At 42.1% G+C, this 144,179-nt stretch overlaps 2 protein-coding genes, 1 long non-coding RNA gene and 3 other non-coding genes across 10 annotated transcripts in view; 2 read left to right on the forward strand and 4 right to left on the reverse strand.

Annotated features, from left to right (window-relative positions):
* Positions 1–5,607, reverse strand: part of DRAM1 (DNA damage regulated autophagy modulator 1) — a 47,903-nt gene extending 42,296 nt beyond the window's left edge. Inside the window, exon 1 of the mRNA XM_060305846.2 lies at positions 5,297–5,607. Within this exon, the coding sequence (XP_060161829.1) occupies positions 5,297–5,427 (131 nt within the window). The 5' untranslated portion in view covers positions 5,428–5,607. The remainder of the gene's footprint in view (positions 1–5,296) is intronic.
* A 19,753-nt stretch (positions 5,608–25,360) lies between these two features.
* Positions 25,361–25,433, forward strand: TRNAE-UUC (transfer RNA glutamic acid (anticodon UUC)). The gene has a single exon. It is a non-coding gene; the product is annotated as a tRNA-Glu (tRNA).
* Positions 25,434–32,157: 6,724 nt separating this feature from the next.
* GNPTAB (N-acetylglucosamine-1-phosphate transferase subunits alpha and beta) lies at positions 32,158–114,191 on the forward strand. Of its 5 annotated transcripts, none has more exons than XM_030856249.3 (21): positions 32,158–32,486; positions 57,432–57,517; positions 66,152–66,271; positions 67,335–67,376; positions 70,069–70,274; positions 84,789–84,853; positions 85,115–85,249; positions 89,709–89,870; positions 90,266–90,445; positions 90,665–90,835; positions 92,393–92,522; positions 93,618–93,821; positions 94,503–95,608; positions 97,671–97,870; positions 98,090–98,309; positions 98,993–99,106; positions 103,202–103,287; positions 103,536–103,634; positions 107,158–107,325; positions 110,762–110,852; positions 112,756–114,191. In XM_030856249.3, the coding sequence occupies exons 1-21, from the start codon at positions 32,370–32,372 to the stop codon at positions 112,831–112,833; spliced, it is 3,780 nt and encodes a 1,259-aa protein (XP_030712109.2). In that variant the 5' UTR covers positions 32,158–32,369; the 3' UTR covers positions 112,834–114,191. The 5 variants fall into 5 exon arrangements, with proteins under 5 accessions (XP_030712109.2, XP_030712110.2, XP_030712112.2 ...); XM_030856250.3 differs by having other exon boundaries at positions 32,159–32,486; positions 92,393–92,516; XM_060305826.2 differs by having other exon boundaries at positions 32,160–32,419.
* LOC115853125 (U6 spliceosomal RNA) lies at positions 72,372–72,478 on the reverse strand. Its single transcript, XR_004039437.2, has one exon. It is a non-coding gene; the product is annotated as a U6 spliceosomal RNA (small nuclear RNA).
* On the reverse strand, positions 73,723–73,829 carry LOC115853091 (U6 spliceosomal RNA). The gene has a single exon (XR_004039411.2). It is a non-coding gene; the product is annotated as a U6 spliceosomal RNA (small nuclear RNA).
* Positions 103,469–112,483, reverse strand: LOC115852945 (uncharacterized). The gene is made up of 5 exons (XR_004039326.2): positions 112,406–112,483; positions 111,797–111,941; positions 110,149–110,485; positions 104,651–104,723; positions 103,469–104,015 (listed from the first exon to the last, which is right to left on the reverse strand). It is a non-coding gene; the product is annotated as an uncharacterized lncRNA (long non-coding RNA).
* Positions 114,192–144,179: the final 29,988 nt, after the last annotated feature.

A 144,179-nucleotide genomic window follows, 5' to 3' on the forward strand; every position in this document is an offset into this window, starting at 1 on the left:
CTTCAACTAAAAAAAGTAATAAAAAAATTATACGGATATGTACACACCACAAATATACAAATGTACAAACATTCATTTGCCTACGTGTTGATGTGGGCCAAGGCTGTTACATAAGTACGAGTCCACCGTATGTCCTCCTGGCATAAAAACCACATCTACTCTGAATCATCTCATTTCCAGTTTTGGTGTCTTTAAAGTGGATAGAGGGCTTCCCTGGTGGCGCAGTGGTTAAGAATCTGCCTGCCAGTGCAGGGGACACAGGTTCGAGCCCTGGTCTGGGAAGATCCCACATGCAGCGGAACAACTAAGCCCGTGGGCCACAACTGCTGAGCCTGTGCTCTAGAGCCTGTGAGCCACAACTACTGAGCCTGTGCTCTAGAGCCCACAAGCCACAACTACTGAGTCCACATGCTGCAACTACTGAAGCCCACACGCCTAGAGCCCATGCTCCACAACAAGAGAAGCCACTGCAATGAGAAGCCTGTACACCGCAACAAAGAGTAGTCTCTGCTCGCCACAACTAGAGAAAGCCTGTGCACAGCAACGAAGACCCAATGCAGCCAAAAATAAATAACTAAAAAAAAAAAAAAAAAAGAATATGAGTGTGGCCCTGTAAAAATCTAAACTAATGCTTTGAGGTTGATTTTTATTTGTCCTTGGTTTTCACATCCTTGCATTAATGGTTTCATAATACAGAAACATCACACTATGTTATTCCAACTTGCTAAATTTGGTGGCTGTTTGAATCCCCATGCTTCTAATTTAATTTTATGATAGGAAACATCCATTTGCGTAAAAAATAAATTCATATAAAAAGTTAATGCCAAGTTTAGAGATGTTACCTTTGGGAGAAACTGGGTAAAAAAATACATGGGATCTTTCTGTATTATTTTTTTATAACTGCATGTAAATCTATAATTATCTTAAAATTAAAAGATTAATTTTTTTAAAGTGTGGCAGGAGAAGTCTTATTTCCACCCTTTTTTTCCATCAGCTAGGGTCTTGCTGACCATGGCCACCTCCCTCCATCATACACAGATAAACCATTTTTATTAGTTTCTTCATGCAAGCAAATACAGATACACATTATTCCCCTCCCCAATGGTAGTATATTTTGTTTGCATCTTGCTTTTTTCCATGTAACAATGTAATGAAATTCTAAAGAGAGTATTCTATGTAAAAAGAGCTTTCGTTTGAGATATTCTTGGGTAAATCATTTATTAAGCCAGTCCTCTACTGATGGACATTTGTATTGTTTCCAACCTTTTGTTATTAAAAGCCGTGCTATGAATATACTTTAGATATTGTATTTGTGTCATTTTGATAAATAATGCCCAAGTCCCTCCGTAGAGATTGAATCACTTTACATTCCCACCAGCAGTGTACAGGAGCCTGTTGCCCCAAAGTCTCACCAATAGAATGTGCTATCAAACATTTGGGTTTCCGCCAAGCCAGTAGATGAAAAGTGAGTTGTTTTGTTTTGTTTTGTTTTGTTTTCAGCCGGGCTGCGCAGCTTATGGGATTTCGGTTCCCCAACCAGGGATCGAACCCAGGCCCTCGGCAGTGAGCGCCTGGAGTCCTAACCACTGGACCACCAGGGAATTCCCAAAAGTGAGTTTTAATTTGAATTTTTATTCCATTCATGAGATTGAGCATATTTTCATGTGTCTAAGAGCTATAGGCCCACTTGTCCCAAATACTGAGGAATAACAATGTTATCAGAAAATATCTGATAAGAAAGCTGAATTTGATTGTCCTACTGCAAAGGGGTTCTTCCACAGTTCTGGATCTTATTTAAAATGCAATGGCTAGTGGTGATCATTTTAGTGTACAAAGATACTGAATCACTATGTTGTATACCAGGAACTAACAAAGTGTTGTAGGTCAATTAAACTTCCAGAACAAACAGAAAAAGATCAGATTTGTGGTTACCAGAGGTGGGGGTGGGGAGAGGGGACGTTACATGAAGGTATCCAAAAGGTACCAACTTCCAGCTGCAAGACAAGGAAGTGCTAGGGATGTCACGTACAACATGAGTAACGTAATGAACACTGCCGTATGTTAAGAGAGTGATTCTTAAGAGTTCTCATCATAAGGAAAAACTAGTTTCTTTTGCATTTATTTAGTTATTTCATTTTATTTTATTTTATTTTATTTATTTATTTTTTTTTTTTGCGGTACGCGGGCCTCTCGCTGTTGTGGCCTCTCCCGTTGCGGAGCACAGGCTCCGGACGCGCAGGCTCAGCGGCCATGCTCACAGGCCCAGCCGCTCCGCGGCATGTGGGATCTTCCCGGACCGGGGCACGAACCCGCGTCCCCTGCATCGGCAGGCGGACCCTCAACCACTGCGCCACCAGGGAAGCCCTACATTTATTTTGTATCTATATGAGATGATGGGTAGTCACTAAACTTATTGTGATGATCATTTCATGACGTGTGTAAGTCAATTCGTGATGCTGTACACCTTTAACGTATACAGTGCTGTATGTCAATTATAGCTCAATAAAACTGGAAGATAAATAAATAAACAAAATTGTAAAATGCAATGGCTCTTACTTAAAGTGTTCAGCGTTGTTAAAAAACATCAGAACATCAGATTGGCTGAAAAATGCCTTCGCGTTAAAGGGTGCTCACCCTAAATACGTCCGGATCACTGACCAACCACCAGTGACTTTACCGAGCCTTCCCTAAAGGGCTCTGCCCTACCCTGGAGGGAAGAACAGCGATACTCACAGTTGAGCACCCAAGACATATTAATTCAACAAATATCGAGAGCCTTCATGGATGTTACATTCCAGCAAACGAAGACAGATGATCAGCATAATAAATAAGTAAATCGTACAGTTTGTTAGAAGGTAATAGGTGCTATGGAGAACAAGACTGGATGGGGGTGTCAGGAGCACTAAGGTGCAGTGTTAAATAGGGCCATCAGAGCAGGCCTCACAGAGATAATTGAACAAAGAAGGAGGTCAGGAAGAACATTCTGGCATAGTAATAGCCAGTGCAGAGGCCAGGAGGAAGAGGTGTGCCTGACATGCTCAAGACCCAGGAAGGAGGCCAAGGAGTCTGGAGGGAAGTGGAGGGGCGGGCGGGTAAGTAAGAAGAGGAGGCATCAGAGCAGAGATGAGTTAGAGAAGTACGGTCTGGGCCAAAGGGATAAATCTGGAGTTAATCCCATCACGTCCAGAAACTTGCCCTTCTAATCTTGCCCTTGCCCTGGCCTCAATGACTTAGTTTTCTAGGAGGCAGCAGAGGCAATCCAGTGCTCCAGCCACCCATGTAGGCAGACAGAGCAGACAACCTAAAGGCCCCAGGCACACTTAGGCAAGCAATCATGTGTTTGTAGGCTGAAGGCTCCCGGCAGCAAGGGAACAATCTCGTGCCTTCTTCTCCTGTTATTCCACTTTTTCCTGAAAGTTTCCTTTCCTTGCTAAATTTAAAACCTCTTCCTTGGAATGTCTGTGATTTGAGCATCTTACAAGTAGTTGGTCCTGTCAGCTCATTTCCCCATTTCTGAATGTCTGGTAGCTCACCTGGAGGTGGTATTAATCACAACTACATCAGACACCTCTACAAAGACTCAAACCCTGCCTCTGATCGCCTAGCCAATGTGTACCAAATACTACCTGCCCCTGACCTTCAAACTGGCAACAAACACAGCTGCTATTTACTCAATAAAAAGCATTACCGGGAGTGAACTCTTGCTTTTAACATCAGTCTAAGAGGATCTATCCCACTTCAGATACAAGAGAAGCAAGACAATGGCACTTGGGACAGAGACGAGCCATGAGAAACCAAGCCGAGGTTTCTGCAGGGGCACCACGCCTGATGGGAAAGTTTCCTCGATGCATGGGACGCCTCATCTTGCGTGGGCAAAACCACCACCATTACTACAGATTTGGTTCTGTGTACTATTCTGCATATCACTTGCTTCCTTGCATCTTTAAACTGTAGTCCCCTCTTGCTTCACTTCGTTTCCCCTTTCTCGCCTACAAAAGAGATTATAGAGCATAGCTCACCAGGCAGAATGGCTGCAAAAAGAAGAGGCCCTACAACCTCTATAATCTCTACAATCCCTACAATAATTAAGCAGTAACCGTGGGTGTCACCAACTTTATAATGCCCTCACCAATCAATACAGACCCAGAGCGGTCACACCACTTGGATAAGGATGGATTCTTCAAATGTTTAAGGAACGCCATTACCACAGTCAAGGCGCAGAGCTGGGAGCCACACGAAGAGGATCCAGACGCATGTCCTGGGCACTGATAAAGTGACTCTCAAGAAAGGTAGAGGCCAGACGTCCCTGGTGGCGCAGTGGTTAAGAATCCCCCTGCCAATTCAGGAGACACGGGTTCGAGCCCTGGTTCGGGAAGATCCCACATGCCATGGAGCAACTAAGCCTGTGCGCCACAACTACCGAGCCTGCGCTCTAGAGCTTGTGAGCCACAACTACTGAGCCCGCACACCACAACAAAGAAGAGCCTCCGCTCGCCACGACTAGAGAAAGCCCATGCGCAGCCACGAAGACCCAATGCAGCCATAAATAAATAAATTTATTTTAAAAAAATTAAAGAAAGGTAGAGGCCAAAACTCATGAAAGACGAAATGGTATAATGACAACACAAGAGATGTCACCAACTGTTGACAATTTGAAGGCCCAATACCCAGAGGGATCTTGGGAAGCTCCATCCAAGAGAGCTTAAAGCGTCTTCCAAACACCACTACCAAAGGTAGCATGGTGTTGCTTCTGGCATGGGAATGAATCTGGGTGTGAGTTCTGCTTCCACCATTTCTTAGCTGTGACATCAGTGTCACACTGATGAATTTCAACATCAGCTTAAACTTAGTTTCCTTGCAAGAAAAATGAGCCAGACAGCCACTTCACGAGGACGTTGGGAAGCAGGAGTGAAATACGTGAGCTGTTCTAGCGTACACCTGGATCTGCCTCTTACACATTCAATGAGTGGCATCCAACAGGATCCATCCTTGTTTCAATACCGCCAAAGCGTCTTCCAGAGATTCTGTCCCATACCCAGTCTCAAAGTTCTCCTGTGCATCCTCGATGGCTCCTGACGCCACTCTGCTCAGTGTTCGGGATAAAATCAGAACTGCTCGGCTCCTACCCCCTGCCTCCCTGTACCTCCCAGGAGCGCCCCCTCCTGGTCGTCAGTGCTCCATCTTTCTGCAAGACGCCCCAGCTGGGTCTGGACCCCTTCCCTCCGCATCAGCAGTGCTCTCCCGCGGTGCCTCTGCCCCGTCCCGCGTCCTGCCTCCCACCCGGCTGGCTCCTCACCTGATGTAGGGGAGGAAGGGGTTGACGTGCCCGGAGAGCACGGCGACCACGTAGGAGATGATGAAGGCGGCGGACGACCAGGTCACCAGGAGGAAGGGAATGAGGGCCATTCCCCTCAAGAAGCACAGCATCGCGCCGCCACCAGGAGGGCGCTGCGCTCTGCGGGCCCGGAACGGGGGGCTGCTCTGCGCTGCTGGGAGGCGGGGGCCGCGCACGTGCCGACCCACGGCGCGGCGGCCACGGCGCGAACAGCCACGGGCGGCCGGGAGGGAGGCTCCGCGACGGCTGGGCAGGCCCGGCCCCGGAGGTAGGGGAAGCGCGGAGAGCGGAGAGAGGCGGCGGGCTGCGAGGAGGCGGCGCGGGGGTGGGTGGGGCGCGGGCGGCCCGGGCTTGTTGCGAAACGAGTGAAGTCACAAAGCGGCGGCTCCGCCGACTTGCAGGCGCGCGGCGACCTCCCCGCGAACGCGACGCCGGGGCTGCGGGACCGCGGGGCGGGGGGCGGAGGGGGGGGGACCGGCTCCTTTCGCTTTTGGTTCGGCCTCCGGGCGGGGGCAGCGGCGGGAATGCCCGCCCAGACGGTCCCAGCCCGCCCGCCGCCCTTGCCCTTGCGCAACTCCGGGGAAACGCATCAACGCCTCCCGGCCCCTCTTTCCCTCGGGGTTTCCGGGGTGCCGGGCCTCGAACCCCGACGGCTTCCTCTCCGTGGTCCCGCCGCCCGCCCGTGGTGACATCCACCCCATCCCGCTGCACTGCGACGGCTGCTGCTGGCCCTGCTGCAGGGGTCCGGGCGGAAGTGTTCGGTGACGTTCGCCAGGACACGGGGCACGGATGCGGCACCCACGTGGATGGTGTCCACCTGAAAACCGAGGGGAGTGTATAGGCGGGTGTTTGCGAGGGCCGGGGGCCGAGCCTGGACGGCCCCGGTGCTGCCCACAGTGCTGCTTCCCCCCTACCCCGCCCCAATCCCCCTTCCACCCCGCACAGCGGACTCTTCTTTCCTAGAAGTTAGGTTTCTCTTTCTCTCATGGATCAGGGTTAGCCCAGGCTTGGAGCCTGGTGAGTAATGGGGACTTGATACATTTCAAACCCTGTGAAAGGGATTCGTGTTCTGAAGGCGCTGGCGGGCACAGTGATTTTGAGATACAGTTTAGGGATTCTGAGCCCAAGGTATGTGAGGTCACTGGTCATTGGTAACCAAACGTGGGTTTGTTTTAGCCACCTTAACATTTCTTGAGTGTCCTGTCCTCCAGCAGGAGGACAGGATACAAAGATTAAATAGTTTCATGGGGTCTAGGAGACTGACATGTCAAAATAAAATACATTGTATGGAATATTAAATAAATATGAGATTTAAAAAAAAATAGAGCTGAGAGGCTGGGGCCAGTGCTCGCATGAAGAGCCAGGTACGTGTTCCTGACAGGTAGTAGAGGTTTTTAAAGTAAATCATTGCTCTTCAGGCAAAGAAAGGTGAGACTACCATTCCAGTCCAAGGAAACAGCAGGAGAAAATGCACAGATGATGAATTGCCTGTTTTTCTGGACCTAGAGAAGTACCCTAGCGGACTTCCATGGCGGTCCAGTGGTTAGGACTCCAGGCTTCCACTGCACGGGGCACGGGTTCCATCCCTGGCCCGGGAGGATCCCACATGGCCGGTGGCCGAACTGAATAAATAAACCATTAAAAAAAAAAAAAAAAAAAGAAGCGCGCTAGTGTAAGGCAGGGAATGGAGAGGTGGGCAAAGAGGCCACGTCACCTGAGCCCTGCTAAGAATCTTATTTGTTTGAACGTATGGACACCAAGGGGGGAAAGTGGCGGGTGTGTGGTGGTGGTAGTGGATGAACTGGGAGACTGGGATTAACATATATACACTAATATGTATAAAATGGATAACTAATAAGAACCTGCTGTATAAAAAGATAAATAAAATAAAAAATTTTTAAAAAGACTAAAAATGTACAAAAAAAAAGAACCTTATTTGTTTGGTTTTGGTAGTGAGGAAACAGGAACATGGACAGACTTGTATTTCAGGAAATCACTGAGCCTGTGGGGAAGTGACCACCATATCCAATAACACAGAAGCTTTTAATTAAGCTTTTGAAAAAAATCACAAAAGTTGCCATCCTTAGTTATCCACTGTAGGTCTCTACTTAGGTTTCTGCATTCTGAAAACCCACCAACTTCCCTTGCTTGCTTTTCCCTGTCCCCTCCTGCTTCCCCTTTCCTACTCTACAACTGATCTGATTTAAAAAACCCTCCCTGAGGCAGAGGAATTACGACATCAAATGGAATTCACCTGATCATTTTATCTTTCTGTTGCTTATGTAAGTCCCTTAATCCAACTGGCTAATCACTTTTAACACAAACATACAGGAGTTGTCTGACTATAAAGGCAGAAAGAATAAAATAAGTATGGATACATATATATATATATTTAATATAGGTATATAAGTGTAACTAACTGAATACACATAAATATGGTGTCAAGCAGCCCTAAGGAGCACAGCGCTGCTTTCCTTTCAAAAAGCTTCTGATACCGTAGATCTTTTTTTTTTTTTCAAGCAAGGGATACTTTATTTTATTTATTTTATTTTTGTCTGCGTTGGGTCTTTGTTGCTGCGCAGGCTTCTTATTGCGGTGGCTTCTCTTGTTGTGGAGCATAGGCTCTAGGCACGCGGGCTTCAGTACTTGTGGCACACGGGCTCAGTACTTATGGCTCGTGGGCTCTAGAGAGCAGGTTCAGTAGTTGCGCACGGGCTTAGTTGCTCCACAGCATGTGGGATCTTCCCGGACCAGGGCTCGAACCCGTGTCCCCTGCATTGGCAGGGGGATTCTTAACCACTGTGCCACAAGGGAAGCCCCCTTTCTTTTTCTTTTAAATATTTATTTGGCTGCGCCGGGTCTTAGTCTTTAGTGATGGCATGCAAACTCTTAGTTGTGGCATGTGGGATCTAGTTCCCTGACCAGGGATTGAGCCCAGGCTCATTGGGAGCCCGGAGCCTTAGCCACTGAACCACCAGGGAAGTCCCAATACTGTAGATCTTATGACACCCACTGCTTGGAACAGTAAAGTTTATATGGTAAGAAATGCAAAAATCCCAAAAAACAACCTTACTGGTGAAGGAAACCAGATTATGTCACCCCCAAATATGCCTCTTTGACATACTGTTTTGAGCCGAAGGCAATTAGGAGCAGCGAAAACAGGAAAAGCTCTCTCTACCCTCCTCCTTTCTGCCTAAAGACAAAATATAAATTGCCTTTGCTGGAGGTTCTAGACTGTTAGCCCAGAGATGACACCAAACAAATCTCACTGTTAATTTCCCCCAAATTACATTCCCACAGTTTCCCGCCCTTGGAAGCCTTAAAACGCTTTCCTTTGTCCCGTCATTTCTATACAAATTTATTTTTTCTTTGTTAAAATGCTATATACACCCAAGTTCTAGCCATCCCTTTGAGTTACTCATCCCTGAGTTACTTCTCCCGTGCATTTGAGATATACATATTAATAAACTTCTGTTCATTTTTCTGTTTTTTGTTGACAGAGACCCAAGCTGAGGACCCAGAAGAGTAGAAGAAAAGAAATTTTTTTTCTTTCTCTACACTGGGTAACTTTAAGATGTATAATATAATAAATATTGTGCATCTCCCTTTGAAATGATTCTGACTTTCTGTCAAAGGAAGTCACACTGTCTCAAAAGTAAGGGTCTCAGTGGACTGTCCTTTTGAGGATGAAGTCATTCTTCCTTGATGATCATCATTTATTGAAAGATAGTGATGGGCTTCCCTGGTGGTACAGTGGTTGAGAGTCCGCCTGCCGATGCAGGGGACGCAGGTTCGTGCCCCGGTCCGGGAGGGTCCCACATGCCGCAGAGCGGCTGGGCCCATGAGCCATGGCCGCTGAGCCTGTGCATCCGGAGCCTGTGCTCCGCAGCGGGAGGGACCACAACAGTGAGAGGCCCGCGTACCGCAAAAAACAAAAAAAAGAAAGAAAGAAAGGTAGTGTTGTTCTGATCTAAATAATCCTCACACCAAAGCTCAGGTATCATCCCCTTCTCATGGATGAGGAGACTGAAGCTCAAGGTCATGCAGCTAATGAACAGAGGTGCAGAATTTGAATCCAGGTCTATCTGACTCAAAAGCCTGTAACCTTAATAACCATTGTAAGGACTGTCTCACTCTTCTAATTCCTCAAACTCCAGAATTACAGAAGGAAACTCCTTAAAATATATAGTTATCTAGGACTTCCCTGGTGGCATAGTGGTTAAGAATCCGCCTGCCAATGCCGGGGACATGGGTTCAAGCCCTGGTCCAGGAAGATCCCACATGCCGTGGAGCAACTAAGCCAGTGCGCCACAACTACTGAGCCTGCGCTCTAGAGCCTGTGAGCCACAACTACTGAGCCCACATGCCACAACTACTGAAGCCCGTGCACCTAGAGCCTGCACTCTGCAACAAGAGAAGCCACCGCAATGAGAAGCCCACGCACCGCAACGAAGAGTATCCCCCGCCCACCGCAACTAGACTGTACACAGCAATGAAGACCCAACACAGCCAAAAATAAAATAAATAAATAAAAACAAATAAATAATATATATATAGTTATTATTAAATTTTTGTATATGTATATTTATGCATGGATATATTATGCATTTTGAAAAACTTACCCAATATATAATAACAACTGAGAAGCATCCATAATTCCCTGACAATAAGTCAACTTTCTCAATTTTCTAATTTCTGTTTGGCTTTTTCTCATAGGAATATTCAAAATCAAATCGTAGTTGCAAATTTGTAGCTTGTTTTTTTTTTTTTTTTTTTCTTTTTTTTTTGCGGTACGCGGGCCTCTCACTGTTGTGGCCTCTCCCATTGCGGAGCACAGGCTCCGGAGGCGCAGGCTCAGCGGCCGTGGCTCACGGGCCCAGCCGCTCCACAGCATGTGGGATCCTCCCAGACCAGGGCACGAACCCGTGTCCCCTGCATCGGCAGGCGGACTCCCAACCACTGCGCCACCAGGGGAGCCCATAGCTTGGTTATTTTTATGTATCAAATATCTATTCCATGTTGTTACAATCTTCGAGTTACCACTTTTACTCTGTATTCATCCATTGAATTAATGAACTATAATTTGTTTCACTGCCCCCAATGTTAAACACTTATGCTCATCCAGATAGTTCTCTATTTTAAATAACATTCTACAAACACTTCAATTTTTTCTGCTTTTCTTTTTCCTGTCCTTTTCACACATAGGATTGCTCTGTCAAAGGACAATACAAATATTTTAAAATCCCTGTTAACATTCTAAATTATACAAAAGTACTGTACCAATTTCATTGCTTCGATAACCTCACTGTTGCAGTTTCATCATATATCACCTCCATTTCTGTATTCTTAGTGTTATCTACTACAGTAGCTATAAAACACTACTTGTGGTATTAACTTATACTTGCTTTCAGAGCTATAGCTCCTTTATTTCATTGTTGTGATAGATCACAAGTTACCCAGTGCAGCACCCATTTTCCCTTCCTCCTTAGTAATAAATTCCCAATTTAGAGTGGACACATTCTGCCCCATACAAAAGGATCAGATTTCTCGCCTTCCCTTGCAGCTAGGGGCAGCCATGTGATGGTTCAGACCTACAGCATGTAATAAGAATCCTTGGGCTTCCCTGTTGGCGCAGTGGTTGAGAGTCCGCCTGCCGATGCAGGGGACACGGGTTCATGCCCTGATCCGGGAAGATCCCACGTGTCACGGAGCGGCTGGGCCCGTGAGCCATGGCCGCTGAGCCTGCGCGTCCGGAGCCTGTGCTCCACAATGGGAGAGGCCACAACAGTGAGAGGCCCACGTACTGCAAAAAAAAAAAAAAAGAATCCTTATGTGATATAAGAAGACTGCTTAAGGGAAAATGACTTGCAACATAATGGGATGGCAGGACTCCAGCAGCCATATTGGAGTATGAAGTCACCAAATTTGAGGAGAAAGGCTCTAAGTGAGGATGGTGGAACAAAAAGGTGGTGGCCTAGTCCCTACTGATCATGGAGCTGCTGGGGCAGCCCTGGATCACCTAGCTCTGGGCTTCCTTCATGTGAAAGAGTAATAAACTTCCATCTTACTTAAACACTATTATTTGGGTAGTTTTCAATACAGTTGACCCTTACGCCATCCCCCACCCCCAGTGGAAAATCTTATAACTTTATTAGTTGGTCCTCTGTATTCGTGGTTCTTCATCAGCAGATTCAACCAATCTTGGATCATGTAGTACTGCATCACATATATATTGAAAAAAAAAATCCGTGTATATGTGGACTGGTACAGTTCAAACTCATGTTTGTTCAAGGGTCAACCGTACTTCCTAAATTAGTTTTTTTATTGCATCCCTTTCATGATGTCTCTAAATCCCAGGTACCCAGTTGTTCAATGGGCCATATTCCTAGAAAATTGAGTATAAAGTCATTTTCCTAAATACCATCTTTAAAATACTATAATGAATGCTCTTGTAAATTATGCCATCATGTATCCCATCTGTAAATCTGGACGTGCATATGCTGAACTTGCTTAAGAGCCTTGCTTATTTCTTCTACCAGCTCATGATAATTTTACAAACTCAACCTACCATCGTTTTGTTCCCCTCTTAAAGTGTGTTTTTACATCCCTGGAGTTCCCACTTTAATACACCACATTGTTATCCTGTATTGATTATTAGACATTGTACTTGAAGAATTACTTTTAGAAATAATTTGAGGTGTTGATGATATTTCTCCAGAGAGTATTTTGTTTACTTCATGTTGGCACTGGGGACGTTTGCTATTCACCATCATGCAGACCTTATTTTATGGCTCGAGGTTTTCTATGCCACGTCCCCCCTGCCCTGCACGCGCCCCACTCCAGATACCTTGAAGCCAGACCTGCAGTGTGTATGAGGGCTGGTTATTTCTTGCTCACCCTTACTTTGGACCCACAGCCCTGGTCTCCAAGGCTTAAATCCCTTACTTAGAAGATGGTTGAAAGCCCTTTTCAGTGGCCTTTCCTCACGGGCCGATGCCCTGCCCCTGACCAAATACAGTCCTAGAGCTGGGCTCACTCCTCTGGATTCTATTCTTTTCGGAGATCTTGGCCCAATAACTCCTCATCCTTTGGTTATATCTGATGCTTTTAAGATGTTTTTATATTTCCCCAGATTTTTCAGTTGCCTGAATTTCCTAGTCCAACGTTGTTAGAAGCAGAAGCTGGGGCACTGCATTAGGTCCATTTCTTTTATGAAGATAAGTTGTCATGTTTTTGCAAAAGCAACTTTTTAAAATTCACAGTTCAGGAGCTTGGTCACTTGTCATTACTCAGCTCTTTAATTACCAGATAAGAGTACAAAAATTAGCACTGCTAATTCCATTTCCTTTACCATTCTTTACTTATTCTATGTATTTTGATTCACAGGCAATAAAAACCTCAATTATTTCTCTCTTCTAAAAGCTGCAGTATCCCCTCTCCGTGAATGTGGACTGAACTTAGTGACTTCTGAGGACTAGAGTATGGAAAGAGAAAAAAGGTATCTTTACAGAGGAGAAATCTGGCAGACAACACCTTAACCAGATCATCAAAGTTAGCATCGCCCGTAATAAACCGCTACTTTATATATTGATATAATAGGATATCATAATATGATGTGATGAGAAAGTACTTCACCTCTGTAGTATTTTCTCCAAAGCCATACCCCCCAGTCTAATTGTGAGAAAACAAGACAAACCCAAATTGAAGGTCATTCTATAAAATACCTGATTGGTACTTTCAAAAGTTTCAAGGTCATGAAAGACTGAGAAACTCTCACAGACTAGAGGGACAAAGGTAACATGATATCTAAACGCAGTGGGGTGTCCCAGATTGGATCCTGGAACAGAAAAGGGACCTTAATGGAAAAACTAGTGAAACCTAAATTAAGCCTATAGCTTAGTTAATGGTAATATGCCAATGTTAATTTCTTAGTTTTGACAAATGTACCATGGTTACATGGTACATGTTAATATTAGCGGAAACTGGGTCAAGGGTATATGGGAATTCTCTGCTCTACCTTTGCAACTTTTCTATAAATCTAAAATTAGTCCAAAATATTTATTAAAGTTGCAGTAAAATATTTACCAAAACTCAATAAGATCTCATATTTAAAATCGCATACTTCATTAGTCTCCTTTTGACAACCATATTACTTTTCTCAGTTATATTGTAGAAGCAGAGAATATACAGTATGCCTAGATGTTCCCCTAGAATGAAAGATTCCTGCTTCTTTTCCATTGTCTAGTTCTCGCTGGGAAGTGGTTCCTCAGGCAAGGACTTCCCTTCCTCCTGGCTGCATCAGGACTAGCTCTTGCCAATGGAGGTGGTGAGCCATTTCCCAGTATGGGCAGTGGGTATGCCTTCTTCACTTTCTTCTCCCATCAGCTGGCAGTATGCCAGCACCCACGATGACCTTGGAAGCCACTTGTTATGGATAGAGACTGGATAGAGACCCTGAACAACTTTGTGAAGCAAAGAACTGCACCCAAACCCCAATCCCCAGCCATTGAGAAACACTGGTTTGGGTCTTTACAGAAATGAGATACTAAAGCCTTTGAGATTTCTGGGTTTATCTGCTACAGCAGCTCACGTTTCTCAACATATACATACACTTAACCGGCCTCTCCCACCTTGTTTAACTCATCTGAACGGGGTTGACTTCACGTGGTAACTCTAGATTCCCAGAGAAGGTCAGGCAGAGGTTAATAAACATTGCTATGAACAGCAAACACAGGAGAGCTAAAGTGAATAAAGATGATTGTAATTCAGTACATTTATTTATTTATTTATTTTAATGTGTGGGGTTTTTTCTTTTTTATAAATTTATTTATTTTATTTTATTTTTGGCTGCGTTGGGTCTTCGTTGCTGCACACGGGCTTTCTCTAGTTGCAGCGAGCCGGTGCTACTCTTCGTTGCGGTGCGTGGGCTTCTCATTGCAGTGGCTTCTCTTGTTGTGGAGCACGGGCTCTAGGCACGCGGGCTTCAGTAGTTGTGGCACGTGGGCTCAGTAGTTGTGGCTCGCAGGCTCTACAGCACAGGCTCAGTAGCTGTGGCTCATGGGCTTAGTTGCTCTGTGGCATGTGGGATCTTCCCGGACCAGGGCTCGAACCTGTGTCCCCTGTGTTGGCAGGCGGATTCTTAACCACTGCGCCACCAGGGAAGTCCCGTAATTCAGTACATTTAAAATCAAATCAAAATAGTATATTTTTCAATGAATGGCAGGGCCTCAGGACTCATCCCACCAAAGAGGATGTCACCATGCTTCTCCTTCCAAGAGTCTCTGGAACAGTCAAGGAAATTTATGTGAACGAATGTGTGTAACCATTGCTCTGAAAAGAAAAGGGCTCACGTACTAAAGTGTACCATCTCTTTAAAAAGCACCATCTGGGACTTCACTGGTGGTCCAGTGGGTAAGACTCTTCGCTCCCAGTGCAGGGGGCCGGGGTTTGATCCCTGGTCAGGGAACTAGATCCCACATGCATGCCATAACTCAGAGTTCGCATGCCGCAGCTAAGAAATCCGTATGCTGCAACGAAGATCCTGCGTGCTGCAACTACGACCCAGTGCAGCCAAAATAAATAAATAAAATTTAAAAAGCACCATGTATAATTTCTACTCTCCCTTTTACGATTCAGAAGAAACTTAAAATATGCTCGTAGGGGTAGGGGTTAAGTAGAATCTCTTTTCTATATTCCTGCTCTGGCAAAGGGGCGTTGTCATAATAGGGATGTCACAACTCCTGGTGTCAGTCACCTTTTGAGTGACCCAACCCGTGTGTGTGTGTGTGTGTGTGTGTGTGTGTGTGTTTATTACAGGGCAGGGATCCCTGAGCTGTGAATGGATTCTGGGCCCTGTTCCCAGGTATGGAGAGAAGTCACCTCTGTACACAAAGGCAGGAAACGTTACACAGTGAGCCAGATTTTTCTGGTGCCTAAGCTATACTCACTTGTACATAATCAACCTTTAAAGATATACTGTTTGTTTTCTTTAAATTGTTCATCTGGCACCCTTTCTTCAGGGTACTCTCCTAGAATACCTAGAAAGGGGATTCTTTCTGCTTCACTCACTGATCTATTCCCAGAGCTTGGAGCAGTGCTTTGACATAGGTGCTTAATAAATATTTGGTGAATGTATTCACCTCAGCAGTGACCTTCTTCAGGAAGTCTTCTCTGTGCCACTCCCCTGTATCAGGAGGCATCCTGGGCTACTTCCGTTACATACTTCACAATGTAACTTTTCAGTCTACCCACTAAACTCAAAACTTTGTGAGCAGGAACTAAACCTCCTACATTTGTATCTCCAGTGCCAAGCACTATGTTTTGTGCTGGTCTCAGCCTATCAATAACCAATGAGGTTGGACCGGCCCTTGTGGTTATTATGATTGCAAGATGCCCTTCAGCAATAACCATCAGGAAACTTTGAAAAGATAAAGTGTTATTACTCATAAGACCTGGAAATCATATAGCACACCTGTGAGGTCTAAGGGAAAAGAGAGAGAGAGAAAGAGCATGCATGGGACTGGGTTCTCCTTTTACTGGGGTGGAATAGATTACTGCAATTTAATAAATATTTTGGAGTAATTTTAGATTTATACAAAAGTTGCAAAGATAGCACAGAGCAGGAATATAAATTGAAGGAAGAGAAAAAGATGAATAGTCCAAACGGTCAGTTATTAAAATCAATCAAGATCTCAAAAACAAAGGAGCTTGGCTCTTTATTTAGTCTGTGGCTGGTAGTATGTTTATTTGAGATGGCCATCTTCGGATGCCTTGGTGATCAAAGCTTAAGTCAGGGGACTTCCCTGGAGGTCCAGTGGTTAAGACTCCGCACTTCCACTGCAGGGGGCGAGGGTTCAATCCCTGGCTGGGGAACTAAGATCCCGCATGCTTCATGGCATGGCCAAAAAAAAAAAGCCTGAGTCAGGCTGTTGCATTACAAAAAAGAAAAAAAAAACGGTCAGGGCTTATACTACACACTAGCACAAAATAAATGTTTATTGAAAAAATATGTACCAATGAATGCTTAATACTGATTTAATACTATTGCCTAGAGAATCTGGTCTTTATACAATCGTACATACCATCAGCACATTAGCATCTCCTAAGAGGCACTGTTAACCCCATATCACTGAGTACAGAAATCAGAAAGGCTCAGCAAAGGTTTAGAAATTCTGGCTACTCAAAGGGAGAGAAACCAGAGCACTTTGTGGGAGTGATACCTGTTCATTACAAGTTACTACAGGTTTGGGCAATGGTACCAGAAACTTCCTCAGTATCATCATGTTTTCTGGCAGATGTTTTTAGGCTCCCAGGGTTAAGGAAGAAAGAACATATTTGAGAAATTTGGGGATTTCCATGATGACAATGAGAGTGAGAATTTCTTAAAAATTTTAAGAGTTCAGTTTTTCTTTCCTTCCCCTTATGAATAGTTTCGAAATTAACTTGCAAATATAGCAACTCATATGATCTGACTTTCTCAGTTTAGCTAATCTTAAATCTCTACATATATAGGGTTTTCTTAGGAGGTGCAGTTCATGCTTTAGTTGTCGTTATCTATGGAAAACTGAGGTATATGCTCATGTTGACCATGATCTCGTGAATTTATTTCTGTAGATAAAGATATTACAGGGAAGGGGGAAGAGGTTTCGTCAGCTGTTCTGATGTAAATTGAACAAGATTTGAAATTGGCTAGGAAAATGACAAAAATACCAGGTCAGCAGAAAATTGTTTGCCTCCCACCCATCTGAAAAAAAAAGTAATTTTTTTTTTAGCCATACCACATGTCTTGCAGGATCTTAGCTCCCTGACCTGGGATTGAACCCTGGACCCACCGCAGTGAAAAGCACCGAGTCCTAACAACTGGACGGCCAGGGAATTCCCAAGAAGTAATTTTTTTGAAGGAGGCATTCCTTTCATAATTCTTTTACTTACTTACTAAATTAATTAATAATTAATGTTTTATTGAAGAACCAATCACCCAGGATTTGTAGTTAATTCATTCAACAAACACTGAAGATGTACAAGTTGTCAGATGTTGTGCTTTGTGTTTAAGGATACATAAAGCAAACAGTGCCTGAAATTAATGACTCCGTGTTCAAATGAACTTGGTTTGCTTGGGGGATGAAAAGTGGTCCTGGGTGACTGGAACACATGAAGATAAGGCTGGGAGATCCTGGGATGACATTGTGAAGGGATTTACATCCATATGATAGAGAGATTGGGTATAACCTGGAAGAAACCTTCAAGAAAAAGGCAAAAGTTCTGTGAGTAGGGTGGTGTCATTATCAGATTTATTCTCTTCAGGTGAAGGCTGCTGCAGGCGTTGGGTGGATGGACTAGAGATAGCAGTGGGGATTAAGGATAGGTGGGTCCTTTTAAGAAATGCTAATGACCTAATCTAAGGCATTGGACTGTGGATGGAGAAAAAATGTGGTGGCCAATTGAATGAGTGGAATAACAGAAGAGTTGAAATGCAGTTGGTTTCCTGCTTGAGAGGCTCACTGCCTATATTAATCATGAACTGAGCCCGGGAACAGAAGTATGATTATGAGTTTGGTTTTAGATATAACAACGGTTTAATGACTAGTTTAAGATGCTTCTAGGAAACCTAGGTGAAGCCAACTGACAGGTAGATGGAAACTGACTTAGGTGGCATCAGTGGACCAGGGCAGGGGGGTACATTATTAAAATAGGTGAGACCACCAAGGGAGTAAGTGCTGCCGTGACATCAAGCACAAGAAGGAAAAAGATTGGTTTGGGCAGATAAGCAGTCAGTGAACATCGCTACATGAAAAATGTCAGTAGCATGGTACAAACAGAAGTTAGGTTGCACTGGACTGAGGACTGAAGGCACTAGGTTTAGACTTCCAATTCTAAGAGGACAGGTAGAGAAGTACATGATTACAAAATGGGAAGATGCTCACACTGATGGGTTTGTTGCGGGAAGGAGGACCCCTTCCAGGGCCCGAGAGCAGGCTCTTGCCTAATGCTCGGAAATGAATTGTCCGAGGAGACACATGTGCTGACAAAGCAAGAGACTTTACTGGAAAGGGACGCCCAGGCGGAGAACCGCAGGGTGAGGGAACCCAAGAGGAGACTGCTCTGCCACGTGGCTCGAAGTCTTGGGTTTTATGGTGATGGGGTTAGTTTCTGGGTTGTCTCTGGCCAATCATTCTGACTCAGGGTCCTTACTGGTGGTGCTCGTATCACTCAGCCAAGATGGATTCCAGCGAGAAGGATTCTGAGAGGTTGGTGGGACATATGGACTGTTTCTCCTTTTGACCTTTACCGAATTCTTCCAGCTGGTAATGGCTTGTTAGTACTGTGTTCCTTACCAGGACCTCCTGTGGTAAAACAACTCATGCAAATGGTCACCTGGCCAGGGTGGGCGGTTTCGGCCAGTGGTTGCCCTAACAGGTTAGGACAGAGTCCAATCTGAGGACTGATTAGCAGAGGAAGTAAGTGATGAAACAAGGTCATGGAGGAGCAGGAGGAGGGAATGAACAGGAGCAAAAGTGTGTTTCATTTCCAGGAACTTTTTGAGTTTCTCAATCTCAGTCATGTAATTTCAGTGCCTGTGCTTAGATTGGGCATAATGACCCCGCACACCTCATCTCAGATGGGATTGGATCTCATCCAAAACTCAGACTGGGACTTGAACCCAAGGGCTGGGACTCCAGCCCGCTGTCTTTTTTTTTTAATTTTTTAAAAATATTTATTTATTTGGTTGCACCAGGTCTTAGTTGCGGCAGGCGGGCTCCTTAGTTGTGGCATGAGAACTCTTAGTTGCGAACTCTAGTTCCCTGGTCAGGGATCAAACCCAGGCCCCCTGCATTGGGAGCAAGGAATCCTAACCACTGGGCCACCAGGGAAGTCCCTTGAACCCATTGTCTTAATTGAAATCCTCACACATGGTCTCGGGACTTAATGAAGCTCAGGTTCTTTATGTCTCCTCACAGAAGGAACTCAGGGCGAGGCAAAGTAATAGGGAAGAAGTAGATTTACTGAGAGAGATACTCCATAGACAGAGTAGGGGCCATCTCAGAAGGTGAGAGGCCCTGAAATATGGGGGTGGTTAGTTTTTATGGGCTGGGTAATTTTATGGGCTAACGGGTGTGAGGTTTATTCCAACTATTTTGGGGAAGGGGTGGGGATTTCCAGGAATTGGGCCACCGCCCACTTCTTTTTTTTTTTTTTTTTTGCGGTACTTGGGCCTCTCACTGCTGTGGCCTCTCCCGCTGTGGAGCACAGGCTCCGGACGCGCAGGCTCAGTGGCCATGGCTCCGCGGCATGTGGGATCCTCCCGGACCAGGACACGAACCCGCGTCCCCTGCATCGGCAGGCGGACTCCCTACCACTGCGCCACCAGGGAAGCCCTACCGCCCACTTTTTGGCCTTTATGGTCGGGATTGTCGTGGTGCCCATGGGTGTGTCATTTAGCATATGCTAATGCGTTACAGTCATGAGGCTCAAGGTCTACTGGAAGTTGAAGCTTCCACCTCTTGGGCCTTATTGGTTCTAAGCAGTTTTTGTTGTGTCCTCAACAGCTATGTCATTCTTTTAAATGTTGTGCCTTCGTGCCTCCCCTGTCTCAATATCATTCAGGGGTTCTTTCTGTTGCCCAGCGCAAGTTCACATGCCCGATGCACAGTGAGGCCAAACAAACTGAAACTTCGGAGTTTGGAGCAGAGAAAGGCTTATTGCAGGGCCCTGCATGGAGACACGTGGCTCATGTTCAAGAACCTCAAACTCCTGGATGGTTTTCATGGAGAAGTTTTTATAGGTAAAATTTGAGGTTAGGGCTGCAAAGTGACTTACTTTTGATTGGTTGATGGTGAGGTAACAGAGCGGTGCTCCAGGGATCATGTGCTCACCTGAAGTTACCATCCTCCACCTGGGTGGGGGTTTTAGTTCTGCAGAAGAGCTCAAAGATATTGTGACGTGTATCCCTTCAGGTGGAAACAAGAACCTGCCCCAAAGCTGCACTATTGTTTCATGACTGCTCCTCCTTTTTTTCTGCAATCCCTTACTTCCCTGATTAGCAACTGCTGTTTGAATCTGCCCTTTGGTACTCAGGGAAGGTCTAGGAGGCTGAGACTTTTTTTCCTAAGAACAAGAAACAGGGGACAAGGACTTCCCTGGTGGCGCAGTGGTTAAGAATCTGCCTGCCAGGGCTTCCCTGGTGGCGCAGTGGTTGAGAGTCCGCCTGCCGATGCAGGGGACACGGGAAGATCCCACATGCCGCAGAGCGGCTGGGCCCGTGAGCCATGGCCGCTGAGCCTGCGCGTCCGGAGCCTGTGCTCCGCAACGGGAGAGGCCAAGACAGTGAGAGGCCCGCATACCGCAAAAAAAAAAAAAAAGAATCTGCCTGCCAATGCAGGGGACACGGGTTTGAGCCCTGGTCCGGAAGATCCCATATGCCGTGGAGCAACTAAGCCCATGAGCCACAACTACTGAGCCGGTGCACCCTAGAGCCCATGCTCCACAACAAGAGAAGCCACCAGAAGGAGAAGCCCGCGCACCGTAGCAAAGAGTAGCCCCCACTCTCAGCAGCTAGAGAAAGCCCGCGAGACCAGGCGCAGCCAAAAATAAATAATAAATAAATAAATAAAAGAAACAGGGGACATGAAAAGGATTTGTACACTGCTCAGTTTCATCACCATTTCCAAATCGAACATTACAGTTGTTCTTACTCTATAGGGTTAAATTAGTTAATATATTTAAAATACTTAGAACAGTGTCAGGGATATAGTTAGACACACAAGAAATACTAGACTTTATTATATTATATTATTATAATAATTATTATTTTGTTATAATATTGTCATACTACTACTAATTATTATTACTATCTTTGTTATTATCATTACTGTAAGCAGATAGGTTAGGGGGTCCCTAGAGAAAGAGAACCGGGAATGGCTTTCTTGATGTTAGAGAAGCCATTTTGGCCTAAGCCTTTTTTTTTGGCCGTGCCACGTGGCGTGCGGGATCTCAGTTCCTCAATCAGGGATGGAATCTGTGCCTCCTGCAGTGGAAGCACAGAGCCTTAATCACTGGACCACCAGGGAAGTCCTGGCCTAAGCCATTTTGTGATTTAACCCTGGCCACAGTGCTTGCATGATCAGGTCTCAGTAATCAATTATCTTAGGGAACAAAGGAACGGAGGAACCGGTAAAAGGCAGTCAAACAATAGTGCGGCGATAAAGCAGAGTCCTAGTTCCTCCTCAAGGGATATACGCAATAATATATCTTTGAGTTCTGCAGGAACTAAGGCCCCCACTCAGGTGGAGGAGGGAATGGTGATGTTCACCCTTCTGAATTCAATCAACTAAAGCTTGGACTCTGTCAACCTTTGCCCCAGTTCTATGCTGAACTCTCCTCTGCTCAAGCCGCCTCATGAATATGCAGGTACCCTAGCTTAAAGCTTCCCCAATATTGCTGTTCGGGGAGACTCTGCTTCGGGAAAGATCCCTGCTGTTCTCCTTACTTTGCTGCAAGTAATAAATCTTTCCTTCTCTTGATCTTTGGCTTGGTTGTGTCTATTGTCTTGATACCTACCAAGAGGTGAACCCAGTTTTGGGGTAACATTATTACTGTGGAAAGAGTTTCAAAGTCTCCTTTAGAGTAAGCTCCATGATTCAGGAATGGCGTTTCTTTCCCTTGTAAATATAACCCTAAGGCCTAGCAAAGTACCTGGCACATAGTAAACCCTTGATAAAAAATATTGACTTGTTGAATCTATATGTGAGGGGAACCACTGACCGAAACCACCCACCCTAGCCAGGCCCAATAGTAACAACTTTCATGAGTTATCTTACAAAAGGAGGTCCTGGTAAGGAACGCAGAAAGAACAAGCTACCACCAACCCGAAGAATTTGGGAAAGGTCAAAAGGAGAGAGGAGATACCAGTCCATATGTCCTACCAACCTCCCAGAATCCTTCTCACCAGAATCCATCTTGGCTGAGTGATGTGTGCGCCACCAGGATGGACCCTGAGTCAGAATGATTGGCCAGAGGCAACCCGGAAACTAACCCCATTACCATAAAACCCGAGACTGCGAGCCACGGGGCAGAGCATTTCTCCTGGATTTCCTTACCACCTGGGCGCCTCTTCCCAATAAAGTCTCTTGCTTTGTCAGCACGTGTGTCTCCCCAGACAATTCATTTCTGAGTACTAGACAAGAGCCCACTCTTGGGCCCTGGAAGGGGTCCCCCTTCTTGCAACATATATATAGAGCAAGTTGTGGATCAATATATATGAGATGATATTTTAAATGCAATTTAATGGTGAAGTGTTTAGGGATGATGTGTGCTGATCTCCGCAACTTATTTTGAAATCCGAAAAAATGGACTGATGAATGGGAATTGGCATAGCTGTTTGAATAGATATGTGAAAAAGCAAATAAGGCAATGTGCTAATAGTAGAATCTAGTAGTAGATGAGAAGGTGCAGGGTGGGTATTGTACTTTCAATAAAAAATGCTTCAACTTTTTAAAAAAATAATTAAATCTGCAAAAACAATTGTCTGGAAGAATATGCATCCTGTTGTTAACAATGGTTACCCCTTGGGATTGGCAACAGGGCCTTGGAGGGAAGGAGTCATTAACTTTTTACCTTATATGCTTTTATTGTTTTTATTTTTATGAGTGTGAATTGTTTTGGAACAATAAAATTTAAAGGTCAATTTGTGGGAATTCCCTGGTGGTCCAGTGGTTAGGACTCTGTGCTCTCACTGCCAAGGACCCAGGTTTGATCCCTGGTCAGGGAACTAAGATCCCACAAGCTGTGTGGCATGGCCAAAAAATAAAAATAAAATAAAGGTCAATATGCAAAAGAAAAGGCAAGAGGAAACATTCACAGAGAAAAGAAACAGGATGAGAGCTATAGGAGATTTTGTCTTCTTTGACCTACTAAGTGTAATACTTTCATAATAAGAAAACTAAACTAAGATTTAGTTAAAAACAAAAAGATATTAAAATTCATAGAAATAATGCACAAAAGTAAATATTTGCTAAGCAGACATTTTTGATTCTTACCCACATTTATTAGAAATTATTTGCACGGAAAGTAATTCATTGGTAAATTTCACCAAAAAGAGAATAGTTTGACTAACGGGTTCTGTTCTTATTACACTCTTGTTACCATGATCTTTGAAGCCTCAAGGATGTGCTTGCTGGAATTGGACCTTCTTTGGAAATTATCATTGTGGGTCCTGCCACTTAGAGGTGAAATTGAAACCAAGCAAGACCCTGAAGGCCCTTCCCAGGTACAAGTCTCTCCGTGTCTCTAGCTTCTTGTCTGTAGAAAAAGCTTTAGACTTCTAGGGCTTCCCTGAGTTCCAAAGGGCAGACTCAGTTAATGATTGAGAAAATGAAGAAAAAAAGGAAAAGCAGTCAAGCAAGAAAAGTACTAATAACTTGAACAATAGAGTCACAGGACCCCTAGTTCCTCCTGGAAGGATATAGATAACAATCAGATGCATATCCTTGAGTTGTTTCATAGAAACCAGGACCCCTGCTGGATAGAAACTGCTAATCAGACTTGTTGGAACCAGAAGGTTGAGGATTGAGATTTCTGAAATAATCACCTTGTTACCTCACCACCAACCAATCAGATGAATGTCCACAAGCTGATCACACACCCTGCAACCCTCACCCCTAATGTTGCCTTTAAAAACCCGTGCCATCAGGGAGTTCAGGTCTTTTTAGCATTAGCTGCCTGTTCTTCTTGCTTGGTGCCCTGCAAATAAATGCTGTAATTTCCTTCACTACAACCCAGTGTCAGTAGATTGGCTTTGCTGCATGTTGAGTGAGTGAAACTGAGTTCTATTAGGTAACAAAATGTGTTGAGTATTTGTTGTCAAAATCTGTAATTTGGACAAAGGATTTAAGCAAGTTTTAGGCCCATGATTAAATCATTCATTTATTCATTTTACAAACATTTTCTGAGTCCCTTCCCTAACAGAAACCTGATGGGCATGAAGAAGGTTTGAAGACGTATGAGGAGTAGACCCTGCCCTAAAAAAGGCTTACAGTCTTGTTCAAAATACAAGTGCGCACTTGAGAATTTCAATAAAAGCATGATGCAGTGTTGCATACCATAAAACCATGGCATCTCACATTTATGGAGGATCTTTTTTTATTTTTTAAATAAAAAAACTTTTTTATACAGTAGGTTCTTATATAGAGGATCTTAACCATTATTTGGTTCAACCTCATGAGATGGTTAATGTCAAATAAGGGATAGAGAATTTACAAGCAGAAGAGATCACTGACTGAGGGTCAGAGTGATTCCTGAGGTTCCAGCCTAAGAGTCTGTGAGAGTAATGGTACCATTGACAGAGGCACAGGAGGTAAAACAGGGAGGTGATTTAGGCACAAAGATGATGAGATCTGTTTTAGACACTGAATTTGAAGGAATAGGACGTTATATTGACTAGTCTCCATTTGCTCCCAGATTCATTCCCATACCCTTTGCTGACCCCATAAATGGCTTTTCCCAGCCTCTTGTAGCTTCTGCGTGGCTGGCTTCATCCCTTCTGATAATGCCTGCATTTCTAATCCACGACTGCATCTCCTGTTGGGCAGCTCCTTTTCCACAGCTCCAGCTCTCACCAGATTCTGATAACACCATTTCCTTGAAGATATTGTTAAATATACCATTTCCTTTTAGACATTTCCTTAGAGATATTATAATTTTGCCATGGAATGAAATGGAAAAGGAGAAGAGCAGAGGGCAGAGGTCTCGTCCATGTAGTCCGGACCACCTAGAGAGGACAGGAGGACACAACCCAAAAAAGGAATTTATCAAAGATACTTAAGGGGAATTCCCTGGTGGTCCAGTTAGGACTCTATGCTTCCACTGCAGGGGGCCCGGGTTTGATCCCTGGTCAGGGAACTAGGATCCCACAAGCCTCAGGGGCTGCCAAAATAAAAATTAAAAAAGATACTTGAGAAGAATCAGGGAAGTATTCTGTTCTGAATACCAAAGTAAGACAACATTTCAAGAAGGGGGTTGTTTGGGACTTCCCTGGTGGTCCAGTGGTTAGGACTCAGTGCTTTCACTGCTGAGGGCCCGGGTTCAATCCCTGGTCAGGGAACTGAGATACCCCATGCTGCATGGCACGGCCAAAGAAGGGGGTTATTGAAAATATTACCAAACAGTGTAGGATTCATTATTTCAGTGGTGTTTATTATTTCAGAGGGCAGGGTTTTTTTTTTTTTTTAGCACTTGGTTTAGAGTTGAGGGTAGTTGTCTCATCAGAGAGGGCAGTTTTAATAGCAGCAAGGGTAGAAATCAGGTTGTCAGAGGTTAAGGAGGGAACTCAATTTAAGATTTGCCAAGGGATTTGAATTGACATTTCATCCAAGAAGACATACAAATGACTAATAAGCATCTGAAAAGATGCTAACATCATTAGTCATTAGGGAAAGGCAAGGAAGTACAAATCAAAACTCTACTGAGTGACTATAAATAAAATGAGAGGTCAGGGGTGGTGGTGGTGGTGGTGGGATGAATTGGGAGATTGGGATTGACATGTATGCACTAATATGTATAAAATGGATAACTACTAAGAACTTGCTGTATAAAAAAATAAATAAAATTCAAAAATTCAAAAAAAAAGAGAGACGGTGCCGAGTGTTGGAGAGAATGAGAGAAAACTGGAATCCTCTTGCTTTGCTCCTGAAAAGGTAAAATTGTGTAGCCACTTTGGAAAATGGTTTGGCAGTTTTTTCAAGTGTTAATGTAAACTTACCACAGAACTCAGCAATTCCATTCCTTCATATTTACCCAAGAGAAATGAAAACGAAAACATAAGTCCACCTGAAGATATGTGATTGTTCACAGCAGCATGACACATAATGGACCCAATCTGGAAATGATTCAAATGTCCAGTGACTGGATAAACAAAACATGGTAGGAATACAATGGAATGCTGCTCAGAATAGCAAACAAGTCCAAGAGAACTTTTTTTTTTTTTTTGGCCGCTCTTTGTGGCTTGCGGGATCTTAGTTCCCTGACCATGCCCTCGGCAGTGAAAGCACAGAGTCCTAACCAGTGGACTGCCAGGGAATTCCAAAGAGAGCTTTTAGGGTTATGAAAATATTCTAAATTCTAAGTCTGGATCACGGTGATGGTTGAACAACTATAAATTTACTAAGAACATTGTTGACCTAAAATGTCTCAATTTTATGGTATGTAAATTATCTCTCGATAACGTTGGTTTTTAAAAAAATGTTAACAAGATAATATTCTAGGAAATTGAGGTAAAAGAATTAGGGTGGTAAATGGATACAGAAGCCAAAATATTGTTTCATGATTGCTCAACAGACACTGAGGTTTTGACCCATAACTTTTTATTTAATATTATTAGAGAGGAACTTATCTCAATATAAAAGAATGTTTCAGTTTTTTAAAAAAAGGAATATTTCTAGCTTATCTAGAGGAACTTCTCAGAATTAATTAGCAGTAAATCTGCACATTGTGAAGTGAAAATAAAGCCAAGAAGAATGACTTTACCCATTGACTCTAGACAAGTATGAAGTGGGTTGGGAAACATGAGCAAAACTAGTTCTGTCTCATCTCAATTGCAGTTTTAATGCAATTAAACCTGCTTTAAATTGAGGACTCAAAAAAAAAAACAATTGAGGACTCAAAGAGGATATCAGCCCTAGGAAGGAATAGAACTGTCCACATTGCAAGGGAGAGAACTTAGAATGTAGCTTTTAGAGTTTTGTTTGTTTCACATGCACCTCACAATGGGGCAATAGAGAGAAACCGGCAGCTAGTCTGTACTTGATGATAGAAGAAAAGACAAAAGAAAATACACTTTTCTTTTTCATGAGCTTCCCTCTCTATTCACACTTAATGCTAATCATTATTAACCCTTTCCCTTGGTACCCCCTAGAGATTCTTACCATAATCATTTCCTAACCCTTTTGGTCTGAAATGTCAGAGGCATCAGTTATATTGCCTTCTACTGTGATATCTGCACTTCAGATAAACTAACTCTGGAATTTGGTGCCCTTAACTATATAGCTGGCATCACTTGGATTTATACTGTTTCCTTAAGATTGGTAACAGTCACTATAATAAATTTAGAGCATTGCCAAAGCATTGTAGCAAAACATCGGAGTAACCCCTGCCAATCTTCTAGAAGGCAGACCGTGTAAGATACAAAAGTCTTCCTATTTAATTATGCACTTAACATTGCAATGAGTTAGATAATCAGTGTTTACAGATAATCAAATACCTATGTTGAGGGACTTCCCTGGTGGCACAGTTGTTAAGAATCGCCTGCCAATGCAGGGGACACAGGTTGGATCCCTGGTCCAGGAAGATCCCACATGCCGCAGAGCAACTAAGCCCGTGCGCCACAACTACTGAGCACGCATGCCACAACTACTGAAGCCCACATCCTAGAGCCCATGCTCCGCAACAAGAGAAGCCACTGCAAAGAGAAGCCCGATCACCACAACGAAGAGTAGCCCCCGCTCACTGCAACTAGAGAAAGCCCGCGCGCAGCAACGAAGACCCAACGCAGCCAAAAATAAATAAATAAATAAATAAATATGTATGTTGAGTGCTCATTACTTTGGCTCTAAGGAGCAGAAAACTAAAAACCAATAAAAAAAATCATGGAGATCAGAAAGCTCCAGAGGTGTGAGGATCAGGAAATTGATACAACTTTCAAACAGAAGGGTAGGAGTTAGCTTTTGCAGGTAGGTAGATTTTGCAAAGTATATCATGGTGGGCTTGATATTGATCCTGGGAAATAGTTGGAACCTGTAGTTAAATAGATAGCTCATGAGAACTTAAATGGGGAAGTATAGGAGCTGGAGCAGGGTGGGCAGAGGGAGAGAGAGAATATATATTCTTTTTGAGCAAACCTGAAACTTTCACAAAAATTGACCATGTACTAGACAACAAAGGAAGCCTCTATGAATTCCAAAGTGTCAATATCATATGAAATACATTCTTTTACCTTGTTTTGGTCAGATCGTTATTTGTAGACTAGAACATCTACTCATTGATTTAAACATAAAAAGATTCAGTTGGTTCATCCATGAACCATTAGGAGGGATGAACAAAGATTTTAGGTTGAATATGTAGGAAGTGCTCCCCAAACCTCAGCTGAACTGAGCTCCAAGGGAGCTGTGGACTCTGCCACGGTCGGAGAAGAGCAGACCAGGACATCTGCTACAGAGGCAGGAAGCCACTTCCAGCAGTGCTGGCTTCAGAACAAAATCACACCTGCACTTACTCACTGGCAAAAAACAGGTGCCCTTTGCCCAGCTTCTCACCCCATGTCACTCCCGGATTAAAATCTTCTGTGAATTCATCTTATTAGGAGAATCTAAATTACACCTGGAACCCTAGTTTCAGGGATGTGCCAGTTATCAGTTGTTGCCTCTCAGCTCCGACTTCAACCGTTCAGAACTGGCTCAGTAATACTGGACTTGGACTTGGAGTATTTCTCCTTTGCCAGTAGAGGGCGCTAGAGGCATACTGCAGGAGGAAGGGGACGCTTCCTGATTCCAGAGGGTTGTTTTCGGTTTTTCTTTCACGTGCTGCCTGGTGGGTTATTGTACCAGTGTGTGGGGACATAGTGGTGCTCTGCCCCATCCATGAACATCCAGAGAGCCCAAGTTACCACCTTAGCCTAGGTCTGGAATCATCTTGCCTCGGTCCCCCTGATGTGGACACTGTGCGCCCCAGGCAGGGCACATGCAGTGGAGCCCCACCTCCCAGAGTGCACCTGCATTCCATATTGACATTCATGCGATGCAATAAAGTTAGTACTTAGAGGGAAGCTTATAGTTTTGGAACATTTATGAAAAACAATAAACACTGAAACAACTAGCTCAAGAGCAACAGAGAAGGGAATTCCCTGGCGGTCCAGTGGTTAGGACTCCTTCCTTTCACTGCTGAAGTTCCTGGTCCGGGCGCAAAAATGCCCGCCTTGGGTGCGGACAAAAAAAAAAAAAAAAAGGAAAAAATTGAGACAGACGAAAAAGTAATATACAAAATGAAACAGAGTAAATAAACATAACAGAAATTTAAAAACCTAGATGACTTGAGTACATTTCTGGAAATCCCCCAGCCAAAATGATCTAGGTCCAGATAGTTTTCAAAGTGAGTCCTACCTCAAAATTTTGGTGCGTTCTTCATAATATTATTATTATTATTATTTTTTTTTTTTTGCGGTACGCGGGGCTCTCACTGTTGTGGCCTTTCGCGTTGCGGAGCACAGGCTCCGGACGTGCAGGCTCAGCGGCCATGGCTCACGGGCCCAGCCGCTCCGCGGCACGTGGGATCTTCCCGGACTGGGACACGAACCCATGTCCCGTGCATCGGCAGGCAGACTCTCAACCACTGCACCACCAGGGAAGCCCCATAATATTCTTGTTTCCATTAACAACATATTGAAATTCAACTCACCAAAACTTCAATAATTCCAACTGTGTACTTGATACTTTTATCAGTTCAAAATATATACATTCATCCAATAATTTTTATCAATTGGCTACCATAGGCAAGGCACAATACTAAGGGTAGGGATGTATTATGAATAAGATGGGCAAGTCTCTTGCCTTTATGATGCCTGTATGGCATCGATGAAACCTACCAAAAAAACCCACAAGTAAAAATCAAGTAAATAGAATAATGTATGGTCACACTAATGAGAAAAACATGTATATTTGTTTATGTGTACATGATATATTTGCATTCACAAAAATAAACAGTGGGCCATGTTATGTTTTGGCTCTTGGAATTCTATCAGAAGCAATAAAATTTCTTAATAATTTTGTTTTATTTGATATTTTGCAAAAAAAATTAAAAGCCTCCCTGGCTTTCTTTTTTAGGATAAAAAAAGAAAGGCATGCGGTCACTTACAACTGACCTGTGTTTTATGAACACACACTGTATACCCTGAAAGGAGGCAGGGGATAAAATTAAAGTAGGTTGTCTGACAACAAGCAAGTATTTCAAACCTAAAGCTGAAAAGTAAAGGCATTTCATAATGTGAACACTTTATTTTACTTTATTTATTTTAACAACTTTTTACCTTGAGTAAAGCAAGGACTCAGCTAAATATAGATGTATCAGGAGTTATTTCAACTTTGCTTAATCAGCTAGTTCAAGCTCTTTGTTTAGGTTCAGTTTTCTTATCAAGCTTAAGGTAAGGCCTTCCAAATACACCATCTTTATATTCAACATTTACGTTTTGCAGGCCCAGGGCAAGAGGCTCTTCTTTGTGTAGGATTGTTTATTTTGGTTGCTCATTCTTCATCAAGACTGAGCAAAAGGTGACTCAGAGATGGATGGTGTTTTGGAGCCCAACACTTAAAGCATTCTCGTCTCCTAAGTTTCAAAACCACTGAGAATGTGGTATAGGTACAGAGAGATGGAGATCAAAGCGTCAGCTTTAGTACTGATAGAGTTAATTGGAGAATGTTGTTCACCTCCTCAGACAAGTGGGCAGCCAATACTTTCTCCCTGAATGAGACAGACTTTCTAGGCCCAGGCCCAGGCTGGGACACAGGTGCTCCTGTACTTGGCAGAGAGTGGGTCAGAACTCCTGTCTCTGGCCGACAAGCTCAATTCCTTGCAACCTCACCAGTCAGGTACCTCCCTCTTCTCCTGGGATGAGGGGTGGAAAGAGACACCAGGAGTGTTAATAAAATGTTGAAAGAAAAAAGTGTATCTTGAAATGAAATATTGTCATTGCAAACCCCTTGAGACTTAAGTCCTCTGGTTTTATTCCATTATGTGGTACTGTCTAAACCCCCTCTTCTACCTGAAGGCCCTGCTAGAAATCATCTGGTGCCAAAGTAGAAATAACTGACCCGCTTTGCATGGGTTCCTGCCCGCATGACTTCCAGTACATCACATGACTTCTATCATAACAACTTTTTCTGTATTTAGTGGTTTATGTGTTTATCTCCCCAACTAGACTCTCTGGGAACAGCGGCCAGATCTAGTTCTTTTTTTTTTTTTTTAGTTTACTTTATTTATTTATTTTTGGCTGTGTTGGGTCTTTGTTGCTGTGCACAGGCTTTCCCTAGTTGCGGCGAGCGGGGGCTACCCTTCGTTGCGGTGCGCGGGCTTCTCATTGCGGTGGCTTCTGTTGCTGCAGAGCATGGGCTCTAGGGGTGCGGTCTTCAGTAGTTGTGGCGCACAGGCTTAGTTGCTCCGCGGCATGTGGGATCCTCCCGGACCAGGGCTGGAACCCGTGTCCCCTGCATCGGCAGGCGGTTTTCTAAACACTGCGTAACCAGGGAAGCCCTAGCTCATTTTTGAATATCCAACACCAAGCACTATGCCAGGCACCGGACACTAAATACATATTTAATTAATAAATGAATGAATGAATTTAGGTTTTGGCACATTTAGCCCCCAAATTTCCTCTTTCAAACAATATGGTTAGACAGCCAGAGAGGAAAGGAGGCCCATAACAGCATCTCCTCCTAGGGCTGTGAAAAACCATGATTTCCCAATTATTGTAAATGCAGGAAGGGTTTTGTGCACCAAAACATTCGTGTCAATATAGCACCGTCTGGGGCGCGGCCTCCTTGCAGAGGCCAGCCCCGGCCCGGTCGCCCGCCCAACCCGGTTTCGAGGATCCCAGCCAGGCCGGGAGAGCCCGCGGCGCACGCGCAGTCGGGGAGGGCACTCGGCTGCCCTCCACCCCTCCGCCCTGCAGGTGGCGCTGCTGTTCCCACCGCCGCCGCCGCCGACCCCGTCTCTAGCTGGGCTAGACCGGGGCGGCGCCGGCCGCCTAGCGGGCCGCGCGACCGCCTCCGCCGCACCGAGGGCGTGGGCTCCCGGCTCCCGGAAGCGGCGGCCGCGGCGTGGAGCCGAGCGGGCGTCGATCCCCGGAGCGGCAATGCGCGGCGGCCGGAGCCTGTGACCTGAACGCGGCAGCCCGGTGGGGGCCGCGGAATGGCGGCTCGTTGAGGAGGCGGCGGCGGCGGCGGCGGCGACGTCTCCGGCCCTTCGGGCGCGGCGCGGCGTGTCGGCGGCCGGGGTGATGCTGCTCAAGCTCTTGCAGAGACAGACCTATACCTGCCTGTCCCACAGGTATGGGCTCTACGTCTGTTTCGTGGGCGTCGTTGTCACCATCGTCTCGGCCTTCCAGTTCGGAGAGGTGAGTAGAGGCGCGGGAGCCCTGGCCGGGGCGCGCTGAACCCGCACGACCCCACGGCGCCCCAGCCCCGGCGCGCTCCACTCTTGCCTCGCCATCCTCCCTGCAGCTCCGGGGACGAGCTCCAGAACCTGCCCTTTCCCCGGGGTCGCCGCGAACTTTGAGCTCCTCTCCGGGCTGCGGTTTCAGCACCTGGGCTCCAGACCTCGCTCTCCCGACGGTTTGGGGGATACGCGCTCCTTCTGCCGATTCCCTTTCCCTCCAGGTGTCTTCTTCAGGGTCCCCAAGTCATTTGACTTTCTCCCTCAGGCCTTGTTCTCCACGCACCCCTCTCCCGGGACCCAGAGTTCCTAAATTGCACTGATTTCTCAGTCCTTGCCCCACCTGCGGTTTCCTCCTCAGGTGTCACCCTTCTAATCTTTTCCCTTTGACAGAGGCACTTTATATTCTTCATCCCGTTTCTTCCCGGATCTCAAAACTTTGTCCAAGAGGGGTGTTTTCTTGGCACGTGAATTTGCAGTGGGGAGAGTGTACGGGCCCCAAATTTAAAGGACTTCCACGTGAAAAGGTGCTTTTTTTCATTTTTTTTGGTCTCTTATTTGAGACAGCTGAATATCATCAGTGAGCCCTTAGAGGCTGTACTGGTAGATGTGAAAACACTGATGTGTGTCATCTCCAAACACTTTTCTCTATCCCGAGATCAGCTGAGCCTAGGGCCCCTTCCTGTGAACAGGATGCCCATAACCGTCTTGGATTCCAGCACCCAGTCTCTTGGGAATCAGCACAAGCTCTCGGGTCATGGGATATGCTAATCATTTAGATTCCAGATCACACAAACCCAGCCTGTCTTGATCTGCTGTTAGTTAAAGCGTAAAGCATACGTATAAGCATAAAGTAATTCGTTAAGATTGTAAACCCCAGAGGGTCCAAGCAACAGGTTTGGCAGGTGGAAACACCCAGGTTTAATAGATTTTGTGCCCCTCTGGGTATGGACTTTAAATATTTTCTTGAATGAAACAGCCTTTTGATTTAGGTTGCATGGCTATTTCATGACTGACAGTCTAATACAGTATTCTTTGTCATAAACAGATGTACAGGAGACTATGAATAGGTGAGAACTGGAGTACACGTATGTGATTTTAGAGAACATCCCCTTTTAAAATGTGTCTAGGAATTGGAAGAAAGTTGTATTTTCAAGTTGTTAGAAATTCGTCTCTTTGTTTTATTATTTTTTTCTTTTTTGAGGGTAGGAGGTTGCAAAAGGTTTAAAAATTGACAGAATATTTTTCAGAAATGCCACAGTATACATTTGCTTGAAGTCTGTACCCATGCTGGATTGTGGGCTCCATAAGAGAGGGTGCTATCTTTAACCACTGTGACCAGGTGCTGTGCCAGGTACTGCCAGAGTATACAGTCTAAATATTTGTCTAATGAATATATGGCATGATTTTCAGGTTTACACTTTTAGTAGTTCTTGGTCTAGGGGCTGATGAAAATAAGTCTTATAAGTAAGGGTTGAGAAAGTGCCCCAGACTTGTAAATGTGGAATATGTACCTAATATTATACTACCTGCTGTTCTGTCTTTGTTTCATGTATTGCACCTTAATGCAGTGATTGTATCTATACATAGTTAAGTGTCTTATTGCTGATAAAAGATTTTTTTGGCCCTGAGTAATTTTAAGTTAGCTGTTTATTAACTCCCCTGCAGCGTGAAGGTGACTCAAAGGCATCAGTTGTTAGCCTGCCCTGTCCCCTAGGGCTCTGCCATCACTCCGGACGCCTCGTCTTGGTGAGGCAGGGACTGGATTAAAGGTCATTCACCTGAAAAAAAAATTTTTTTTCTTTTTATGTATTCCACGTCTGGTTATTTAGTTACTGAAAGTCTTGAAATGGCCACAGATCTTAAAGTTTGGAACAGACAAAAGAAATGAGAGGCAAAGAATGCCAGCAGGTGGCATGGGAAATGGAAACAGCTGGCTCGATACCCCTACTATATTGCCTGTAGTTAATTTCTACAGTGCAGCTGAAAAGAGGAGCTGCAGGATTAGGCAGATCTGGGTTTGAATGCTGGTGCCGGTATTAATGATCATGATCATGGCTAATACATAGGGCTTATCAGATGTTAGGCACTCTCTTGACTGCTTTACATATATTAACTCATTGAATCCTCACAACATCATACCTGTGAGATGGGTACTAGTGTTAACCATCCCCCACCCCTGCCTCCAATACCAAAGTCTGAAGGTGATCAAGACCCTTACACTCAGCCCACCGTATCCTCCAGTTCCGCATCAGGGATACTGGAGGGCTGACTGTATACCCGTTTTACAGGTGATGAAACTGAGGCACCTGCACAAATTAATCCAGCTAGTTCATGGCGGAGCTGGGCTTCAAACCAAGGCAGTGTATGGCTCCAGAGCTGTACTCTTAAGCATGTCTCTATGGCTTCTCAGATAGTCTGGGCTGTCCCTTATATGATCTTCAGAAGGATACTTAACCTCTCTAAACTTCAGCCTCCTCATCTTCAAAAAGGAGGCAAGAATACCTTCTTTGCAGGGTTGAGCCTATTAGCTCCTGGCACATAATAGGCTCTCGTTAAGTGGTAGAACTACAGCTGCTATCATTATTGTCATCAACTATCTTATGCCCTTCATACTTATTTTGAAACAAACCTTTGAAATAGAATATGCTCATCACACAGTTAATATTACCAACTTGTTAATAACTTCACTGATTGTAATGGGTAGAAGGGCTGAAATCATTGTTAATTGTGGGTTCATCACTATCTTTTTTCCCTCTCTCAGGATAAGTGGTATTATTGGCTGCTACCTTTTAGTAAGCTATTTGTATACTCATCCAAATACTGAGAAAGAAAAGTGGAATTGAGAGAGGGAAGTACTAAAAAAAAATTTTTTTTTATTTTCCCCTTAAGTTGAGCCAGGTCCTTTTGAAGAACCCTTGGGAACTCTGATGAAACAAAAGCAGAACCTGATCCAAACCCACAGGGAGGGCCCTCTGGATGGGGACTAATGGCCACTGAAGTGCATCGCCTTGGGTGAGGGTAGCAGGTAAACTAGTTGATTTTGGCGAGTCATGTGGCCTCCGGGAGCCTCAGTTTCCTCATCTATAAATGAATGATTATCCCTTTTAGCTCAGAAACTTCTGATTTTAAATGTTTGTCCTCTGTTAATATTGTATAGACCTTAAAGCGTGCTTTTGAAGTAAAAATCTGTTATTTCAGGGTCCTCATTATTTAGTACATTTTATATGGAAATCCACAATCCCTTATCTGAAAATTCTACTGAACTTTGGAATTAAACATCGGTATCTTGTAGTGAAACATGTATTTACACTCAGTGGGGAGAATAAAGACAATAAATAACTTCAAGTCAGTTTAGGTCAAGTTTTGCCACCAGATGAGTTCAGGTCAGGTCAGGTTTTCTTGCCAAAAAAGATCTTCAGTGTTGAGAGCTTTTTGGATTTTAGGATTGTGAATAAAGGATTGTAGATCATTACTGGGTATGTGTGTATCTGTGTGCATGTGTGTGTATAAAATACAATATATCACTTCCTTACATGTACTAAGTATGGAAACAAAGAGGTGTCCAAAAATTAACTTCAGTGAGGGAGTCAGACAAGTTCAGATAGAATCTACCCATACTGGGTAGTAACCCTGGCCTCCCTCCTCTCTTTTGCTCACCTGTCTTCTATCGCCATTTTGGATTAGTTAGATATTCAGTGAAAAAGAAGATTGAAAACTGGGTCCAGCTCCAGTTTCTCATACTGGCCCAATTTCAAGAAAGAAATTAGTTATGCTTATATTTGATTACTTTGCTCATTAAACAGATACATTTTGAGTGTGTTCTTTGCCAAAGGCAACAAATAGTCGACGTTATAGGAACCTGGCCTGAGAGCTGGGAGGCAGCCTCTGGCCTGGCTCTAGCCCCACCATAAACTGTATCCTCAGTGGTTTCCAGACTGTGTTACTCCCAGCTGCCTCCTAGGTTGGGGCAGCCACTCTTGCCTGTTTGTGTAGATTTCTTTTGGGTGTGGAGAAAACTTTCATTATTAAAAATGTTTTAAAACTTCCAGACTGGATTTCTCACACCCCCATTTTAGCTTTAATGTTCTGTGAATATACATTTATTGGATGTTTCACATGGGAAAGCATGAACTATAATGTAATGGAGTTTGTGCTACAGAGAAAATGCCGGTGGCTGCGCTGAGCCTCTTTTATTTGGCCGTGCTGCGTGGCTAGCGGGATCTCAATTCCCCAACTAGGGATTGAACCTGCGCCCTTGGCAGTGAAAGCGCAGAGTCCTAACCACTGGACTGCCAGGGAATTCCCTCACTGAGCCTCTTTAAATGGTATCTTTCTTTTGGGGGGTTTGGGAGAGATACACAGCCCAGCTAAGTGTCAAATCAGAGACATTGTCATTTTCCCTGCTATTATTAGCACCTCTAAAGTGCTTTGTACCCAGTAGGTGCCAAATAAATACTTGATGTGTGAATGAATGAATGAACTGGGGGTGATCTTAAAGAACCTCCCGTTAAGCTCATTTCCAGTAAAGATAAGTTTTCTACTCTGATGCAGCCCATCTTTACTTACCTTTTATTTCTCAGACATGATTAGTCAGGTTATACCCTGTACGGTGGAGGGTACTATCAGATACAAAGAATTATGTACAGCTCATCCTTGGCCATCTTTGACTAGTTGAGATGAGGCCATGATATACATATGAGTAACAATACAAGCGAGTAAATAATTGAATGCCTGAGTAGGTACACAGTAATGACTTAGAAGATCAGAGGAAGGGAAGAAAATTATGGGTTGAAACATCCTAAGGGAACTTGAGACTTTTACAAGGAGACGGGAGCTTTTTCTTTTTGAATTATTAGTGGTTTAAAATTGTTGCTGGTATTAGCCAATGGCAGTTGGTTGCAAGTGATAGAATTCCACTTCGGACCTGGGTTAAGAAAAAAAGGCAGTTTTTTGACTCATGTAGTTGAAAAATATAGGGTGAAATTTCTGGCTGGATCAGATCGAGGTGCTCACATGATGTCATCAGGACTCCTTGTCCCTGTTCTCCAGCTCCATGGGTTTAGTTCTCAGACAAGCTCTCGCCGTATGGGAGCCAAGATTGGTGGCAGCAACTCCAGCAGCTGGTCTCCCAGTTTAGTAACCTTCTCTTCCTCATTAGTGCCAGCTAGACCCAGGGCAGCCTGCCTAGCTGGGGAGTGAGTGCCCTTGTGCCTTCATTAACCACCTTGATCATTTCCGAAGCTAAGGTTACGGGTGGGACTGTCAGCCTCCACTGAACCACATGAACTGAGAGGGGTTCCCCAGAGGGAAATCAGGAGGCTGTTATCAAAGAGCCAGAGCAACAGATGTCCTAGACACTGGCTTGAGTCAAAACCCATCTTTTCCTTGGCCTTAACATTGACACATTGACACTGTGACTGTGATAGCTGTTAGCCCTTTACCTTGTTCTAGAAGATGTGAAAGTGTGTTGTTTCCATTTTCCATTTTTGATACTGTGTTTTTAAGTACTCTAATCTGTGAAACTTGTATTCTGTTTTAAAAATTTTATTTATTAACTTTTTTTTTTCTGCATTGGGTCTTCGTTGCTGTGCGTGGGCTTTCTCTAGTTGTGGCGAGTGGGGGCTACTGTTTGTTGTGGTGCGCGGGCTTCTCATTGTGGTGGCTTCTCTTGTTGTAGAGCACGGGCTCTAGGCGCGTAGACTTCAGTAGTTGTGGCATGCGAACTCTAGAGCACAGGCTCAGTAGTTGTGGTGCATGGGCTTACCTGCTCCACGGCATGTGGGATCTTCCCGGACCAGGGCTCGAACCTGTGTCCCCTGCACTGGCAGATGGATTCTCAACCACTGTGCCACCAGGGAAGCCCCCAAAACTTGTATTCTTTTTTTTTTTTTTTTTTTTGGTACACGGGCCTCTCACTGTCGTGGCCTCTCCCGTTGTGGAGCACAGGCTCCGGACGCTTAGGCTCAGCGGCCATGGCTCACGGGCCCGGACCAGGGCACGAACCTGTGTCCCCTGTATCGGCAGGCGGACTCTCAACCACTTCGCCACCAGGGAAGCCCACCGAAACTTGTATTCTTGAGTGGGCGTATTAATATGGAGTTTTGTTAAACACAGTGCTAGTGTGCACTCATAAATCTTTCAGTAACGATTCAATATATATCTTTAATGGGTGATTTGATATTTGCATTTGATTTGACTTACTCTTGAGGTCTAAATAATGTTGATCTTGTTAATGAAATTAAGCAGAAAATTAAGAGAGAAAGCTTCACCTGACCTTTTTGCAGCATCTGTCACCCCATGTATGTGGGAATGCTCACTCCCTCTTTCTTCAGGAAGACCCCCTCTTTGTTCTCCTTGTCCTCACCATTACTTCTCTGTCTTAAACGCTGGGATTCTCCAGGCTTTGCTCCCTGGCTGTCTCCTCTTAGAGGGGATGTCAGGTTTCAGACCCCAGCCGGATGCTTGTGACTCCCCGGTTCCAGTGCCTTGCCAACAGGTCCTGGATGCACACCTCCTGCTGGCTGCCTGCAGCACGTCCCTGCCGCTGCGCCGCCCTGTGATGCAGGGGCCTCTCTCGTCACGGTGCTCTCTCCTCACCACGCGCAGACGTGACTGCAGAATAATTCTGTAACAGTTCAGCGTTCTTCCAGCTCCTGAACTCTCCCAGAAGATACAGGAAGAGTTTGCCCCAAGACCTCACCAAACCTTTCCTGGAACTGGCCCCAGCTGGATCATAGAGCCACCCCTAATAGACACCTTAAAAGGAGGAAGAGGTTTGCTTTTTGACCAGTCTGATGCCCCCGTGAAGTTGGGACCCCTCTCCTGAACATTTGTGTTATATGGAGGTGGTGTTCCACTAGGAAAGAATAGGTCGGTGTCGCTGGCGGCTACTAGCTGTACGGTTGTAGTAGCTGTACGGTCGTGTTGGTGAGCACAGCCGGGAGGACACGTAGCAGGTGTCTTTTTCTCCCACTGGCCCTTGACGTCAGCTTGTAGAGTTAGCTCTGCCTCTGCCCCTGGATGAGACACTCTTGTGGGCCTAACTCAGCCTGCTCTTGTCACTCCTGGGTAAGAAAATGTCCCGTGGTTGCTTCAGATTACAAAACACACTGTCAGTTCAGCCATGAAAGCCTTCAGTCTCATGTCACAACAGAACTTTGAGCCTGTTGAAGTTGAAGCTTCTTGCCTCTCCGGCCCAGGCCTGCTCCAAGCAGAAAGCCTGCAATTGAGGAAGGGAGCTTGGGTACGGTGGGCTGCTTCTCTCTTTCTGCCACGGAGCCTGTTTCTGACCCCTCCTGGGTTGTAGGACTGGGAAGAAGGAAAGGAAATGAGGGCAGGAAAGTCCTTCCTAAATAGGCGCTGGAGCTCTGCGATTTGCTGGTGTCAATGCTCGTTCTCTTCTGAGTGCTTTCAAAGGGCATCCTTCAGAGACCCCACCCTGAGCGCTGTCACTTGCTTTTACTCTGCTGAGAGCAAATGCCTCTTCCTCTGGGCTGGTTGCTTGCTCCTTCCTTAGCCCCTCAGTGTCTGCTCTTCTGGGGGACCATGGACCTGGTCTGAGGTGACCCTCTGCAGTGCTCTCTTGTGAATGGCCCACATCTCATCTCTTGCACAGGTGACCTGCATCCTTTGCTCTGTAAGAGAGGAAAGATACCTTTTCCTCTACTCTCCTTAGTTCTCAGCTAGGGCGCCTGTAACAGAAGACAGATTAGCAAGAGAAAAGCATACATTTATTTAATGTAAGTTTTAGGGACTTCCCTGGTGGCACAGTGGTTAAGAATGCACGTGCCAATGCAGGGGACGCGGGTTCGATCCCTGGTCCGGGAAGATCCCACATGCCGTGGAGAAGCTAAGCCTGTGCGCCACAAATACTGAGTCTGCATGCTCCAACCACTGAGCCCGCACACCACAACTACTGAAGACCGCGCACGTAGAGCCCATGCTCTGCATCAAGAGAAGCCACCGCAATGAGAAGCCTGCGCGCCACAACGAAGAGTAGCCCCTGCCCGCCGCCCCTAGTGAAAGCTCATGTGCAGCAACGAAGACCCAGTGCAGCCAAAAAATATAAATACTCTAAGTTTTACATGACCTTGGGGCCTTCATAAGGAAATGAAGACCAAAGAAGCAGTTAAACCCGAGGGTTGTAACGCTGGGCTTGATGGAGCATGGAGAACAGCGGAAAAAATGCGATGGGACAAAAAAGGGTGTGCGCTCTGGGGAGTAAGCTGGGGGAGACGCGAGGCCTGTTCATTCAGATTTCTTGCGGCATTCCTCTGTCTTTAGAGATGAGGATTTCTCCTTTCTTCCAAGCATAGAGTGGGCCTGTCTCACAGAAAGTCTTATGACCTGTTTCAGGGGAAGGTCAGAAAATCCTTTTTATGTGGTGTTTCTCAAATTCATTCAGCTTGAAATATTCAGTTTGCCAAGGTGCCGTATTTTGAGGTAGCCTGTCCTGAACCCCATCAGCTCAAAGTGGGGGTGTGTGGGCTGACTCCAGCCTGGCAGTAATGTCTCCCTGTCCCCGGAGCCGATAGCCAGCCAGCCCTTTCTGTTTCTCAGGTACGAGGTGGATGTTGCATGCACCCAACTGTGTGAACCCGAGGTTGGCTCTCTCCGTGATCCTAATTGAGTCCTTTTCCCGGACTTGAAGTTTCCTGGCGTGGGAGAGAGATTTCTACCCCTGTCCTTTCGATGCGGCAGAACGGGATTAACAGAGCGCCAGCAGCTTCCCAGAGCTCTCCTCTGACCCCTTCTGCCATGATGTGGATGAGTTTTCAACCACCTGAGGAAACGTTGCATCTTGGTCCTACATATTGCTTTGGAATGTGGTATCTGGTATATTGGTGCTTTAGAAGAAACATGTCTAGATGTACAGCTTCTCAAAGCAGGTACAAATTAATTGAGCTTGCCCAGGAGATGAAACTTATTTGCCATTTCTGTACTCAGCTCTCTGAACACAAAGACGTTGTCTTTCTTCCCTTGGAATCCCTGTGCCCCAGCAGAGCACTTAAATCATTCGTTAAACTAGTAAATTTTTTGTTGTAGCACCGCCCCTGGGCTTAGAGCAGTGAACAAAGCCCACTGGTTCCTGCAGACTGAGCGTTTATATCCTGGTTGTGCAGTCAGACATTAAATGCTACTTAATTACAATTGTGAAAAATGCTAAAGGGGAGAGTGTTGTGGGAGAGACCAGCAGTGAGACCCACCCTGTAGTGGCTGCGTTGGGAGAGGCTTTCTTTTTTTCTTTCTTTTTTTTTCTAACATCTTTATTGGAGTATAATTGCTTTACAATGGTGTGTTAGTTTCTGCTCTATAACAAAGTGAATCAGTTATACATATACATATGTTCCCATATCTCTTCCCTCTTGCATCTCCCTCCCACCCTCCCTATCCCACCCCTCCAGGCGGTCACAAAGCACCGAGCTGATCGCCCTGTGCTATGCGGGTGCTTCCCACTAGCTATCTACCTTACGTTTGGTAGTGTATATATGTCCATGCCACTCTCCCGCTTTGTCCCAGCTTACCCTTCCCCCTCCCCATATCCTCAAGTCCATTCTCTAGTAGGTCTGTGTCTTTATTCCCATCTTGCCCCTAGGTTCTTCATGACATTGTTTTTTCTTAAATTCCATATTCACTCTGTATGACAGACTCTAGGTCTATCCACCTCATTACAAATAGCTCAATTTCTTTTCTTTTTATGGCTGAGTAATATTCCAGAGGCTTTCTTGATGCAGTTTGAGCTCAGCTTTGAAGGGTCAGAACTACTGAGGCAGAGGGCGGAGGGAGAGCAAGTCTGCTCTAGGCGGTTGGTTCTCACCTGGGAGTGATGTTGCCGCTCAGCCTTGAGGCGTTTGGCAGTGTCTGGAGACATTTTGGATTGGCATGACTGGGGCATGGGGTTGGTGCTGCTGGCATTAGGGATTCTGCTAAATATCCTACAGTGCCCAGAACAGTTCCCACAACGAAGAGTTGTCAGGCCCTGAATGCCAGTAGTGCCAAAAATGGGAAACCCTGAATTAGAGGAAACAAGAATGGCTGCAGGGCACTCAGTCAGGGGCCTTGCACTAGGCTGGTGGAGGGCAGATAAAGAGAAGTGGGCAGATTTGAGAGATTTAGGAGGCAAAATCATCTGGCCTTCATGTTCCATTATGTGCCAGACACTCCACTGACATCTTGGTATATAAAAGTGAACAAGATAGGTTCGTTTGTCCTCCCAGACCCTAGCGATAGGTGCTCAGTGAATATTTGTTGAATGAATACTTACAAATATTTAGTTTTGCTCACTGATTGTGATTGAGCCTGTGAGGAAAGGTGGTTTAAATAAGATGCCTAAAGTATATAAGGTACCTTGCATAGTGCCTGGTGCAAGGTGCTGAGTAGATGCCAATTCAATGCCAAGTGCCCCATGCCAGCCCTGATCTTCCCTTGACCACAACACTCACGAAGACAACAGGGCACCTACCTTCTGGCCTGATGTCCAAGGTCACACTGAAGAGTATATTAATCTTTTCTTAGAGACAGAGTAGAAAAGTTCACAATGATTTCTTTATCTGAGTGTGCTTTATTTTGGTTGATGTGAAAGCAGAGGAGGCAAGTGCCTTATTAATTTAGCACAGCCTGCACTTTACAATAACGTATGTTATCCTGGTTCCTTCTAAACTGTAACGAACAATTGTAGCTGTGATAGGTTATGTATATTCACAATGTATCTTTTTAAGTTCTTACTGTCCTTAGATTGTTTCAATCTTGTGATCCACATGCAGTATCTTTAGCAGGTGATTAGTCAGCCTGTGTGTGATTCATACATACACTAAATTAAGCAGGGAAAAAAGTGATCTTTCAGAAATGTTACAGACTAAGTCACACTTGTGCAAGGAGAGTCAAATGCATTCTATGTATGATCAGACTAAAAACTGTATTGTCCTTTATTTTTTAATTTTTTATTTATTTTTGGCTGTGTTGGGTCTTCTTTGCTGTGCGCAGACTTTCTCTAGTTGCGGCGAGCGGTGCCTCTCTTCGTTGCGGTGCGCAGCCTTCTCATTGTGGTGGCTTCTCTTGTTGCGGAGCACGGGCTCTAGGTGCGTGGGCTTCAGTAGTTGCGGCACGCCGGCTCAGTACTTGTGGCGCACGGGCTCTAGAGTGCAGGCTCAGTAGTTGTGGCACACGGGCTTAGTTGGTCCGCGGCATGTGGGATCTTCCCAGACCAGGGCTCGAACCCATGTCCGCTGCATTGGCAGGCAGATTCTTAAGCACTGCGCCACCAGGGAAGCCCTGTATTGCCCTTTAAAATTGCTTCCTAAAATTGTTTCTTCTTTTAGGTTCTAGTTTCTCCCTCCTTCATTACCTCTCTCCATTAACTTCATTTCTGTTTCTGCCTAATTCTAAATTGGATAAAGTTTCTTTACCAAATTTCGTAAGTTGTTCACTCAGCAGAGATCAGTGGAGGTGTTTACTCTGGGCCAGGTACTCTACTGCTTAGAGACACAAAGATGGTTCTGTATCTTTCTGCTATTGAGGAGCTCACTCTCCAGACAGACCAGCAAATAGGCAAACTTAAGATGCATTGTGATAACCGGAGTGTCCGGGGAAGTTTCTCAGGGTGACATGTGAGCTTGATCTTGAAGGAGATGGCTGAGGGAAGAAACGGGAGCCCCTCCCCCCTTGTAAGTGAAGGATGCTCTAGGTGTAAAGGTATGGGTATGAGAGGTAGCCCTCACCTTCTGGAACAGAAGTGGTTCTGAAGGGCCGCAGCAGCGTACCCAGGAGTGAAGCTGGAGAGGCAGGCGGTGGCCAGTTTAGAACTCGCCTATGGAGTGACTCCAAGGAATTTGGATTCCTCCTGAAGAAAATGGGGACCATTCAAATGGTTTTGAGCAAGAGAGTGATGAGTCAAATCTGTGTTTAGAACAGTTGCTCTGTGGTGTTGTGAACAGTGAACTGCAGACGGATAACTGGGAACAGGAGACTGTGGGGCGTAGTAGGGGTTCAGGTGAACCTGCCACACTGGGTGCAGTGCTGCACAGTCAGCAGGCTTTGCATGTTGATTTTTATAATTGTACAAAGGCCTGAAAGAACAATGTCTTTGCTTTTGGAAACTGGCATAATCTATATCTAATTAATTGCTTGACTTTTGGGGCGAGTCTCTTTATTTTAAAGTTGTCCGTACTGAATAGTATGTAAAGTAGAGTAACTTACCTCAAAGTACAGTCAGCCCTCCATAGTCACAGGTTCCATATCTGCAGATTCAACCAACCAGGGATTGAAAACATTTGGGGAGGACTTCCCTGGTGGAGCAGTGGTTAAGAGTCTGCCTGCCAATGCAGGGGACACGGGTTCGAGCCCTGGTCTGGGAAGATCCCACATGCCGCGGAGCAACTAAGCCCATGCGCCACAACTACTGAGCCTGCGCTCTAGAGCCCACGAGCTGCAACTACCGAGCCCACGTGCCACAACTACTGAAGCCCGTGTGCCTAGAGCCTGTGCTCCGCAACAAGAGAAGCCACCGCAATGAGAAGCCTGCGCATCGCAACAAAGAGTAGCCCCCGCTCACCGCAACTAGAGAAAGCCCGCACACAGCAATGAAGACCCAACGCAGCCAAAAAAAAAAGGGGGGAGGGAATTCTAAAAAGTTCCAAAAGGCAAAACTTGCAAGTGCGCCAGCAACTATTTACATAGCATTTACATTGTATTAGGTATTATAAGTAATCTAGAGATGATTTAAAGTATATGGGAGGATGTGCTTAGTTTATATGCACATACTATGCCATTTTATATAAGGCACTTGAGCATCTGTGGATTTTGGTATCTGTGGGTTGGAAGCGGGGTAGGTGTCCTTAAGGATACCGAAGGACAGCTGTACTTCAGAATCACTGAGATTCTAGCATTTAAAAGTAAGCTATTACCCCAAGCCAGCAGTTTTCCACAGGTAGTCTGGGGACCCTATCCAGTGATCCACAAGTTCAAACTATTTACACGATAATACTAAGACATTATTTACCTTTTTTCGCTCATTCTCTTATTAGAGTACAGTGGAGTTTCCCAGAGGCTTAACAGACATGTGACATTGCAGCAGACTGAATGCAGAACACAAAGATATTCCAGTTGTCTTCTATGAAACCACGCATTAAAGAAATTTGTGAAAATTAAAAACAATGCAACTCTTCTCACTAAACTTTTTTGTTTAGGAAAACAGTTATTTTTCATGAAAATCTTTATGTTGCCCTGTAATGGGTTTATTTCTTAAATGAACAAATATTTTAAAATTTCCTCAGTTTTAATTTTAATATGGTGAATATCAGTAGACATAACCCACATAAAATTTAAAAATTTAAAAACTCTTTGGAATCTTAAATAATTTTTTTTTTTTTTGCGGCACGCGGGCCTCTCACTGTTGTGGCCTCTCCCGCTGCGGAGCACAGGCTCTGGACGCGCAGGCTCAGCGGCCATGGCTCACGGGCCCAGCTGCTCCACGGCATGTGAGATCTTCCCGGACCGGGGCACGAACCCGTGTCCCCTGCATCGGTAGGTGGACTCGCAACCACTGCACCACCATGGAAGCCCTTAAATAATTTTTAAGAGTATAAAGGGGTCCTAAGACTAAAAGCTGAGAACCTCTGCTCCAAGAATTTAAGAATAAATATGTGGTGGGACTTCCCTGGCGGTCCAGTGATTAAGACTCCACACTTCCACTGGCGGGGGCGCAGGTTCAATCCCTGGTTGGGGAAGTAAGATCCCACATGCCATGTGGGCCCCCCCCCCAAAAACAAGATGTGGTACCTGTGTTATGGATATTTAAACCACCATCATCTCTCACCAGTATTGCTTCATTACAATCCATTCTCCACATTGCAACCAGGCTACCTTTTAAAAAATGTGAATCAGGCTACATCATGCCCATTGTACACAGTAGAAAATTCAGACTCCTTCTAATGGTCTGTATGTAAGATCCTAAATGCGCCACTTCTTTGAGCAGGTTGTGTCACGTATCCACTGTGTGTGCTATAACTATTTCTACAAAAATGTACCCTAACAGACTACCTTCAAGTTTGCTGGCTTAAAACAGGAGCAGCAAACTACGCCTGTTTTTGTATGGCCTGCAGTCTAAGAATGGAGTTTACATTTTTAAGTGGCTTTAAAAAACTAAAAGAAGAAGAAGAATTCATAACACATGAAAATTATATGAATTATAAATATCAGTGTCCATAAATAAATGTTTTATTGGAACATAGCCACGTCCATTCATTTACTGTTGTCTATGGCTGTTTTCTCAGTACAACAGCAGCATTGAATAGCTGTGGCAGAAACCATATGGCCTGAAAAGCCTAAGATGGTTACTGTTTGGCCCTTTACAGAAGAGGTTTGTCAGTCCCTGGCTTAAAATGACAGTTATTTCTTCTCTGGGATGTGCAGGTCAGGTGGGAGTTGGCTCATCTGGGTTGGACTTGGACCGCATGTCTTTCGTCCTGGGACCAGCAGACCAGCCTGGACATGTTCTTCTCAAGCAGTGGTAAAGGCACAGAAAGCAAGCGGATACTTGCAAACCTGCCTGAGGTTGAGGCTCAGAATTGGTGTCTTCTTTTTGTTCCTTGACACGTTAGGTTTGTGTCCGCCTTAGGACCTTTGCACTGTTGTCCCATCAGGCTGGAGAGCACTGCCCGCAGACCACCATGTGACGTGCTCCTGGTCATACAGGTCTCAGCTCAGTAATGCCTTCTCAGGTGGGCCTTCCCCACCACCCAACCTAAAGCAGCCTCTTTCACCAGGTCACTCCTTTTTCTATTCCCCTTCTTTTTAAAAGTAGTATGTAGTTTCAGTCTGAAAATATGTATGTGTGTATTTAATGTCTCATTTCTCTCTCCCTCAAAATGTAAGCTCCGTGGGAGGAGCATTTCTGTCTTATTCACTACTGTATCCTCAGCCCCTAGAATAGAGCCTGGCACCAAGAGGTGGAGTGCAGAGATACTTTTTCCCTAGTATCTAAATATGGAAAGGTCACCTGAGTGATCAGTTTCTAAATTGAACCTTAATATAAAAGTATACAGGTTTAGTTGATATCAGTTGACATATAAATATATTAGGGTTCTTCAGAGAAACAAAGCCAATAGGATATATGTATGTGTGTGCATACGTGCATGTGCACACGTGTGTGTGTGTGTGTGTATGGAAATAGACTGATTATATGGAATTGACTTACAGGATTGTGGAGGCTTACAAGTCTCCAAGATCTGCATTTAGCGGTCCAGGAGAGCCAATGAAGTAGCTCTAGTCTAAGTCCAAAGGCCTGAGAACCAGGAAGGCCGATGCTGTAGTTCCTGTCTGAAGGTTGGCAGCCTAGAGACCCAGGAAGAGCTGACGTTTCAGTTCAAGTTAGAAGGCAGGAAAGACTGATGTTACGGCTCAAGGCAGTCAGATCAGAGGACATTCTCCCTTACTCAGCCTTTTTGTTCTATTTAGGCCATCAACTGATTAGATGAGGCCCACCTACATTAGGGAGGGCAAGCTGCTTTACTAGTCCCAATGCAAATGTTAATTTCACTTGGAAATAGCCTAGTTGAGGAAGTTCCCTTCTGTTCCTAATTTGCTGAGAGGCTTTTATTTTTTATTTTTAAATAAAAAAATGAGTGTTAAGGGAATTCCCTGGTGGTCCAGTGGTTAGGACTCCACGCTTTCACTGCCGAGGGCAAGGGTTCTATCCCTGGTTGGGGAACTGTGATCCCACAAGCCACATGGTGCAGCCAAAAAAAGAAAAAATAGGTGTTGAAGTTTGTCAGATACTTTATCTGTTGATATGATCATATGATTTTTCTTCTTTTGCCTTGAGATATGGTAGATTACATTAATTAATTTTTGAATGTTGAACCAGTTTTCAAAAATACATACCTAGAATAAATCCCACTTGGTTATGTTATATAATTCCTTTTATACATTGTTAGATTTTATTTGATAACACTTTATTGAGGATTTTCACATCCATGTTCATGAGAGTTATTGGTTTATAATTTTCCTCATAAAATGAGTTAGAAAGTGTTCCCTTTGCTTCCATTTTCTGGAAGAAATTGTAGAGAATTGGTATCATTTCTTCCTTAAATATTTGGTAGAATTCACCAGTGAACCCATCTGGGCCAGTTGCTTTCTGTTTTGGAAGGTTATTACTTATTGATCCAAATTATTTAATAGGTATAGGCTATTCAGATTATGAATTTCTCCTTGTTTGAGCTTTGGTAGTTTGTATCTTTCAAGGATTTGGTCCATTTCATCTAAGTTATCCAATCTGTGATCAGAATTGTTGATAATGTTCCTTTATTACTCTTGGGAGGAGTATTATAGTGATTTACTTCTCTTCCAAAATTTTATGGCAAAATGCAAATAACAAAATTTGCCTTTTTTTTTTTTTGGCGGTATGCGGGCCTCTCACTGTTGTAGCCTCTCCCGTTGCGGAGCACAGGGTCTGGACGCGCAGGCTCAGCGGCCACGGTTCACGGGCCTAGCCACTTCGCGGTATGTGGGATCTCCCCGGACCGGGGCACGAACCCGTGTCCCTTGCATCGGCAGGCGGACTCTCAACCACTGCGCCACCAGGGAAGCCCTGCCATTTTAATGATTTTTAAGTGTATAACTCAGTGGCATTAATTACATTTACGTTGTTGTGCAACCATTACCACTGTTTCCAAAACTTTTTCATCACCCCAAACAGAAACTTGGTATTAAGCAGTAACTCTCCATTCTCCCCTTGGGCCCTGGTAACCTCTGATAACTTCCTGTCTTTATGGATTTGCTGATTCTGGACATTTCATATAATGTATATTTCATACAATATTTGTCTTTTATTTTTCTGGCAGTTTCTGCTTGTTTTTCAGTGTTTCTGAGGAGATGAGAGATTGGAGTTGCTTACTCTGCCATTTTGCTGAGGTTACATTCCAGACTGATAGTTCTGATTGTTACTTTTTTCATGTAATATTTTACCAAACACTTTACCCTTTGACTAGTCTGTATGCTCCAGAAGGAAGACATTTTGTTTTGTCCATTACTATGTCCTCAGAGTCTGGAATGGTGCCACATATTTGTTGGCTAACTGAAGTTACTGATTTTTAATAGTTGCTTAAAAACTGCATAATTTTTAATAGCTTCATAATATTTGTGTGACTGTACCTTAATTTATTTACCCGATTACCTGCTGTTTAATTTTTAAACTATCTCCAGGTTTTATTTGTATAAGTAATAATGGTTATTACATTTATATAGAAGTGTTTGGGTGCACCTATGATGATTTTCTTGGCATGTATTTCTAGAGGTGGAATTAGAACAAAGACATGACCATTTCTTTGGTCCTTTGATACATACTGCTAATTGCCCCTCAGGAAAGGGGTTTTTTAATGGCTTTAAAGCTATTTAAAAATATATAGCATTCTTTTTGCCTAATTTATGACTTCTCTGCATTTGACACTCATAAAAAGAGAACTCTCCTTGGTGAATTTTAAAAAATGTTTTTGTCTAAGTAACAGTATGAGATAAAATTCATTTGTTGATGGAGGTAAGTATAGTAAGCACCACAAGCAGATATTTTGTAAAATTTTATCTCATTTCACTAAACATTTTTATGGCAATTAAATTTTACCAAAATAAAGAGAAAAAACAAAAAAACTTAGTTTGATTAGTTTTGGCTTCTGGTTTAATAATAACAAATGTTTACCAACTACACTTTTATTTATACTTTGGGTATATTTTTCACATGTTATAATTGTTTGTTTCATATTTGTCTGCCCAGTAGGCTGTGAGCCTCTTGAAGGACTAAATAAGTTCAGTGTTCTTTCATAGTCTTAAAACCTTACATTTCCTGCAGTACTTTGTAGTTATTAGAATAGATGGATATATATCAGCTCACTTGATTTCTTTTATAACAGCCCCTTATGGGATAAGGAATTGTTTTGGAACTTAGAGAGCTTTAAGTGACTTGTCTAAAATCACAAAGCTATTACATTTGTCCATCCTCATCCTGCCCATGCTTTCTACCTAGGGTTAGCTCACTATAGCATTTGGCCAAGAAAACCAGGTTCCCCTAAATGAATCTCAAAGATAAATATCCTCACTGCAGTACTTTGGCTTCTTCCATTAAAAAAATAACAAAAACAAAACTATAGAGACCTTATCCAGAGGAAATAGGAAGAAAAGCCAGGGAATCAGAGCTGCTCTCTTGCCAGAAATGCATGTTCTGATGGGAGAAGATGGTGAAAGATATCTGTGCCAGATCCCACGCGGGAGAGAAGCTGTCTGAGATCCGAGGAAACATCCGTCTGCTAAGAGGAGCCAGCAGCCTGTTGACAAAAATTTGGGAGGGGAGGGGGAGTCAGAACTCTTCTTTTTTTTTTTAAAAATAAATTTATTTATTTTATTTTTATTTATTTTTGGCTGCGTTGGGTCTTCGTTGCTGCACACAGGCTTTCTCTAGTTGCAGAGAGCTGGGGCTACTCTTTGTTGCGGTGCTCAGGCTTCTCATTGCGGTGGCTTCTCTTTTTGTGGAGCACGGGCTCTAGCGTGCAGGCTTCAGTAGTTGTGGCATGTGGGCTCAGTAGTTGTGGCTTGTGGGCTCTAGAGTGCAGGCTCAGTAGATGTGGCACACGGGCTTAGTTGCTCCACGGCATGTGTGATCTTTCTGGACCAGGGATTGAACCCGTGTCTCCTGCATTGGCAGGCGGATTCTGAACCAGTGCGCCACCAGGGAGGCCCAGAACTCTTCTTTTTGTGTGACTTTAGATAAGTCACTTAAACTCTTTGAGTCTCAGATTCTCATCTGTACAATAAAGAGTTTATATTAAAAAAATAAATAAAATCACAAAACTGGGGCTGAGGTCAGGGCCTGCTTTTGTGACATGTACTTAATCTTTAGGCATTGAAGAGCTGCAGCCCTGTCCAGGAGAACTCTGTGCAGTGTTAGAAATGGCCTGTAATTATGAGCTGTCCAGTACAGTAGCCACTAGCTACATGTGGCTGTTGGGCACTTCACAGGTGGCTAGTGTGACTAAGGTACTAAGTTTTAAATTTAACTTATTTAGTCTTAATTTAAATTAGCACACATGCCTAGTGGGGAATACCATGTTTTTGGACAGTGCAGATCTAAATTCATAGGTAGAGTAACTGTTTGCAAGGACGTTCTAGCAGGGCTCACACATTGGCACTGTGTAATTCTGTGATTCTGTAAACTCTGAACTGTAAAGCAACTAAACCTACATATATGTACCCAGAAAGGCAGTTTGAATATATTTGGAAACCATCTTTGGTAGTTTCCCCCACACACACACCTTTTCCTTTGATTCAAGTGTGGTTGAGGAGACTTTTTTTTTTTTTTTGGCTGCGTTGTGCGGCATGCGGGATCTTAGTTCCCCAACTGGGGATCGAACCCGGGCCCTCAGCAGTAAAAGAGCGGAGTTCTAACCACTGGACTGCCAGGGAATTCCCTCTCTTTGCTCCTCTACTTCTTTAAAAATCTCAGCTTTCTCTCCTAGAAAAAGGAGAGAGATTTTGTTAAGTTATTATGATTAACCCTATCCTGGATTATTCCTTTTCTCCAACAGTAATCTGTTTTAATCTGTACTCATGTAAAAGCTGAACAGTAAGCATTCCTAAATCATTTCATGCAAGTACATGATTAGTCCTTAACAGGATGTCAGCTCCCTGAGGACAAAGCCCTGGTTCCCGTTTTGTGCCCTTTAAAATGGTCATCAAATGTATGTCGTGTGTCTAATTCTGTGAAGAATTCAAAGAAGGTAGACGTGGTCTAGAAAAGTATCTTTGAGTTTAATTAATGTTCAAGTAAATAGTGGTCTTGTGCATCTTGGGTTTGGGTCATTTCCTGTGTATGAAAAGGAGAGATCAGCCCACTTTTGGTAACCATTCAATGCCTAATAAGAAATGGGTTAATCTTTTATTTTAGCCACTTCGTGTTGGGAAATGCAGTGAGCTGTTTGTGTCCTCCCAAAATTTATATGCTGAAACTATTCCAGTGTGATGCTATTAGGAGGTGAGCTCTTTGGTAGATGATTAGGTCATGAGGGTGGAACCCCCATTAGTGGGATTAGTGCCTTTATAAAACAGACCCCAGAGAGCTCCCTTGCCCCTTCCACCATGTGAGGTGACACAGCCTGAACACAGCCATCTGTGGACCAGGAGGCAGGCCCTCACCAAATAGCAAATCTGTCAGCACCTTGATCTTAGTCTTCCCGGTGTCCAGAACTGTGAGAAATAAATTTCTGTTGTTTTGAGCCACACAGTCTGTAGTATTCTGTCAGAGCAACCCTAATGGACTAAAGCAGGAAAACAAACATGTTTAATCAAATGTGATTAGAAAATGCTGCTGGTGATGAGATTTGACTTCCTGATTGGTATCAGGGGAGGAGGGGGATTAGCAGAAAAAGATAAAGCTTAGATTATCTTTGTCTGCCATTTAGTGGCTCTTAATGCAAAATATATTTTGTTTTCAGAAACTATGGAGAACCTGTTGTAATTTGGGAATATTATAAACTTCTGATGTGATTATCAATGTATGAAAAGCTCTGTCAGAGTGACTTAGAGTTCTTGCTGCTTGAGTTTGGAGAGCCCTGGCATCTTAAGTTTTACAAGGTAGCTCGTCACATTTATACACTTGAAACTTTGAGAAAGGGACATGTGTTTTTACAGAGAGAGTTTTGCATCCTTGTGTGCTGAGGCCTGCTGTCGTCTCTCTATACCTGTAGACTTTAGCCTTTACATTGACTATCTGGGAGTGGATCTGAAAGCAGGAAGCTCTGGAGGGAAACCACAGAGCAGTAGGCTGTTCCAAGGTGTTTGTCTTGTAAAACTAGTAGCCGTATTCACTCATTCTAGAAAGTTTATTGATTTTGTGCCAGGCAGTGTGCAAGGTTCTAGGACTGAAAATGAGAGATTAAGTTCCTGGCTTTGAGTGGCTCGCAGAGGTGTAGATGATATTTAAACAGGTGAATTAATTATATTGTAGCATGTAAACGCTGTCTCTAAGAGACCTGTGAGCAGTTTGCAGTGAGTATTGTGCAGCCCTATAGGATTTGCATATCTTATCAAAACAGTCTTGTGAAATAGGTGGTATTTATATCCTCATTCTGCAGAAGAAGGAATTGAAAATGGAGACGTGCCCTAGATTTTGTTATTGATAAGTTCCAGACTTAAACTTCTGATTGTAATCTTATGATCCTTGCACTGTTCACCAGTTCGCTTCTTAATAATTACCTTCCTCCTTTCCTTAGCTGGGGAATCCCCAGAGGATTATGGGGCTTGCACCTCATTCACTGTTACTGTACCACAGGCATGCATTTGGTCGTGTTTCGGGACCATCAAGATCATCAACAAAAGTGTGTGCCGGTTTCATAATTGAAAAAGTTTATCAACTGAAAATTTTAGCGTTTGTGCGCACAGACCAGCTGAAGGACTATCAGACGTTCTAAAAATGCTGGGCCATTGAATTAAGGGTGATAAACATACCTGTTTCAACTGGTTGAATGACCACATTCATGAATGTGTATTTGACAAAGCTGGCTCTGTGTAAATAAGCATCAGAAGAGCAGGCCAGGTGAAGCTGAGAGAGCCCGGGCCAAGCTAAACAGGAACGTGGGCTACGGAGTTTGGTTGATTCAAACCTCAGCCCCATCACACACACTGCAACTTGGCCTGGAGCTTCTTTTTGTGCCATTGTGTACGTGCCTCAAAGTGGTGCCTTATTGTGGGGATTCAATGGAGGGGTGTGCCTGGCACAGTGGTGCTTGGTGAGTGTGTGTTTGAACCCCTTCTCCTGTGATCAGCACATTAAGACTGACTTTGGCTGCAATTTTGTAAAACTAACCAACAATTGATCTTGAATACCTTGGACGCCATGATTACTAAGATGGAGTCTTAAAAGTGATACACATTAAAAAAAAATTTTTTTTTAATTTTATTTATTTATTTTTGGTTGCACTGGGTGTTCGTTGCCGCGCGTGGGCTTTCTGTAGTTGCGGCGAGCGGGGGCTGCTCTTCGTTGCAATGCGCGGGCTTCTCATTGCGGTGGCTTCTCTTGTTGTGGAGGACGGGCTCTAGGTGCGTGGGCTTCAGTAGCTGCAGCATGTGGGCTCAGTAATTGTGGCGCACGGGCTTAGTTGCTCTGCAGGATGTGGGATCTTCTCGGATCAGGGCTCGAACCCGTGTCCCCTGCATTGGCAGGCGGATTCTCAACCACTGCGCCACCAGGGAAGTCCAAAAGTGATAAACATCTTTAACTAGTAGAATAAACTACCTTTAGATGATTTTTATAATTCTTTATTAATAATACATTGTTTATGTGGTATTTGAGAGCTCATGTAGTATTTTAGTAAATAGTATTTTGTTCATTGTGTCTTAAATTTTTACCAACAAACTACCCTTAGTAACAGACAAAAGTAAGTCCTCTGAGGAGAATAATGTAGAGAGGATGTGTGTGTGTGTGTGTGTGTGTGTGTGTGTGTGTGTGTGTGTGTGTGTGTGTGTGTGTGTGTGTGTGTGTGTGTGTGTGTGTGTGTGTGTGTGTGTGTGTGTGTGTGTGGAAAATAGCTCAAAATGGCAAACAGGACATTTTTTGAAGGTCAACATTATATCTGGTATTTTTATCACATCAATATTCCATTTTTCTCCATAAAAAATTTGCATTACTACCAATAGAATGTTTTAAATGTCTTGCCATTATAAAAATGATGGCATTTCAGAAGTTAAGCTTGTTTACCCTCGGCTTCCAGTATGCCTGGCACACTCCCCATACCCTTTACTTGCCCACGTCATGGGAGAATCACCGTCCTACTACAGCAGCACAGCAGACCAATGAAATAGATTTAGTACTTATTTCATAGTTGAGGAAGTTGAGGCCCACACATTGTAGTTTACCCAGGGTTACACAACTACGAAGCAGGAGAGCTGGGAGGTTCTCTTAGAAGGCAGCCCAAGTTCCCAAATCCAGCCTGCTCTTACGTCACTCCTACAGTAGTGAGGTAATATTTACTAAGAAGAAGATGGTATGTAATGTGCTGGGTATGAGTTGATAATAAGCAGAATTGTAAGTCGTTCTCTACCCTTTGAGCAGTTTGCTTGGTCTGTCAAGATGCTAACATGGGGTAAAAAGTAAATAACAATAAAACTAAGTGATGCAAGGCATCAAGTAAGTGATAGAGATAGAAGTTATCCAGAGTTCTGAGAAGGAAGCATTCAGACTGGGCTGAAGAATATGGAAAGGCTTTGTGCAAGAACAGAGACTCGATTTTACAGTAGTCAGTGTTTCTCTCACCTGTTCCTCTGGTCTTTTGTTTACTGCTGATAATGGCTGAAAACTATCTAATTGCAAGTTTAAGTCTTTTTTGGCTTCTTTGTTGTTTGGAAGGTGTTCATATTTTTACAGTTTACCCCAGAGTAAACAATTTTTTAATTGCACAAGTTTTTTCTACTCTTTTCCGTCCTTGATAGTATTAAGGAAATGATCTGACACTAACCCTTAGATGAATTTTATTTGATTTACAAGTTTCCTTTTTCATTCCTCATAGAGCATATTACTCATTCATCTAGAAAAGTTTAGAAAGATTTTCATAATAGGGTTTAGTTGACAGGAATAGCAGAAAAGGGAAATGTTTCTGATGGAAGAGAATCAAGTTCAAATGTTGATGGGCTTAGGAGCAGGGACAAAAGACCCAGAGGAGGTGAAGACAGGAAGAGACACGGTGTCCTTATGGAGTTGACGTGGGGGCATGGAGGATACAGGTGAGAAACACAGTGTCAACCCTGCAGCTGGGAGCCCCTCTTAAGTCATAGACTTTTAGGACTGGCAGGGATTTCAAAGACCCCCTGCATTTTACAGATGAAGAAACAGCCTGAAGAGGCTAAGTAACTTGCTCAGTGTCACTCATAAAAGTGACAGAGCTGGGATGAAAACCCACATCCCGAGTAATAAGTCAGCATTCCTACCACTTCCCCCAAGATCTAAGAGTGCAGAACTCTGAACTAGAGGAACGTTCCTAAATGTGGGACCCTTTGCTATTGCCGTTGTTTCTAATACACCGGAGCGGTTTGGAGATGCCAAGATTAATTTATCTGATGAAGGAAGGCATGTTGTATTAACATACAGCACGTCAGCATTTCTCAGCCGTTTGTGAAGCGCACTCTCTCTGATGTTTTCTCCCCACCTTCCAGGTAGCCGTACTAGCCAAGGACAGTTATATTGAGCTTTATTTTATTTATTTATTTATTTTTATAAATTTATTTATTTTTGGCTGTGTTGGGTCTTTGTTGCTGCGCAGGGACTTGCTCTAGTTGCAGCCAGCAAGGGCTACTCTCCGTTGTGGTGCACGGGCTTCTCATTGCGGTGGCTTCTCCTGTTGTGGAGCACGGGCTGTAGGTGCATGGGCTTCAGTAGTTGTGGCACGCAGGCTCAGGAGTTGTGGCTCGCGGGCTCTAGAGTGCAGGCTCAGTAGTCATGGCACACGGGCTTAGTTGCTCTGCGGCATGTGGGATCTTCCCGGACCAGGGCTCGAACCCATGTCCCCTGCACTGGCAGGCAGATTCTTAACTACTGGGCCACCAGGGAAGTCCTTGATTGGGTTTGTTGTTGTTGTTTTGAGTTGCATGAGCTGTTTATATATTTTGAAAATTAAGCCCTTGTCGGTTGCATCATTTGCAAATATTGGCTCCTAGTCCGTAGGTTGTTTTTTCATTTTGTTTTTGGTTTCCTTTGCTGTGCAAAAGCTTGTAATAAGTTTGATTAGGTGCCATTTGTTTATTTTTGCTTTTATTTCTATTGCCTTGGGAGTCCTTTAGCAATTCTTAATGAAATTAAAATGAAATGAAAGTTACATACTCTCAGTATTTGATGCAAAGAAAACATTTGTTTTTCTTTTCTTTTTTTCCCTAGGTGGTTCTGGAATGGAGCCGGGATCAATACCATGTTTTGTTTGATTCCTACAGAGACAATATTGCTGGGAAGTCCTTTCAGAATCGGTGAGAAGAGATCAGTTTTGGAGAGTAGCTTATTTGGGCTTAAATAAGCCATGAAATCACCCATGCTTTAAGTAGAATAGTTGAAGGGGTCTTTCCAAGTTGTAGGTATGGTTTAGCTTGTTCAAGACTACTCCCATGTGAAGGTACCTTGTAATCCATCCTCACGTTTTATGGATGAAAAATTTGATTGCCAAAGAGCAATCCTGCTTTGCAGTATATTGAGTACTTTAAGTTACACGATCTCGCTTTGTCCTTGCCCCAGTTCTGTGAGCTCAAGGTAATTCCATCCCCCTGTAGGATGAGGAAGCCAGGCGGCTACTCTGCAGCCAGTTCCAAGCCCCGGCCAGTGTTCTTCTGTTGACATCACTGTGTTAACCAGAGCATCTGCTGTGGTATCCACCAGGACTGGACGCCCACATGCCCCTGTGGTCACCACATCTGGCTGCCTCACTGTGGGGAGGAGCAAACAACCTCACAGGTTGGGTCTTTTTCTCCTTAAAGCCAAGCTTCTTGGTGCAGCCACTCCTGAATGCTGCCTTCACCCTTTTCCTTGGAGACTTTTTCGTCCCTCACAAGACAGACCTCAAAGTTAAAGCAATCTTTTCCAACATCCTCCTTCCCTTCTCACAGCTAAAATAAGTCACACACGGTCTTTTCATTTTTTTGTCTGTAAAACTGTTACTTGTATGGTTTTATATCATAAAAGCAATATATGTCTATGGTCAAAAACAGTTCAAACATTATAGAAAAAGAAAAACAAAAAGAAAAAGTAAAGCCTCTCTCTGTTCCATTCTGAATTTCCCCTGACCCAGAGGAACCATGGTTAATGAATTTTTGTTTTGGATTCTTCTGGTGACCGTCCTTTCAACTTAAAAAAAAAGCAAAAACAAAAAACGGAGTTCTCTCCTTTTTGGTTTACTCACTTTATGCAGTATCTATTAACTGCTTTCCATTGTAACGGCACACAGCTAATCACTATAGGGCAAGGAGCACGGGGTGACCGAAAACAAATGTGAGGTAGCTAACAAAGGTAGTTAACCTCACAGATAGACCTTGGTCTAACTGTCAGAGACCATAATCAGAAACTTCCCTAGATCCTGACTGTCCATTTTCCCTGGAGAATAGACACCATAAGTCCTCCTCTCTACCTTCACTGAACCAGAAAACCTAGTGAAAGTGTAACTAGTAATCGGTGTCAATTGATGCACTTGGACCATTTTCTGGGAGCCTCTAGACTGCATCGGCAGTTCTGCTGGAGCTCTTGTCCCCGCTTAGAAGCACTTCGTTGCGCCTCTATCCACTTGTTATGAGTGCCTATATGGTCCCTATCAAATAAGTAGTTTTTTAAAAAAGCTGTGCTAATTAGGCATAGATGTATGCACTGTTATAGTCCTGAACCTCTCAGCGAAGAAAGGCTGTAGGATTCCTTGAGTTAGCCTAAGCTTTACTTTAAGCAAGTGAAGGGCGAAGTAGGGAAACTCTAGATCTTTCTCTTAGGATCTCTTAAAACAGCAGTTTCCAAAGAACCTGGGGGATCTGCGAAATCAGAGCTATATTTATAAGAGCGCTGAGGTGTTATTTGCCTTTTTTTACTGCGTTGACATTTGCACGAATTGTGTAAAAGCCATGGTGGGTAAAATTGCCACACCTTAGCACAAGCCACTGTAATTCACCACCGCCACATATCTGCACGGGGCAGAAAAAAGCCGGTTCGCTTAAGAATGTTCCTGAGGAAGCAGTAAAAATCGTTGATTTGATTCTACCCTGACCCCGTGAGTACACATTTTCTTAATGTTCTGTGTGATGCAACGGGAAGCACACCTCAGGTACCTGGCTGCATGGCGATTGTCTTGAGGAAAAGCCCTCTCGTGGTTGTTTGAGTTGCAGCCTGAACTCACTGTTCTGTTTCATGGATCACCATTGTTATAACTTGGAAGGACAGATGACAGTGTCATTACTCAGACTTGTTATATTTGGCAGGTATTTTCTTGACAGTAAACAAAGCGATCCTGTGTTTGAAAGGAAAGAAATGATAGTATTTGCTGCCAAAGATAAAATTTGAGCTTTGAAGTGAAAATTAGAATTTTGGAAATCTTGTTTCCACCACTGTAAGCCTAATAGCTTCACAATACTGTAAAAACTTCTCTGATTAGATTTGCAGCATTATCCAAGAAAATTGCGTTTGTTAATATTATGTAAGAAAATTAAGGAAATATGTCACATTTGGCAGAGCTGCATAACTCAGTAAGCTGTTGTTTTCCAGATGACCAATGCATTGATGTTACAGAATTTCACATGGGTGAAAGCCATTCAAAGTGCAAGAAAGACCGATGGACTTTAATGTAAAAGCACAAAAAGTTCATTAATGTAGTTTCAGATCACACATTGCAACCAATTTTTAAGAAACTTCCCCTTATTTTGGTGTAGTATCAAAGAAGAATATGCACTATTATTTGAAAAGGCTATTAAAATACGCCTCCCCTTTCCAAGTACGTATCTGTGGGCCTGGGTTTTCTTCAACCAAAAGAGCATATGGGAACAGATTGAATTCAGATGATTTGACATGCTTGCTTGCTTGCTTCTACTAAGTCATTAAAGAGATTTGGAGAAATGTAAAGTAATGCCTCTCTTCTCACTAAATTGTTTTGTTGTTTCAGAAAATACTGCTATTTTCATTTAGTTTTTATTTTATTTTATTTCTTTTAAATTTACTTATTTTTGCTGCATTGTGTCTTTGTTGCTGCACGCGGGCTTTCTCTAGTTGCGGTGAGCAGGGGCTACTCATCATTACGGTGCGCGGGCTTCTCATTTACGGTGCCTTCTCTTGTTGTGGCACGCAGGCTCAGTAGTTGTGGCTCTTGGGCTCTAGAGCGCAGGCTCAGTAGTTGTGGCGCATGAGCTTAGTTGCTCCGCGGCATGTGGAATCTTCCCTGACCAGGGCTTTAACCGTGTCCCCTTCATTCGCAGGCAGATTCTTAACCACTGTGTCACCAGGGAAGTCCTATTTTATTTTTTAAAAATATTTATTTGGTTGCACTGGGTCTTAGTTGTGGCTTGCTGGCTCCTTAGTTGTGGCAGGCGGGCTCCTTAGTTGTGGCATGTGAATTCTTAGTTGTGGCATGCATGTGGGATCCTGCTTCCTGACCAGGGATCAAACCCGGGCCCCCTGCGTTGGGAGCATGGAGTCTTAACCACTGCGCCACCAGAGAAGTCCCTGCTCTTTTCATTTAAAAAGTTATTTATGTTAACCCATGAAGGGGTTTATTATTGTTTTAAAATGAATTTTTGAATGTCTGATTTATTTTTGAAAATGGCAAGTGTGAATCATTAGAGAAATGCAGATCAAAACTACAATGAGGTATCATCTCACACCGGTCAGAATGGCCATCATCAAAAGATCTACAAACAGTAAATGTTAGAGAGGGTGTGGAGAAAGGGGAACCCTCTTGCCCTGTTGGTGGGAATGTAAATTGATTCAGCCACTATGGAGAACAGTATGGAGGTTCCTTAAAAAACTAAAAATAGAACTACCATACAACCCAGCAATCCTACTACTGGGCATATACCCTGAGAAAACCATAATTCAAAAAGAGTCATGTATCACAATGTTCATTGCAGCACTATTTACGATAGCCAGGACATGGAAGCAACCTAAGTGTCCATTGACAGATGAATGGATAAGGAAGATGTGGCACATATACACAAGGGAATATTACTCAGCCATAAAAAGAAACAAAATTGAGTTATTTGTAGTGAGGTGGATGGACCTAGAGTCTGTCATACAGAGTGAAGTAAGTCAGAAATAGAAAAACAAATACCGTATACTAACACATATATATGGAATCTAAAAAAAAAAAATGGCTCTGATGAACCTAGGGGCAGGACAGGAATAAAGACACAGATTTAGAGAATGGACTTGAGGACACGGGGAGGGGGAAAGGTAAGCTGGGACGAAGTGAGAGAGTGGCATGGACCAAATGTAAAATAGATAGCTAGTGGGAAGCAGCCACATAGCACAGGGAGATCAGCTCAGTGCATTGTGACCACCTAGAGGGGTGGGATAGGGAGGGTGGGAGGGAGACGCAAAAGGGAAGGGATATGGGGATAAATGTATATGTATAGCTGATTCACTTTGTTATAAAGCAGAAACTAACACAACATTGTAAAGCAATTATACTCCAGTAAAGATGTTAAAAAAAAAAAGTAAATTATATCCAACCACACACACACAAAAAGAAAATGGCAAGTGTAGATAGTTATAACCTAAAAACAAAAGCTTTTAGGGTTCCTTAAGAATATTTAAGAGTGTGAAGTGTCTGGACCCTAAAAAGTTTGAGAATAATTCGTTAATGTAGCAGTTCTCAAGCTTCAGTGTGCAGCAGAATTCCACAGAGGGCTTGAGAAAATACAGTTTCTCCCCATCTCCAGAGTTTCTGCATCTGTAGGTCTCAGAGGGGTGCAGAGAATTTTCATCTCTAACAAGTTCACTGGTGATACTGAAACCACTGGTCTGGTGACCACACTTTGACAACTATTGTATTAACGGATTCTTAATGAAACATAATTTTCCTCCTTCTCCAACTTTTATTTTAACAATGCTGATTTTCCTAAGAAAAGCTCAAAATGGCCTTCTTTCACTCCCAACATTTATTGAGTACTCACTCGGCCTACTGTGTCTGATGCTGTGCTGCGTGCTGGTGGTGCACAGACGCATAAATCTCTGCCTGGACGGAGCCTCAAAACTTTTAGAAGGAAAACTAGCTCAGAAAATCTAGATACTGAGGTCAGCAGTTTTAATCAAACACTCTTGTTCTCTTTCTGAAGGGTGTGGGTGTGTGTTTTAAATATTTCTTCTCTTAATTTTAGATTGCATTAAAATATAGTTTGATTTTTATGTAGGGATATTTCAAGATTATCTAATTTCGATGATGACAAGAAAATGGATCATATGTAATATCTAATATATTTAAAAAAACCATAATGTTTATAGGAAGTTTTCATTGTTTTGCTAGTGTTTCTACATGTCTTTTTAATGTTGTTTGCCCTGAATGAAAAAAAAAATCCCATTCTATATGCCAGTGACCAATGAATATGTGAACTGTCTGCTGCTGCTAATTGTGAGGGCTTGAGTCAGCCTGGGCTCAGTTTTGTCATCTCTAAAATGTAGATATTAGATGAAGTGTACAATCTCTTCCAACTTTGTTTCTAAGATACTATTCATGTTCTAAGTTTTCCTCTCTGCTTTATGTGATGTAGAACCAAGGGACTATTGAGTGCCTTCATATTCACTTAAACTAAACTAATAAAAATAAAAGGTATCACCACGGCTTTGGTTCTGAATCATAGGTAACTTTCTTAGTCTTCAGCTCTAAGTTAAAGACTTCCTTCTCATCTGGAAACTAAGCTAGTGGTCTGTGGTTAGAACAAAAGACTCACACTCACTGTGACCATGTCTAATAAGTAGAAAAACAACTGACTCACTGACCAGGGGCAGATCACACGATCTCCTCAGGGTTGTCGGTTTAACACCAGAGGATTGGATTGATCGTGTAATACAGCCTTACTAGAAGCACCAGCACATACATGCATTATTACATACTTACGCTGTTTTCCTCAGTTGAACTTGCATGGATATCTCTTGACTCTATTAAAACAATCTTTAATAGCAGATAATTACTCTTACAGAAAAGCTTTGGAATGTGCAAATTTTTGCCTCCTTTTTAAAAGCCTTTTCTTTCTAAAATATGTCACTTAAGCTTTTTTTTTTTTTCCAAATTAATTTTTAGTCTGAGCATAGATAGATCACCTGTGAACTTGGGAGTGAGATGACTCTGGATAATTTACTTGCGGGTAATGTGAGGCATTTTTTTTTTAATAGGAAAGACTAATGTTTATGTTGAGGGAATGAACTAATAGTTATTTGGACAGTAAATACATATTAAACCCCACTATGTTCCAGGCACTATTCCTAGGCATGTAGTGATGAACAAGAGGAGCTCATTGACCTCATCTAGAACTGATATTTTAGTGGGGAAGGCTTTTTTTTTTAACTTAAAAACATGAACTATAATCTACCTATAAATCAGTAATTCTCAGTGTGAGTTTTTGGACCAGCAGCATTGGCATTACTTGGGAACTTGTTAGAAATGCAGATTCTGGGGCCCCACTCCAGAACTAATGAATCAGAGACTCTGGGGATGGAGCCCAGCCATCTGTTTTGAAAGTCCTACAGGTGATTCTGATGTCTGCTAACATTTGGGAACCATCCATATAGACACACGCAGAAGAAAACCTAGATGAGGAAGCATTTGTGTATCGTTACAGTAAGGAGAGAGAGCCTGAGCCTGTACAGGAAAGAGAGGAAATAATTAATGAAGAGGGGCACAGAATGCGTGACACCATTTTTGCCTTAGAGATAGTTGATCTAGTGGAAGACAGACATCAAAAAAAATAGTACAACCAGTATGCTAAGGCTTCTTTAGAGTACAAAGTACAGTGGAAGTTGCTTCTTAAGCAGTATATTTTCTTTGTGGGAGGTGAGGGAGGAGGGCATTTGGGGAATGAGGAAGTGGTTAAAAAGAAGCATGAAAGAAAGGATATTCTAGGCAGAGGGAGAAGCATGTTCAAAGACACAGAAGCCTGCAAGTTCTTATCCTGTTTGGGTAAGGGCATACACATGGAGCGTCTAGAGCACAGGGTATAGATTATGAAGGAGTTTAGATTTTATTCTGCGGGCAGTGGTGCACCTTTACGGGAGGGTTGGTAGATGCTCAGCTGTCACTTGTGTCTGAGTATGAGCTGATTGATTCCGCATTTTCCACGTGAAGCTCTGGGTCCCCTGGAACCTCTTTGACCTTCATCTCCTCTTATGCTCTTCCCTTTGCTCCTGTTGTCTCTGCCACACTGGCCTCTAGTTCCTTAACCATGCCAGATAGGCAGCTGCCTCAGGGCATTTGCACATGATGTTTCCCTTCTCTGGGCTCTTCTTCCCCAGTTGCCCACATGGCCTGCTTCCTCACTTCCTTCATCTCTTTGCTGAAATGCCACCTTCCAGTAAAGCCATCTCTGCTCTCCCTGTTTAAAACTGACCCCCCACTTAGACGTACTCTGTATCCTCATTTTCTTTATAACATGGAACATCATCTGACTTCACTTATTTGGTTTATTTCCTGTCTTCACCTTTCTAGAATGTAAGCTTCATGAAGGCATAGATTTTGTTTTTTTTTGTTTACTGCTGAGTCCCCAGCACCTAGAACAGTGCCTAGCACATACTGAGTGCTCAGTAAATATTTATTCACCAAATGGATAAGCACTCCTTTCATCCAGTCATCTCACCTGCTTCTTTTAAGCTATAAGTGTTTGTCACTCTGTTTATTTTTTTCCTTCCATAATTTGAAAGATTTATCCACCAAACTGCATTTGTTTTCCCCTGAGATAATTAACCCTGTGGCCAAAAGTCATGTTTTGCTTAGTCTTTGGAGCCCTTCGTGCTGCTGGGGGCCTGATCCTGTGCCTGGCCTGTGAGAAAGACAAAAGGAGGGTAAGCTTTAGGTCCTTGGCCTAAAAAAAAAACCAGCAACCAAAAAAACAACTCCCTCCCCCCCCAAAAAAAACGAAAAAAGCCAAGAAACTGTACTGTTTCTTGGAAAAGATCAAACCTGAAACAGAAGTATCCGAATTATGTCTATGTCACTATGAACTCCCGTGTTGTAGGTCTGGAGCAGACTCTGAAAGATGGGTAGGATTATGGTAAGTTGATGAAGGAAAGGAGAAGAAAGCTTTCAACAGGGGTAAAACCTGAACAAAAACACTGAGGTGGAGCTTAGGATACTCAAGAATTAAAAGCCTGCCTGACTCCTTAGGGGTAAGATAGTAAGGGAAAAATCAAGCAGGTTCGGGAAGGTCTTCTATGCTAGTAGTGTTCAAGTAAATCATCGAGTTCCTCACGTTGCAGGCACAAATCCTAATCCGCTGGGTACTTTAGGGAACAAAACAGGTATGTTTCCTGCTGCCTTGGGGCTTACATTCTAGGGGAGGGACACATGAATTACCAGTGTATGTAACATGTTAATTATTTCATAGGTGATCATTGCTATGGAAAAAAAAAAACAGAGTAGGGCGAACAGGATGGGGAGGGGCCAGGCTTGGGGGCAGCTGGGAATGGGAAGCCTGTAGCATTAAAGAGGGCCAGGTCTTCATTGGGGACTGCTGGCTAACTCTTTTTTTTTGGTAATTTTGTTTAAGCTTCTAATTTCTTTTCTATGTTTGGCTGCATTTGTATCCCAGCTTTCTCACTTGCTAAACTGAGAATGTAGCAGTTTAAAGTGAGCTTCTAAGACCTCCCCCACAGCCTTAAAACTGAAGGGACAGCAGCCTCCACCGGGTAGCTGTGATGATCAGACGATGCAAAACTGCATAAAGTGTCTAGCAGAATGCAACTCCAGAGAAGGGGCTCAGTAAATATTAGTGCCCAAGCCCCAGTTTGAAAGCATGCAAGTCTGTGGTATACGCCATGGTTGGATCACCTTTTCGCTGATTTTTTCATAACCTCTGAGTTTAAACCCTGTTATGCTTTTATTCCCAAGTATGTTGGCAACATGCACATGAGCTGGAGGACTTGTGTGTTTACCCTAGGCTCTGTCTGCCCATGCCGATCGACGTGGTTTACACCTGGGTGAATGGCACGGATCTTGAGCTACTGAAGGAACTGCAGCAAGTCAGAGAGCAGATGGAGGAGGAGCAGAAAGCAATGAGGTAAAACTGATCGTCAGAAAACAAGACACACAAAGCTCTACACTTGTAACTAATGGTACATTTCAGAAGGTAAGATGATGCTTACACTGCTGTTCAAACAAGAATCTGCATCTCAAATTCATGCCGTTACAAGATTCTGGCAGTCATGCAGCCGACCCTTGTTTCTTGGCGCCCAAGGAGGACTCGGCCACTTCGGTGAGATCTTGGCCTCACTTTGTCAGGTGGCCATCTCATGAATGTGGTGTTCTAGTGACGCCTTGGTCTCCAAAGGGCCTAAAGGTGGAGGAGCCACCTAAGGGAGCCCTGGGCTTCCTGCTCATTCAGTCTGAGTCCCAGATGTGATGATAACTTCATGAAGTAAGCTTTTATCATGCAGAATTGCTACACAGTAAGATGGATTCGTCCCTTGAAAATAAAACAGGCCTACAGACATAAGTTTTTTTCCATTTGATAAAGGCAGTAAAAAGTATATTTGTTACCCTTTTTAATATCAAATAGTATACTATGGAACTAGAAACCTTGGTAATTTTTTTAAATATGGAATTTTGATTATCTTATTTATCTGGGAAAAGTACAGTGGGCTTCTGGAGAGCCTTCTGAGCTGGAGATCTGGCTGATGTAACTTCCCTCCGAGTCCTCAGGAGTATTTACTGAGAATTTCCCCGTTCATTTCTCTGTAAATGTTATGGGTGCCCCCAGCTGCAGGTCTTTGGCCATGTCACACTGCAACACATTTGCCTCTCTCTCTCTGCTCCTCCCCAGTGCATGAAAATCACTTTGATAGCCTCGTAACTATGTTTTACTAGTAAATGTAAAAGCTTATATTTTAAGTAAACTTTTGTGGTTACTGTGGGTGGTACGTGATAATATTTGTTGATCATAGCGTATTAAAATGTATAATTTATTATGCATCTTAAATGTTATACACAGTACAGTACTTCTTAACTTACTGGTTGGTTCTCATGGAGTAACCAGGAAAATCAATGTTGTTAAGTTCCCTCATTCACATGTAAGTCTAGCACTAGTCCATGCATATATAATGAAATCTATTTGCTTTCACTAGAGAAATCCTTGGGAAAAACACAACGGAACCAACTAAAAAGAGGTAAGCATTTTGATTTTCCTCTCAGTAATGAAAATCAAAGGAGGGAGGTGAAACGTCTAGGTTCTTCTCCCTTGCTTTTGTTGAGTACACAACAAAACAGAGTAAGTATTTTTTACTTACTCTGTTGCTCCTGTTCAGTCCCTCTTCTTTTGGTTTTTGACCCCCAAATTAAGTGCATCCGTTAGATGAGAAAACAGAGGCACAGCTGATTGAGAACTGTGGTTATTCTGGTTGTAGCTAACCAAAACTTTATCGTTTCTAGATACGTTAGGTAAGGTTTTTCTTCTTTGTCGTTTCCATTAATCGGTCTTGATGTGCTGTTCTCTTGGTTCACTTAAGTCTAACTTACACCAGTGTTTTCATTTATAGAATCTATGTCCATTGTTTAACTATGTGTTCAGTGTATATTTCCTTATCTTTAAAAGCTGTCATAGTTGTATGTCTTATATTTAAGGACTTGGGAAGGAGATTTAACCCAATGACAAGAATCAGATGATCTCTCTTGATTTGAATCATACCTGACTCTGATAGGTCCTTAAAACAAGACCATCTCACTAACAGGCGGAAATCTCTGTTAACTGCCACTTCCCCACTGAACCATTAGACTTAAAATAGAAGAGTTATTCATAGAAATGATCCAAAAGTGCCTTCTGAATCATCTGTTAATGTTAATTATGCATATTTATTTATAAATACCTATTGCTAATACTGTTATTTTTATTTATTTTTAATTTATTTTTGGCTGCATTGGGTCTTCGTTGCTGCACATGGGCTTTCTCTAGTTGTGTTGAGCGGGGACTATACTCGTCGTTGTGCGTGGGCTTCTCATTGCGGTGGCTTATCTTGTTGCAGAGCACAGGCTCTAGGTGCACTGGCTTCAGTAGTTGTGGCTTATGGGCTCTAGAGAGCAGGCTCAGTAGTTGTGGCGCACGGGCTTAGTTGCTCCACGGCATGTAGGACCTTCCCGGACCAGGGCCCAAACCCGTGTCCCTGCATTGGCTGGCGGATTCTTAACCACTGCACCACCAGGGAAGTCCCCAAGACTGTTATTTTTAAATGACTTTTAAATTGAAGCAATGATGCAACATTACAGAAAGGTTGAGAGGAAAGACAAGAACTCACATAATTCTTTGGCCCTCACTCAACAATTATGATCATTTTCTTATTCTATTTTCATGTATGTTTTTATAGTAAATAATTTATAATCTTTGCAATTTTGTGTCCTACTTTTTATTTTATATAATCATACATATTTCTATGTTGATAAATTATTGTAATACTTCTTATCAATTTTAATATATAATATTCCATAAAGTAACTGTACTATAATTTGCTAAATGTTGGGTACTGCCGTATTTTCACTTTGTAAATATTTTGTGATACTATATTTGGGCCTATGGCATTTTCTGTGTGTGGATTTGTTGTTTTTCCTGTTTTTGTTTCTCTTCTACTTGGACTAGATTCCTGGACATAAACTAATGAGGAAGAAACGTATGTATGTTTTCATGGGTCTGAAGAAGTATATATGTATATATAATGTAATTGCTTTTCCAAAGAGGAAATGGGGAACCCATCTGGAGGGATACCTGCAGAGTTTTCTGCCCTTGCACTAACATTGCATCATCATTTTTTGAGGGGTGCTAATTTAGTTAAAAGGTCATTGTTTTCTTTTGCATTTCTTTGAATATTAGTGAGGTTGCACAATTTCATGTAGTCTGTTAACTGGTCATAGCTCCCACCTTCTGAGTTCTCTAGCTGTGTCCTTTGCCCATTTGTTTAATTTAGGTATTTCTTATGTTTAGACAGGAATATTTCATGTAACTTCATAAAACTTTGTCACATTTGCTTTTGTTTGCATCAGTGTCCTGTCATATTCAGTGTACTTAATTGTATTCTAGTTGGAATTGGTAAACTGTTTCTGGTAAGATGATACTCTGTTAACCAGAAGTTTTCTACTTCCTAATCTGTCTGATATTGGGCTTTACTGGAATTACAAATAATGTTTAAAACAATAGTAATGAAGTGCTTAATTTCTTGTACACCTTTGAGTTAGTAAATTTTGTGGCAGTCCTATTTTATTTTTTAAATTTATTTAATTATTAATTAATTTTTTTTTTTTTGGCTGCGTTGGGTCTTTGTTGCTGCACACGGTCTTTTTCTAGTTGTGGTGAGGAAGGGCTACCCTTGGTTGCAGTGCACGGGCTTCTCATTGCAGTGGCTTCTCTTGTGGAGCACGGGTTCTAGGCGTGTGGGTTTTGGTAGTTGTGGCACATGGGCTCAGTAGTTGCAGCTCGTGGGCTCTAGAGAGCAGGCTCAGTAGTTGTGGTGCACGGGCTTACTTGCTCCACAGCATGTGGGATCTTCCCAGACCAGGGCTCGAACCTGTGTCCCCTGTACTGGCAGGTGGATTCTCAACCACTGCGCCACCAGGGAAGTCTGCAGTCTTATTTTATTAACAGGAGTTTGAAAGCTCTATCTTTCGAGTTGCACTTGTTTGATAGTTTTATGCCATACTTGCTAACTTACTAAATTTTTATATTCTTGAGATAAAATTCCTTGTTTATTGAAAGATCATGATTTTTAAATAAAATATAGAAGAAACACCTGTGAAATTTAGTAGTACCAACAAGCTTTTCAGTGTTGATTAAATTTTCAAGCATGTAGTTGTGAGCATGTTCATGTCTCTTTCCAGTGAGAAGCAGTTGGAGTGTTTGCTGACACACTGCATTAAGGTGCCAATGCTCGTCCTGGACCCAGCTCTGCCGACCAACATCACACTGAAGGACCTGCCATCTCTTTATCCTTCTTTTCATTCTGCCAGTGACATATTCAACGTTGCAAAACCAAAAAACCCTTCCACTAATGTCTCAGTTGTTGTTTTCGACAGTACAAAGAATGGTAAGATCTTCTTGTGGGTATTTTAAAATCATGTTATCATTGGATGTTGTAATAACAAAATTTTGAATGGAACAGAATTGGTTCACTTTTAAAGAAATGCCTGATAAACCAAAAATGTAAAAAGGGGAGCTACCATTGGATTTCAGCCCTGCTGTCAGAAAGGGATTGCATCTGTTTTACTCTGTGTAATACACATGCCTTCCTGTGCTGTGGTCGGGACCTTAAACCTGGTTCTCACTCAAATTTACCGTATTCTCTCGGCTGGGAGGTATTCAGGAGGCTTTATTTTTTTTCTTTTTTCTTTCAAAATTCCTCAGCAAGGTTGTTTTCTGCAGCTTGGACTGACCATACTTGGAGCATTCATACTTTAAGTTCTGAATCATGTGGTTATGCAGTTGATTTGGCCCGATAATAGAATTAAATTTGTAGTTCTTGACATAGAACTGCACCCGCATCCTTAGAGATCCCGTCCTCTCCTCGGCCACTGAGCTGCTGAGCCCCACGCCTGCGTCTCCTTCAATCATCCTTCCTATTGTCTCATCCTTCCTCTGTGCTGAGTGACTCTCCCAGGAAGCTCTGTTTTCACTTGTGTAAAATGAAAACTGTCGCATTCTCTTTACAGCCCTGTTCTCAAGTTCCCATTCTTTCAATGCCGTACCTCCCAACCTAAATCTTTGGAACCATCTTTGACCCGTTCATACTCTAACCAGTAATCCGCCTCATCCTATGACTTGCTTTTTTGCAAAAATCTTAGATTCTTACCTTTCATACTCATCAGATTTCTTCTACACCAGACTGAGTTTCTTCACCCAGGCCCCAATGATAGATGCCTGTCTGCTCTGCCGGCCTCTGAAGTTCTTCTCTGATCTGTCTAGCATGAAACTGATAAAATCAGAGTTTTCCAATTTGTTTACAGTTGCTGTCTCTTTGGAGAGAATAATAGTAGTATATATTTGTTTTTCACATGGACACAAATTCCTCTTGCTGGTGTTCCAGATGGAGTTTTAATTGCCTTGGTCCTGCCCATCGGCCCTCGCATCCCTGCCCTCCTCGCATCTCCTCACAGCCGCCGGCGTCATCTCACAGATGTGGGGCTGCCTGTCCTGAGCCTCTTCCTCTCCCAGCCCATCTCCTATTCTTTCCAGCCCCCTCTCCAGTTCTGTCTCCATGGAGATCCTGGACTAGTACATTCACAATGATTTTATTTTTCTGTATCCCTGTAGTACTTGTAACCTAACTCACAACTTAGTTTTTGAGTGCACAGGAGTTTATGGTGTTCTCATCTAATTTCTTTTTTTTTTTTTTTTGCCGTACGCGGGGCTCTCACTGTTGTGGCCCCTCCCGTTGCGGAGCACAGGCTCCAGACGTGCAGGCTCAGCGGCCATGGCTCACGGCCCCAGCCGCTCCGCGGCATGTGGGATCTTCCCGGACCGGGGCACGAACCCGCGTCCCCTGCATCGGCAGGCAGACTCTCAACCACTGCGCCACCAGGGAAACCCTAATTTCTTTTTTTAATTCACCATTTATTTTCAGCATTTTATTTTATTTATTTATTATGTATTTATTTATTTTGGCTGCACTGGGTCTTTGTTGCGGCACGTTGGATCTTTGTTGCGGCACGTGCGGTCTTTAGTTGTGGCAGGCGGACTTCTTAGTTGCAGCACGCGAGCTCTTAGTTGCAGCATGCATGTGGGATCTAGTTCCCCAACCAGGGATTGAACCCGGGCCCCCTGCATTGGGAACGCTGTCTTACACACTGGACCACCAGGGAAGTCCCTCATCTAATTTCTTTAGGGCAGAAACCTTATCCTCACCATTTGGTGTCCTGAACAGTGTCTAACACAGTGCTCATTTCCTGGTACTTATTATTTGTGATTTGAAAGGAAACTATGACTTTTCTAAGCAAAGGTATCTCCCCTTCACACCATAGACCTGTTTCTGAACTATTTTGTATAACTAACTTTTTTTTTTTTACTTATAATTACTATTTATTTTTATTATCATTATTAATTACAGTGAGTAATTTTTTTTTAAACATCTATATTGGAGTATAATTGCTTTACAGTGGTGTGTTAGTTTCTGCTTTATAACAAAGTGAAAAATATGGAACGCTTCACAAATTTGCATGTCATCCTTGTGCAGGGGCCATGGTAATCTTCTCTGTATCATTCCAATTTTAGCATATGTGCTGCTGAAGCAAGCACTAACTAACCTATTTTTAAAATTTAGGTTATATTTTAAAATATATAGGGAAAGTACAGGGGTAATTTTTGACAAATTTAACAAGTTATATGATTTATTGTTTTGCTAAATATAGCTTTGTTTTTATTTTCTTTCTCTTTATTTTAACATCTTTATTGGAGTATAATTGCTTTACAATGGTGTGTTAGTTTCTGCTTTATAACAAAGTGAATCAGCTTTACATATATCTCCATATCTCCTCCCTGTTGCATCTCCCTCTCACCCTCCCTATTCCACCCCTGTAGGTAGTCACAAAGCACAGAGCTGATCTCTCTGTGCTATGCAGCTGCTTCCCACTAGCTATTTTACATTTGGTAGTGTATATATGTCCATGCCACTCTCTCATTTCGTCCCAGCTTACCCTTCCCCCCTCCCTGTGTCCTCAAGTCCATTCTCTACGTCTGCGTCTTTATTCCTGTCCTGCCCCTAGGTTCTTCAGAACCTTTTTTTTTTTTTTTTTTTAGATTCCATATATATGTGTTAGCATACGGTATTTGTTTTTCTGACTTAACTTCACTCTGTCTTTCAGTCTCTGGGTCCATCTACCTCACTACAAATAACTCAATTTCGTTTCTTTTTATGGCTGAGTAATATTCCCTTGTATATATGTGCCACATCTTCTTTATCTTTTCATCTGTTGGTGGAAACTTAGGTTGCTTCCATGTGCTGGCTGCTGTAAATAGAGCTGCAATGAACATTGTGGTACATGACTCTTTTTGAATTATGGTTTTCTCAGGGTATATTCCCAGTAGTGGGATTGCTGGGTCGTATGGTAGCTCTCTTTTCAGTTTTTTAAGGAACCTCCATACTGTTCTCCATAGTGGCTGTATGAATTTACATTCCCACCAACAGTGTGAGAGTGTTCCCTTTTCAACACAGCCTCTCCAGCATTTACTGTTTGTAGATTTTTTGATGATGGCCATTCTGACCGGTGTGAGGTGATACCTCATTGCAGTTTTGATGTGCATTTCTCTGATGATTAGTGATGTTGAGCATCCTTTCATGTGTTTGTTGGCAATCTGTGTATCTTCTTTGGAGAAATGTCTCTTTAGGTCTTCTAACCATTTTGGGATTGGGTTGTTTGTTTTTATGATATTTAGCTGCATGAGCTGCTTGCAAATTTTGGAGATTAATCCTTTGTCAATTGTTACATTTACAAATATTTTCTCCCATTCTGAGGGTTGTCTTTTCGTCTTCTTTATGTTTAAAAAATATGGAACACTTCACGAATTTGCATGTCATACTTGAACAGGGGCCATGCTAATCTCCTCTGTATTGTTCCAATTTTACTATATGTGCTTCCGAAGCGAGAGCTAGCTTTGTATTGTTTTTTCTTTTTTTTTTTAAGTTTTGAATTTTATTTATTTTTTTATACAGCAGGTTCTTATTAGTTATCCATTTTATACACATCAGTGTATACCTGTCAGTCCCAATTGCCCAATTCATCACACCACCATCCCCACCCTGCCGCGGCTTCCCCCCTTGGTGTCCACATTTGTTCTATACATCTGTGTCTCAACTTCTGCCCTGCAAACTGGTTCATCTGTACCATTTTTCTAGGTTCCACATACATGCGTTAATATACGATATTTGTTTTTCTCTTTCTGATTTACTTCACTCTGTGTGACAGTCTCTAGATCCATCCACGTCTCAACAAATGACTCAATTTTGTTCTTTTTTATGGCTGAGTAATATTCCATTCTATATATGCACCCCAACTTCTTTTTCCATTCATCTGTCGATGGGCATTTAGGTTGCTTCCATGACCTGGCTATTGTAAATAGTGCTGCAATGAACATAGGGGTGCATGTGTGTTTTTGAATTATGGTTTTCTCTGTGTATATGCCCAGTGGAGGGATTGTTGGATCATATGGTAATTCTTTTTTTCATTTTTTTAAGGAACCTCCATACTGTTCTCCATAGTTGCTGTATCAGTTTACATTCCCACCAACAGTGTAAGAAGGCTCCCTTTTCTCCACACCCTCTCCAGCATTTCTCATTTGTAGATTTTCTGATGATGCCCATTCTAACTGGTGTGAGGTGATACCTCATTGTAGTGTTGATTTGCATTTCTCTAATAATTAGTGATGTTGAGCAGCTTTTCATGTGCCTCTTGGCCATCTGTATGTCTTCTTTGGAAAAATGTCTATTTAGGTCATCTGCCCATTTTTGGATTGGGTTTTTTGTTTCTTTAATATTGAGCTGCATGAGCTGTTTATATATCTTGGAGATTAATCCTTTGTCTGTTGATTCGTTTGCAAATATGTTCTCCCATTCTGAGGGTTGTCTTTTTGTCTTGTTTATGGTTTCCTTTGCTGTGCAAAAGCTTTGAAGTTTCATTAGGTCCCATTTGTTTATTTTTGTGTTTATTTCCATTACTCTAGGAGATGGATCAAAAAAGATCTTGCTGTGATTTATGTCAAAGAGTGTTCTTCCTATGTTTTCCTCTAAGAGTTTTATAGTGTCTCGTCTTACATACAGGTCTCCAATCCATTTTGAGTTTACTTTTGTGTATGGTGTTAGGGAGTGTTCTAATTTCATTCCTTTACATGTAGCTGTCCAGTTTTCCCAGCACCACTTATTGAAGAGACTGTCTTTTCTCCATTGTATATCCCTGCCTCCTTTGTCATAGATTAGTTGACCATAGGTGCGTGGGTTTATCTCTAGGCTTTCTATCTTGTTCCGTTGATCTATGTTTCTGTTTTTGTGCCAGTACCATATTGTCTTGATTACTGTAGCTTTGTAGTATAGTCTGAAGTCAGGGAGTCTGATTCCTCCAGCTCCGGTTATTTCCCTAAAGACTGCTTTGGCTACTCGGGGTCTTTTGTGTCTCCATACAAATTTTAAGATGATTTGTTCTAGTTCCGTAAAAAATGCCATTGGCAATTTGATAGGAATTGCATTGAATCTGTAGATTGCTTTGGGTAGTATAGTCCTTTTCACAATATTGATTCCTCCAGTCCAAGAACATGGTATATCTCTCCATCTGTTGGTATCATCTTTAATTTCTCTCATCAGTGTCTTATAGTTCTCTGCATACAGGTCTTTTGTTTCCCTAGGTAGGTTTATTCTTTTTGTTACAATGGTAAACGGGAGTGTTTCCATAATTTCTCTTTCAGATTTTTCATCATTACTGTATAGGAATGCAAGAGATTTCTGTGCATTAATTTGGTATCCTGCAACTTTACCAAATTCATTGATTAGCCCTAGTAGTTTTCTGGTGGCATCTTTAGGTTTCTCTATGTATAGTATCATGTCTGCAAACAGTGACGGTTTTACTTCTTCTTTTCTATTTGTATTCCTTTTATTTCTTTTTCTTCTATGATTGCAATGGCTAAGACTTCCAAAACTATGTTGAATAATAGTGGTGAGAGTGGACATCCTTGTCTCGTTCCTGATCTTAGGGGAAATGCTTTCAGTTTTTCACTGAAAAACATCATTGAGAATCATTGAGAATGATGTTTGCCGTGGGGTTGTCGTATATGGCCTTTATTATGTTTAGGTAGGTTCCCTCTATGCCCACTTTCTGGAGAGTTTTTATCATAAATGGGTGTTGAATTTTGTCAAAAGCTTTTTCTGCATCTATTGAGATGATCATATGGTTTTTCTTCTTCAGTTTGTTAATATGGTTTATCACATTGATTGATTTGCATATATTGAAGAATCCTTGCATCCCTGGGGTAAATCCCACTTGATTATGGTGTTTGATCCTTTTAATGTGTTGTGGGGATTCTGTTTGCTAGTGTTTTATTGAGGATTTTTGCATCTATATTCATCAGTGATATTGGTCTGTAATTTTCTTTTCTTGTAGTATCTTTGTCTGGTTTTGGTATCAAGGTGATGGTGGCCTCATAGAATGAGTTTGGGAGTGTTCTTTCCTCTGTACTTTTTGGGAAGAGTTTGAGAAGGATGGGTGTTAGCTCTTCTCTAAATGTTTGATAGAATTCACCTGTGAAGCCATCTGGTCCTGGACTTTTGTTTGTTGGAAGATTTTTAATCACAGTTTCAATTTCTACTTGTGGTTGGCCTGTTCATATTTTCTATTTCTTCCTGGTTCAGTCTTGCAAGGTTATACCTTTCAAAGAATTTGTCCATTTCTTCCAGGTTGTCCATTTTATTGGCATAGAGTTGCTTGTAGTAGTCTCTTAGGATGCTTTGTATTTCTCCGGTGTCTGTTGTAACTTCTCCGTTTTCATTTCTAACTTTATTGATTTGAGTCCTCTCCCTCTTTTTCTTGATGAGTCTGGATAATAGTTTATCAATTTTGTTTATCCTCTCAAAGAACCAGCTTTTAGTTTTATTGATTGTTGCTGTTGTTTTCTTTGTTTCTATTTCATTTATTTCTGCTCTGATGTTTATGATTTCTTCCTTCTGCTAACTTTGGGTTTTGTTTGTTCTTCTTTCTCTAGTTCCTTTAGGTGTAAGGTTAGATTGTTTGAGATTTTTCTTGTTTCTTGAGGTAGGCTTGTATAACTATAAGCTTACCTCTTAGAACTGCTTTTGCTGCATCCCGTAGTTTTTGGATCATCGTGTTTTCTTTGTCATTTGTGTCTAGGTATTTTTTGATTTCCTCTTTGATTTCTTCAGTGATCTCTTGGTTATTTAGTAACGTATTGTTTAGCCTCCATGTGTTCTTGTTTTTTACGTTTTTTCCCCTATAATTCATTTCTAATCTCATAGCGTTGTGGTCAGAAAAGATGCTTGATATGATTTCAGTTTTCTTAAATTTACTGAGACTTGATGTGTGACCCAAGGTGTGATCTATCCTGGAGAATGTTCCATGCGCAGTTGAGAAGGAAGTGTAATGTGCTGTTTTTGGATGCAACGTCCTAAAAATATCAATTAAATCTATCTGGTCTGTTGTGTTATTTAAAGCTTCTGTTTCCTTATTTATTTTCATTTTGGATGATCTTTCCATTGGTGTAGTGAGGTGTTAAAGTCCCCCACTGTTATTGTGTTACTGTCGATTTCCTCTTTTATACCTATTGGCAGTTGCCTTATGTATTGAGGTGCTCCTATGTTGGGTGCATATATATATTTATAATTGTTATGTCTTCTTCTTGGATTGATCCCTTGATCATTATATAGTGTCCTTCATTGTCTCTTGTAACATTCTTTATTTTAAAGTCTATTTTATCTGATATGAGTATTGCTACCCCAGCTTTCTTTTGATTTCCATTTGCATGGAATATCTTTTTCCATCCCCTCACTTTCAGTCTGTATGTGTCCCTAGGTCTGAAGTGGGTCTCTTGTAGACAGCATATATTTGGGTCTTGTTTTTGTATCCATTCAGCAAGCCTGTGTCTTTTGGTTGGAGCGTTTAATCCATTCATGTTTAAGGTAATTATTGATATGTATGTTCCTATGAGCATTTTCTTAATTGTTCGGGTTTTTTTTTTGTAGGTCCTTTTCTTCTCCTGTGTTTCCCACTTAGAGAAGTTCCTTTAGCATTTGTTGTAGAGCTGGTTTGGTTGGTGCTGAATTCTCTTAGCTTTTGCTTGTCTGTAAAGCTTTTGATTTCTCCATCGAATCTGAATGAGATCCTTGGTAGAGTAATCTTGGTTGTAGGTTCTTCCCTTTCATCACTTTAAGTATATCATTCCACTCCCTTCTGGCTTATAGAGTTTCTGCTGAGAAATCAGCTGTTAACCTTATGGGAGGTTCTCTTGTATGTTATTTGTCGTTTTTCCCTTGCTGCTTTCAATAATTTTTCTTTGTCTTTAATTTTTGCCAATTTGATTATTATGTGTCTCAGAATGTTTCTCCTTGTGTTTATCCTGTATGGGACTCTCTGTGCTTCCTGGACTTGGGTGACTATTTCCTTTCCCATATTAGGGAAGTTTTCAACTATAATCTCTTCAAATATTTTCTCTGGTCCTTTGTCTCTCTCTTCTCCTTCTGGGACCCCTATAATGCAAATGTTGTTGTGTTTAATGTCGTCCCAGAGGCCTCTTAGGCTGTCTTCATTTCTTTTCAATCTTTTTTCTTTATTCTGTTCTTCAGCAGTGAATTCCACCATTCTGTCTTCCAGGTCACTTATCTGTTCTTCTGCCTCAGTTATTCTGCTATTGATTCCTTCTAGTGTAGTTTTCATTTCAGTTATTGTATTGTTCATCTCTGTTTGTTTGTTCTTTAATTCTTCTAGGTCTTTGTTAAACATTTCTTGCATCTTCTCGATCTTTGCCTCCATTCTCTTTCCAAGGTCCCGGATCATCTTCACTATCATTATTCTGAATTCTTTTTCTGGAAGGTTGCCTATCTCCACTCCATTTAGTTGTTTTTCTGGGGTTTTATCTTGTTCCTTCATCTGGTGCATAGCCCTCTGCCTTTTCAGCTTGTCTATCTTTCTGTGAATGTGGTTTTTGTTCCACAGGCTGCAGGATTGTCGTTCTTCTTGCTTCTGCTGTCTGCCCTCTGGTGGATGAGGCTATCTAAGAGGCTTGATGGGAGGGACTGGTCGTGGGTAGAGCTGACTGTTGCTCTGGTGGGCAGAGCTCAGTAAAACTTTAATCCACTTGACTGTTTGGTGGGGCTGTGTTCCCTCCCTGTTGGTTGTTTGGCCTGAGGCAACCCAACACTGGAGTCTACCTTGGCTCTTTGGTGGGGCTAAGGACAGACTCTGGGAGGGCTCACACCAAGGAGTACTTCCCAGAACTTCTGCTTCCGGTGTCCTTTTCCCCACAGTGAGCCACAGCCACCCCTGCCTCTGCAGGCGACCCTCCAACACTAGCAGGTAGGTCTGGTTTAGTCTCCTCTGCTGTCACTGGTCCTTCCCCTGGGGTCACTGCTCCTTGCCCTGGGTCCCGATGCACACAGTACTTTGTGTGTGCCCTCCAAGAGTGGAGTCTGTGTTTCCCCCAGTGCTGTTGAAATCTTGCAGTGAAATCCCAGTAGCCTTCAAAGTCTGATTCTCTCGGAATTCCTCCTCTCATTGCCGGACCCTCAGGTTGGGAAACCTGTCATATGGCTCAGAACCTTCACTCCAGTGGGTGGACTTCTGTGGTATAAGTGTTCTCCAGTCTGTGAGTCACCCACCCAGCAGTTATGGGATTTGATTTTACTGTGATTGCGCCCCTCCTACCATCTCTTTGTGGCTTCTCCTTTGTCTTTGGTTGTGGGGTAACTTTTTTGATGAGTTCCAGTGTCTTCATCTTGATGATTGTCCAGCAACTAGTTGTGATTCTGGTGTTCTCACAAGAGGGAGTGAGAGCACGTCCTTCTACTCCTCCATCTTGGCTCCTTTCCCACTAGCTTTGTTTTTTAAATTGAGGTTTCTTTAAATTAAGGTACTCTAATAACACTTCTCCTGAAGAGAAAAAAGAATGACACTATGTGAGCAGTTATAACTCAGTTATAACGTCTATGGAGAGAATCTTGGGTTTATCTCCACTAATTTTATAACATATCAGAGACATAAAAGATTATAAATTTTGGTATAAGTAAAATCTGTGTTAAATGACAGTCTTCTGAACACTGTTTTTGAATTTTCACTTGGGTTTTTATTTGACTATCCTATTATATTGATTCATTCAGTAAAGATTTGTCGAGCCACTGCTCTGAGTTGGTGGTTGTTGTAGGCAAACAGCGGAGAAAAAGAAAAGGCACATTCCTGCCTTCATGGCGCATCCATTTTTAGTGGGCCACAAGCTTACTCTTTTTTTTTTCCTTTTTTTTTTTTTTTTTCCGGCACGCGGGCCTCCCACTGCCGTGGCCCCTCCCGCCGCGGAGCACAGGCTCCGGACGCGCAGGCTTGGCGGCCATGGCTCACGGGTCCAGCCGCTCTGCGGCGTGTGGGATCCTCCCGGACCGGGGCACGAACCTGTGTCCCCTGCATCGGCAGGCGGACTCTCAACCACTGCGCCACCAGGGAAGCCCTTTTTTTTTTTTAAATTTTTATTTATTTGTTTATCTATCTATTTTTGGCTGTGTTGGGTCTCCGTTTCTGTGCGAGGGCTTTCTCTAGTTGTGGCGAGCGGGGGCCACTCTTCATCGCCGTGCACGGGCTTCTCTCTGTCGCGGCCTCTCTTGTTGCAGAGCACGAACTCAAGACGCGCAGCTCAGTAGTTGTGGCTCATGGGCCTAGTTGCTCCGCGGCGGATCTTCCCAGACCAGGGCTCGAACCCGTGTCCCGTGCATTGGCAGGCAGATTCCCAACCACTGCGTCACCAGGGAAGCCCCAGAAACTCACTCTTTAGCATCCTTAGTTATTGAGATCCAGGATCACAAAATTCTTTCTTTCTTAAAGCTGAGTTGTTGTTTTTTTAATTTATTTTTGGCTGTGTTGGGTCTTCGTTGCTGTGCGCGGGCTTTCTCTAGTTTCGTCGAGTGGGGGCTGCACTTCGTTGTGGTGTGTGCGCTTCTCACTGCAGTGGCTTCTCTTGTTGCAGAGCATGGGCTCTAGGCGCGTGAGCTTCAGTAGTTGTGGCACGTGTGCTCGGTAATTGTGGCTCACGGGCACTAGCGCGCACACAGGCTCAGTAGTTGTGGCACATGGGCTTAGTTGCTCCACAGCATGTGGGATCTTCCTGGACCAGGGCTCGAACCCATGTCTGCTGCATTGGCGGGCAGATTCTTCACCACTGCGCCACCAGGGAAGCCCACAAAATTCTTTGTTAAAGGACCAGGTAGTAAGTATTTTAGGCCTTGTGGGCCAAGAGGCAAAATGGCAGATATTATGTAGGTATTTGTATAAACATTTAACCATTTTTAAATGTCAAAATTGTCTTTAGCTTGGGGCCATACTAAATTCGGCAGTGGCTAGATTTTAGACCATGGACTGCCAAACCCTGATGTAGATTAAAAAATTTTAGCCATGTTTGGCATTTTTAAAAAATCTCATTTAGGGTCTCCCTGGTGGCGCAGTGGTTGAGAGTCCGCCTGCCAATGCAGAGGACACGGGTTTGTGCCCCGGTCCAGGAAGATCCCACGTGCCGCGGAGCGGCTGGGCCCGTGAGCCATGGCCGCTGAGCCTGCGCGTCCGGAGCCTGTGCTCCGCAACGGGAGAGGCCACAACAGTGAGAGGCCCGTGTACCGCAAAAAAAAAAAAATCATTTAGCCTCTTTCCAGTTAATCATTGAGATCTGTTGATTTTTTTCCTTCTCAAATGTGTCATTTCTGTCCCGGTTACCCTGCCACTTCCCTTGTGTCCACCGATTGGACAGTCCTCCTGCAGTCAGCCATCCTGCCCTGCAGCCGGGGCCTGCGTCTCCTCAGCAAAATGGTTTTTCCAGTCAGGCTTATCCCTTTGATGTTTAGGAAATGAATTTCCTCCTGTGACACTTGATTTTACCTCTGGACTACATTGACTTTTACAAGGAATTACAAAGTGCCTCCTTATAGCTCTCTCACACTGATCAAATTTATACCCATTGGGATCCTACAGAACGAGTGTAATCCCTTTCCTGTGTGACATTTCTTCTTCTTCCTTTAGCTGTCTCTTAGGGGCTTGTCTGCACCCTAGTTTGCTCTTCTCAGAATGAGCTTCAGTTTCTATTACTTTAAAAGTGTTTCAACTGGAATTGAACATTCTGTTTCAGTGTGGTTCAGTCTTCAAAGAGATCAGGACTCTTCATTTGTGAAGTGTTTACTGAGCGCATACTATGTGCCATGTACTACTCAGTGCTGAAGATGCAGCAGTGAGCAGATGGACAGAAATCTCGGCCCTTAGCAAATTTACATCTTGGGCGGCTTGCCTGGTGGCACAGTGGTTAAGAATCCGCCTGCCAGTGCAGGGGACACGGGTTCGAGCCCTGGCCTGGGAAGATCCCACATGCCGCGGAGCAACTAAGCCTGTGCACCAAAACTACTGAGCCTGCGCTCTAGAGCTCGTGTGCCACAATTACTGAGCCTGCATGCCACAACTACTGAAGCCCACATGCCTAGAGCCTGTGCTTCACAGCAAGAGAAGCCACTGCAATGAGGCCCGTGCACCACAATGAAGAATAGCCTCTGCTCGGTGCAACCAGAGAAAGCCCGCGCACAGCAACAAAGACCCAACACAGCCAAAAATTTAAAAAATAAATAAATTTTAAAAAATATTTACATCTTGGCAGAGGGAGCCAGACAATTGATACAACGTACAAGTAAATTATATAGTTTGTAGAAGATAAATGCTGTAGAGAAAAATTGAGCAGGGGAAATTGAGTGGTAGGGCAGACTCCCCAAGAAGGCGATTTTTGAGTGAAAATTTAAAGGAGGTGAGAGAGCCAGCAACATGAATATGTGGGGAAGGAGTGATTCTCCATATATTCCCTATATATAAGGTAAGTGTATATATATATATACACATATATACTTATATAAGTAAGCCAGTGCAAGCGTCCTGAGGCAGGAGGGTGTCTGACATGTTTGAAGAAGAGCAGGGAGGCCAGTGTGGCTGGAATAGAGTGAACCAAGGGGGAGAAGGCAAGAGATGAGCCCAGAGAAGTCACAGAGACCAAATGGTACAGGCCTCAGTAACCACAACGGGCTTTAGCTTCCAGTCACAGTGCGGTGAGGAATCAATCATTGGAGGGTTTGAGTAGAGGAGTAATGTGATCTGACTTACATTCCAGAAGGATCAGTCTGGCTGCTGTGGTGGGAATAGACTGAGGAGGGGCAAAGCTTGTAATAATTCAGGCAGGAAGGAAGGGGGCTTGGATCAGAGTGGTGGTGAGAAGTGGTTGGACTGTGGACATTTTGAAGGTCAGCTCAACAGGGTTTCCTGATGGGTTGGTATTGGGGAATGTCACCCTTCTTACTCTAAGCCTCTTCTTCTGCTTAAAAGCACAAAACTGGGATGGAAACTCAGTGTGGCCTGAGCATTACTGCCTCATACTGAACTCACTGTCCGCTAAAACTCCTAAGTCTTTTTAAAAATCTTACATGTGCTAATGCTCAAATACCCCTTTTATTTATTTTAAAAAAATGTTTTTTAAAGTACTCCTTTTAATTTTTACTTGGCTTGTTGCCAAGTTAAAGATCTTACCTTCGTTTGTAAGAGATTTTATTTTGCTAGATTTGACTGATTGCTCCAAACAGTCAAGGACTTTGGGGAACCCTTAGTCTGTTATCCAGGATAGTAGCTTCTCTGTTGGCTCCGTGTAAGCCCACACATTTCACAAGCATGCCTTCTGTATCTTCCAAAACTCTGATGGATTGTTGAGCAGACCTATAGCAGACCTCCAGAACTCCCCTCTAGGCTGATTGTGGCTTTTACAATTTTACACTCCCTGATCAGAATTGGTTATAATCCGCCTAACTTGAGATCTGGTGTCTGTGAAATCCACAAAGATGCCATGTGTTGTTTAGCTGCCTTCCTGAGATTATGTACAAATACATATTGCTCATCTATTCGAATTGTCTGATTTACCAGTATAGAATCCACCATACCAATGGGGAGAGACAGACAGACAGACAGACGGAGGCAGAGTGAGGTGTGTATCTGATAAATTTACCCATAATGAACTCATGCTCTTAGTGCCCAGTACTTTCTTTAAAGATAAACAGTATATTGTGAGGACTTCCTTTTCTCCAGTGCTCACCAACTGTATTTTTCTGATACATTAGAGACTCTTGCTCGGGATCAACACCCATCTTGCAGGCTATAATCTGCAGACCCTGCTTTCTGTGCCCATTTTGAGGATCAGAATTGCAGCCTTCCAACCTGTCCTGTTTTCCATGGTCCCCGAATATCAGCAGGTTTGCTGATCTCATTTGTTCCCATCACTTTAGAACTCTCTCCCCGTAGGGCTGTGTCATCACCCACCTCACCCCCAACTTAATCTGCTCTAATCACATTACCTGATGAATTTTAGGAATTCACTGTGACTCTGGAGGAACCTTAGGAGAGTCCTAAGTGGCTCCCTGCCGTTAATCTAAATGCCACTGGCATTGCTTTCAAAGCCCCCTTCTGGTTGCCCTTTTTTTCCTAGTACCCACCACTCCCAGATGTTTTACTCTGGTCAAACAATTTTGTTTTTTAAATTAAAGATGTCGATGTTTGATGTTTGCTTCTACCTCTGTGATTTCTGTCCGTCTGTCATTTCTACGTTTCTTCTGCCCACACAAGTCTCTCCTTCAGTATTGCAAAATTTAACGTTTAATTGTACAGCAGTTTACATTTGTTCCCCTTTTGTTAGATGGGTTAACTTTGTCTCCCCCAACTACCTTTTCTTTGAGACCATGTATTATACTGGTTTAACAGCTCTCAAAATGCCTTGCACAGTGTCCTGCCAGACATCATAGTTAAGTATTCATTAAAAACATGCTTGTTTATTGTATTCTCTATTGTAGTTGAAGATGCCCACACTGGAATTTTTAAAGGAAACAGCAGACAGACAGTTTGGAGGGGCTATTTGGTATGTTACTTTAAATTAACTGTATTTTTGCAGTAGATTAGAATAAAAGTATGAGAAATAAAACTTTGAGAGGCTTTTTAATGTTTACTTTTCCTCTAAGCCTAGCTTTCTAGTACTAGTGAATATCGATTTAAATAATTGTAATATTCTTATTTTGAAGCTTGTGTGATGCAATAGATATTTACTAGTTTTCTCAGCTGTAAGTTTTCACCAGCCTTATGATGTGGAAAGTGAGTTGTGTTTTTCCCTTTTTTATTTCAGACAACAGATAAGGAAGTCCCTGGGTTAGTGCTAATGCAAGATTTGGCTTTCCTGAGTGGATTTCCACCTACATTCAAGGAAACAAATCAACTGAAAACAAAATTGCCAGAAAATCTTTCTTCTAAAATAAAACTGGTAAGAGCATAGAAAATAGAGCAATTAGTGTAGCACATCCCATTTCATGCGTGCCTCTTCTCTGTGGCCCCCTTTGTTATAGAATAGCCGACAGTCATAAGCAAAGAGGGTCTCAATTCTGTCACAGTGTTGTCACGAAGACAGCTCTTTGTTTGTAGAAGATCCTCCCTTTTTACTCTTTATTTGGGCAAAATTCTGAGTCTTAACTTGGTTTGTTGGTTTCCCAGACAGAAGCAGGATTCATTTGTTTAACAAATGAGCTTCTACTGTGTGTCAGGTGCTGTTCTAGCTGCTGAGACTGTAGCAGTGGACAAAGCAGACAAAAGCCCTGATGGCAGTGGAAGCGTGGAAGGAGGGGATGGGGGGAAATCAGACATGTGGTGGTAGGTACACACAGGCTCCTGTGGATTTATGAAGAGCTTCCACTCACAGAGGGGGGATGCTTCAGATTTTTGGAACATTTGCTAATGTGAAACCTTCATTCATTAATAGCTAGTTGAGCCACTAACATATTTAGTATTTATACTTATTAACTCCTCACGCTTGACCACCGAGGCCATTCGCGAGTTGACTTTGGAGATGGTGACATGTCTTTCCATAACATTTCCTGTTCTCAGAGCCATCTGTCTGATTCATGTAGGGCACAGTCCGTGTGGGTGTACTTTCCTTTTGACCTTATGCCAAGGTGCCTGCTTTTCTGTCAGAAACAGTCCAGGTTGTAAAACGTGAATGTTTCTTCTCTCAGACTAGAGGGCATAAAGTTCTTGGCTCAGAATTCGTTAGGCTCTGCTTTTCTTGATTTTACAAAAAAAATGTTCTTTAAATTCTGCCACTGTGTTTAGCTTCCTGCTTCTCAATCCCTGCTCTTCTTGATGTCATTTAACAGTTGGGAGGTGAAAGGGTGGAGGTAGTGGCAGGGAGAGCTGTGACTCGGGGAGAGTCGGTTATTTAGTTCATGTCTGGACCATGTTTTCTCTCTGCCGGTCAAAGTTCCTGTTTAACTTGTTTCCTTTTCCCCTTAAGTGTTTCACTGTTTTAAGATACATTGTATTACCTTTGTAAATACCATGGTAATATGAATGACATTTATGCTTTTTCTTTTCTTCATATTTTCCTCCATAACTTTCTTTATGGTACCTGGAAGTATGGTGATGCCCGGCTAGATTAGAGTTGAGTAATTTCTTAATCTGCAGTTATTTTAAAATAGATATTATATTCCTCCTTCCCTGAATTATTTTCAGTATGGATTTGGGCAGATAAAACCATAGATTAGCATTCATTTCAGCCAATGTTTATTTGGCTTCTTGGCTTCCTAGCTGTTGGTTCTACGGTTATAGACATATGCGCATCTGTACGTTTGACCAGCACATGTGCTGCTAGGTGGGCGTGTCCTGCCAAAGATCACCAGCCCAAGTCGTGGTCACCCCGCAGCAAACGAGTTTTTGGGCAGTGTGGAGTGGTGTGTGCCAGGAGACGCTGAGGGCGCAGGAACTTGAATTGGGCAGTAGCACCACCAGGCTCGGTACATGTGGACGCCCCCTCCTCCGCCATTCACCCAGTTGGAGGTTGATCTGGATTCCCCAGACTTGTCTCTGTGGAGGCCGGCACCTCCTGGGGGTACAGCCAATTATTCACAGTGTGCATTGCAGCTCACTGTCACGATGCCAGCACCTGCGATTGGCTTCAGAGATGAGGACTTCTGATCTTTTCGAGGCTAGCGAGAAAGTGAGAAAGAGGAAGCACAGAAGGAGAGCGTCAGTATTCAAGCCTGGTTCTCCAAGGGACTCTCTTTCCTTGGGTCCCACTTTCTGGTTCTATTATGGGCACCCGGAGAATGGAGTTTCCAGTCATTGGGTTCCCAGTCCCTTTAGTGAGCGTTGATTAAACACCTGCTGTTGTGCCAGGGACTGTGCTAAGGATAACTGAGTGACTAAAATCACTTAGTGTTTGGGTGTGATTGCTTCCAAACAAAGTGTTTGTACAAAGTGCTGGGAGAACATGTGGGCTTCGGTTGTACTGCAGGCAAAGACGGCTTTGCAGAATAGAAACATTTTGGCTGGGGCCGTGCACAGAACAGCCGTTCTTCCAGCAGAGAAGCCAGTGGGAAAGACCTTTCTGAGAGGAGGGAGCAGCTTGAGCAGAGGGCTAGGGGCTTGCAAGTAAATGGCCTTTTCAGAGAACCGAGGCAGCTGTTCAGAGGCCAGAGCCCAGGTGGGGATTTTCCTGATGCTGAGACTGGGAAGTTAGGCAGAGGCCAGATTGAGAAAGATCCCCTGGTGAGGAGGCCGGACTTTATCCTGGAGGCAGAGCGCGTCTTGAGGAGGAGGACCCGGTTCAGGTCTGCAGAACACGGGAGCGGAAGGTGTAGCAGGTGGACATTAAACAGGAAGCCGGAGGCAGGAAAGCCAGTTCAGCCGCTGCTGCCGTAGCCCAGCAAGACACTCAGGTTCCACAAGTGCCTTGGCAGTGGTGCCAGTGATGAGAGTGGTTCCAGAGCCATCTGAGAGAAACCTTCAGCACGACCTGGTGACTTATTAGCTACTGGAGCAGATGGAAGGAGAAATGAAAGGGGAAGTGGATGTGACCAGCAAAGACGGGTGTGGTGGCATTAACCACACTCAGAGCTTCATGGGAGAAGCGAGGTTTTCAGAAGGACCCTGAGAGCTCAGTTTGGGGTGTTACATTGGAGGGGCCTTGTGGCATGTGGGAGGGAGGGCCATTAGACATTGGGCTTCAGGACCTGAACAGCTGAACCTCTGTGCCCTCCCAGGCTCCTCCAGGGGGCCTTTGCCAAGGCCTGTGGACCCCAAGCCACCTAGCACTCAGTTCTGTCCCAGAGACCCTGGCCGGGCTGTGAGCATCTCAGGACAGGTACTGCCTACTCATCTTGTGCCCTAGTGATCACCTTAGGAAAATGTCTGAAATTTCAAAATACTTTTCTAGAATAAAAGCAGCTTGGATAGAAGAGATTAATTAAGATAAGGGTATTTTCCAAATAAATTTAAAATTAAATTAGGATATTAAAGTACTACGTTTATTTATCCTATAGTAGTGATTTTTGCACTCCAGGGAGCCCCTCCAAGGTTCCGTAGGAGCCACTGTGGGAGGAGAGGCTGGGGGAGGGCAGCGAGACTGTTAGGTACCCAGATAGAACAGACAGAATGTTTGCCCTGCGTGGCCCGCCTCCCATCCGTCCCCTACATAGCGAGGCAGAATAGAGACGGCAGTGAGAGCTGACCTTGGGTGAGTGCTTTGTGTATACCAGACACTGTTAAGGCGAGAGAAAGTAATCAGGAAGACAACACACGTGTGCATGTGCGCACACACACACACACACAATTTGCAGTAAGAGTTAATGCCTACATAATAAAAAGGGCCTACATAAACTCTACTTCTGGCCTATATAAACTCAGGAAGCTTTGCAAGATGAGCTAGATATAGTCATGTAGCATATACAGGAGATCAGAATGAGCCCAAAGTAACTGTTTGCTCTGTTTTATAAATTAAGAAAGAAGGCTAAAAAATCAAGAAAGAAATTGGCCCTATTAGAAGAGCCAGTTCAGCAGAAGGATGTTGCTGTCCTAGATGACTGGTTTTCAACCCTCTCTCTGCTTTTTAAGCTCTGAAAGCCTCTTTTCACAGGAAATTGTATGATACAGAGTTAAAACAAAAAACTTATCAAGGGTGGTGTGGGCTCTGGTCAAGGTGGGGAAGCCTGCCTGTAAAACATGTTGGTGCTTGTGGTGTTCCCTCCTGGATTTATGGTTGCTTTGAAAACGTTGCCTCAAGGTGGTTTTCCTGTGGAAACACTGCAAGCAGCCAGGACACCCGTCGTAGGTGTGGGCACGAGAGCTGTTAGACACCTGCTGGCAGGTGTGCTCTCCACCAGTGTTCAGCGAAGTTACCTTGCAGGGCTTTCCCCAGTGTAGGCAGATGGGTAATATTCTAGAACAGAGGTCACAAACTGGGGACCAGATGCGTTTTGTTTGAATGCATGCCAATCAGAAATATTTGCGCTACCATTGAAAACCGGGAGATTTCATGTAACACTGGGGATTCTGGCCTCTCCAGAGATCTGGCAGCCTTTGTCACTATTGACTAGTGGCTGCAGTTTTCAGATGGGGCCTGAGATGTCCCATTTGCCAAAGCCCCTGACTCCCTCTTGTTTCTAAATACTTGGTCCATTGCATCATTTGGGAAATGTGTCTGGCCTGTTCAGGTCTTCTGTTTTTGGTGATACTGGCTTACTATTTCATACATGTATGTGAGACTTTTAATCATTTAAATATACGTAGTGTACATTTAATATGTACAATATGTAGCATATAGCAGAGTACACAGTATGGAGTATATATATGTATTGTATGTATTTAAAGATCGAGGATCAAACTGGGAAGTTTAAGGTGTCTCTTCTTTGTTGTTCAGTTTTTCCACATGTAACCCTCTTGTTATTTTATAGTTGCAGTTGTATTCAGAGGCCAGTGTAGCACTTCTAAAGTTGAATAACCCCAAAGATTTCCAAGAACTGAATAAGCAGACGAAGAAGAATATGACCATCAATGGAAAGGAACTGACCATAAGTCCTGCATATTTATTATGGGATCTGAGTGCCATCAGCCAGGTAAGGGATGCAGAGATTGTTTTAGAACCCGAATTGAGGGCTTTGATTATTAAAGATTTATGAGTCACTGTATTAGAAGAAGGAAGAGGGCTTACTGAGAGGTCACTTGATTGGCACGTCTCTAATTTTCCAGTCACTGCCATTGGTTTATACTAATTGAACGTGACCTAGAATCAGATCCAAGAAATTTTTCTTCAAAAAATGTGTGAAAGAAATGCTGTTTTTGTTGTGCTGTTTTAAATATGCTGAGTGTTCTGCATTTTTTGTAATGTGTAAAAGCTGGACACGGTCTTTGGAAGTTTGCTGGCGCTCCCTGAGTGCGGAAGGGACAGCTGGGAGGGGCAGGTGTGACTTAGGCGCATTTTACATCTTTCTGTGCCCCATGCTTTTCTCAGTCTAAGCAGGATGAAGACGTTTCTGCCAGCCGTTTTGAAGATAACGAAGAGCTGAGGTACTCACTGCGATCTATCGAGAGGCACGCACCATGGGTTCGGAACATTTTCATTGTCACCAATGGACAGATCCCATCCTGGCTGAACCTCGATAATCCTCGAGTGACAATAGTCACACACCAGGTAGTGACTCGCCATGTGTCACAAGGCTGCGATTTCCTGTTCTGTCTTTTGCTGTTCTTTGTCTTGTTCCTGATTCCATCCTCTTACCCATCTCACCTCCATTTCCACCTTCCTTTAATCCTTCCATTCGCCTCCCTCCCTCCCTTCTTTACAAAAACAAAACAAAACAAAAACCTCTCATCCGCCTTCTCTCTCTTTCTCTTTTTTTTCTGTTAAAAGGATGTTTTTCGAAATCTGAGCCACTTGCCTACCTTCAGTTCACCTGCTATTGAAAGTCACATCCATCGCATCGAAGGGCTGTCCCAGAAGTTCATTTACCTGAATGATGATGTCATGTTTGGAAAGGATGTCTGGCCGGATGATTTTTACAGTCACTCCAAAGGTCAGAAGGTGAGTAGCTAAGAGATGCCTGGCTTAGAAGTCACTTAGAAGTTACAGACAGGAAATAAGGAAGTCAGTATATATACCATATTCACATTTGATCAAACAAGCATTTTTGAGTGTTAAGCTCAGGAAAGTTAACAATCAGGGAGTGAGAAAACTACAGTAGGAACTTCGCTTCCCTATATTCTCACCCAGGACCCACTCTACATTTGCTACTACAACAGCAGAAATAGCAAATAACCGTGAAACACAAAATCATGTTTACCATGTCAGCAAAATGCCCAAGATAGAAAGCTCAAAGTAGTGCTTAAAGACAGGGCTGAAATTTCATTGGAGGCAGCCAGTCTCACTCTGGCTTTGAGGGGCAGGATGGGAAAGTGGTCACGAGCACAGATATGGGTGCCAGCTGTGTAGCACTGTCGTGGGTGATGACCTGGCCTCTAGGTTTCCTGTCTGTGTATTGGGGGGAACAGGAAGACCCTGGTAGTGTTGTTAGAAGGGTACAGTGATCAGTTGGAGACTTAGCACCATGAGCTTGTAAGTTCTAGAACTCTGTCAAGCTATGGCTTGACAGGGGAGACAGACAAAACTAGTGACTGTGTACAGCGATTTCCGTGCCAGTAGGTGTGCCCTGGGTGCGAGGAGTCGGAGCGCCAGAGAGCGAAGTCACACTGGGATAGGGACTGAGATGAGCTTGGAAGAACAGGAGTTAACCAGATGAAGAAAGACCTTGCAGGTAGTTGCACCGTGCAAAGATACGGAGATTTTAAAGGGGAATGCATTTTTCAAAAATGATTTTAATTTAGAAAGCAACCATATACCATGTCAGTTGTTCTGAAAGCAGGCAGGTTCACAGCTCAGAATGCTTTGCTGGATAATTCATCACAGGACCTCGCGTATAAGGATATTGAGAGTTCGTCTGCCCCCCCTTTTCAGCCTTGAGACGAGACGGTGCATGAATCTGCTTAGGAGTTGACAACAGTGTCACAGAAAAGCAGTGACTTGTGTGCACACTTTCCACCTGCACGCTCTTGAACTCGCATTTAAGTTTGGCATGTTGCTGCTTTATTTCAAAATAGATCATTTATAAAACCATGTTGTAAGACTGACCCGTAAGTTGAGTCCTTGTCTCCTTTCCTTGAGCAACGGAAAAGAGTAAATGTGCCGGGTAAGACCCATCAGCAGGGCAGGACTGAGAAACTACCACAGGATGGCCCTGAACGCAGACCTTTTCTAGAGGCTCAATTTGTTTTGTTTTTCTGTTAAAGGAATCCTAATTTAAGAATAAAAAGTGTCAGGGGACTTCCCTGGTGGCGCAGTGGATAAGACTCTGAGCTCCCAATACAGGGGGCCCAGGTTCGATCCCTGGTCAGGGAACTAGATCCCACATGCATGCTGCAACTAAGAGTTCGCATGCCACAACTAAGGAGCCGGGAAGCTGCAACTAAGGAGCCCGTCTTCTGCAACTAAGACCTGGCGTGCAACCAAATAAATAAATAAATATTTTTTTAAAAAGTGTCAGAAACCAGAAACCACTTTATTTTCCCTCTGGTTTTATCATAGGTTTATTTGACATGGCCTGTGCCAAACTGTGCTGAGGGCTGCCCGGGATCCTGGATTAAAGACGGCTATTGTGACAAGGCTTGTAATAATTCGGCCTGTGATTGGGATGGCGGTGATTGCTCCGGTGAGGGTGTGTTCAAATGTAACTTGTCCATGTTGACAGAATTTTTTTCATTTGTCGTCATTATCAACCAGGTACAGTGACTTAATTAAACGTTCTTCGCGTATTGAAACAATCATCGTAGACTCTTTGGAGGTGATGACTGGTGTCCCCATGTGGCCCAGTTTATTCATATTGTTATTGTTGGGGGCATTTTCCCATATGACCCTACACTTGAAAGTGTTTTTTATTATTCAAAATATGAAAATCAGTTATACCGTTAATTATGTGAGCTTGAGAGTAAGAATCGCTCTCACTGGTTCCTGTCGGAGCTCATGGGCAGTGGCCCCTGGAAGCACACTACTCCAGGTCAGTGAGGGACTAAAGAGATGCAGAAGAAATAAACATCTCCTCTCCTCAGCATCTCTTCTCCCTTTCTTGTACACTAACATTTAGACTGTTGAGGATAACAAGTTTTTACATTTCTTTATTGCCTTTCAGTTTATAAAGCATCATCCATTATCCACTTGAATTTCTTAGTCACCAAAAGAAGGAGAGTAGGTGCACAGATAATTCTCATCCTACTGCATTTGAGGAAACAGGTTTGGGAAGGTGTTGGAAGAAACAAAGCTTGTGTTTCAGTCAGCTCTATCAGAGGCACTTTTGAAAGATACGAACCGCTGCAGGGAGAGAACGTAGACGTGCAGGAGAGTCTCTGCAACGCGGAGAGCTCGGGGACAGAGCAGTGACACTTGGTCACGAGCTGATTGCCAGTGTTAGGACATGTTCTTGTCAGTCCCGAGAGTCATGGTCTTCAGAATAATCTGATCCTCCATACACATCTGCATGTGCCCCCCTTGAGCACATCTGAGGCCTGTACTTCTGGGTTGCACAGATGTAAGTGCCGAGGCCTGGTCATCCCACGCCCAGTCCACTGGCAACTGATGCCCCCTTTTCAGATTGTCTCTTTTTAAGCTATGTAAAATCTTCTGTTAAAGAATGGGGTGAACCTTTCCTGACTGAAATTCATGCATCGGTCTTGAAAACACAGCTGAGAAATAAGGAACTGGCTTTCTTCCAAGACTGTAAGCACAGCAGGATTCTGTTTTCCTCCTCTCCCTCCAGGTAACAGTGGTGCGGGTCGCTATGTAGGAGGAGGTGGGGGCACCGGGGGCATTGGAGTCGGACAGCCCTGGCATTTCGGTGGAGGAATAAGCGGCGTCTCTTACTGCAATCAAGGATGTGCAAATTCCTGGCTGGCTGATAAGTTCTGTGACCAAGCCTGCAATGTCTTATCCTGTGGCTTTGATGCTGGTGACTGTGGACAAGGTATATTTATTGCCATAAAAACGTATTTAGGATAAGGGGATAACAATCTTTCATAAATAGAGGGGTTTGGATCGTTTTTGTTATTTAAAGTAATAATTCTCTAGGTATCCCTTTCCCAGCCTTGCATCCAAACTAGTTGTGAGTTATAAGAGGGCACAGATCTTTAGACAGCACGAGACACTGAAGCTGCATCTTTTCCTGTTACTGCTCTAGTCTGATTTTTTTTTCTTTTTTTTAGTAAGCAGATTTATCTTAGCAGATTTATCTTACATGGTGAAGGTTTAATTTGGGAACAGTGAAAGGAGACCAATAATTCATTAAATAAGCTTGGTTTGAATACTGGATCTTGTTGATAGCTTATTAATGGCAGTCCTTTTGGTCAGAAAGTTGTCTTTTTTTCAAATGGACAAAAAGATGGAAGTTGACCATTGGAATTCGCTGTCCTGAACCGTGCCTTGTCTCTGTAGTGAGTCAGCCTCAGCATTCCATGTCGATAATAGTGATTGCTTCAGAAAGTAAAAATGAGCCCTATACCAGTAGCTTTTGTGTTAGAACTTCTGATGATTTTAAAGTCCATTTAAAGTCACTCTTAGAAAGTGAAAACTCAAACCCTAAGAATTAAAGGAAAAGGGGGAAAATGCGTAGTTTTTTAAAAATCATGTTTGTGTTTTTTTCCTTTAGATCATTTTCATGAATTGTATAAAGTAACTCTTCTCCCAAACCAGACTCACTATGTTATTCCGAAAGGTGAATGCCTGCCTTATTTCAGCTTTGCAGAAATAGCCAAAAGGGGAATCGAAGGCGCCTATAGTGACAACCCAATAGTCCGACATGCTTCTATCGCCAATAAGTGGAAGACCATCCACCTCTTAATGCACAGTGGAATGAACGCGACCACAATACATTTTAATCTCACATTTCAAAGTACAAGTGATGAAGAGTTCAGAATCCAGATAGCAGTAGAGGTTGACACAAGGGAGGAGCCCAAACGGAATTCTACGACCCAGAAGTCTTACCAAAGTTTGGTTAGCCCCTCAGCTCTTCTTCCAGAGGTGGAAATCCTGTTTGAGGATATCCCCGAAGAAAAACGCTTCCCCAAGGTCAAAAGACACGATGTTAACACAACAGGAAGTTTCCAAATGGAGGTGCAAATTCCGCTGGTCAATATTTCACTCCTTCCAAAAGAGACCCAGTTGAGCCTTAAGAACTTGGATTTGCAGCTAGAACACGGAGACATCACCATGAAAGGATACAATCTATCCAAGTCAGCCCTGCTGAGGTCGTTTCTGATGAACCCACAGGATGCAAAGTTAACAATAAATCACCCTCTGATGACAGAGCAAAGAAATGACAGTTTGGAGGCCCCACTGGAAAAACAGGCTCACAAAAGCATCTTACCCAGCAGCTTAGGAACATCTGAAAGATTCCAGGGGTTATTGCCTTTTCCAACAGTGACAATGACAGTGAATGGCCACTCCCAGAGCCAGACTCCACCCCTGGACTTAGAAACCAAAGCAAGATTCAGGTCCAAAACTGTGACCCCGAAAGTAGGAGGTGGAGGTGTGTCAAAAGAAAAGCTCTCATCTCTGATTTTCCCACTGGAAAACAGGGAGACACAAAAGGTAATCACAGGGAAAGAACAAGAGAAGAACAGAATGGAGGAAAATGCTAACAGTTACCTAGGTGGTAATGAAGTATTACCTGGAAGAAAACTGCAACATTACACAGAGAGTTACCTGGGCTTTTTGCCATGGGAGAAGAAAAAGTATTTCCAAGATCTTCTTGATGTAAGTTACATCCAGCCTTATTGTTTCCCATGCTCAGGAAAAATAAATAACCTTGTAAGTGGTAGTGATATAATAATAGCTACCATTCATTCAGTACTTCCCTGTGCCCGCCACTGGACTCAGTACTTTTCTTATGTGGTTTCATTTAATTGTCCCAATAATTCTAACAATAAAACTACCTTGTAAGGGTCTGCTATCATTGTCCCCATTTTGCAGTTTAGGAAGCAGCCTTCATGTGAATGAGTAAGGGATTTAGCCAGGGGCATACCCTGAGTCCATAGTAGAACAGGGATGGTATCTTTACTTGGCATGTTGCGATATCAGAAAACGCTTTTGAATACCTCGTGCAGTCAGATCTCATGTTTTTCAAACTTTACTAATGAAAAACCCGAGAGGCAGATAAATTCGTTAGCTTTCCCGACATCACAACAGCAGGTGAGGGTGAGCCCAGAGCTCTCCCTCCTGTACCACGGCCTCCACGGTGCCCTGGGGTCCTTTGTACATCTCACAAGCGCCGTCACTGTGCTGACTGCCGGGGAGTGCAAGATGGTGAGAACAGTTGCTGCTCTTGGAGACTCAAAGAGCAAGCTGGGAGGACAGATTTGTGGGCAAATAATTGTGGCAGTGTGATAAGTGTCTGCGGAAGTATGGACAAGGAGTCCGAAGGGAAGATTCCTTAACTCTGCCTGGAGGTATTGGGGGAGGCATACAGGAGGACACGCCCTGTGAGCTGACCTTGGAAGGGTGGGGCTGGATCGTGACCAAAGCACAGCCGTGAGTGGATGTTAGGCTGGGGGAAAGTGATGAAGAGAGGCGTTGTCTCATTCCTCTCATGGTCTTCAGGAAGTATATTGTCCCTGCCATGGTAGCATTTACTAATTGTTAAGCAAGGGGCTGCAGAGTTCTTGCCTACATTGATTTCCTCATTCTCCCCCGCTCCCTGCTTTTTAAATTGCAAAAGTACTATAGGCTAATGGTAAAAATCGCAAGCAATGCAAAAAAACAAAAAAAGCAGAAAAAAAAAAAAAGGGAAAGGTCTGTCTCCTTCCTTCCTTAATCTCCTTACTTGAGACAGTCACTATGAATATGTAGTTTGGTGGGTATTCTTCCAGTATTTTTCTATAGATATGCAGACATACTATATAGTTTGTTTTGCAGCAGTGAAGTTATATATATTGCTCTGCAGTTGCCTTTGATGTGGTAGTATGTGGGCAAATTGCCATTGTTTATTTTTAACAGCTGTAAGTTGCGTCCAGTGTTTTTGCAAGTACAAATACCTAATGTTGCAATAAATATTCTCGTACATATATCTTACTCTTGAGGAAGTTTTATTTCTGTAGGTAGAATTGCTAGGTTAAAGGGTCTATTGCATATAAAATTTAACTGTCTTTCTTAAATATTGCACCCCTTCCTCCTTCCACAAACAGTATGCAAGCGTGCTTGTTTCTCCACAGGACTAACCAACAGCAGTTAATAGCATCTATATTTTCATCAGTTTGAGAAGCAAAAATATTTCGTCTTCTGTAAAGTGTGTTCAGGTTCTTTGCCAATATTCTTTGCCCATTCATTCAGTTTCGCCTCTTACTGGTTTTGATAGGGTTCTTTACATTTCATAATGTTAACACTATTATATGGTGAAACCAATTTTGTATTCTAGTCTTTGTGTTCAGAACTCAAGGGACTTGCTGCTTTGATGTCACCAGTAGAAATAACTTGATACTGAAAGCACTATCAAATTTATTGTAAATCAATTAAATATTGCATTGAAATTGGCTATGAAATCTCATGATCAATGACTAGTCCTTAAAGAGTACCCTAAAAGCAGACCTCCACCCCACAGCTGTTGTTCTCGAGCCGATGTTGGCGATACTTTCACTGAAATCCAGTTTGTCCTGATGTTAGGATGCTTGAGGAGACCTGTTAGTGCTCGTTTCATTTGCCCCTCAGGACAGTTAGTGACTAGTTATTACCAGGTGACATAAAGTAGTACCTCTGTCTCTTGTTAGCACAGGGCACCTGTGCACTAAACACAATGCTGTGTTGTGTGGAATTCTCTTTTCAGGAAGAAGAGTCACTGAAGACACAACTGGCATACTTTACTGAGAGCAAGCACACAGGGAGGCAACTAAAAGATACGTTCGCAGATTCCCTCCGATATGTAAACAAAATTCTAAATAGCAAGTTTGGATTCACGTCTCGGAAAGTCCCTGCACACATGCCTCACATGATCGACCGAATAGTTATGCAAGAACTGCAAGACATGTAAGTCTTGCTTGTGTTTGAGTTGTTTGTGTGTGCTCAGAGCCAAGGTTGCTTGAAGTTTACATCCTTGCTATGCTGCGTTTATGGCTCTAACACTTGATGACTAGTATGTCGAAGGTATTATCTAAATAAGTGGGAAGGAAGATTCTGACTCCACAAGTGTTAGGTACTGTATATATCTTAAATATCCAGATCTTATGGTATGCTACATTTGGACAGGTTCCCTGAAGAATTTGACAAGACGTCATTTCACAAAGTGCGCCACTCTGAGGACATGCAGTTTGCCTTCTCTTATTTTTATTATCTCATGAGTGCAGTTCAGCCACTGAACATATCTCAGGTTTTTGATGAAGTTGACACAGACCAATCTGGTGTCTTATCTGACAGAGAAATCCGCACGCTGGCTACCAGAATTCACGACCTGCCTTTAAGTTTGCAGGTATTGTCATTTTTTTTCCCCTAAACTTAATGACATTTTGAATGAAACTTTTACATTTGATACTTTCTCTCTTTCCCCTACATACTTCAATGGAATGCAAGTACAAGTAATTCTTCATATTTAATGAGGGGGTTCACAACTAGTCCATTTTAAATGCCAGGATTAAAATCAAATTTGAAGTTCATATTGTATAAGATTTTTTTTTTTAGGCTTTTAGTAGGGATTGTAATTGTATTTTCTGGAGACGAGGCAGACCATACCTGCAGATAAGATTCTCATGTCAAGCTCATTCAGGGCCTTCAGGTGTGGCCGAGTGGAGATCTTAGCCAGGCCCACGGTGTTGCAGAGCCCCTTCTGTCATGGCATCCTTTAGTCCCAGGAGTAGGACACTCACTAATGGAGAGCTCCAAGATGAATCCAGCTGCAGGACACCCATCTGGTGATCCCGTGGACCACCTTGTGTAAAACGGTGCCTCACAGGCCCGTATGTTCTACTTTGAGACAAAGATGAGTTATTTGTATTGTTTCATTCTGCTCTTTTTAGGGTGTCTTTAAGAATCATATAGTCAAACCCTCTTTGACGATAACGCTTAAATTTTGGTGACTTTAACATTTTTATTTTTAAAACCACAGTTGTTACTTGTAATGTATATAGGTTTATCCTTTTATTTTTGCTTTGTTAGGACTTAACAGGTCTGGAACACGTGTTAATAAATTGTTCGAAAATGCTTCCTGCTAACATCACTCAGCTAAACAACATCCCACCAACTCAGGAAGCGTACTATGATCCCAATCTGGTGAGTGCCATGGGTTCTTTTATGTAAAGTAGAACGTGTATCCTTATCGGGTGTTAGTTACATCATTTCTGTAGAGCACTTGAAAAACTAGAAGCAGGCTCTGTTTATAGGTCTTTGGTGGAAATCAGTAGCACAGATAATCCAGAATCATTCATATTTTTCTTTGGAATATCTTTTTTTCCTCCCTAATGGATGTTAAGCTAATACTGAGATTAGTTGCTTATATTCTGTAAGCAGACATCCTGTTCACTAAGGATAGCGGAAGGCAGCGCCAGAGTATACTCACTGGCTTGGGAGAACAATCCTGAGGTTAAACATCAGGCGGAATCCCATCTTTCATCAAAGCTCAGTTGCTTTGATGCTGGCATTTTCTGGATCTTACCACTAGGGGCAGTGGATGATCTATACACAAGTATATCAGAGCAGCATTTGGCTGAAATGATTGGAAGACTCTTGCTATCTGTAAGATGCATCCCAGCTTCAGAGAAATGATAATGTGGAAAAAATGCATTTAGAATTGATGGACCAAGGATATAATACAGCCATTATGTGATGCTTACAGTTAATTTTTACTGATATATATGGAAGAATGTTTATAAAATAAAATTAGGTGGGGAGAAAATGGGTACTGCCATATACAGAATACGGTTTGAACTATGGAAAACTCCTGATACCTTCACACACATCCCCAAAATTAATGAAAATGACAGTAGGTTAAATTATAGGTAGTTCTTTTTCTTTTTTTTAACATCTTTATTGGAGCATAATTGCTTTACAATGGTGTGTTAGTTTCTGCTTTATCACAAAGTGAATCAGCTGTACATATACATATATCCCCATATCCCTTCCCTCTTGCATCTCCTTCCCACCCTCCGTAACCCATCCCTCTAGGTGGTCACAGAGCACCGAGCTCATCTCCCTGTGCTATGCGGCTGCTTCCCACTAGCTATCTGTTTTACATTTGGTAGTGTATATATGTCCATGCCACTCTCTCACTTCATCCCAGCTTACCTTTCCCCCTCCCCGTGTCCTCAAGTCCATTCTCTACGTCTGCGTCTTTATTCCTGTCCTGCCCCTAGGTTCTTCAGACCTTTTTTTTTTTTTAGATTCCATATCTATGGGTTAGCATATGGTATTTGTTTTTCTCTTTCTGACTTCACTCTGTATGAAAGACTGTGTCCATCCACCTCACTATAGATAACTCAATTTCATTTCCTTTTTATGGCTGAGTAATAGTCTATTTGTGTGTGTGTGTGTGTGTGTGTGTGTGTATGTTTTTTTTTTTTTTTTTAGATCATGCAGCGTGCAGTCTTGTGTCCGGCTTTTTTTTAATAACATAGGTAGTTTTAATATAAATTTATTTATTTTTATTTTTGGCTGCATTTGGGTCTTTGTTGCTGCGCACGGGCTTTTCTCTAGTTGCAGCCAGCAGGGGCTACTCTTTGTTGCGGTGCGCAGGCTTCTCATTGGGTAGCTTCTCTTGTTGCAGAGCATGGCCTCTAGGTGCGTGGGCTTCAGTAGTTGTGCCACTCGGGCTCAGTAGTTGTGGTGCAGGGGCTTAGTTGCTCTGCGGCATGTGGGATCTTCCTGGACCAGGGCTTGAACCCATGTCCCCTGCATTAGCAGGCGGATTCTTAACCACTGAGTCACCATGGGAAGCCCCATAGGTAGTTCTTAATATCGTTTTTTCACACTAGTATTTTCCATATTTTCTATAATGAATAGACTACACTTCCATAAGCATAATAACATGTATTTAAAAAAAACTGACCATCTTGCAAATGTTCAAGCCCTGTAATTAACTGCAGATGTTTGTAAATGAATGTAGAGAAGAGTAATGAATCAGTTAAAAATCTGATTCCTGAAAGAAGGCAGTCATTCCTTTGGCATTCATTGCACACGGCAGGGATGGTATTTCTCACTTGTGTTCTCGGAGGGTCCTGGGAAGCTCCCTCATGAGGAGACAGTGTGAGGGGCAGCCCAGCAGCTTTAGTTACCCGTAGACAAACTGTAAGTATTGCTGATCATGCGTTGGTTAGTTTAGCATATGACATGGGTTTGTATACAAATGTGTCACTTAAAGCCAGTTCTCTAAATATTCTAAAACTTAAAACTATGAAATCAACAAAACTTAGGTAGAGGTATAAGACCTGGTGTCAGCCCTAAGGGATTTTCCTCTAGTGGGGTAAACAGGCATGAATCAGCAGGTGGAGACTAGTCCTGGGTTGCGGGTTCTCGGGAGGCCTCGCATGGAGCTGATGCGCAGTCAGGCTGATAGGAGAATGGCAGCTTGTCTTGTGAGCTGCAGCAGCTTCTTCTGGGTCTTTGGCGCAATCCAGTAAAAATGCTTTGTCAGACCCAGAATGTTATACAGAGATGTTAGTAGTTCTTTACAAGCATGGTCTTAATGATTAAAAAGGCACATTTGTAATCACTGTAGGTGTGTTCCCTGCCTCCACAGAGAATAGAATCAAAGTTAAAAAAAAAAAAGTAGATTGCATAGGCTAAAAGACATTCTCAGTTTTAGGACTTTTCAAACAATGATAAAGCTCTTTTCTGTTTTCCCCCAATTTGGAGTTACCCCAACAAAGCTAATATAGTCAACTCTAAATCATCCAGAGGTCAGTGTCCTGGTTTAAACATTCTTTTATGTATTTGTCCAAATAAAGTTCTACCAGTTATCAGAGATCTGGGTACACCCTTTCTCCAGGAGGGGAACAGTAAGCCGAGGGTTCCAGGCTGCCCTGACTTGTCTTTTCTGGTATCTTCTTGGTGGGCAAACCCAGAGCACTGGACAGAGGGGGAAGAAAGGAGAAAGTGTGCTGGGCTCCTAAACCATCTCCGCTCAGCCTCTCCCCTGGACCAGGCCTCTCTGGTCTTTACTGTCTTCGGGACCACGTTGTGATCGTACTGACAGGTTGCCTTAGAGGCACTGACGTCACCCCAGGTCCAGGGAGCTTTGCGAGTGGCTCAGCCTGTTTCAGTGCTCACTCCAGACTTGTCTTTCACCATCTGTATTTCCACATCCGTCCTTTGACTTGTCTGTCTTTCCTTCTGTATAAACTTTGGTTTCCTAGTAAGATTTTACAATTACCAACCCCTTGCACTGGTATAGAACTTAGAGAAGAGTGTTCTTTTCTAAGGAAGATGATCTATGCGTAGAAAACAGTTATTCATCTTTCCCTTTTACAAGCATGATGAAAGGTTCTTGAGGGATTTTAGGGCTTTTTTTAAAGAAATGCACACATATTCATCTATTAGAGTATTTTACTGTTTTACCAAATATCTGGCATGAGGTTTAGAATCAGCAAATATCCTTTGAATGCTAAGGATTAAGTAAGTAGGGGCTGCTTTGCTAATGGTTATAAGTTAGTCTTCAGGCTTATGCAAATAAAGCTGTTTAGAGCATAAGTACTAATTATACAGACAGCATTAGTTAACATTACTCGAGTGAACTCTTAGCCAAGGTGTTGGCTTCATTACTGTAATTAACTGTGATTACACACAGGATAAAGTATTTTCTAATTAGACTATAAGAATGACAGCTTAGCTTATGAGTATCATATAGACCACTTCATTACAGTTTATCTTCGAATTTATTTTCATTTTGAAAAAATTATAGCAATCACTTATAAGACTGTTTTAACAGATAGTGTGTAGTAATGTGTGATTAAAATAAAACTTTATTCACAATAACAGGCAATTAGCATGCGGGCCATAGTATGCCAATTTGATTTTTAAGAATATTACATTAAAATAGTCATCTTGGGCTTCCCTGGTGGCGCAGTGGTTGAGAGTCCGCCTGCTGATGCAGGGGACGCGGGTTCGTGCCCCGGTCCGGGAAGATCCCACATGCCGCGGAGCGGCTGAGCCCGTGAGCCATGGCCGCTGGGCCTGCGCGTCCGGAGCCTGTGCTCCGCAACGGGAGAGGCCACAACAGTGAGAGGCCCGCGTACCGCAAAAAAAAAAAAAAAAAAAAAAAGTCATCTTAATTACTGAGTCTTTCTGTGCCCCCTTAAATTTTGCACCTGAGATGATGCTTCAGTTGCCTCACCCTTGTCTTTGCCCTGATATAATGTCTGTATTTTCTCGCAGCCACCAGTCACTAAAAGTCTAGTAACCAACTGTAAACCAGTAACTGATAGAATCCACAAAGCATATAAGGACAAAAACAAATATAGGTAAGTACTACATACATTTTCTCTTTGTTTAATTTAAGGATAATTATGAGTGGTATTTTCATAATTTTACCATAGTTTATTAAGCATTCTTTGAAATTTATGTGAGATTTTCTTTAGTAATATGGAAAAATTAAGTCATTCCAAGGATGCTGATTTTTTTAAAGTTTTATACAATGCTTTTCTTATTGAAATTTTATTTTACATATCCACATAAATATTTAAACTCTTTAAATATGTTTTGATATTAGATTTGAAATCATGGGAGAAGAAGAAATTGCTTTTAAGATGATTCGTACCAATGTTTCTCATGTGGTTGGCCAGTTGGATGATATAAGAAAAAACCCCAGGTACTGTTGTTGTTGTTGTTTGTTGTCGTTTTTAATTTAGAACATTTTAGGTTCACAGCGCAATTGAATAGAAAGTATGGAGGAAAAAAAGCAGTAGGACTATAGAAACGGGAGTGGCTTATTTCTGTTCGGAGCAGACGGAAATGTCTAACGGTAGAGGTAGTGTTTGAACCGAGAGATGGGAGTTGTGAGTTGAGATCAGGCCCCGCGCGCACAGGGACTAGCACGGACATCTCAGAGTCCAGTGACAGGACTGTTCAGTGAGGCTGAGGGCTGGGCTGAGGGGCAGACAGCATCATCGGGGAGGTGAGGCCAGACGGCTAGCACTCTCAGAGCATTTCTAAAAAGGTGCTACCAGAGAAGTTGTTTTGGTGGTTAGACCTGCAATTCAAAGTAAAGTTCAAATTAGCTTCTGAGGAAAAAGGAATGCTACCATAAATGTGAAAATCCAGTAAACTGCAGTCATTCTTTGGGGATAAATTCAATGTTCAGGTTTACATAAACCTTGAAAATTTCCAGCCTGGCCCCCTAACAGTTGCTCTAGTTGGAAAAAATTGGTTAAAATCTGCATTTTTGAGTTTTGAACTTTAGTGGGAAATAGGTGTTTCAGTAGTTTCTCAGAAGAAAAACCTTGGCTTATGAAATTGAATGTTTTCATCTGAGTTTTTCAAATGCTTTTGGAAGTTTTCAGTTTTATCTCTTTTAAATTATGATCTTAATTATATATGATCAGAGGTGTAAAATTTCCAGGCATTTTAAAGCCATGGCATTTTTTCTTAAAATTCCATTCTTGATTTTTGGGCAGAGGGGAATATGGAATTTTAAGAAAAATGAAAATATTTTTAATACTTATGTAGTATATTCATAAAATATTTCCTACAAAATAACAAATATTTCCCACAAGCTAAACAAACAATAAGCCATAATAATTAAGAAGCACCCAGCTTGCAGCTCTTTTTGTACATGCTGTTCCCTTCTTGGAATGCCCTGCTCAAATTTTAAAAAACAAAAACCACCTTAAGAGCCAATTTCAGTACTTGCTTCTTGCTTCCCCCATTCTATCGACGTGCTTGCTCAGTCCTTGGTGATCTGTAGTGAGACCAATGGAGAATTAGAGTTTTTAGTTGTATCCTATACTTTTATGTCTTGTGCCAGTTTGAAAGTTGTTGGGCGAGAGGATTCACAGACATCTTCATGATACTTAAAGGGATAGGGTTTTGCTGAAAAGACCCAAGGCAAGACAGGCTTTTCCAGCAGTGTCTGCCGGGCCCAGATACGTCCTATAACCCTGAACAGATTTTATCATTTTTAACTCTTGTTCTGTTTTACTTTGGGGGGCTGATTTTTAAGTCAGGAGTGGAAAACCAGCCTTCTGACTGACGTACACTTTAAGGACAGGTTTATTGCATTAACAGGGAATCTAGGATAGGCGGTATCTGGGCTCCGCTGCCCTTCTCCCTTCCTGCTTGTGTTGGCTTCATCCTCAGGCTGGAGATAGGGCAGCTGCAGCTGTTCCAATGTCCCTGCAGACATAGCCATGTTCTGAGGCTATAGGGGATTGTCCCTTCCTGTGTGTCGTGTGTTGTTCCCTCCCCCCATTTCTATACCAGTCGCAGTGAAGGGGAGGGATTCACTTACGCTAGTCAGAAGCCGACTCTGGGTTGGGGTGCGGTTGCTTACCTTTTGAGTCAGCTCATGGGGGAGAAATACGGAGCAAAATGCAAGTTGTCATTGGAAGGAGAGGGAGTGTTTGCTGGGCACCCAGCAAGGTCTGCTTTAGTTACCCTGTGTCTACACATACTCTTTGTCTCATACACATACTTTCTTCTTTAACTTTTCCCAACTTATTGAAAAATTTTGAAGATACAGAAAAACTGAAAAAAATAGTACAATAAACCCTTAGCTCAGACTTTTAAAGTTTCAGCATTTTGTTATGTCTGTCTGCTCTCTCTCTCCATCTCTCTGTATGAACACAAAAACACACAGGTTTGGTTTTTGTTTTGTTTGCTAAACCATTTGAAAATTAGTTGCAAACATCCAGACCCTTTACCCCTCATTATTTTAGCACGTCTTCTTCCTTTTTTGGCTGCATTGGGTCTTCGTTGCTGGGCGTGGGCTTCTCATTGCGGTGGCTTCTCTTGTTGTGGAGCACGGGCTCTAGGCGTGTGGGCTTCAGTAGTTGCGGCACGTGGGCCCAAGAGCACGCGGGCTTCAGTAGTTGTGGTGCATGGGCTCAGTAGTTTTGGAGCACGGGCTGTAGGTGCGCAGGCTTCAGTAGTTGTGGCTCACGAGCTCTAGAGCACAGGGTCAGTAGTGTTTAGCACATCTAAACAGAGTCATTCTCCTTTATACCACAGGACCACTAACACATATCCAAGAACCTTAACACTGACTAAAATAGAACCATCTAATAGATGGTCTATATTCAAACTTCGCCAGTTGCGTCCAGATGCCCTTTACAGCTGTTGTTTGTTTTTAATCTAGGAAACAGTCAAGCCTCATGCATTGTATTTGGTTGACATAACTCTTTAATATCCTTTAATTTAAACTTCCCCAACTTTAGAGAAGAGATAGGATAATGAACTTTCACTTACTCATCACTCATCTTCAATAAGCAGAGACTTTTCTCCTCCGTTGTCTTTTATAAGCATTTATGTTTTTAACTTTGTTGGTTTGAAATGGTATCAAGTTAATTCATTGCAATTAAGTCCATAGGCTCCCCATCTCTTTTTTTTAAACCATATAAATGTTTGCATGTGTATATGAAGAAATCAGATTATATATTCTGTAGATTTCCTGAACTTTGGAGTTTTCTGATTGTCTCCCAGTTGTTTAACGTGTTTCTCTGTCCCCTGTATTTCCTGTAAGTTGGTAGTAGGATCTGAGGGCTTTATTAGACTTGATAAAATTGTAAAAAAAAATTAAAATTAAATGTACTTCAAAAGTGGTGTTATCCCTACCTACTGTTTTAATGGGCCCTCAGTTTAGTGACTTTTGCCAGGAAGGGAACCTGAAACAAGTAGGGAAGCACCACTGTAACCTACTTTTTGCTGGAACTCTAGCATCTTACAGCCTGGTTGGAGACATGTGAAGAAGTCGTCATCAATCTCATAAAATCTATAGCTATAAGGAACCATCTCTATCGCAATGATCTACAGGACTGTTCTTAGTAATGTAACTGTATCAGTTCAGAGAACTCAGTTGTAGGCATTTAGTAGGTTTTTCCCTGGATGCTAACAGAATGCTTCAGTCAGGGACATGCCAAATAGAAATTAAAATAATTCACTCCCATAGCTAGAAGGCACATTCAAAATTATCATCCCTAGTTCTTTTTGTTTTACAGGAGAGGAATATCTAAAGAAAAATTTTACAGAACATTATTCCCCTAGAGAATCATATCAGTAAATGCAACAGCTTGGGACATAAGTCCATTTAAAATATATTTGGAATCCACACTTCTTTCGTTAGGTAAGGATCATCCTTATGATAACCGGTAGTAACCCTGGGTCTCTCTCGTTTCCAGGAAGTTTGTTTGCCTGAATGACAACATTGACCACAATCATAAAGATGCCCAGACAGTGAAGGCTGTTCTCAGGGACTTCTACGAATCAGTGTTCCCCATCCCATCCCAGTTTGAGCTGCCAAGGGAGTATCGAAACCGTTTCCTTCATATGCATGAGCTGCAGGAATGGTAAGTTTTCCTGTTTCATATACGTACATATGTGTATTTTTTCTTTTTTTAGAGTGATGAAATTTCTTTACTGTGTTATTTGCTTTCTTTGTAAAGTACACGCATAGTTTTTATTGAGCTCACTGGCTGAGCACACTTTCTGAGCCTTATTTGTCATCACTGCCATCAAAGTGGCTGCCCTGTTTCTTGAGTACCCGCTGGGCAGTATATTTACTCTTTACAATGAAAGGTGCTACTCTTGTTGCCACGTTACAGGTGAGAGCACAGTAACAGAAGTGAGTGATTTGCTCAAGGTGGAGTAGCTGACAAGTGGCAAGTCCAGCCCGATTCCTGACCCTCCACACGTTCGTTCCACTGTATTCCAAAGCTGCTTTAGAATGTTTCCTTCTTTGATTTTTACTACCAACACTTCATTAGAAAGATCATTTTATCTTTCAATTTAGGGAAATTTTTGACCCCTTGCCTGCCCGCCACACCAGGCACTAGGAACAGGGGCAAAGCCTCGGAGATACTGCGGGTTCGGTTCCAGACCACTGCCGTCCCCAGTTCACATGAAAGTTATGTTCAGACTATGTCATAGTCTATTAAGTGTGCACTAGCATTATATCTAAAAAAAAGTACATTCCTTAATTTAAAAATATTTGCTAAAAATGCTAACCATCATCTGAGCCTTCAGCAAGTTGTAGTAATATCAAAGGTCATTGATCGTAGATCACCGTGACAAACATAATAATGAAGAAGTTTGAAATATTGCAAGAATTACCAAGATGTGATACAGAAATACGAAGTGAGCAAATGCTGTTGGGAAAATGGTGCCGACAGACTTGCTTGACACAGGGCTGTGCAGTGCAGTAAAGTGAGGCCAGTTAGGTGTGGTATTGCCTGTTCAAGATGGAAGGGACACTGCGCCGGCCTTCACCAGAAGCCAGCGAACCAGCCGTGACACGGAGGACGTGACTAGATAGGCTTCAGTGCTCTCAGAGTACAGAGGAGGAAGCAGCTAGTTCCATGACAGGACGGTGACATTTGGACTTGGTTTTGAATTATGAAAAGGACTTTTCCAGAAGACAGTGCTGTGGAGAGGGAAAGGAGAAATTGTGAAGGGCTGTATCTGAGTTAGACATCTTTCTTTAGAGAATAGCGGTTCCCAGGAGAGACTTTTTTAGATGTCTGTCTCATCAGAGTTCATGATTTGGAAAGATAACTTAACAGTGCTTGCGGGGTGGACTGGTGAGGAAGGCGTCTGGAGTAAGGCAGTGTTGTCTGGGAACTTGAGGCAGAGAGACAAGCAGTAAGCATTTCACTTGTCCTGGAAACAGATGGTCAAGGTGTGAACCAAGGACATGGCCCAGGGAATAAAGAGAAGCAGTAGATACAATTGGCAGAGATTTGAGAGAGGAAATTAGCAGACCTTGGCAGCTAGAGCTCTTTGGTGTCTTGCAGTTGGGTAAGTGAGACAATTAGCACGTGTATTGCTACTATGTACCTATTTTTATTTTCATAAGGAGAAGTTGTTACTAAATAACTTGTCTTCTAGCAATGGCAAGGAACGGCTTCTCACCATTTTCACTTTGCCTTAGCTCAGAGGAAAAAGAACTTTGGACAGTTCCAGCTGTCAGTCCCCACCAATCCAGTTCATGACTAAATTCACCTTCAAGGGCCTACTGAATAAGAAAGGAGTGGGTTTAAGAGTAGCTGGAGGGGGCTTTGAGTTCTGTGTTGTACAGATGAGGTGAATCAGGTGCAGGTTGCTGATCCGGGGGCTTCCTTTTCCTCAGCCGCCCTGCTTCTGTGTCATCTCTCACTGCTGACCCACCAATGCCGCCCTGCTTTCTGTTGGGCTGGCCAAAAAGTTCCTTCTGGTTTTTCCACATTACGGAAGAAAACCTGAACGAGCTTTTTGGCCAACCCGATAGAAACGTCTTCCTTTGCTTTCCTTTCGTGATCCTGCACTCCTGAGTCCCCGTCATCTTCCCCTGGTTTCCTGCAGTGGCTTTCTTCCTGTCCCTTTCTTGGGAAGAGCAGCTTCTGCACTTAGAGCAGTCCATGTGGTGTGCTTGTCGCTCCTTGTAGACTGTGAGCCCTCGTCGGGGCAGAGACTGGCTCTCCCTGTCCGAGTCCACTTGCATCCGTGGTGCACAGTAGGTGCTCAGTGCATGGCTGGCTGAGGGGAGCTCAGCTCCCGTTACAGGGTTCTCTGGTCACTGGGGCAACTCATTAGCTGTGTCACAGCCTGTGGCTTCTTAGCTCTTCAAATTACACACAGATTCTGAATGATACTGTAGACTTAGAACTCACTGAGCTGGTTTTTGATCCTCTTAACGTAGGAAACACAGGAGGAAGAACAGTGCGGGGCAGGGTACCATTTGGAATATGTGACTCAGAGTAGAGACACCCGCTACCAGGCAGGTGTGAATAAGCCTGGAACTCAGCAGAGGCCTAAACCTGGCAGTTGTTAGCATAGCATATCTTCTAAGCCTTATGTTAAGCATTTATTTAATCTTCATAACAAATTATTATTTCCAAATTACAGGTGATGAAACTGCTGTACTCCCATTTATCTCCTAGGCCAGTTGATCCCACCCTCAGGATGTCTCTTCTGTTGCTTCATTCCTTCCATTCTCACTGCCCTAGTACAGCCCTCATTCTTTTCTCTGCCCAGACTGACCGGATTGCCTGCCTCTGGCCACCTGCTTTGACATCCATCCTTCACACGGCCGCCATTTGCACCCCGATTGTGACACACACACACGCACTTCCCACAGAGTATTATGTCCAAATGCTATTGCATGGTTTTCCCGAACAGCTGCAGTTTACACCTACCTGCTTCTCCTCGGCCGAGTGTCCCTCGTGCCTCCGTGCAGACTGGGCTCAGTTGAGCAGGACGCAGCTTGCAGCGGCTGCTGACGCTCATCCCCTTTCTCAGCCACAGGCTCTCCTTCCCCACGTCAAGGCTCAAATGGAGTGTCCCCATCTCTGTGGTGCTTTCCTCATTTCACTGTTTTTCCACAAGACTCTGCTTTTGATAACAGATATTTCTGTCCACGTGTATGATGGCTAGTTGTCTGCACGTCAGCGCCTCCCCAGGTTTGCAGATACTTTAGAGCAGGGACTTCTCCTTGTCGCCTTGCTGTATCCACAGGAGGTGTCGGTTGGGTGACTGAGCAAATACAAATGAATGGAAGAGGGGATTTTGTTTAATTTGTTAAAAATTCTTATTTTCTTTTGAAGTCCTCTCCCCTGCCTGGGTAACTTTTACTAATTCCAATATTTACTATAACAATGAAAATCTGAACTCAGGTGGGAAATGTATAATTATGTTAACATTTTAGAATTGCCTCCAGACATTGTTTTTGCTAAACTAGTAGCTTTACTAAGTAATGATAGTTAAACCCTACACATAACTACATATTTTCCTTCTTTTCTCTCTGAACAGGAGGGTGTATCGAGACAAATTGAAGTTTTGGACTCATTGTGTGCTAGCAACATTGATTATATTTACTGTATTCTCATTTTTTGCTGAACAGGTAAGTGTTATATATTTTATGTGGATGTCAAACAGTATTTCTTGGTATCATTAATCTGATTTTTTTAAGAAAATGATATAAATTCATAAGAAGAAAATGTTTATTTCTCCTGTTGGCTTATACTCATGTTAAATATTTCATAATATTCAGGCAACAGTCATAATCGCCTTTTTTTTTCCATTTATCCTCTAAATCTATAACCAGTATTCTTTGTACCTGGAGCTCAATAAACAGAGCTTTTCAGTTTTAGCCTGAAGTCTGCAAGTCAAACTATTTTAAACCAAAAAAACCACCTCGAATCTGCATCTGACACTAATTTTCTGTTAATCTTTCCAAACTAGTGGCCACAGCATCTTATCTTCAGGCCTCCCCCTGTTCTGCTGACGGTGCCTGGCTCGGGCACACGGCCCGTCTCCCACTTACATTTCCTTTGAGCTGCTGGGAGTTCATCCCCACACAGGCGCACACACAGCCACCTCCCAGAAGTCAGAGGGAGATTTGTGAGGTCAAAAGAAAGGGATAAGAGAGTCCTCATTAGGCCACAGCAGGTGTGAGATGCTCTGAAAAGAAAGGATTCGGAAGGAAGGGACGGGTGTCTGGGCTGACCGACTTGTGCTGGGCAGGCGAACCTGCCTCAGCCTCATTCCAGGTGACTCTCAAGTGGAGCTTTTCTGGCTGTCAGGATGGGAAGCTTACAGAGTTTACTTACAATGAGGAGGCCGGGCGCGGGGCGGTGGCCCGAGAACTGAGAGCTTTAGGGTAAATAGCCCTGGGCTGCGTGCTGCAGATGGAAGGAAACTCAGGAAATAAAGGTCTGACAGGCGAGCAGGACTGCAATTTAACCTTCATCCACTTCCCACGGAATAGAAACCTTCCTCTTGGTCTTGTTGCCATTGTTCTTGGCAAGTAAAAATCTTAGGAAAAAAATCTTAAACAGATTGTACCTGCTTTTAGAACGGAGGTCCAGCGAGGAACCTGTGAGTCAGCTGTGTGCTGGCCTGCGATGGGGGAGGAGAGGGACACTGGCTGAAAGGAGCAGCTGGCGGCCATGGAAGGAGCAGGAGGGTCTTTCTCCGCTGTCGTTTATACCTGCAGAGAATAGGGGACCAGAGAGGCAGGGCGAGAGGAAGGGAAGAGTAAATCCCCTCTCCTCCCCGACACCCTGCTCTTCACCTGCCTGAATCGAATTCCTTAACTCCTGCACACTCCCACACAAGCCAGGGCTGCCTCTTCCGCTGCCCCAGAATCCCAGCTCGTCATCCAGACCAGGGTGGTCCGGGCAAAGTTCTGCTTTCACCTCAAGATGGAGCAGTAGAAATTGAAACTTTCTTATAAAGGTGGTCAGGTTTTCTATTTCAGATGTATCATGGATAAACTGTTTCTATTAGAAGTATTTATCCAAGTTCTAAGCTGCTAAGTTATAAATGAACTTTTGTATTTCAACCCATTCATGAACTTGAAAATACAGGCAATGCCCAATGATTATTGCTGTGGTCACTAAGTATAGGAAAAAAAGTGGTGATAGAATTCTTAAAATTAAAATTCCAACTTACACATGTAGTCATTTTCAAACCCAGAGACAACATCTTAATGGCTGAAGAGTCCATTTCCTTCAGTAGAAAGACTTGACAGACACTGTGAAAATAAATATACGTGGTAATTGCTATGTAAAAATCTGTAGTTTTTATAAGTCTTAAAAAAATGAAACTTGGACCAAAGTAACTTTAACCAAAGCCAGACAAAATCAGTGGTTGGTTTCGTTTTGAGGGGAGGAATGATGTTTGCTGTCTGTTTTTTATGTATAGGACTGTGGAAAAGATTAAGGTCATAGGACCCTCAGAAAGAAAGTTAAAGTTTGTCAACCTGGAGAATTAAAATTTATTTTCTGTCTTTCATCCTTTAGTTAATTGCACTTAAGCGGAAGATATTTCCCAGGAGGAGGATACACAAAGAAGCCAGTCCTGACCGAATCAAGGTATAAAGGATCTTCACCTGAAAATCTACCTCAGCATTCACTGAGCATTTTAAAACTCGACATCAGAGATGTCTTCGTGATGTAATGCTCAGCCAGCTTGGCCTGAAGAAGGAATACCATCCAGTGTAATACTTGGTTTCTGGAATGAATGTAGCCTACTGACCAGGAATTGCTTAACCAACACACGGGAAATGTGTGTGTTGAGCAGCTCTGGTTTTACTTTTAAAGCATCTGCTCGTGGACCGATCTTTCTTTTAATGAAAAGCCTCGCTGATGAGAGACAGCAAAGGTTGCTATGGCAACTGAGCAGCTAACTAATATGAGAAGCCTCAGCCAGCTTGAGTGCTATTGCTAAGAGTCCCCAGTCTTGCATTCCAAAGCTTTTTGCTGTGGTTTTACATTTTGGGGTTTTTTTTGTTTGTTTGGTTTTTCCATTTCTCATTTCTAAAGTAAGTACATACTAAGTTAACTAAGTTATCCTTGCTTTTGCAAACAGTGAATCGGGATGTGTAAACATGTTTTTATAGACGTTATTTAACTAATGCAGCAGCAATATCATGTCCTATTGGCAGTACCTAAATTATGGATTTTATTAACATTTAAAACAATGGGATCTTAACGCACTTACCATTATTTATGAGCTCAGTGACTGACATCTGAGACTTTGTGCTTGTTTTCTTCAGCCCCTAAGAATACTGTGATTTCATGTGGAGGCCTGATTACAAAGGGCTAGAGTTAAGTAGCTGAGCTACTTGCCAGATGTAATTATGTTTTGAAGATGTACATATTCAAAAAGAAGTGCCTCATTTTAGAGACGAGTAGTGCTGGTGGTCGTGGCTCATAACAGTGGTGTCTTCTTTAATACCCATCAGTATATTCCAGTAGCTGGCTCTCAATCAGTTTCACACAATGAAGGGTCAGGAAACTTTTTCTGTAAAAAAGCCACATGGTAAATATTTGCAGGCCACCTGTGTCTATGTTGCATATTCTTTGTTTAGTTTAGCTTTTGTTTTTAACAATCCTTTAAAAATGTCAAAACCATGTCTAAGTCGCAGATGTACAAAAACAGGCCACCAGCTGGATTCGGGCCATAAGCCATTGGTCTGTGACCACTGGGATAGAGAATTAGTATTTTTACGTGTGGGTAAGCCCTGATGTTCAGCCATGCTTTATTTATGTCATTGTACTGTGGACTTTATGTGTCCTTTTTGAACTCTGACAGGCATTTTAGATCATGATCTTAACAGTATTCTTTCAAAATGGCATACATATTTTGTAAAAAGAAAGAACTTGTAAATAACTGTGTTTGTGCTGTAAGAGTTATGTATTTCAAAAACTGAAGTCTCATAAAAACTTAAATTTTATCTGCTGCTTTGATTTTTAATCTTTGAGGAGTGAGTTCGTTATCCAGATTCAGAAATCACTTTGAGTGCTTACATGGAATGTCAGGATCTGTCCTTAACACAACTGAAATTAAGTGGAAAGCAGTGTAAGGAGAGGGTGGTAATATTACAACCTGGAGAATGTCACTGTATGGGGGAAAATAAGTTCTAAATGGGATTTATGTGGTAAAAATTTAGGGGTTATCTGGGTATCATTCTTAACATGAAGAATTCTAGAAAAGTTAAAGAAATGAATATTTGGGTGTGATGGAGATTTCTGGTCAGGTGAATACAATCCACACCTTATTCAGAGCTTAATAGATAATGAGATGGATAACAGAATCAGAATGTTCATGGAATCATTTATCTAATGATTCAGTAGAATCATTAGAACGAAAGAACCTCAGAAGTTGATGAGTCGTCAAATGGTCTTCCAGAATTTTAAAGCCTCAGAACCAATAGTCCAAATGAAACCCTCTGGAAGACCAGTATGTAACACAGAAGAGGGAAAGCTGCTCACCCTACCTGACCCCAAGGCAGTGCCTCCAAAACTCCCAGGCTTCACAGGCAGTTTCAAAGCCCCATATCTTGTATGTTATCATCGAGGACACTAGGGTCAGGAAGATTACGTGATTTGTCCAAGGTCTCACAGCCAGCTGGGGGCAGAGGTGGGCTGGAGCCCAGCTTGTCTCTTTCTCTAGTCCCCTCCAGGCCATGCCGCCTCCCCAGGACGCAGTGGCATGTGCACGTGAAAAGCACACTCTCTGTGGTCCGACTTACGGGGTTTGAGTCCTCGCTCCTAGACATTGATTGCCAAGATTCAGCTTTCTCTTCTAAAACGTAGGAGGCAATACTGGTGTCTGCCTACCTCATAGGCTTCTGGTGAGGATGGAAGAAATGACATGCAACATACCCAGCACAGTGCCTGGCAAATACTCCTGCCTGATAAATGTCAGTGGTGAGGATGATAGTGAGGAAAGTATGTAAAGGATTGTTATCCAGGTCAGGGGTGAGGTTTCCAGTGTAGTCTTTAGGGTGAAATTATTACATTGCTTTTAGCTAAGAAAGTGACACATTTTCTAATTAAAAATATTTTTTGCCTACTTTTTCTTAAAGTGTTTATTTTTAAAACTGTTTCTACATACACCAAAAAGCATACAGATAATGATCAAGGGTTTAAAAGTAAAATGTGATTGCAGCTTAGGTCAGAACATTTATGGAAGGAATAGCACTAATCCCCCAGAATTCCTCCAGAGGATGGAAAACAGAAGGAAAACATTGTCTCATTTTTCCGTCAAGGTCAACACAACCCCACACCAAAGCCTGGTTCAGTTGCCACAAGAAAGGAAAAACCATAGGCCAGTCTACCTCATGGGAATCCCAAACGAAACACTAGCAAGCCACGTTAGTTCGTTCTCCAAAGGAGCAACACTTTATGATCAGGCTGGGCCCAGTCCAGGATTGCAGGTTGGCCCAACACTTGAAAAGCACTGCAAATCACATCCGGGGGACCAAAAAGGGAAACTGCAAGAAGGATTCCCACGTGGTTGGGTAGGATAGGAAGAAAAACATCGGCTCAGAAACAAAACAGAACAAAACAAAAAACCCCAGAATTCCCTGGTGGTCCAGTGGTTAGGATTCCATGTTTTCACTGCCAAGGGCCTGGGTTCAATCCCTGGTCAGGGAACTAGGATCTCACAAGCTGCTCAGCACAGTTAAAAAATAAAACAGCATTGAGTCGAGACCTGTGCCCCTGAGAGGGGACTCACAGGGGAGGGGAGGGGAAATCGCAAGGGCAGAGACTTGCCCCGAGGAGTGAGTGTCTTGAGCCACAGACTGGGCCTCCCATGCAGAGGAGAGAAGCCTAGATCCCACTTGTGAGAAGTACACGGGTGCTGGCTCATCCCCAGACAGGGTGGAGAGAGGTCTGCCCTAGTGGCTGCTGTCTTACTGCACGCCCCATTTGAGCTGAATGAACACCTCACTCCACACCACCGCTGGTACTGGATCTAGCGCAGCCAGGTCCTGGGAAAAGACTTGATTTAGGATGCAGAAGTGGCTGGGAGGCCTGGGGTATGATCCAGGTGGGGTGGCAGAGGCCACTGGCATTTACTCAGACAGTGTCACAGAAGCAGCCCAGACTTCTGACAGCAGCCCAGCTGCTTCAGTGCCCACAACCAGAATGCCATGAGCCCCAGCCAAGCAAACACTTGAGCCCTGCCCATTCCACACCACAACATTGCACTAGATGTGGGACAACCACAACAAGGGAAAAGATGCGGCCTTAGGCTACATCTGAGTGGAGCTGCAGACACCTGTATAGGCAGTGCATGGAACCTCTCTAAGTACACGAGCCCCACTTACTTCTGCACTACCCTCCTTGGGGCAAAGGCCCCAATGCAGGGAGAAGGAAAAAAACACAAAGGGAGCAGAGCCAGCTCAAGCCTGACCCTCAGGGCATCCACTCCAGCCACTTGGGAGCAGGCCCTGCCCCTGCCACTGAGCAGAGAAGAAGTCCGCCTCACACCCTGTGCAGACTCTAGCTCTAGCAACACCAGACACACCCCCTATCAAAGTGGCAGTGGACAGCACACCCTGAGGAAAGATGTGGCTGACATCCACATCAAATCCAGCCCTCCCATCAAAGACATTGGGCACATGCAGTCTACACAGGGATGCTCCTACGTAAAAACACCCCTTCAAGACAGTAGATAACTGTTAAACCTAAATTCATAGAGACAGAGAAAGTTAAGTAAAATGAAAAGGCAGAGGAACTACTCTCAGTTGAAAGAGCAAGAGAAAACCCCTGAAAAAATAATGCAACAGAGATAATCAGTCTACCAGACAATGAATTCAAGAAGTTGGTAATAAAAATGCTAACTTAATTAAGAGAATCAGTCTAAGCACAGATCATCTTAATAAGGAACCAGAAACTTAGGACTTAGTAAAAAAATAGATAATTCAATTTCTGAGATAAAAAGCACTCTAGAAGCAGTGAATAGACAACTAACTGACAGAGGAGAACACAAGTGATCTGGAAGACTGAATAATGGAAATCACCCAATCGGAAGAGCAGAGAGACAAAACAAACAAAAACAATGAAAGCAACATACAAGATCTATGGGATAGTATAAAACGTACCAACTTTCACATTATAGGGGTTCCAGAAGGAGAAGAGAGAGAGAGAAGGGGATTGAAAATGTATTTGAAGAAATTATGGCTGAAAAATTCCCAAACCTAAAGAAGGAAACAGATATCCAGGTTCAGAAAGCACAGAAAGTCCCCAAGAAGATGAACGCAAACAGACCCACACCAAGACATATCATAATTAAAATGGCAAAAGTCAGAGAATTCTAAAGGCATCAAGAGAAAAAAAAAGAATCATATACAAGGGAATCCCCATAAAGTTATCAGCTGATTTCTCTGCAGAAACTTTGAAGGCCAAAGGGGAGTGACATGATTATTCAAAGTCCTAAAAGGGAAAAACCTGCAACCTAGGATACTCTACCCAACAAGATTATCTTTTAGGATAGCAGGAGAGAGAAAGAATCTCTCAGACAAGCAAAAATAAAGAAATCAGCAATACTAAACCTACCTTGAAAGAAGTGTGGAAGGGTCTTCTCTGAAAGGGAAAAATCCCAGTAGGAAAGGCAAATATGTAGTAAGGATTGAAGATCACTTAAATAAGCCAGTAGATAGATTTAAAATTTTTTTTAATTGAAAAGCAATTATGACTACAATAAACAGTAAAGGGATAAGCATGAAGATATAAAATATGACATGAAAAACAAAACATGGTAGAGGAGAATAAAAAATGTAGATCTTTTATGGACTTAGAGATGATCATATTAAGTAAGTCAGAAAGAGAAAGACAAATACCATATGATATCACTTATATGTGAAATCTAAAATATGACACAAATGAACCTACCTATGAAACAGAAGCAGACTCACAGACACACAGAACAGACTTGTGGTTGCCAAGGCAGGGGGTGGGGGTGTTGGGGAGGGAAGGATTGGGAGTTTGGAGTTAGTAGATGCAAACCATTATATAGAGAATGGATAAACAACAAGGTCCTACTGTATAGCACAGGGAATTATAGTCAATATCCTGTGATAAACCATAGAGGAAAAGAATTTTTAAAAAAATGTGTATATACCTATATCTATCTATCTATATCTATATATAATCTGAATCACTTTACTATACAGCAGAAATTAACACACTAAATCAACTATACTTCAATTAAAAAGTTAAAAATTTAAATGTAGATCTTTTAGAATGTGTTTGAACTTAAATGATTATCAGTTTAAAGCAAGTAGATATAATTATGGGTCAATATATATGAACCCTATGGTAACCACAAATCAAAAACCTACAGTAGTACACAAAAACCGAGAAGAAAGGAACTTAAGCATACTACAAAAGAAAACCATCAGACCACAATGGGAGAAACAAAAAGAAGAAATGAACAGAGAACTACAAAAACAACTGGAAAACAAGGAATAAAATGGCAATAAATACATACCTATCAATTATCACTTTAAATGTCAATGAACTAGATGATCCAATCAAAAGACATAGGGTGGCTAATTGGATAAAAAACAAGACCCTTCAATATGCTGCCTACAAGAGACTCACTTCAGGGCAAAAGACATACAGAATGAGAGTGGGGATGGTAAAAAGATTTTATGCAAACGGAAATGACAAGGAAGTGGGGGTAGCAATAATCATATCAAACAAAATAGACTTTAAAACAAAAGCTATAATGAAAGACAAAAAAAGAGCATTACATAATGATAAAGGGATCAATACAAGAAGAGGATATTATACTTGTTAACATATACACATCCAATACAGGAGCACCTTAAATAGATGAAGCAAGTGCTAACATACATAAAGGGAGAAATTGAGAGTAATACAATAATAGTAGGAGACTTTAACACCCTACTGACATCAGTGGACAGGTCATCCAGACAGAAAATGAATAAGGCAACAGAGGTCTTAAATGACACAATAGACCAGTTGGACTTAATTGATATCTCAAGGACATGACATCCAAAAAAAGCAGAATACACATTCTTTTCAAGTGCACATGGAATGTTCTCCAGGATAGATCACATACTAGGTCACAAAACAAGCCTCAACAAATTAAACAGCATAGAAATTATATCAAGCATTTTTCTGGATCACAATGGGATGAAAGTAGAAATCAATTACAGAAAAAAAAAGGGGGGGGGGAACATGTGCAAACTAAATGACATGCTACTAAAAAAACCAATGGGTCAATAATGAAATCAAAGAGGAAATCAGAAAATACCTCAAGATAAATGAAAATGAAAACGCAACTTTCCAAAATCTCTGGGATATAGCAAAAGCTATATCAATATACTAAGAGGGAAGTTCATAGTGATACAGGCCTTCCTCAAGAAGCAAGAAAAATCGCAAACAACCTAGAATTGGAAAAAGAAGAACAAAAAAAAGCCCAAAGTCAGCAGAAGAAGGAAATAAAGATCAGAGAAGAAATAAAATAGGGATCAAAAAAGCAATTAGAAAATATGAAACCAAGAGCTGTTTTTTTTAAAAAAATAAATAAAACTGATAAACTTTAGCCAGGTTCACCAAGAAGAAAAGAGAGAGGACCCCAATAAAATAAGAAATGAAAGAGGAGAAATAACCCATACCACAGAGGAAAAAAATCATGATACTGTGAACAGTTATATGCCAACAAATTCGACAACCTAGAAGAAATGGACAAATTTCTAGAAATGTACAGCTTGCCAAGACTGAGTCAAGAAGAATCAGATAATTTGAACAGACCAATCACTAGAAGTGAAATTGAATCTGTTAAAAAAAGAAAAAAACAAACAAAAAAACAAAAAGAACTCTCAGCAAACAAAAGTCCAGGACTGGACAACTTCACAGGGGAATTCTACCAAACATATAAAAAAGAACTAATACCTATCCTCAAATTATTCCAAAAGGATCAAGGAGGGAACACTCCTAAATTTATTCTACAAGGCCACCATCACCCTGATACCAAAACCAAAGATACTACAGAAAAAGGAAATTACAGACCAATATCTTTGGAATACAGATGCAAAAATCCTCAACAAAATACTAGCAAACTGAATCCAACCAATACATAAAAAGATCATTACTATGATCAAGTTAGATTTATTCCAGAGTAACAAGGATGGTTCAACATATGCAAATCAGTGTGATACATACACCACATTAACAAAAGACAGAAATCACATGATCATCTCAGATGCATCTCTAAAAGCATTTGACAAAATTCAAAATCAATTCATGATAAAAACTCCCATCAAAGTGAGTATAGAGGGAACATAACATAATAAAGGCCATTTACGACAAACCCATAGCCAACATAATACCCAATGATGAAAAGCTGAAAGCCTTCCTGCCAAATTCAGGAACAAAACAAGGATACCCCTCTTACCACCTCTATTTACCATAGTATTGGAAGCCCTAGCCACAGCAGTCAGACAAGAAATAAAAGGTATCCAAATTGGAAGGGAAGAGATAAAACTGTCACAATTTGCAAATGAAATGATACTTTTATAGAGAACACTAAAGTCCCCCCTAAATGAATTCAGCAAGGTTGCAGGATATAAGATTACTATACAGTAACTGCTTCATTTCTATACACTAATAATGAAATATAAGTTTAAAAAAATCCCATTTAAAATTGCATTAAAAATTACTTAGGAGTAAACTTAACCAAGGAGATGAAATACATATACTCTGAAAACTATAAAACATTGATTAAGGAAACTGAAGATGATTCAAAGAAATGGAGAGATATCTCATGCTCTTGGATTGGAAGGATCAATATTACTAACATGGCCATACTACCCAAAGCAATCTACAGATTTAATGCAGTTCCTATCAAAATACCCAGGACATTTTTCAAAGAAATAAAACAAGTAATCCTAAAATTTGTATGTAACCACAAAAGATCCTGAATTGCCAAAGCAATCCTGAGGAAAAAAGAACAAAGCTGGAGGTATAACCCACCCAGACTTCAGACTATACTCCAAAGCTACAGTAATCAAAACAGCATGGTACTGGCACAAAAACAGACACATAGATCAATGCAACAGAATAGAAAGCCCAGAAATAAAACCATGCACCTACCGTCAATTATTCTACGACAAAAGGAGGCAAGAATATATTGATACAATGCAGAAGACAGTCTCTTCAACAAGTGATGCTGGGAAAACTGGACAGCCACATGTAAAACAACGAGATTAGAATATTCTCTTACACCATATACAAAAATAAACTGAAATGGTTTAAAGACCTAAATGTCAGACCTTGAACCATAAAACTAGAAGACAACACAGGCAGAACACTCTTTGACATAAATCATAGCAGTATTTTCTTAGATCAGTCTCCTGAGACAAAATAAGTGAAAGCAAAACCAAATGGGACTTAATTAAACTTTTGCACAGCAAAGGAAACCATTGACAAATTGAAAAGACAACCTACAGAATAGGAGAGAATATTTGCAAATGATGTGACTGACAAGGGGTTAGTATCTAAAATATACAAACAGTTCATACAATTCAATATAAAAAAAATCCAATCAAAAAAATGGGAAGACATGAATAGTCATTTTTCCAAAGAAAACATACAGATTGCCAACAGGCACATGAAAAAATGCTAATCACTAATTATTAGAGAAATGCATATCAAAAGCACAATGAGATATCACCTCATACTTGTCAGAATAGCTATCAAAAAGTCTACAAATAACAAATATTGGATTTGGAGAAAAGGGAACCCTCATATACTGTTGGTAGGAATGTAAATTGGTGCAGACCCTATGGAAAACCATATGGAGGTTCCGCAAAAATCTACAAATCGGGACTTTCTTGGCGGTCCAGTGGTTATGACTCCACGCTCCCAATGCAGGGGGCACAGGTTCGATCCCCAGTCGAGCAACTAAGATCCTTCATGCCGCATGGTGCGGCCTAAAAAAAAAAAAAAAAAAAAATCTAAAATGAGAAATACCATATGATCCAGCAATTCTACTCCTGGGTATATATCCAGAAAAAATGAAGACACTAATTGAAAAAGATATATGCACCAAAATGTTCATAGCAGCACTATGTACAATAGCCAAGACATAGAAGCAACCCAAGTGCCCATCAACAGACAACTGGATAAAGAAGTTGTGGTATATATACATACATACATATATATATATATATATATATATATATAATGGAATATTACTCAGCTTAAAAAAATGAAATACTGCTACTTGCAACAACGTGGGTGGACCTACAGAATAAATCAGACAGAAAAACAAATACTATACGATATCACTTATACAATCTAAAAAATAATACAAATGAATATATACGCAAAACAGAAACAGACTCACAGATACAGAAAACAAACTTGTGGTTACCAAATGGGAGAGGAAAGTGGGGAGGGACAAATTAGGGGTATGAGATTAACAGATACAAACTACTATATATAAAGTAAATAAGCAACAAGGATATACTGGATAGCACAGGGAATTATACCCATTACCTTGTAATAACCTATAATGTAATATAATCTGCAAAAATACCAAATCACTATGCTGTACACCTGAAACTAATACAATATTACAAATCACCTATACTTCAATGATAAAATGTGCAACAATTAAAAAAAAAAGAAAAGAAAACATTTTGTCAGGAATCCAGGTAATTAGAGGGAATAAATGGGCAAATGACATATATGGAGGAGTAGTAAAAATGTGGTCTTCTAAGAATTAGCCCTGAGACTTGAACTAGGCAGTTTCTTAAGTATGATCAAAGTCAATAAAATCCTGAAGCCTTTGCCAAATTTTAAAGAGGTAAAAATATATAATTAAAAACAGACAAATAAATTGAAGAACTGGTAGTAAACTAAGGCAGGTACAAAAGTCAAAATATACTTTTACATTATCTGGGGGGAAATACATTTATGTACAGAAGAAAGGAAATAATACCCCAAATTTAAAATTGTGTATTGTCTCTTGGTAGTGAGACTATGAGTGAATTTCATTTCTTCATAAATTATTTATCTTCTAAAAATTGTTTTAGAATGAATACTTTTATAACAAGAACAATAAATATTAGGTAGAATTATAGTGACACATGTTAAATTTTTAATGGAAAGTACAATGGTTTTTATTAGCCAACCCCAGGAAAGCTAACTTTGAAAATCCATAAAATGCTGCATTTTGAGGAACCAAGATGGCGGAGTAGAAGGACATGCTCTCATTCCCTCTTGCAAGAACACCACAATCACAACTAGCTGCTGCACAATCATCGACAGGAAGACACTGGAACTCACCAAAAAAGATACCCCACATCCAAAGACTAAGGAGAAGCCACAATGAGATGGTGGAAGGGGCACAATGACAGTAAAATCAAATCCCATAACTGCTGGGTGGGTGACTCACAGACTGGTGAACACTTAACTTATACCACAGAAGTCCACCCACTGGGTGGAGGTTCTGAGCCCCACGTTAGGCTTCCCAACCTGCAGGTCCAGCAACAGGAGGAGGAATTCCTAGAGAATCAGATTTTGAAGCCTAGTGGGAATTGACTGCAGGACTTCGACAGGAGTGGGGGAAACAGAGACTCCACTCTTGGAGGGCACACACAAAGTAGTGTGCGCATCGGGACCCAGGGCAAGAAGCAGTGACCGTAGGGGAGACAGAACCAGACCTACCTGCTAGTGTTGGAGGGTCTCCTGCAGAGGCAGGGGGTGGCTCTGTTACACCGTGGAGACAAGGACACTGGCAGAAGTTCTGGGAAGTACTCCTTGGTGTGAGCCCTCCCAGAGTCTGTCATTAGCCCCACCAAAGAGCCCAAGTAGGCTCCAGTGTTGGGTTGCCTCAGGCCAAACAACCAACAGAGAGGAAACACAGCCCCACCCAACAGTCAAGTGGATTAAAGTTTTACTGAGCTCTGCCCACCAGAGCAACAGTCAGCTCTACCCACGACCAGTCCCTCCCATCAAGCCTCTTAGATAGCCTCATCCACCAGAGGGCAGACAGCAGAAGCAAGAACTACAATCCTGCAGCCTGTGGAACAAAAACCACATTCACAGAAAGACAGACAAGCTGAAAAGGCAGAGGGCTATGTACCAGATGAAGGAACAAGATAAAACCCCAGAAAAACAACTAAATGAAGTGGTGATAGGCAACCTTCCAGAAAAAGAATTCAGAATAATGATAGTGAAGATGATCCAGGACCTCGGAAAAACAATGGAGGCAAAGATTAAGAAGATGCAAGAAATGTTTAACAAAGACCTAGAAGAATTAAAGAACAAACAAACAAAGATGAACAATAACTGAAATGAAAACTAAACTAGAAAGAATCAATAGCAGAATAACTGAGGCAGAAAAACGGATAAGTGGCCTGGAAGACAGAATGGCGGAATTCACTGCTGCAGAACAGAATAAAGAAAAAAGGATGAAAAGAAATGAAGACAGCCTAAGAGACCTCTGGGACAGCATTAAACGCAACAACATTTGCATTATAGGGGTCCAAAAGGAGAAGAGAGAGAGAAAGGACCAGAGAAAATATTTGAAGAGATTATAGTTGAAAACTCCCCTAACATGGGAAAGGAAACAGCCACCCAAGTCCAGGAAGCACAGCAAGTCCCATACAGGATAAACCCAAGGAGAAACATGCTGAGACACATAGTAATCAAATTGGCAAAAATTAAAGACAAAGAAAAATTATTGAAAGCAGCAAAGGAAAAATGGCAAATAACCTACAAGGAAACTACCATAAGGATAACAGGTGATTTCTCAGCAGAAACTCTACAAGCCAGAAGGGAGTGGAATGATATACTTAAAGTGATGAAAGGGAAAAAACTACAACCAAGATTACTCTACCTGGCAAGGATCTCATTCAGATTCAATGGAGAAATCAAAAGCTTTACAGACAAGCAAAAGCTAAGAGAATTCAGCACCAACCAAACCAGCTCTACAACAAATGCTAAAGGAACTTCTCTAAGTGGGAAACACAGGAGAAGAAAAGGACCTAAAATAGAAACCCCAAAACAATTAAGAAAATGGTCATAGGAACATACGTATCGATAATTACCTTAAACGTGAATGGATTAACTGCTCCAACCAAAAGACACAGGCTTGCAGAATGGATACAAAAACAAGACCCATATATATGCTGTCTACAAGAGACCCACTTCAGACCTAGGGACACATACAGACTGAAAGTGAGGGGATGGAAAAAGATATTCCATGCAAATGGAAATCAAAGAAAGCTGGAGTAGCTATACTCATATCAGATAAAATAGACTTTAAAATAAAGAATGTTACAAGAGACAAGGAAGGACACTACATAACAATCAAGGGATCAATCCAAGAGGAAGATATAACAATTATAAATATATATGCACCCAACATAGGAGCACCTCAAGACAAAAGGAAAATGCTAACAGCTATAAAAGAGGAAATCGACAGTAACAAAATAATAGTGGGGGACTTTAACACCTCACTTACACCAGTGGACAGATCATCCAAAATGAAAATAAATATGGAAACAGAAACTTTAAATGACACAAAAGAGCAGATAGATTTAATTGATATTTATAGGACATTCCATTCAAAAACAGCAGATTACACTTTCTTCTCAAGTGCACACAGAACATTCTCCAGGAAAGATCACATCTTGGGTCACAATTCAAGCCTCAGTAAATTTAAGAAAACTGAAATCATACGAAATATCTTTTTTGACCACAACACTATGAGATTAGAAATGAATTACAGGGAAAAAACCATAAAAAACACAAACATATGGAGGCTAAACAATACTTTACTAAATAACCAAGAGATCACTGAAGAAATCAAAGAGGAAATCAAAAAATACCTAGAGACAAATGACAATGAAAACACGACAATCCAAAACCTATGGGATACAGCAAAAGCAGTTCTAAGAGGGAAGTTTATAGCTATACAAGCCTACCTCAAGAAACAAGAAAAATCTTAAGTAAACAATCTAACCTTACACCTAAAGGAACTACAGAAAGAAGAACAAACAAAACCCAAAGTTAGCAGAAGGAAAGAAATCATAAAGATCAGAGCAGAAATAAATGAAATAGAAAGAAAACAACAGCAATGATCAATAAAACTAAAAGCTGGTTCTTTGAGAAGATAAACAAATTGATAAACCATTAGCCAGACTCATCAAGAAAAAGAGGGAGAGGACTCAAATCAATAAAATTAGAAATGAAAAAGGAGAAGTTACAACAGTGACCACAGAAATACAAAGCATCCTAAGAGACTACCTCAAGCAACTCTATGCCAATAAAATGGACAATCTGGAAGAAATGGACAAATTCTTCGAAAGGTATAACCTTCCAAGACTGAACCAGGAAGGAACAGAAAATATGAACAGACCAATCGCAAATAATGAAATTGAAACTGTGATTAAAAATCTTCCAACAAACAAAAGTCCAGGACCAGATGGCTTCACAGGTGAATTCTATCAAACATTTAGAGAAGAGCTAACACCCATCCTTCTCAAACTCTTCCAAAAAAGTGCAGAGGAAGGAACACTCCCAAACTCATTCTATGAGGCCACCATCACCCTGATACCAAAACCAGACAAAGACACTACAAAAAAAGAAAATTACAGACCAATATCACTGATGAATATAGATGCAAATATCCTCAACAAAATACTAGCAAACAGAATCCAACACATTAAAAGGATCATACACCATGATCAAGTCGGATTTATCCCAGGGATGCAAGGATTCTTCAATATACACAAATCAATCAATGTGATAAACCATATTAACATATTGAAGAATAAAAACCATATGATCATCTCAGTAGATGCGGAAAAGCTTTTGACAAGATTCAACACCCATTTATGATAAAACCTCTCCAGAAAGTGGGCATAGAGGGAACCTACCTCAACATAATAAAGGCCATATATGACAAACCCACAGCAAACATCATTCTCAATGGTGAAAAACTGAAAGCATTTCCTCTAAGATCAGGAACGAGACCAGGATGTCCACTCCCACCACTATTATTCAACATAGCTTTGGAAGTCCTAGCCACGGCAATCAGAGAAGAAAAAGAAATAAAAGGAATACAAACTGGAAAAGAAGAAGTATAACTGTCACTGTTCGCAGATGATATGATACTTTACATAGAGAATCCTAAAAATGCCACCAGAAAACTACTAGAGCTAATCAATGAATTTGGTAAAGTTGCAGGATACAAAATTAATGCACGGAAATCTCTTGCATTCCTATAATGATGAAAAATCTGAAAGAGAAATTATGGAAAAACTCCCATTTATCATTGCAATAAAAAGAATAAAATACCTAGGAATAAACCTACCTAGGGAGACAAAAGATCTGTATGCAGAAAACTATAAGACACTGATGAGAGAAATTAAAGATGATACCAACAGATGGAGAGATATACCATGTTTTTGGATTGGAAGAATCAATATTGTGAAAATGACTATACTACCCAAAGCAATCAACAGATTCAATTCAATCTCTATCAACCTACCAATGGCATTTTTTATGGAACTAGAACAAATCATCTTAAAATTTGTATGGAGACAGAAAAGACCCCGAAGAGCCAAAGCAGTCTTGAGGGAAAAAAACAGAGCTGGAGAAATCAGACTCCCTGACTTCAGACTATACTACAAAGCTACAGTAATCAAGACAATATGGTACTGGCACAAAAACAGAAACATAGATCAACGGAACAAGATAGAAAGCCTAGAGATAAACCCACACACCTATGGTCAACTAATCTATGACAAAGGAGGCAAAGATATACAATGGAGAAAAACAGTCTCTTCAATAAGTGGTGCTGGGAAAACTGGACAGCTACATGTAAAGGAATGAAATTAGAACACTCCCTAACACCATACACAAAAATAAACTCAAAATGGATTCGAGACCTAAAATGTAAGACTGGATACTATAAAACTCTTAGAGGAAAGCATAGGAAGAACACTCTTTGACATAAATTGCAGCAAGATCTTTTTTGATCCACCTCCTAGAGTAATGGAAATGAAAAAATAAATAAACAAATGGGACCTAATGAAACTTCAAAGCTTTTGCAAAGCAAAGGAAACCATGAACAAGATGAAAAGACAACCCTCAGAATGGGAGAAAATATTTACAAACGAATCAACGGACAGAGGATTAATCTCCAAAATACATAAACAGCTCATGCAGCTCAATATTAAAGAAACCAACAACCCAGTGCAAAAATGGGCAGAAGGCCTAAATAGACATTTCTCCAAAGAAGACTTACAGATGGCCAAAGCACATGAAAATATGCTCAACATCACTAATTATTAGAGAAATGCAAATCAAAACTACAATGAGGTATCACCTCACACCAGTTAGAATGGGCATTATCAGAAAATCTACAAACAACAAATGCTGGAGAGGGTGTGAAGAAAAGGGAACCCTCTTGCACTGTTGGTGGGAATGTAAATTGGTACAGCCACTATGGAGAACAGTATGGAGGTTCCTTAAAAAACTAAAAATAGAATTACCATATGATCCAGCAATCCCACTGCTGGGCATATACCCAGAGAAAACCATAATTCAAAAAGACACATGCACCCCAATGTTCATTGCAGCACTATTTACAATAGCCAGGTCATGGAAGCAGCCTAAGTGCCCATCGACAGATGAATGGATAAAGAAGATGTGGTACATATATACAATGGAATATTACTCAGCCATAAAAAGGAACAATATTGAGTCATTTGTTGAGACGTGGATGGATCTAGAGACTGTCACACAGAGTGAAGTAAGTTAGAAAAAGAAAAACAAATATCGTATATTAACGCATGTATGTGGAACCTAGAAAAATGGTACAGATGAACCAGTTTACAGGGCAGAAGTTTAGAGACAGATGTAGAGAACAAACGTATGGACACCAAGGGGGGAAAACTGCAGTGGGGTGGGGATGGTGATATGAATTGGGCGATTGGGATTGACATGTATACACTGATGTGTATAAAATTGATGACTGATAAGAATCTGCAGTATAAAAAAAGCAAACAAAAAAAACTAGTACTAAATTTTCTTTGGGTTATTTGTATGGAAATATGTTAATATAAATGTTTCAGACATTACATGAAATTTCTAAAAATCTTATATGTTCTGGTATAATGTTATAAGTCATAATTCTAGTTATTACTTTAAAATGTATATCTCAGAAATAACAACAAAAGAATAAAATGCTGCATTTTAAAAGACTGTGTGTGATGAAATAGTCATTCCAATTCTTACATTTTTATTCAGTTGGTTAAGGATTAAAAATTGAAACCCAAATATAGAACAGTTCTCATTTGGAGCTAGGAAAGTCAAAAGCTGACATAATCCAATCTTGATTATTCATGAGGCAGATAATTCTTTCATCTCTTTTGTTCCTTACTTTGTTCCTGTGTTTCTGATTTTTGTTTCCTAACATTTGAGAAAATAAGGCAATGATTTTAATAAGTCAGCAGATGGAGATGTTGAGCTGTCCTTGTTAATGTGACAAATCAAATTAGTGGTTCCATACTTTAGTTGGTATGGGAATAACCTGGAGAATGAATTTAAAATGCAGATTCCCAGTCTCCACCCACAGTTAATTTGGTAGGCCCTGGATTGGGCCAGGGAATCTGAAGTTTAACACTCCTTTCTCCCACTCTGCCACATGCCCCACTTCACCCTCTGCAAGTGATCCTGGTACAGGCTGGCCCATGAACCACACTTTGCAAAACTGATATTTGAAGCCATATGTATATATGAAAACATTAGAGAAAGAGTGCAAACTGAGGAAAAAAAAAAAAACAAGTAAAACCAATTCCTGGGGAACTCCAGCATCTAAAGGTCCATTAGAGGAGGAAGAGCTGGCAAAGCACTGAGAAGCTGCCACGATAAGAGGAAGAGAATGTGTAGCTGTGGAAGAAGCCCAAGGAAGACAGAATGAGGGAAGAAAGAGTGGGCGATAGTTTTGACTGTTGCTGAGAGTCAAGTGAGGTGAGGACTAGAGGACGTCCATTCAATTCAGCAACACGGAGATAACTGGTCACTTCAGAGCGATCACCATTTTGAATTAGTGGGAGGGGCCAAAGTTGTTTTAAAGTGGCTTAAAGCACACATGGGAGGAGAAGAAATTGAGGCAACAAACTTAGATAATTCTTTCTAGAACTTTGGCTGCTAAGAGGAAGAGATAGGACAGTAGCAGTTTGTTTGGAAATAAGGCTCAGGAATTAAGCTGAGAGAGTATTTGTTAATGTTAATGGGAGGGATTGAGCAGAGAAAGAGAGAAATAATGGATAATATAAGAATCTTGGAAGACAAGAGGCCATAGAAGTTAGATCACAGGAGGAGGGACATCTTCCTTAGTCTAAGAGGAAGAGAGGATGGACACAGATGCAGGTAGGTTGTAAGTTGGATGGCAGGAGTTTTGGGGGTTTCAGTCTCAACATTTCCTCAGAAAAAAATAGGAAGAGGAACAAATACTAAGCATGAAGGGAGGTGGTAGGGTTAAAGGTTGAATAGAGTAGAAAAGGCTTACTGGAGAGAATGAATTGGCTAGAGGGAAATGGGAAATTGGGGCAATGTTGAGGGCCCAAATGAAGCCAGAACTCATAAATTTAAATGTTACACATTTGCCCCATTGGGTAATTTTCTTCAGAGGCACCAGAGCTGGGGTAGGCATAAGAAAGACAGTTGGATTTTTGCAGGAGTAACACTTTGCCAGACAATTGCAGTGGAAGCACAGGTTGTTATTTGCAAGAGACTGAGTGAAATGATGGAATCTGAGTCTAAGACAACAAGAGTGGGGCTCATGGAGAGAGGAAAAGTATATAAAAAGGTAAAGGATTGGAAGTTCTTATGAGCCTGGCAAATGGTTATAGTGGGAACAGATGAGACTGAGCTAGAAAGGTAGGAGGAATTGGTTTGAGGGTAGGATTTCTGAAAGAGGAATTCTGAAGGTGGAACAGCTCCAGGTATGGCCACAGGAGTTGGAGGACATTGCATGGAGTGCAGGGGCAGGTCACTTAGACAAGAATCTTAAGGAACGGAGAGGCCAAAGGACGAGGGCAGCAGGAGTCAACATGAGAAGATTGTGGCAGATGCCATAGTGCTCAGTGAGTGAACAGGAGTGACCAAGAGGTTCATATCAAGGCTGCTTGGGATGTCTGCCTAGAAGATTAACTTTCCAAATTAAGCTTTCTTTTTAACTATGATTGCAAAAATATCAATACTTACATATAATCTTGTCCTTTTCAGACCTTCTTAGGAGGCTCCTTTGTTTTGGTGAATGGAGTAATAGAGGGGATGCAACAAAAGCATGAGAAAGTTATCTTGTTTACAAAAGAAAATGATAGAAGAACACAAAAGGGAAGATCCAGGGTAACAGGAAAAAGGAAAAATAAAGGTGTAGTGGGGAGGCGAGCAAGTAGGAGACACAGTGGGAGGGAACTGGCAGCTGCCATGAAGCTTTCCTACAGGGTCTTGGAGGGAAAGGGCTCCCTGGTTAAAGGGATGTCTAGGAAGTTGTTCTCTTTCATGTGCAAAGTGTCAGTTCACTAAACTTAATAAAAATCAACATAATTTGCCAATTATAGGCAGAATTGGATGGGGTAAGGAATGAGACTGGCCTTAAGATTGTGAAAGCACTGACTACCATAGGGTCCTTCTAAACCAGTCTATGCAAAACAGTTTTCCTTTTGATTAAATAGCTGTCAACTTCTTAGATACTTTTTTTTTTTTTTTTTGGCTGCACTGCACGGCATGCCGGACCTCGGTTCCCTGCCCAGGGATTGAACCTGTGCCCCCTGCAGTGGAAGTGTGAAGTCTTAACCCCTGGACCACCAGGGAAGTCCCCTTAGATCTTCTCTTGAAAATACTTCCTTAAAGACTCAGATGCTTTCTACATAACCTAAGTAACTATTCTATTTGAAAGAACTGTTGGGCTTCCCTGGTGGCGCAGTGGTTGAGAGTCTGCCTGCCAATGCAGGGGACACGAGTTTGTGCCCCGGTCCGGGAATATCCCACATGCCGTGGAGCGGCTGGGCCCGTGAGCCATGGCTGCTGAGCCTGTGCGTCCGGAGCGTGTGCTCCACAATGGGAGAGGCCACGACAGTGAGAGGCCCGTGTCCGCAAAAAAAAAAAAAAAAAAAAAGAAGGAACTGTTATTTTCCATCTAAAAATCTACACTTGTTGATAAAATATTACTTCTAATTTTTAACATAAAATTTTTATTTTTTATGTTAAATATGTCTGGTGTTGGTAGGCATTCATATGTTTGATATTCAGGAAATACTACACCAGTGACTCAACAAGTACCCATTATAATATTATCAATGTCGATAGCTTATATCTACTGAGTCCTTGGCTATATGCTGTTGAGTACCTAACTAAGAGTTTTTATGCATTTATTTCACTTTTCTAAAAGAAAAAATTCTGAGATAAATACTATTATTATGGCCATTATGTTAGTGAAGAAAGTGGAGGCTTAGAGAACTCAAGTCATTTGACCAAGTTCTCACAGTTAATAAGTGGCAGAGCCCAATTTAATTTTGTCCTAGATTTTCATGTCACTTTTTTTTTTTTTTCCCCCGTATGCGGGCCTCTCACTGTTGTGGCCTCTCCCGTTGCAGAGCACAGGCTCCGGACGCGCAGGCTCAGCGGCCATGGCTCACGGGCCCAGCCGCTCCGTGGCATGTGGGATCCTCCCGGACCGGGGGCACGAACCTGTGTCCCCTGCAACGGCAGTTGGACCCTCGACCACTGTGCCACCAGGGAAGCCCCCATGTCACATTTTAAACCATTTGAATGAGTTTCTCCTTGGGTAATATTATACTTAACTTCTAAGATTCTTTTTGGAATTCTTCTTGGTAGGAAGCAGTGATTGCTAACTACTCACCTAGCTTCCTCGTTCTTCTCTTCCTGGGCCCTCAGCTTGGCAACATTTGCCAGTCTTCCTGACTGTTAGGTGTGACCAGGTGACTAAGTTCTAACCAATAAAATGTGAGCAGAAATGATGTGTCAACTGCTTACATCTTCCAAGCCTAGCCCATAAAAACCTCCATCCCCGCCAGCTAGAAGGGGAAAAGAGTACGGAGACCACCTCTAGGGCAAACTTGGAAGTCACATGTTGAAGACGGCAGTTTCTATCAGCTTGGGTCCCTGACTGACCACATGGATGGAAACTGGCCCAAGGACCTATTCACTTGCCCAGCACTGTTACAGAAGTAATAAAATTTTTGAGTCATTATATATGCTTGGATTTTTCCCAGTAAGAGTCCATTTTAGCTAATGCAAACTAGGTAAAATAATGAATTTCAGTTATTACCTCTATATTGTTCAGAATTGCATTTGGCTGCATTTCACATAGTGACTAACCAAAAATACACACATCTCAGCAGAGATACAGGGAGGTGCAAACTATGAAAGAGATTTGTTTTGGCTTTTTTTTTTTTTTTTGGCTGCACTGTGTGGCTTGTAGGGTCTTAGTTCTCCAACCAGGGACTGAACCCGGACCTTCAGCAGTGAAAGCACGGAGTCCTAACCACTGGACCACCAGGGAATTCCCATGAAAGAGATTTGTGATAGCTTATTTGTAAAGATGGCCACAATAATCCCTCCTGTCCCTGTATGCACAGACTTTTGCACTGTGACTATGCTGTTCCTCCCACCAATTTACTGGAATTTATTTCTCCACTCTTTAAAGCTGGCTTTGCTATTTGAATAGCTTTGGCACATGGAACACATCACATGCAGAGGCTTAAAAACTGTTTGTACTTTGGGCTTGCCCTCTTTTGGCTTCAGTTGGAACCTTGAAACCTTAATGTGAATGGGCCTGAGCCAGCCTCTTGGAGAGCCCACTTAGAGGAGAACTGAAGCACCGTAGCCAATAGCCTGCATATCCCCAAACGTGTAAGCAAAGACATATTAGATCATCCAGTCCGCATAGACCTGCCAGATGACTGCTGCCACATGAGTTACAGGTGAGATCAGCCCAAAGCGATGACCCATAAAATTGCAAACAAATAAAATGGTGTTTGCTTTTAGCAACTAAGCTTTAGGGTGGTTTACTATGTAGTAACAGATAATTGATCGAAGTTTATAGATATCGTGGATGTAATAAGATCTAATATAATTTAATTAGAGTCCAAGATAGAATGAAGAGAGAATAGCTAAGAATTTTCCATAAAATTTGTTTCTATGAAACAATTGAATCTACAGATATATGAAGAACCGAAGGGGACAAATAAAAAGAATCCACACCTACACTCGTTGTAATGAAACTACAGAACCCTAAAAATCATAGTAGCGAGACAGAATATTCAGATCATATAAAAATGAACTACAATTTAATAAACTGCCTATGAAGCAATAATAAGCAGACTTCCTAACAGCATCAGTGGAGGCATATATTTGAACTGCTGAGAAAAAATATCAAATCAGAAAATGATATTTTAAGATAAAAGGCAAATAAGGACAATTTCTGATAAGTGAAAATAGAGTTTACTACCAAAAGAACTTTTAAGGGATGTTATTTCAAGAAGAAGGAAAAGGATGCCAGAAGGATGGTCTAAGATCCAAAAAGTAGTATTTTCTGAGTGCAGAAACTGGCAAATACATAAGTAAATTATCAACTGTCTGTATATATTATTACAATAATAATAGTGTCTAACTTCAGGGATTAAAGCCAGAAATAATGGATAACAATAGTGTATATATGTATACACTGGAATGTATATATATCATGACTGGAAAGGGATGACTGGAATCAAAGTGTTCAAAGGAAAGCTGTTCAAAATGAAACTGAGGACTTCCCTGGTGGCACAGTGGTTAAGAATCTGCCTGTCAATGCAGGGGACATGGGTTCGATCCCCAGTCTGGGAAGATCCCACATGCCATGGAACAACTAAGCCCGTGTGCCACAACTGCTCAGCCTGTGCTCTAGAGTCTGCAAGCCACAACTACTGAGCCTGCATGCCACAACTACTGAAGCCTGTGCTCTGCAACAAGAGAATCCACCACAATGAAAAGCCCGTGTGCTGCAACGAAGAGTAGCCCCCACTCACTGCAACTAGAGAAAGCCTGCACGCGGCAATGAAGACCCAATGCAGCCAAAACTAAATTAATTTTAAAAAATTCTATAAAGAAAATGAAATTGAATAATTATAGATTTTAAGTGTGAACGGTAAACTACAAGAGTTAGAAATTAAAAATATAATTTCTGAATGAGTAGAGGTGGGTAAAATGTGAGATTAAAACAGAAACAAAAACACTCCATTCAACACAAAGCACACAAGAGAAAAAGAAAAGGTAAGGAAAAAAAATAAAGTACTACATGGTAGGAAGAAGCTCAGAAGTGTGAGTTAGTCACAGAAACTGTTAATGGACAGAACTTACCAGTTAAAAGATAGACTATTACATTGTATCATAAAACAAAACCACTATTATATTGTATCATAAAACAAAACCACATATGCACTATGGGATACACATGAATATAAAAGGATATGGAAAGTTTGAGAGTAAATGGATGGGAAAAGATGTCCTAGGTAAATATTAAACAAAACAAAAAAACATAGAGAAGTTTTATTAATATCACACAAAATAGAATTTTAATACAAAAAGCATTATTAGGATCACTACGTAATGATTAAAGGTTCAACTGACAGGGACCGGCCCATGCAGCTAAGGTGTCAGCACAGCCTTTTCTCACTAGGCACTCTGATCTGAAGTGCCGGGTGCGAGGCCTCTACATGAAGCACCCTGTGAACAAGGGAAACTAGACGAAGCACAAAGGAAAAGAAAAAAAAAGAGCAAGCTGCAAACCCTCTGGAAAAAATGCCTCTACACCTCTAGTTCTTGCAGAGGTTGGTATCTTCAGTGGAGTCTCCTATTGCAGGGGAACCTTCAAGATGGTGGAGGAGTAAGATGTAAAGATCACCTTCCTCCCCACAAATACATCAAAAATACATCTACATGTGGAACAACTCCTACAGAACACCTACTGAACGATGGCAGAAGAACTCAGTCTTCCAAAAGGCAAGAAACTCCCCACATACCTGGCCATGTGGCTGACAGAGTCTTGGTGCTCCAGTTGGGTGTCAGGCCTGAGCCTCTGAGGTGGGAGAGCCGAGTTCAGGACATTGGTCCACCAGAGACCTCCTGGCCCCATGTAATATCAATCAGCAAGAGCTCTCCCAGAGATTGCTGTCTCGACACTAAGACCCAGCTCCATCCAACGGCCAGCAAGCTCCAGTGCTGGACGCCCCATGCCAAATAACTAACAAGACAGGAACACCACCCCACCCATTAGCAGAGAGGCTGCCTAAAATCATACTAAGTTCACAGACACCCCAAAACACACTGCTGGATGCAGCCCTGCCCATCATAAGGACAAGACCCAGCCCCACCCACCAGAACACAGGCACCAGTCCCCTCAACCAGGGAACCTACACAAGCCACTGAACCAACCTCACCCACTGTGGGCAGACACCAAAAACAACAGGAACTACGAACGTGCAGCCTGCAAAAAGGAGACCCCAAACACAGTAAGATAAGCAAAATGAGAAGACAGAGAAATATGCAGCAAATAAAGGAGCAAGGTAAAAAAACACCACCAGACCAAACAAATGAAGAGGAAATAGGAAGTCTACCTGAAAAACAATTCAGAGTAATGATAGTAAAGATGATCCAAAATCTTGGAAATAGAATGGAGAAAATACAAGAAACATTTAACAAGGGCTTAGAAGAATGAAAGAGCAAAGAAACAATGATGAACAACACAATAAATGAAATTTAAAATTCTCTAGAAGGAACCAATAGCAGAATAACTATGGCAGAAAAACAGATAAGTGACCTGCTAGATAAAATAGTGGAAATAACTACTGCAGAGCAGAATAAAGAGAAAAGAATGAAAAGAATTGAGGACAGCCTCAGAGACCTCTGGGACAACATTAAATGCACCAACATTCGAATCATAGGGGTCCCAAAAGAAGAAGAGAAAAAGAAAGGGCCAAAGAAAATATTTGAAGATATTGTAGTTGAAAACTTCCCTAAAATGGGAAAGGAAATAGTCAATGAAGTTCAGGAAGTGTAGAGAGTACCATACAGGATAAATCCAAGGAGAAACATGCCAAGACACATATTAATCAAACTATCAAAAATTAAATACGAAGAAAAAAATATTAAAAGCATCAAGGGAAAGGCAACAAATAACATACAAGGGAATTCTCATAAGGTTAACAGCTGATCTTTCAGCAGAAACTCTGCAAGCCAGAAGGGAGTGGCAGGACAAACTTAAAGTGATGAAAGGAAAAACCTATAACCAAGATTATTCTACCCAGCAAGGATCTCATTCAGATTTGACAGAGAAATTAAAACCTTTACAGACAAGCAAAAGTTAAGAGAGTTCAGCAACACCAAACCAGCTTTACAACAAATGCTAAAGGAACTTTTCTAGGCAGGAAACACAAGAGAAGGAAGAGACCTACAATAACAAACCCAAAACAATTAAGAAAATGGTAAAGGGACATACATATTGATAATTACCTTAAGTGTAAATGGATTAAATGCTCCAACCAAAAGACACAGACTGGCTGAATGGATACAAAAACAAGACCCGTATATATGCTGTCTACAAGAAACCCACTTCAGACCTAGGGACACATACACACTGCAAGTGAGGGGATGGAAAAAGATATTCCATGCAAATGGAAATCAAAAGAAAGCTGGAGTAGCAGTACTCATACCAGATAAAATAGATTTTAAAATAAAGAATGTTAAAAGAGACAAGGAAGGACACTACATAATGATCAAGGGATCAATCCAAGAGGAAGATATAACAATTGGAAATATATATGCACCCAACATAGGAGCACCTCAATACATAAGGCAAATGCTAACAGCCATAAAAGGGGAAATCGACAGTAACACAATCATAGCAGGGGACTGTAACCCCCCACTTTCACCAATGGACAGATCATCCAAAATGAAAATAAATAAGGAAACACAAGCTTTAAATGACAGAACAGACCAGATAGATTTAATTTAATTAACATTCCATCCCAAAACAGCAGAATACACTTCCTTCTCAAGTGCTCATGGAACATTCCCCAGCATAGATCATATCTTGGGTCACAAATCAAGCCTTGGTAAATTTAAGAAAACTGAAATCATCTCAAGCATCTTTTCCAACCACAATGCTATGAGACTAGCTATCAATTACAGGAAAAAAACTGTAAAAAATACAAACACAGGGAGGCTAAACAATATGCTACTAAATAACCAAGAGATCACTGAAGAAATCAAAGAGGAAATCAAAAAATGCCTAGAAACAAATTACCATGAAAACACGACGACCCAAAACCTATGGGATGCAGCAAAAGAAGTTCTAAGAGGGAAGTTTACAGCAATACAATCCTACCTCAGGAAACAAGAAAAATCTCAAATAAACAACCTAACATTAAACCTAAAGCAATTACAGAAAGAAGAACAACAAAAAACCCCAAAGTTAGCAGAAGGAAAGAAATCATAAAGATCAGATCAAAAATAGATGAAAAAGAAATGAAGGAAACAATAGCAAAGATCAATAAAACTAAAAGCTGTTTCTTTGAGAAGATAAGCAAAATTGATAAGCCATTACCCAGACTCATCAAGAAAAAAAGGGAGAAGACTCAAATCAACAGAATTAGAAATGAAAAAGGAGAAGTAACAACTGACACTGCAGAAATACAAAGGATCATGAGAGATTACTACAAGCAATTATGTGCCAATAAAATGGACAACCTGGAAGAAATGGACAAATACTAGAAAAGCACACCTTCCAAAGACTGAACCAGGAAGAAACAGAAAATATAAACAGACCAATCACAAGCACTGAAATTGAAACTGTGATTAAAAATCTTCCAACAAACTAAAGTCCAGCACCACATGGCTTCACAGGAGAATTCTATCAAACATTTAGAGAAGAGCTAACACCTATCCTTTTCAAACTCTTCCAAAATATAACAGAGGGAGGAACACTCCCAAATTAATTCTATGAGGCCACCATCACCTTGATTCCCAAACCAGACAAGGTTGTCACAAAGAAAGAAAACTACAGGCCAAAATCACTGATGAACATACATGCAAAAATCCTCAACAAAATACTAGCAAACAGAATCCAAGAGCACATTAAAAGGATCATACACCATGATCAAGTGGGGTTTATCCCAGGAATGCAAGGATTCTTCAATATATGCAAATCAATCAATGTGGTACACCATATTAACAAATTGAAGGATAAAAACCATATGATCATCTCAACAGATGCAGAAAAAGCTTTTGACAAAATTCAACACCCATTTATGATAAAAACCCTCCAGAAAATAGGCATAGAGGGAACTTATCTCAACATAATAAAGGCCATATATGACAAACCAACAGCCAACATTGTCCTCAATGGTGAAAAACTGAAACCATTTCCACAAAGATCAGGAACAAGACAATGTTGCACACTCTCACCACTATTATTCAACATTGTTTTGAAAGTTTTAGCCACAGTAATCAGAGAAGAAAAAGAAATAAAAGGAATCCAAATCGGAAAAGAAGAAGTAAAGCTGCCACTGTTTGCAGATGACATGATACTATACATAGAGAATCCTAAAAATGCCACCAGAAAACTACTAGAGCTAATCAATGAATTTGGTAAAGTAGCAGGATACAAAATTAATGCACAGAAATCTCTTGCATTCCTATACACTAAGGATGAAAAATCTGAAAGAGAAATTAAGGAAACACTCCCATTTACCAGTGCAACAAAAAGAATAAAATACCTAGGAATAAACCTACCTAAGGAGACAAAAGACCTGTATGCAGAAAACTATAAGACACTGATGAAAGAAATTAAAGATGATACAAATAGATGGAGAGATAAACCATGTTCTTGGATTGGAAGAATCAACAATGTGAAAATGACTTTACTACCCAAAGCAATCTACAGATTCAATGCAATCCCTATCAAACTACTACTGGCATTTTTCACAGAACTAGAACAAAAAAATTCACAATTTGTATGGAAACACAAAAGACCTCAAATAGCCAAAGCAATCTTGAGAAAGAAAAACGCAGTTAGAGGAATCAGGCTCCCTGACTTCCGACTATACTACAAAGCTACAGTAATCAAGACGGTATGGTACTGGCACAAAAAAAGAAATATAGATCAATGGAACAGGATAGAAAGCCCAGAGTTAAACCCATGCACTTATGGTCACCTTATTTTTGATAAAGGAAGCAAGAATATACAATGGAGAAAAGACAGCCCCTTCAATAAGTAGTGCTGAAAATATTGGACAGCTACATGCAAAAGAATGAAATTAGAACACTCCCTCACACCATACACAAAAATAAACTCAAAATGGATTAAAGATCTAAATCTAAGGCCAGACACTATAAAACTCTTAGAGGAAAACATAAGCAGAACACTCTACGACATAAATCACAGCCAGATCCTTTTTGACCCACCTCCTAGAGAAGTGGAAATAAAAACAAATTAAACAAATGGGACCTAATGAAACTTAAAAGCTTTTGCACAGCAAAGGAAACCATAAACAAGACCAAAACACAATCCTCAGAATGGGAGAAAATATTTGCAAACGAAGCAACTGACAAAGCATTAATCTCCAAAATATACAAGCAGCTCATGCAGCTCAATATCAAAAATACAAACAACCCTATCCAAAAATGGGCAGAAGACCTAAATGGACATTTCTCCAAAGAAGATATACAGATTGCCAACAAACACATGAAAGGATGCTCAACATCACTAATCATTAAAGAAATGCAAAGCAAAACTACAATGAGGTATCACCTCACACCAGCCAGAATGGCCATCATCAAAAAATCTACAAACAGTAAATGTTCGAGAGGGTGTGGAGAAAAGGGAACCCTCTGGCACTGTTGGTGGGAATGTAAACTGATACAGCCACTATGGAGAACAGTATGGAGGTTCCTTAAAAAACTAAAAATAGAACTACCATATGACCCAGCAATCACACTGCTGGGCACATACCCTTAGAAAACCATAATTCAAAAAGAGTCATGTACCACAATGTTCACTGCAGCACAACTATCCAGGACATGGAAAAACCTAAGTATCCATAGACGGATGAATGGATAAAGATGTGGCACATATACACAAGGGAATATTACTCAGCCATAAAAAGAAAGAAAATTGAACTATTTGTAGTGAGGTGGATGGGCCTAGAGTCTGTCATACAGAGTGAAGTAAGTCAGAAACAGGAAAACAAATACCGTATGCTAACACACATATATGGAATCTAAAAAAAAAAATGGTTCTAATGAATCTAGGGGTAGGTCAGGAATAAAGATGCAGACGTAGAGAATCTATTTCAGGACACGGGGAGGGGGAAGGGTAAGCTGGAACGAAGTGAGAGAGTAGCATGGACATATATACACTACCAAATATAAAACAGATAGCTAGTGGGAAGCAGTTGCATAGCACAGGGAGATCAGCTCGGTGCTTTGTGACCATCTAGAGGGGTGGGATAGGGAGGGTGGGAGGGAGACACAAGAGGGAGGGATATGGGGATATATGTATACATATAGCTGATTCACTTTGTTATACAGCAGAAACTAACACAACATTGTAAAGCAATTAAACTCCAGTAAAGACGTTTTTTAAAAAAAGGTTCAACTGACAGATGTATGCATTCTAAACTTGTATTCACCTAATTAAATAGGTTCAAAATACAAAAATGAAGTTGATAGAACTAAAAGGAAAAATTTATAAATCTGCACTTCCCTGGTGGTGCAGTGGTTAAGAATCCACCTGCCAGTGCAGGGGACACGGGTTCAAGCCTTGGTCAGGGAAGATTCCACATGCCGTGGAGCAACTAAGCCCGTGTGACACAACTACTGAGCCTGCGTGCCTAGAGCCCATGCTCCACAACTACTGAGCCCGCGTGCCACAACTACTGAAGCCCGTGCACCTAGAGCCCATGCTCCACAACTAAGGTAAGCCGCCGCAATAAGAAGCCCGCGCACTGCAAGCAAGAGTAGCTCCTGCTCTCCACAACTAGAGAAAAGCCCGCATGCAGCAATGAAGACCCAATGCAGCCAAAAATAAATTAATTAAAAAAAATTTATAAATCCACTATCAGACTATATTTTAACACATATCCAGTCATTCCTCAATTATTCCTAGACCAAGGAGACAAAGATATCAGCAAAGACATAAAAGATTTGAATGACACAATTAAAAAGTTTGATATATCTTGGATATATCTAGAACCCAGCACCTCCAAATTAGAGCATACCCATTCTTATCAAGCGTGGATAAAATATTTTTTTAAGATGGACCTTGAGTTAGTTAACACATTTCAAATCATAGGTATGATTCAGATTATAGGGGTATCCAGTTAGAATAGCCCAACAATAAATTTTAAGAACCAAATTTGTTTGAAAGCCTAAAAACACATATTAAGCAACTCATGAATCAAGGAAGAACTTATAGTGGAAACTTAAAAATACTTAGAACTAGATGGGAATGAAAATATTGCCTATCACAACTTGTGGGGTTCAGCTAAATGATACATAGAGGGAAATTTATCATCTTAAATGAGCATCTTGGAAAATGAGAGAGGTCGGAAATGAACAACCTAATGGTCTAACATAAAAAGTTACAAAAAGAACAAAAAAAGAAAGTAGGGAGGTAATAAAGGTAAGAGCAGAAATTAATGAAATAGAAAAGTAAGACTTCACACATAACCCACGCCTTCCACGTTATCAGGAGACCGAAAATACAATGAACTTCTCCTAGTAGAGAAGTAGACAACAAGTACTAACAGAGCTCTTGCTGTCAGCCTGTGGGAACAGTATGAGCCTGTAGGAGGGGAAGCTTAAGAGACTATATGCAAAAGAGTGCTGGGGAGCAGAAGACCTAGATTAAGTAAAGATAATATAACTCCTAGAACGACAAAATGTAATACTACTAAGAATCAAAACAAGGAAGACAGGCCAGGGACTTGGTAGTTTACAGTACTGGCTGGGTTTTGAAAGAAAGCAGGACCAATAGTGGTGGCAGCCTTAAAGAAACATTGCTTCTGGTGATAAGAGGTGGCACCTGGGACTTTCCTGGTGGTCCAGTGGGTAAGACTCTGTGCTCCCAATGCAGGGGGCCTGGGTTCGATCCCTGGTTGGAGAACTAGATCCCACATGCATGCCACAACTAAGAGTTTGCATGCTGCAACTAAGAAGCCCTCATCCCGCAACTAAGAAGCCCGCATGCTGCAAGGAAGATCCTTCATGCTGCAACTAAGACCTGCAGCAACCAAAATAAACACATAAATATAAATAAATAATATAAATATTAGGGAAAAAAAGAAGTGGTGCGTCTTGGAGCTATGAGAAAGAAAGACAAGAGGAAAAATTAAAGGTCCTGCAAAAACAAAAGTGAAACAAGACACATCAACTTATCCTCCTCACCCCAACTCCATTACTGCTTAAAAAAAACTGCACTTCATTATACTGACAGAAGAAGGTGCTCTTGAACTAGAAACCCTGTCCACAAAATGCTGAGAAATTGGGGGGCGAAGGGGGAGAATCCATCTAACTCCGAAGGAAGGAAGGAAGGAAGGAAAGAAGAGACAGGCATAGGGGAAATACCTATTAATGCAGAATTTAAAAAATCAAAGGAGACTACTGTATACATCTCTATGCAGGTAAGTTTATAAAACTAAATGAAATAGAGAATTCCTTAGAAAAAACAGTTTACTATAGTTGACCCCAATAGAGACAAATGCTTAAAAAGACAAATTTCTACAGAAGAAAGTTAAAAATCAAGAACACTATCAATAGAACTACTATACCGGGCTTCCCTGGTGGCGCAGTGGTTGAGAGTCCGCCTGCCGATG

The sequence above is a fragment of the Globicephala melas genome, chromosome 10 (assembly GCF_963455315.2).
Source record: "Globicephala melas chromosome 10, mGloMel1.2, whole genome shotgun sequence".
NCBI lineage: Eukaryota > Metazoa > Chordata > Mammalia > Artiodactyla > Delphinidae > Globicephala > Globicephala melas.

Excerpts from the sequence above, each read along its gene's own strand:
- GNPTAB (XM_030856249.3), top strand. The coding sequence starts at position 32,370 with ATGCTGCTCAAGCTCTTGCAGAGACAGACCTATACCTGCCTGTCCCAC. Across the intron at positions 67,377-70,068 it reads ACGGAACCAACTAAAAAGAG|TGAGAAGCAGTTGGAGTGTT; the intron begins GTAAGCATTTTG and ends GTCTCTTTCCAG. Across the intron at positions 107,326-110,761 it reads ATGCATGAGCTGCAGGAATG|GAGGGTGTATCGAGACAAAT; the intron begins GTAAGTTTTCCT and ends CTCTCTGAACAG.